The 115,647-nt window shown below is 32.0% G+C and overlaps 12 protein-coding genes, 2 non-coding genes and 1 pseudogene across 28 annotated transcripts; 1 reads left to right on the forward strand and 14 right to left on the reverse strand.

Moving 5' to 3' along the window:
- Positions 1 to 5,693: 5,693 nt before the first annotated feature.
- On the reverse strand, positions 5,694 to 11,643 carry LOC100814855 (pescadillo homolog). The gene is made up of 13 exons (XM_003554591.5): positions 11,305 to 11,643; positions 11,132 to 11,217; positions 10,733 to 10,981; positions 10,522 to 10,647; positions 10,243 to 10,327; positions 10,052 to 10,162; positions 9,677 to 9,770; positions 9,297 to 9,586; positions 8,014 to 8,121; positions 7,808 to 7,929; positions 6,524 to 6,746; positions 6,215 to 6,421; positions 5,694 to 5,958 (listed from the first exon to the last, which is right to left on the reverse strand). Exons 1-13 carry the CDS (start codon positions 11,326 to 11,328, stop codon positions 5,872 to 5,874), a joined length of 1,812 nt encoding a protein of 603 aa, XP_003554639.1. The 5' UTR covers positions 11,329 to 11,643; the 3' UTR covers positions 5,694 to 5,871.
- Positions 11,644 to 19,136: 7,493 nt separating this feature from the next.
- Positions 19,137 to 19,224, forward strand: MIR164J (microRNA MIR164j). The gene has a single exon (NR_126719.1). It is a non-coding gene; the product is annotated as a microRNA MIR164j (primary transcript).
- Positions 19,225 to 25,860: 6,636 nt separating this feature from the next.
- Positions 25,861 to 27,185, reverse strand: LOC100499714 (uncharacterized). 3 transcript variants are annotated; one of them, XM_014771322.3, is made up of 3 exons: positions 27,067 to 27,185; positions 26,618 to 26,893; positions 25,861 to 26,209 (listed from the first exon to the last, which is right to left on the reverse strand). In XM_014771322.3, exons 2-3 carry the CDS (start codon positions 26,848 to 26,850, stop codon positions 26,065 to 26,067), a joined length of 378 nt encoding a protein of 125 aa, XP_014626808.1. In that variant the 5' UTR covers positions 26,851 to 26,893; positions 27,067 to 27,185; the 3' UTR covers positions 25,861 to 26,064.
- A 2,111-nt stretch (positions 27,186 to 29,296) lies between these two features.
- On the reverse strand, positions 29,297 to 34,870 carry LOC100815923 (E3 ubiquitin-protein ligase RFI2). Its single transcript, XM_003554593.5, has 6 exons — positions 34,452 to 34,870; positions 33,268 to 33,437; positions 32,366 to 32,424; positions 30,897 to 30,922; positions 30,422 to 30,806; positions 29,297 to 30,198 (listed from the first exon to the last, which is right to left on the reverse strand). Exons 1-6 carry the CDS (start codon positions 34,591 to 34,593, stop codon positions 29,727 to 29,729), a joined length of 1,254 nt encoding a protein of 417 aa, XP_003554641.1. The 5' UTR covers positions 34,594 to 34,870; the 3' UTR covers positions 29,297 to 29,726.
- A 1,254-nt stretch (positions 34,871 to 36,124) lies between these two features.
- Positions 36,125 to 44,820, reverse strand: LOC100816453 (heparan-alpha-glucosaminide N-acetyltransferase). 3 transcript variants are annotated; one of them, XM_041012724.1, is made up of 22 exons: positions 44,413 to 44,820; positions 43,123 to 43,260; positions 42,912 to 42,993; positions 42,444 to 42,520; positions 42,176 to 42,291; positions 41,981 to 42,098; positions 41,489 to 41,605; positions 41,296 to 41,387; positions 40,855 to 40,921; positions 40,690 to 40,771; positions 40,498 to 40,589; positions 40,218 to 40,361; positions 39,149 to 39,943; positions 38,933 to 39,049; positions 38,727 to 38,834; positions 38,317 to 38,508; positions 38,007 to 38,198; positions 37,674 to 37,773; positions 37,453 to 37,540; positions 36,925 to 37,024; positions 36,744 to 36,848; positions 36,125 to 36,473 (listed from the first exon to the last, which is right to left on the reverse strand). In XM_041012724.1, the coding sequence occupies exons 1-13, from the start codon at positions 44,533 to 44,535 to the stop codon at positions 39,797 to 39,799; spliced, it is 1,395 nt and encodes a 464-aa protein (XP_040868658.1). In that variant the 5' UTR covers positions 44,536 to 44,820; the 3' UTR covers positions 36,125 to 36,473; positions 36,744 to 36,848; positions 36,925 to 37,024; positions 37,453 to 37,540; positions 37,674 to 37,773; positions 38,007 to 38,198; positions 38,317 to 38,508; positions 38,727 to 38,834; positions 38,933 to 39,049; positions 39,149 to 39,796. The 3 variants fall into 3 exon arrangements, with proteins under 3 accessions (XP_040868658.1, XP_003554642.1, XP_040868659.1); XM_003554594.4 differs by having other exon boundaries at positions 37,674 to 38,198; XM_041012725.1 differs by lacking the exons at positions 36,125 to 36,473; positions 36,744 to 36,848; positions 36,925 to 37,024; ... (5 more) ...; positions 38,933 to 39,049; positions 39,149 to 39,943 and having other exon boundaries at positions 40,221 to 40,375; positions 44,413 to 44,792.
- On the reverse strand, positions 36,396 to 39,407 carry LOC100803272 (26S proteasome regulatory subunit 6A homolog; annotated as a pseudogene).
- Positions 44,821 to 46,106: 1,286 nt separating the features above from the next.
- LOC100803807 (uncharacterized) lies at positions 46,107 to 53,461 on the reverse strand. 6 transcript variants are annotated; one of them, XM_006604743.4, is made up of 9 exons: positions 52,996 to 53,461; positions 52,213 to 52,302; positions 50,900 to 51,144; positions 50,589 to 50,676; positions 47,247 to 47,372; positions 46,989 to 47,127; positions 46,792 to 46,905; positions 46,596 to 46,689; positions 46,107 to 46,436 (listed from the first exon to the last, which is right to left on the reverse strand). In XM_006604743.4, the coding sequence occupies exons 4-9, from the start codon at positions 50,654 to 50,656 to the stop codon at positions 46,270 to 46,272; spliced, it is 708 nt and encodes a 235-aa protein (XP_006604806.1). In that variant the 5' UTR covers positions 50,657 to 50,676; positions 50,900 to 51,144; positions 52,213 to 52,302; positions 52,996 to 53,461; the 3' UTR covers positions 46,107 to 46,269. The 6 variants fall into 6 exon arrangements, with proteins under 6 accessions (XP_006604806.1, XP_006604805.1, XP_006604807.1 ...); XM_006604742.4 differs by having other exon boundaries at positions 50,589 to 50,670; positions 52,996 to 53,460; XM_006604744.4 differs by lacking the exon at positions 50,900 to 51,144.
- On the reverse strand, positions 48,834 to 49,018 carry LOC113000610 (small nucleolar RNA snoR127). The gene has a single exon (XR_003265942.1). It is a non-coding gene; the product is annotated as a small nucleolar RNA snoR127 (small nucleolar RNA).
- A 3,766-nt stretch (positions 53,462 to 57,227) lies between the features above and the next one.
- Positions 57,228 to 60,947, reverse strand: LOC100816980 (F-actin-capping protein subunit alpha). Its single transcript, XM_003554595.3, has 10 exons — positions 60,597 to 60,947; positions 60,402 to 60,517; positions 60,208 to 60,297; positions 59,584 to 59,648; positions 58,899 to 59,060; positions 58,684 to 58,762; positions 58,521 to 58,598; positions 58,181 to 58,255; positions 58,055 to 58,090; positions 57,228 to 57,608 (listed from the first exon to the last, which is right to left on the reverse strand). The coding sequence occupies exons 1-10, from the start codon at positions 60,709 to 60,711 to the stop codon at positions 57,501 to 57,503; spliced, it is 924 nt and encodes a 307-aa protein (XP_003554643.1). The 5' UTR covers positions 60,712 to 60,947; the 3' UTR covers positions 57,228 to 57,500.
- A 737-nt stretch (positions 60,948 to 61,684) lies between these two features.
- LOC100817507 (uncharacterized) lies at positions 61,685 to 66,452 on the reverse strand. The gene is made up of 7 exons (XM_003554596.5): positions 65,280 to 66,452; positions 65,025 to 65,143; positions 64,862 to 64,927; positions 64,563 to 64,760; positions 64,022 to 64,140; positions 62,824 to 62,929; positions 61,685 to 62,537 (listed from the first exon to the last, which is right to left on the reverse strand). Exons 1-7 carry the CDS (start codon positions 65,512 to 65,514, stop codon positions 61,977 to 61,979), a joined length of 1,404 nt encoding a protein of 467 aa, XP_003554644.1. The 5' UTR covers positions 65,515 to 66,452; the 3' UTR covers positions 61,685 to 61,976.
- A 143-nt stretch (positions 66,453 to 66,595) lies between these two features.
- LOC100804868 (uncharacterized) lies at positions 66,596 to 70,501 on the reverse strand. 6 transcript variants are annotated; one of them, XM_041012738.1, is made up of 7 exons: positions 69,709 to 70,324; positions 69,539 to 69,616; positions 69,308 to 69,450; positions 69,084 to 69,154; positions 68,651 to 68,746; positions 67,021 to 67,113; positions 66,596 to 66,915 (listed from the first exon to the last, which is right to left on the reverse strand). In XM_041012738.1, the coding sequence occupies exons 1-7, from the start codon at positions 70,135 to 70,137 to the stop codon at positions 66,833 to 66,835; spliced, it is 993 nt and encodes a 330-aa protein (XP_040868672.1). In that variant the 5' UTR covers positions 70,138 to 70,324; the 3' UTR covers positions 66,596 to 66,832. The 6 variants fall into 6 exon arrangements, 3 of the variants coding, with proteins under 3 accessions (XP_040868672.1, XP_003553719.1, XP_040868673.1); XM_003553671.5 differs by having other exon boundaries at positions 66,676 to 66,915; positions 69,534 to 69,611; positions 69,709 to 70,322; XR_005889974.1 differs by having other exon boundaries at positions 66,860 to 66,915; positions 67,021 to 67,429; positions 69,534 to 69,611; positions 69,709 to 70,501.
- A 144-nt stretch (positions 70,502 to 70,645) lies between these two features.
- On the reverse strand, positions 70,646 to 74,863 carry LOC100818038 (ATP-dependent Clp protease proteolytic subunit-related protein 3, chloroplastic). The gene is made up of 10 exons (XM_003554597.5): positions 74,479 to 74,863; positions 74,091 to 74,192; positions 73,837 to 73,959; positions 73,616 to 73,675; positions 73,176 to 73,272; positions 73,021 to 73,094; positions 72,138 to 72,191; positions 71,959 to 72,042; positions 71,728 to 71,861; positions 70,646 to 71,012 (listed from the first exon to the last, which is right to left on the reverse strand). The coding sequence occupies exons 1-9, from the start codon at positions 74,770 to 74,772 to the stop codon at positions 71,766 to 71,768; spliced, it is 984 nt and encodes a 327-aa protein (XP_003554645.1). The 5' UTR covers positions 74,773 to 74,863; the 3' UTR covers positions 70,646 to 71,012; positions 71,728 to 71,765.
- A 6,791-nt stretch (positions 74,864 to 81,654) lies between these two features.
- Positions 81,655 to 82,386, reverse strand: LOC100818577 (protein RALF-like 1). Its single transcript, XM_003554598.5, has one exon. The coding sequence runs from the start codon at positions 82,317 to 82,319 to the stop codon at positions 81,930 to 81,932; it is 390 nt and encodes a 129-aa protein (XP_003554646.1). The 5' UTR covers positions 82,320 to 82,386; the 3' UTR covers positions 81,655 to 81,929.
- A 9,417-nt stretch (positions 82,387 to 91,803) lies between these two features.
- LOC100819112 (cell cycle checkpoint control protein RAD9A) lies at positions 91,804 to 96,765 on the reverse strand. The gene is made up of 10 exons (XM_003554599.5): positions 96,540 to 96,765; positions 96,087 to 96,206; positions 95,901 to 96,009; positions 95,148 to 95,399; positions 94,964 to 95,076; positions 94,695 to 94,759; positions 94,089 to 94,342; positions 93,864 to 94,020; positions 93,541 to 93,575; positions 91,804 to 93,453 (listed from the first exon to the last, which is right to left on the reverse strand). Exons 1-10 carry the CDS (start codon positions 96,642 to 96,644, stop codon positions 93,314 to 93,316), a joined length of 1,350 nt encoding a protein of 449 aa, XP_003554647.1. The 5' UTR covers positions 96,645 to 96,765; the 3' UTR covers positions 91,804 to 93,313.
- Positions 96,766 to 100,793: 4,028 nt separating this feature from the next.
- Positions 100,794 to 107,751, reverse strand: LOC100820185 (respiratory burst oxidase homolog protein B). The gene is made up of 12 exons (XM_003554601.5): positions 106,928 to 107,751; positions 105,812 to 105,971; positions 104,536 to 104,584; positions 104,319 to 104,432; positions 103,284 to 103,712; positions 102,645 to 103,031; positions 102,451 to 102,546; positions 102,223 to 102,338; positions 102,013 to 102,115; positions 101,820 to 101,893; positions 101,212 to 101,726; positions 100,794 to 101,112 (listed from the first exon to the last, which is right to left on the reverse strand). Exons 1-12 carry the CDS (start codon positions 107,436 to 107,438, stop codon positions 101,003 to 101,005), a joined length of 2,664 nt encoding a protein of 887 aa, XP_003554649.1. The 5' UTR covers positions 107,439 to 107,751; the 3' UTR covers positions 100,794 to 101,002.
- Positions 107,752 to 115,647: the final 7,896 nt, after the last annotated feature.

A 115,647-nucleotide genomic window follows, 5' to 3' on the forward strand; every position in this document is an offset into this window, starting at 1 on the left:
AACTACATATTTGAGTATTATCTTAATTAATTTTTATCCATTGTTTCCTCTCTTGTTTGCTTTTCTTATTTTTTGTATCATCTAATTAAAAAAAGCATTAGGGTGAAAGAGAAAACAAATATAAAATAAAAAAATTCCATAAATTTTTACCAAACTTTAAAAAAAAAATATATCTAATTTCAATTCATTTTACCATCTTTCACTATTTCCATCAATTCAAATGTATATAAACAAAAAATGTTTTTTGAACACGCAAAACCTTATCTTACAGTTAATGAGAGAGATATAAAAAGAATAAAAATATAAGTATGATAATAATATAATATAATGTGATAAAAAATGATAAATATTAATTAAGTGATTAAAAAAAGTAGAATGTCCAAAATTAAACACGCATCTTAACTACACGATAAGACACTTATACCTAATTTTGGTCGTGCAGATGCTATGGACTATGGAGTTCGACTCAACAAGTACATACTGGTCCATAAACCTCCTAATTTGGTAGTCAATAATATCCTGCACTGTTTATTGATTAATATAAGCTATAATTATCAAGCGGGGTACCTATTGATTAATATAAGCTATAATATCCAGCAGGTGTTTACTGATTAATAATTTAAGCATACCTCATTTTTGGATGTTGTGATGACTAATATCAAATTGAAAAAAAGTTATAAAGACTCGAACTCAATAAAGATTTACAATTCAAGACTTTTTATAACAAGTTATCGCGAGAACGATATCATCCAATAACTCATGTGATGTGAGTATCATAACTTAACACAGAAAATTTCCTTTGGCCACTCTTTCATAGTTAGTGGTTAATATTTGATCACATGCATATACTTGTATAGTTGGAGCAAGATATAATATTTTATCTCTCGACTAAATAAGATGCATCATTAGCCAATTGGCATTAATATCCATAATAAAAAAATAAAAAATCGAAAAAATGCTCAAAATTTAATCCTATGAAACTAATTTTTGTATAAATTCTATTTTCAATCCTTACTATAAATATTATATCATTTTTGTAATTAAGTAATTAGATTCACCATCTATTATGAAGAGTTTATAAAGAAAAAAAGTAAATTTGTATTAGTTTTCTTTAGAATTTAATTTCCATTTGTTATTATGGTAAACATTTTACATTATTCATAATTAGAAATAATTTAAATTCATTTTTAAAATAATATTAAAAACAACAATTGTACTAAATATTATAATATCTTATGAAATATGACAATATGCAATTAAATAGTAGTATAAAAAAAGTAGTAATTTCTAATTAGATTATTCTATAATATTATAAATATTGAATGTATCATTTTTATAAAACATTGAATGTAATATAATAAAGTTATAAAGGCACCTGTTTTTATCAGTCTAGTTGTTCACTCCATTAATTTTTGGAGACCGGAGGCTCAAAAATGTCAAGGCAGCGGCTGATTTCATTTTTTTTTTTTATTCTTTTGTTGTTGAAAAGTTGTGGCTGATTTTAAGTTAGAAAAGATCATAAAGGTTTTTCTGTAAAAAAAAAAAAATCATAAAAATTTTTATATTTGATATCATTTTCTGATTGAAACATATCATTTTATTGTTTTTTTTTTCTTTTTGGTATAAGGAGGGCTAAAGCCCAAACAATCATTTTATTGTTTCAAATTTATATTTGTATCTTTTAGTGATCAAATTTTTATTTTATAAATTTTTATAAGAGACTTAATTAAAAAAATTAAAATGATAAATAACTAAATTGTGAAAATTAATAAACGATCAATTAAATTGATAACAATATATTATTAGTGAAGGACTAAGATAATTTATTAGATTAAATCAAGTTTTGATGAGTAAGGCTGAATGGTTTTTTTTTTTTTTTTAGAAAAGAGAATCAACACTTTTTCATTTCAATAATATGTGGAATACATGGGGGTGATGAAGCTGGAGGTTTCCTGAGGGCTGAGTCAGGATGGCTAGGAACAAAACTCCAGTCCAAGAAGGGAAAGTTCATGCTTTGCTCAAAACCATGAAGTGGATTACCCAATTGCTTTGAAACTCGTTGTAAGGGATTAGTTGATAATTTGTATAGCACTGAAACTACATCACTGAATTCGGGGTTATTATTCATCAGCTTTGAAATCGGCTAAGACCTCATGAAGACTTCTAAGTTAAATTTGTGAGTAGAAAGGCTAATATGATGGTCCATTGTCTTGTTAGACCCTCTTTGGAGAATCCTGAGAGTAATATTTTCTATTGCACACCCCTAAGGATGAAGTAGTAAAATAATTAAAGAATCAGGTTAATACATTGGTTACAGACCAAATAATCTGATATTCAGCTTAGAATAATTTGTTTATAAGAAAAAATATTTGAAATGGTTGTAGCTTTTAGAGTATAAGACACTTCTCTCTCTTAGAAGATTTTCTTTTTTGTTACCTTTCTCATTAGAAGATATTACAATTATATGATCATTCCATTTTATTTTAAAATTTATATTTTTCTCTCTCATAGAAGGCATTTAAATTAAAAAATTAAATTATTCTCCTCTGAAAGATCAAAATAAGCTATATTTTAGTTATTTTAATATAAATGGTTTTTTTTAGTAGTGAATAACTATTAGCTAACTTACTAAGAGTAGTTTACTTTCTTTTATTTTCTCCAACTCTATGGCTACTAACAAGTAATTTTACATATCGTATTATAAATTTAAGATTTTAGTAGTTGAAATAATATTTTGAATACTTATACTACTATAATGAAGCTTCGGTCAAAATCTTTCATTACATCTTTTTAAGTCTCAAAATTCACAATAAGATTCAAAATTAGTGCTTGTTTGCGAACACGTTGAAATTACTATAGCACTCTACAACACCTCCAACCCAGAAGTAAGACATACAAGTTCCTTCCATCTCCGTAATTTTTGAGCCGATTAACGTTTATTCAAATGAAGACAGAAAAAAAGGAAAAACAATTTCCTCTTAAAGATTCTTTTATATTAAAATGAACTAAACTGTAATATATACTAATCTCTCGAGAGAATATAATGTAATTTTTAAAATAAGAAGAAAAGATAATATAATTTAAACATCTTAATAGTTTATTATATTTTTAACTATTCCTCTAGTCGAATGCCTCAAGTTTAAAATTAGAATTTCTGAAGACAAAACATCAAGGGGCGACATTATCCAAAGCCAGGTTAGAAATATAAACTATTACGCTTATCATTTTATTCATTTAAGCCTCACCTCATTACCTAATGACACAATAATTATCTGAGCCAAATCCTTTTCATTGGAAGGTTCAGCTTTGTATGTAATTCACTAATATATAGATCTAGATTACGTCAAATGGAGGCAACTGCTTCAATCGTTTTCTATCTTTGTTTTCATTTTTTAAAATATGTTTTCTTCTTTATCGCTTCTCCCTTATTGCTCTTAGAAATTGACATTAGACGCAGACATCTACCAGTAGAGAAAGAGCCCACTGCCAATTTCCGTTTACTCTTGGATGCATGACTTTCAACTTATAATTACTAAGTATATATGATTATCATTTTTTTGTTTATTTATTCTGTTCCTGAACAATTGATGTAACACCAGCACTTATAGCTAGTGGGCCTCCCAGTCGGGCAATTTAAAACAGAAAATTCTGACCACTAAACTTTTATTATAATACAAGGGAATTGTTATTATCAAAATTGTTTTCGGCCTTTACAAGATATCCTTTTGTAATATTCAACACCACCCTTCTCCATCCCATCAATCTTTTCTCCTTTTCTTTCTTCGTTCCTTTTACCCTTTCCACTTTTCCTTTCTTCATTTATGCTTTCCTTTCCTTTTTTCCTCTCTTAACTCCTTGCCTCGCGGGTCTCTAATATGTAAGGTTTTTTTTTCCATGTTTGCAAACATAACGGAAATGTAATTCTTTTTTTTTAGTACAAAAGAGTTACGATTTCGTTGTGTTACAATTTTTGTTACACCCCTTTATAACACAACACAATCATAATTCTGTTGGATGGCAAATTATGCAATAACCAGTTTTTTTAAAATAACCTATTTTTTGTATTGATTTTATAGGTCAATGAATTGAAATACATTTATATAATGAGGTTACAATATCACCTAGATGAGACAATATGGATGATGAAAGTCAAGTTTTCTTTTATCAACTTAGAAAAATATATAACCAAAAAATATGATTTCATTATACATTATACAACAAAATTATACTTTCATTTTACATACTTAATTAACCTTTATTTACATAATGAAATTGTGATTCTATTATATATTTTTTCACACTAACACAATAAAATTACAATTTTGTTACTCTAAAACGTGTGAAAAAAGTATACAACGAAATTATAATTTTATTGTAAAATATTTTTTGCACCCCATAATACAATGAAATTGCAGTTCCATTGTGAATTGTGAATAATGATGTTTTTAGAATTTTTGAATGGTAGTAGGATCCAAGAGCAATCTTGATAGGACCAATAACAATTTCATGTTATTTATCATCTCTTATCTTTTCTTAGGTTAAAATACTTTCATCTTTTATGTTTTTAGTAACTTTCACTTTTGTCTTTTTCTTTTAAAAATACCTTGATCCTTTAAATTTCCACTTCCGTCAGTTTGATGCTTACATAGTTAGTGTTTTAAAATTTAAACAATTAATTTTAATATAATGACAATTTTATTAAAGATAAATTACTTTTAGGCTTAATTACATATTTTGCCTTCAAAGTTTGTCATGTGTGATTTGGATCCTTGAATTTTAAAATAAATTAATTAGACCCTTAAAATTTACTTATCAATAATGGAATTTGTTAACGTGAAATTGCATGTGGACATAACACTAGTCATAAATCCAAAAAAAAATAAAATCATTTTGGGTGCAAAATAAATTATAATAAATTTATAGAAAAAATTAATTTTAATTTAATAAATCTAATTAAAATTAAATTAAGTGATAAATTTAAAATTTTGAATCCCATCCTAACCTAATTCGACCCAATTCAATCCACATATAAATAATTTACTAATATAAAAACTCTAAACTACACAAATCTCAAGGTATTTTAATCTTAAAGTAAGTTTATCCTTTTTATTTATTCTAAGATAATATTTTTTTTATGAATGATATTATAAATATATATTTATGATTTTTTTCTACTTATCATATAAATAATACAATATTTTATAAATATTATTCTTAAAAAATATTCTTACTATTATGTAAAAAAAGAAATAGCCTTGCAATTTTTGAATTTAAAGATTTTTTTAATTTTTTTCAAGACTTAAAGTAATAATAATTTTTAAAAATTCAACCTGATAATCAATTAAAGTTGAATTAAATTGACAAAATAAAAAAAGTAAACTCAATACAATTCAATTAAGTTTAATTAAATTAGATTAAAAAAATACACAAAATTTCAATCTAACCAAAAACCACTTACACCCCTAATAATAAATTTGATTTAATTACACTTGAGTACATTTAAGTTTCAAAAAAAGACAAATCTCATTCCTCAACACTTTATTTTAATTTAAACATTTCCTCTTTTGTCATCCCAATTCACTTTCATATCTTTAAATCAAAAGGACCCTAACAAAAGAAGATGATTGTAAAATCGATTACACTTTCCGAACTCAATCAGGTAATCTGCTCATTTTAAAATACAAGATTATCACTTTGACAATATAATATATAATTTAATTCGATTTTAAATACCCCTAGTCTCTAACCATAGTTTAATCTTATCTGAGATGTTATAAAAACATCCAGTGCTAAAACAAATGATTTCTTTTCATTTGGCCTTACAAAACAGAATGAAGTCAATGCTGGAATCCTTGTGAATGCGGCATCTCTTCAACTCCTTTGCCGTTGCTCTTCATCAATTTTCTTTTTCCGTTGTTTAATGAGATCAGTCTGAGCTTTATTCCGTTCCCTAGATTTCTGAACGGCAGAATTTCAAGAACAAAGTAAAAGAAAAAGGTAAAAAATCAGAACTGAAAAAACACACCTACTATATTTAAAGACAATCTGTCACTTTGCAACTGGTTAGATTCGGAGAATTAATTAGAGAACAAAAGTATTTTAATTGTAAGCTCAGACAGATAATTGGAAAGGAAGAAAAAAAATTCACAGGTAAAGCCCTGCTTTTAATTAAGTATCTCAACTCGGCATAAGGAGAATAAAAAAAAGTTATTACCTCAATGGCTTTCACTAGCCCCCTCCTTTTACGTGACAACATAAGTTTACCCATGTCATCATGATCAACATTTTCATGAACACTGGTAGTTGATTCTCCAGTCTGTACCACTTCAGTAGATGTTTCTATAGAACCTGCTGAGGTACATGTAATACCTTGAAGTTCTTTTTTCAAATCATCACGGTATTGCTGCTCCAGAATCATCATCTGCAATGCAATCATTCATTTGAAATACTTTTGTATAAGAGTAAACAAAAAAGGATCCTCTCCACGCATGCCACTATGATTATGCTCTCACAACATGCATACCTTCTGCTTTCTCTGAGCTGCATCATTAGCCTCTGCTCGATCAATGATACCTTCAACCAGAAGATTTTGAGGATCTTCCAGAGCATCCTTCCCAACACCTGGAAGTGGAAGGATTTCCTTTCTGGCAGCAGCTTGCAAGTGTTTAATGGTCTTTGCATAATCAGGAATGTATGCTCCTTCTTCGTCGTAGTTAATAAAAGGTGACAAATGTGGTGGAGGAGTCCTGTTGACAAAAGAAACATTTTAGCCATTGCAGTAATCATTAAAATCATATAGGCTCTCTTTAGTATACAAAGAAATTTCATAAATTGAAGACATTTGTATATGGGTATGCATCAAAGTGTATCGATTTTTCTAAACTGTTCCCCTCAGGTTAATGTATAATCAATGACTTGGTTAGGACAACTAAATTGTGGAACTAATTTTCATAAATCCGGTATATTTGGTTTTGTGACTTCATTATTAATCCATTAATGCGCATACATTAAATGAGAATTTTTTTTACTAAACTGCACAAAAATACCCTTGTGCTTTTAATACAACTCACTCTTTCATTGTATACAATACGTTATTTATCCATCGTTCAATCTCACATTAAATACGAATCTACATAGATCAGTTTTCTAACTTAATTTATCAAATAAGATTGATACTTACTAATTTATCTAGTTTAGCAAAATATAATTCAAATAATAAACATAAAATACTAGCATATAGACACTCTTACAAGCTAGTAAATTCATTTTTTATTATATTCCTAGTCAATATAGGGAAAAATTGCAATCCTGCCCATACTTTCTTCAAGGAGAAGGGTAATTTTGAAACTTCAAAGTAACTATTCACCGTCTATTAGGTTGGGATTTATCTACCTAAATAGAATAAGACACTCAAAGTTGCTGATCCATAAGGTTTATGCCACAACATGGGGAGAGTGCCTGTGCATTAGAAAATGCAAGTGTGGTTTCTATATTTTCAAATTTAGATAACAATTATTTGATTAGTATCAAATTCATCAAACAAAATGGTTAGATGAAAGCATATATAGACAAATGATTCCCCAGAAATATATCATGATCCTTGAAGAAAAACTTAATTTCCTCAGACAAATAAAATAGCACATTCCTACCAAGACCACTACAACCAGCAAGAGTCCCCTAATGAACCAAAAAAGAGAGGCATTGATAATGCAACTTCAATTATTGAAGAAGGCACATTGTAAGAGTTAAGAGAGAAATTGTGAATTACTACAATCAGTCCTAAACGGTAGTTATAAAAGAAACATACCTTCCCACCAAATAATTGTCAGTTGGCAAAATAATTCGTGCATTCACACAGTCATATACCCACTGTGGTTGAACGTATTCTCTTGAGAGGAACCGATGTCCTTGTGCTTCCCTGTCAACAATCTAACACATGAAAGCAATAGTAAGTAAACCTAAAAGGAAGGTATAAAATATAAGGACACCTAAATGGTATGCTTAGTCACAAACCTGATGAGAAATGCTCTGGTCAGATTCCCCAAAAGGTGCCCCTTCTCCCTCCCAGGAAACTATGCCACCAAAAGCAGGAATAACAAAAAGCATCGATTCCCTTGGTACCTGAATAATTAGACCAAAACAGATGCAAGTAATGTCAAACCATACACAACCACAAGGAAATTATTAAGATTTTTAACATTAAGTTTTAAAAAAGGCAACATTTTTTTTAACAAAAATGCAACCAGATGTATTGCGTCATGTTACATCAATCTAAACAATATAAATAAGCTGAAACATTCAAAAAATTATTCATGTAGCAACAGTACACAAATTCACATTATAAATTACAAATAATAACAACTGCAATACAAAACATTAAAAAGACTAAACTAAGTATGTTGAAGTATTTGGCATATACCTCCATGATATTCCACGAAAAATAAAAGTAATTCTCTTTTTTTCTTCATACAGATAGGTTTAGGAGAGGAAAAGCTTTAGCAAGGGTTTACAATGGCTACCAACATATAAGTAAATAACTTTCCACTAAAAGTTTACTAGTAAGAATCAAACCAAAGACCTTGCGAACAATATTAAATCTTAAAGATTGAGATGGTTTTGGCCAACAACCTTAACTGCCTATTTAAGATAATATTTACAAATTATCCAACAACATCTAGCAAAAATTCAACAGCCATTCAAGTTCTAAGAGAAATTCATACATATCAGACAATATTCCTAGACTTGGTTATTGTAAAAAATGAGAAAATTTACACAATTGGATTTTATTTCAATGGTCAAGATTAAAAGTTAAATGCACTTGACTTCTAAATGATCATGTGATTACAAACTATTAATCATGACCATCCATGCATAGTTGTATACAGTGTTATTAAATAGCGGCCATGGCATGGCAGATGTTTTGCCAACCGCCATAGGCTATTTATGAAGGGAAGCCCGCCATGGTGGCCCCATAAGGTGCACTGGCGTGTTTATATGGCGGAATTTTGGCCTTCCGCCATTAATAACAAAAGTTGTATAGTGCAAATTTAAAGTTCTTACATTCCTAATATGAGAATCGTTGTCATTATGATATGTCCCATATATGTACATGTTATTAGCTCTGAGTTTAATTCTTTAAGATGTGTTCCTAATTATTATCATCACTAATACCTATCTATTACTTTTCCTTCCAAAAAAAATGAAATGTGACTCAGCAAATACTATGAGCACAAATTCCCAACCATTGACTGAAAATACTTTTAAAAAAGTGGTGCTAAAAAATCAAAAGGTCTTACCTCCCTGCTTACGAAGAATTTCATATTTTTAAAGAGCTTTTTACAGTCTTTTGTATCCTGATCCTCTTCATCTTCACCAGTCACTTCCTCAACAAGATGCATTAGTGCACCAGGTTCATTAGAAGGAAGTTGATGCTGAAGTTGAGCAAGTCTTAGTTCAGATGTTTCATTTCCAGTCTCTGCCTCCTTTTGCTTGGTCTCCACTTGTTCAGATTCAGCTTGAGAAGCTTCAGAATTCAGTACAGAGGGTCTGGTATTGGCACTGGCATACCTTGACAGAGCATATAGATCTGCATGATTTGAAAAGATATTTAATCACCAGATACATAATGCAGAGAAACAAATTTCTGAAGTTCCATTTGAGTTGAGAAAAATGGTACCTGCTGCCAAAGCTTCCAACCGAGGATCAAGTATGGGGGGATACTTCAAATTTATAGAATGGTAGAGGCGGAAATTGACAAAACTAAGAAGAGGCTGTATCATTATAGAAGATTAAGACATTAATAAAAGTCAGCAATCCAAGTATATGGTTGAATATGAAGGATTAGGAGATGCATGCCTAATAAAACAACCAGGGGGTTAGGTAGCTAAATTTGGTTCTGGTTAACATATGATCTTAACACAACACCAGAACTTATTTACATTATTTACATGATTAAAATATACAGATCTATAATCCTGTTAATTGGGATGACAATAATGTTGACGTATTGGCAGAATGAAAACATTAAATACAACATGAATATGAAACTAACCTCATACAATTGCAGAAAGTTTAGCATGGTAGTAATGTCAACATCATCGGATACAACCTGTTGTAGTGAATGAGGAGTTAACCATGTTATTGGCTGGCCCTCGACCTCAGCCTGCACAAACAACAGAAATCAAACTATCAATGACATATACAGTTAAGATTACTAAACATCTAAAAATGCAAAATTGGTACCTGGTAGTATATGCCTTTCACAGATACAAATGTTTTTCTTAACTTGTGAGTGCGAGATACGAATGCTTGCCATTCATGTGCCAATCTGGATGAAAATACAGAAGATAAAAATCATATCAGCAAGAAAATTTCACATTTTTCAAAACAAATGCCAGAAAATACCAACAAGATTTTACCAAAACATGTTTAACTCCTTATTTCCAAAGGAAAGATAAAGCCACAAAGGCTGATTTCCTCATTACATATTAATTCAAAGTTGTTCAAATTCCACATGTATACCTTCGACATTTATGGACACACTCCACGTCAATTTTTTTACTCTCTGATGCAGGCAATGCTGCAAAAAGGTGCACCATTGTAAGGCAGTCATCCAATTCTCCAAGTGCATCCACAAATCTCGGGTACCTGTAAATTCAAAGAATAATCAATTAAACGGGAAATGCATCACCAGTTACAATGCATAAACTGTAATCAACAAATTCAAACAAACCTCTGCCGAATAATCCTATCGATCTTGGGTTTGGGTGTTTTCTGGCGCAGCCTGTTTGCACGTTCATGGTTTTTCTTTGCCTCGGCTTTCTTTATTTTCCTCTCATGCACTCGTATTGCTCTATGTATTTCAACCAAAGGCTCGTGATGAAGGAAGGAAACATCCTTGACATGGTAATAAGTCTGATGAGTTCCCTTGAACTTTTTCTTAGGCTCCCTTGGAGTTACACCTTTCAAAATACATAGTTTCCTAAATTTTGTAAAAGGAAAACTAAGAATCAGAGTCACTAAAGATATGCAAGTTCCTTCCAAATGATATCAGATATAAATGATTCAGCCAAACGAATTTCAACCCAAAGGCACCCTCGTTTTCCTCCGATTGTTTCTGTAAAGTACGTACCTGAAAAGGGGTAGACTGATTTGAAGCTGCTTGATTGCTTGTGACCTAATGACAAATTTGGCAGCATTTCCCTCCTTTTTCTTCCCCTGCAACACAAACGAATAAAGCTAAGATAAAAAAGAAAGAAGTAATTTCATGAGAGAAGCTAAAACTCGTGTACAGTAGTCACTCACCGGGGGTCTGTAGTGCTTCACCATTGTTGCTGCTATTATGCGAAGAAGAAGAAGAAGAGAAAAACGCAGTTACGACCGACCGAAGGGGATGTAGGGTTTAAGACAGTATATATGAGGGGCTCGCGACGGCGCTGAGATGCTGGAGTTTTAGGGACAATTGGGCCAACGGGCTCAACGTTTTAAGAGTTTAATAAAGAGTCTTGAATCGAGGCAGTTGCTTCCTGCACCATGATTCTACTTACACCTCCATAATATCTAATATCTCAACGTTACCCTTCTTCCTCCCCGGGCTGCCTTAGGCCCCCAATTTTAACAGCAGAGAATCTCAATGAAAATTTCTTATGTGAGTTTCTTAAGTTACTTTTTGTGGTTCCCGCAATATCATGTCAATGTAAGAAAACCATACACAATTTTGCTTCAATGGTAAGAAACTTCAAGAAACTCATACTTCTATATATTTTTTTTATTTTCACCTAATTATGGTTTAATTACAGTGTTTTTATGTGTCAAATAATTTTTTCATTGCTAAGAAACAATTTTTTCCAAGAGATACAAATCTTATCTTCTAGAAACTCTCCTTGCCGCATTGATTTGTTCTAATGGGAAAGAAACGGTAAGAAATAGTTTCTTCACTTAAAAAAACCCTTCAAAAAACTCACATTGAAGATGCTCTTTGGGTCTTAGTTTTTTTTAATTTAAGTTATTAAATGATAAATTTTGTTATGATGTGATGTATTATTTGTTATTAATAAGACTACATAATCTTAAGATATGAATGTAATTGTTATTGTAAACCATTTAAGTATAATTTATAATTTATTTCAAAAATTTCAAGAAAAATATTTTATATCTAATTTAGAATCTACATTCTCTTTACCTAAAAAAAAATAGTAAAATTAGTACAAAATTTAAATTTAATCAATGAAATTGTGGTTGATATGAATAAAAAAATATTTTGATGAAAATGTTGATGACATGATCACACATTTAGCTAAAAAAAAATCATGTGATTATTTTGTAAACATATTATATTAGTATTTAAATACTTGATTGAGAGTCAATTTAATTTATTTTTTATTTAGAATTCTAAAAATTGAAACCTTTTATCTGATTTAATATTACCTACACCCAATAATATGTTGAATGAGATTGTCATTTTATCTACTTACAGTTAAATGTTATATATACTAAATTATAAAATTTTGATAACTAATTTTGTAATTGACAACAAAAATTAAAAATTTTACAAAGTGTATTAAATTAAATTTTGAATATAAATTTGGCCTTAGACCTTATAATCTTTAGATGCGACTTTGTTTCCTTATACATACCACATTCACCTTTCTCCATAGTACATTGGTCAGGGTTTCATGATTATTCTATTTCACGCAAATCGATTGCTCGTAACTATTCAATATCCTTATGAAAAAATAATCTCATTAGAATGTTTTTGTGGTCAAATACATTCTTAATTTGATAAATGCATTGCTTGTAAAGTATGTATTCGTGTATGTCCCATCGATCTATCCGTTGTTGATTGGAAACTAGAAACTGATATTCAAAAGAAATCGTTGATATTTTCGTTTGTTAGTATTAGTGCTTCTCTTTATTTGTCACACTTTTAACAAAGGTTATTCTCCACTGTCACATATAACATGTAGGAGGTAATTTTATGTGGTTATTTTCCATAACGCCGAATTCATAACAGAAAAACAAAAGTTGTTAAACATTTTCATATTTGTAGATCCATAATTAGTTTTAGTTAATTTCAGATTGCTTGGTCCATAATTAACTAAAACTAATTATAGATTTTAAAATTCAAAAACATTCAGCAAATTTTGTGTTAAGGATCCAGTAATAAAAAATATACGAAAACAAGTTTAGGATTTGCATTTTTGGAAATGTACACAAATGAATACATATCATGATTTTGTTAATTAGAATTAAGTTTTTCAAAAAGGAACGGATGCGAATAAGATTATATTCCCAAATTGTCACAAGGTACCTTCATCGATGGTGGTTACCTTGGTCAGTGGTCGCGTCAATGTTTGCTATTGTGGTGGGTGCAAGAAGAAAACAACAGATAGATAAGGCTATGGGTGGAGATCCCATTAGGTAGTCGGGGCACACAAACAATAAGTTGGTGGAGGCTAGGGTTCAATGGTGGGTTGCATATAGAGCTATCAAAACAAGTGGTTTGACCTTGGTCAAGCCAGACTCATTAGGCCAAGCATGAAAAATGAGTCAAAGTAGCTTCCATTCCATATGGTCTACATTATTTTGTGGCTCGGTCTAATTTGTTGGTCCATTAGGTTGACCCATATTGGTTGGTTTTGTTTTTTAATTATTCTAAATTTATATAATTTAAATTAAGAAGCTAAAATTATAAAGGGACAAAATAGGCCTGGTTGTATTTATGCCTTTATTTTAGTTTGGCCAAGTCAATCAAGCCAATCCAAATTAAAATTTTCTATTTATGCCACATTTTTTTGGGTTGAGCTTAGTCCAACGTGATGACATAATGGGTCAATCCATTTGCCTTTGCCTATTATGACAATTTTGGTTGCAACTTCAATATAAAGAGATCCCTTTGAACATTTTTGCTCGTTCGATTTGTTTCAAGGGAGGGTGTATTCAAATAGGATTCCAAAGGATTTTAATAGACTTTTTTTTGTAACAAGGTTTTGAGATATTCAATCAAGATTTTTAAATAATAGAAATAAACCTTATGATATTCAATAAAGACTATTAGGATTTTTTTAAGAAATTCAATAAAGTCCGATGGTACTCAAAGTCTTATGATATTAAAAAATATACAAATTTAGAAAAAAAAAATTCATAAGATGGATTTTAATGAGAAATTACTCATTAAAAAATCTAACATAAATCCTTGAGATTTCATGAGACTTTTTTCTTCTTCTGCAAATTGACATGTGTTTTTTCCATCATACACAATCTCCCGTCTCTTTGTTGAAAGCAGTAGACATTCATAATTTTTGTACTCTTTCGATCAATGGTCAACATGCCATAAAATGTTTGATATGAGAGATTTTTTCAATTTTTTGAATTTGGGGATATATTGACCACATGCTTATACACATAAATGAATCTAAATATATATGATATACTCACATGGAAAATATATAATTTAATGAATGTGAAAAAAGTTGACTTGTGTATAAGTGCACATTTATATAAATGAAGTTTAAAATAATTGTTATACATATTTTTTTGTTTGATGGGATTGTTATTGTAAGAATGATTACAAGTATCCATACTACTAACAAGGCTATGGTATATAGTTTTTATACAATTAACATAATTGATGATTGAAGAAAAATCAACCTATTGTGCTTGTAAATATACTAAGGAAAATTAATTTGTTGTGTAACATATTTATGGTTTCTTGTATAAGATGAGTTTTATTTAAAGTGTTAGGTAGACAAATTTCATATATTTTTATCAATAATTTTAAATATTTTTAAAAATTTATGAAATCTTTTAAAATCCTAAAAATTCATAATGTCATCTCAAATCATATGAATTCATATTTTATAAATTCATTTGAATTTGAACTATAAAACCATAATCATAAAAATCTTCTAAAAAATCTTAAAAGTCCCTGCATTCTTACAAAGTCTTTTAAAGTTTAAAAGATTTTTTTTATACCAAAATAGTTTTTTAACACCTCCTTAAAATTCACATAGAATAGAATGCAGAAGCCATAATGGGTGCAAAAAGTAACTGTCTTGAATCAAAGCTTCCAGAAGCCATATCGCAAGTGACTCCATTTTTGCTTCTGGATGAACCACGGACAACTCCACAGACCACAGTCCACAATGATCTAATGCAATAGAGGCCGAACTTCTATCTTAGATTAAGTTTAGCTTTTTCTTTTTTTTTATTAAAAAAAAATAAGCATAGCATATAATATAATAAATAATAACAACAATAAACATAATAAAAAATAACAAACTATTTGAAACATAACACATAATACAATAAACTAAATAATAGTAATAAAAAATTAAGTAAAACATAACATATAATTATGAGTTTCAATTATGTTATGAATTTATGATTTATTAAGATTTTTGAATTTTTAGTTTAAGTTTATTTCATGTTCTGATTTAAACATTATTTTTTTATGCACATATTATATATATATTATATTATTTTAGCCAAGAACATGGGATCTTACTATTCGAATTACAATTTTCAAAATCCCTTCCAATTTTAGTAAAATATTGATTTTAACAACCTTACTCGGTATAAAGCTCTTTTCTACTGGCAACCAATTAAAATGATTTATTCTGCCACATTAGATATTGTTATTTAATTAAACCCCCTAGAAAAGGATTAAGAGTTTGCGTTTCTCACCTTCATCCTCTCACTCACAATAACTAAGCAAACACATGATGTACGACAATGAAATGAAGCTCATAAAGGGGCTGAATCAAACAGGGTACAAATACATAAAGGTAGCGAGGGGGGAAAATGTTACCAGTTCAGCGAGGTAGAGAATCAAACCAGAATACAATAAAGAAGAAAATGAAGTAGACGTTACTGAAGGAGTGAAGGGAAGGCAACTAAACCCAAACCCAAACCCAAACCTTCACACTTATAACGAGCCCGGGCCTATGTTTTAATTTGTCAAGGAAGTGCCTATTTGCCCCGTCTTTTTACGTTTCGGCTCAACTCACTTTTTTTTACGGGACTTTTTAATTTTTGATGATTTTTATCTCAAATAAATTAATTTGGTGTATTTTATTTTTAATTTTTAAGAAAATTGTAAATTTTATCCTCCCTCATCTTACTTCTAACATAATTATACTTTTATCCCAATTTATTTTGGCAATTTTGCATCCATTTTTTTTTACCTAATTTGCCCTTAACTTTTTTTTTTGACAAATTTTACCTCAAATTTTCATGTTTATTAATGGATTAATGAAAAGGATAAAATTCATAAATTTATCAAAATTTAGATGTAAAATATGTCAAATTAATTTATTGGAAAAAAATTGCAAAAATTTAAAGTTGGAGATAAAAAGTGCAATTAAACCTTTATTTTTTTTTTCATATCTTCTAAAAATTTTATAATATTTTTTCCACAAAAATATTTCAACAGAAAATATTTTTTTATTGCTTTCTTTTTTTTCTTTAAAATGTTATAATTATGTTAAGAGGAGGATACGACTAAACCAAAAAAAAAATATATCTCTTATATTTAATACTTCAAGAATACTTATTAGCATTTTCCTATAATTCAATATTATTATATTTATTATTTTTTCGTTTACTTTTGAAAGAAAAAAGTTGTTATTATTTGTCTGTTTATTTAAAATTATAAGATAACATGAATTATATGTTTTTAATCATGTTTGTATCTTTAAATATTTTATATAATTTTAAAGATAATTATTATAAAAATTAATAAATTTATCATAATAATTATAATTAGATGATAGTAAAAAATTATTTTATGTGATCGGTGTGTAATTTTCTTTTATATAAATGACTGTGCGACACTTTTTGGATTAAAAAATATTGCACACTTAATATAAATAAAAGTAAAATAATAAATAAATCTTATTAAAATATGAAAATAATTTAAACATGAATTGAAATCAGTAACTATATTTTTTTTTAATTTATATACCGTCTTTGAAAATAAAAGAAAAAAACGAAAATTTAGGTATAGTAATTACTAGTATCATTCCAAATTTAATTCTTACCGGTGAAAAAGTTTATCGAACCGACAGAGAAGTGTGTTCAGGAGGCAACATCCCCTCAAGGCTTCAGCCTTGCAAGTTACGAAAAGTGTACGAGTCAACCTTGTCCAAAATATTGCGGCAATAGATGCATTCCCAAAAGTTGTAATACCTTTTTTAATTATTATTATTTTAAAAGTTAGCTGATGTCCCCAAGATATTTACTAATGGATTTTGTCGTGAATTTCAATGTGTTTATAATCTAATTTTAATATTTTTATTATAAAATATAATAATCATTTAATTAGTGCTACTCTTAAAATAGTAATTAATAGTTTTTAAGTAATAACATTAAAGATGTACTTAACATTTAATATTTAATGTTACAGATATATTGTTGTTTATACTTTCTTGAGACAACACAATTAATAATGACATTTATAATCCGAATGTAAATTACAAAAACTCAAAAACAAAGAAAAATGAAAAATGTAATTTTTTATTAAATCACATTAAATTTAAAAATTATTTCAATTTAAATTTGCATGTACAATTTCTAAATTACTGTATCATTTCTACTTATATAAATAAATAACAATGAAACAAAGTATTGGTACTTACCATAGTAAAATAAATTAAAAAAAGATAAGATTTAGAATTATTTAATAAATTTGCTTTTATGTAAGGTTGAATTATCACATTCATGAATAAGGGGTTGAAGATGCATTGATTCATAGATGTGTAAGAGTAAATAATTGTAGAAATTAGATAAAAGAAAGAGTTGGCCTTGGAAGTGTTTTGTGTTGGGCTCTAAAAATGCCCAAACTTCTCCAGGTGTATTCCTCCCTCTTTCCTTCCAAAATAAAAAATCTTGCGCCCAACACGCAATCTTTCTTTCATTCGTGTTTATGCCATTTTCGTATCTGTGCATGCCTTCGCCGCTATCACTCTCCCTTTAAATACTGCACCTTTTTTACCACCTCTTTCACCTACCATTGTCTTTTTCACCGCCTTAATCTCCACGTTTTGTTTAACTTCTGACATGCCATATAAAATTAACTGCTCTTCCTCTTCTTACAAATTTTCACTAATAGTAATAAATACGGTTGTTATTTGTTAGCGAACACAAGCTTTTTCTTGTTAGAGAAGTAGAAAACACAGTGCTTTGAGTTAATCCATTTGTGTCATTTCCTCAGTTCTAGTTGCCTTTTTTCGTCTTGTGTTAGTAATTCAATTCTTTCAAAAAGTGGGATTGCTTTGGGCGGCAGAAAGTGCCCCACAAAACTGACACTTACATAAGCAACAATATCGAGTGCATCTTTATTCAATCAAACGATGAATCCATGAACAATACCACCAAACACAAGAATCAAATCACGTAAAAAATTGTTATAATTTAATGTGATCCTGATTTCAAATAATTTTGAAAATGTAATAACATTAAAGATATTTCCTTAGTTTAAAGGAATACACGAAATGTGAAATTGAATTGAGATTAAAAAAATATGAAATATTTATAAAGATTTAGATACACATTATTTTTTGAAACTTTAATCTCAAAAAAGTAAATCAAACTCTACCTAAATATTTAAAGAGAAATTTGTTACTTATAATAATATTATCTAGTTTCGGTAAGGTTGTATTTTATAAAAATACTAGTGATATTAAAAAAAAGAGAGAAACTATTGATGATCATGTGAGAATAAAGATTCAGTGGGGCCGGGTGAAATTTAAAGGTCAAATCTATGGTAGCATGACTGTTATCAGAGCCAGTGGGCACAAAGCAAGTATCCCGAAGTAAATTAATAAATATATTTTTGATGATGACAATAAATGTTACTAGAGAATAGAAGAGCCAAAATGAAAGGGGAAGGGCGGGCCTGTATATTTATTCGAAAGCATACGCAAAGTACGTCGTGGAAGTTCATATTGCTTCTTTAGCTCATTTTGGGTCTTTAAAGAATGGCCACTTCAATACTCAATGTCTTAATTTCTTTTCCACACTGACACACATCTACTAATTGCTCTCCTTCCATCTCTTCTTCACGCTATATAAATATGCATTAGCTTTTCTCATGGCATGCCACTCTCAACCCTTTCCAATTTGGTTCATTGGTGGCTAGGTCTTGCTGGAGAAGCAGGGCACGTGCAACATTCCTGATGCTTGCTCCAGCTTATTTTGCACGTGCTCTCCTTTTCCAGCTTGATTTTCCTACCATTTTATTTCTTCTTCTAAGCTCACCACACTGCACAACCCAATTCAATTCAATTTTGGTAAGATGATCAATGATTCTTGGTAATTGCAGAACCAAGGTGGTCTTCCCCTTCCCCTTTTCTCTCATATATCCCTGCAAATGTAAATTTCATTATTCTCCATGTATACATTTTTGCACTACTGATACTGAGTGGCAAATTCAAGGGGATATGACATATGAGTGGACTTTCATTAATAAAAAAATTGACTGTTGCCTTCAGAAACAGAGCTTTTCATGTGATTCGTTTTTTGCAGGGTCAATTGGAAATTGGAATGTATCCATGCAAAACTTCAGACTAGTTAGAAACACAAGGATTTGAAGAGAGATCACGTGTTCTGTTCAGAATCATGCCTCTTGAGTGTACATTGTTCTCTGCTTCTGCTTCTCCCTCACAAATACACTTCAAAATTCTAAATATTGTTTTCTTAGTTTGATTAGCTCATTGATGCACTATGTGATGTCGACACAAAAAAATAGAGCAGCTCATATATATTAGTTCTTAACTTCGTTTCGTTACAATTTACTTAGATTGCTATATATCATGGACTAAACTATTAATCTATTGCAAAATATTCTCTATTTATAGTTTTCTCTCTAAATTTGATTAGGTGTATAGTTGTCGATAAAACTCTCAAATTAATGATATTTATAGATATTTTGCTTCGAAATAAATTCACTATTATGACTCGTAGTCGTTCATAATTTGAAGTGTTCATGATATACAGTGCTGAGCAAGAGTTGTCTATCCATTTTTGTTAATCTAGATATGCTTTCTTTTTTTAAATTAATCAAATTAATTTCAAGCGAGAGCTTTCTTAGCAAAATGAACTACCTTTAATTAATTCACTTCCACTTTGTTTGGATAGGTAAGGAAATGAGCTAATAATGCATAGGACTGTTTGAGCGAATCCTATTCTTACGCCAGTCGTCATTTATCAGATTCATTTAGACCTTTTTTTTTTTCGTTATAAAATTAATCTTTATACTTTCTAACAAAAACTATACATTTAAATAAATTCAATTTAAACACAACACTTACATTCAACTGTTCAAAATTAATTTATCAAAACTACTTCTACTAGTTAACTTTTAAACAAAAGGATTCACTGTAACTTAATATTATTTTTTGTTTTGTCCTCAAAATTGAGACCTCGTTTTGTTTAAATCCCGATTCTTTATCAATTAATATATATCTACTTAAAATATATTTTTTCATTCTATAAGAAAAGACAAAGTAAATAAGCGAAGAAGTTTTGCTTGACGATCTTTTCCTATCTTCATAAGAGATAAAAAAAATATCTTATCACATTTATTGTATATCAATAAAAAAAATATTGAATTAGAAAGAATTTTATGTAAAAAATCAATGCAATAGATATTTTAAAGGGGGTTTTATAAAAAGGATGAAGATATGCTTTTGTTTAAATTCTATAAAAAGGATCACAAGAAGTATAAGGATAGTGTTATATTTCACTTATTATGTTTTTATACTGATTCTTTAATATTTTATAAATAAAAAGTATATGCATTTAATGTGATGAAAATATAAAATATTGCATTTAATTTTTTTTCATTTAAAATAAGAAAGAATATTTATTTGAAGAAACTGTGACGAGATTTAAAATTATTGAGAGTATAATAATCATTTGGTATAGTATGTTATGAGGGCTGGAGATCTCTCTAGTAGTGACTAATGAGTCTAATAGTACGGTTCAACTTGCAATTTTAAATTAAGAAATTTCTTGTTTCTTTTAAGAATTCAGTGCTAATCAATATTGAGTAATTAATGCAGGAGACTATGAGTCCCTTAGGTTACTGAGTTTTTGACTGAAGCACTCTTGACCAAGTTGTGACGAATAAGATGATGCAATGAAGTGGTACTTCTTAGGCAAAGAGACAGACAATGTTGAGATTGAGAAGAAGAGAGGGATGAGGTGACAGTGGAGTTGTGTAAGCAAATGATCAATACATAATGGAATGGATGCTATCAGTTATCACAGTCCAAAACCAAATACTCTTTAATTTCTCTGTTCTCAAAGAAGAAACCAAGCACCACTCAAAGTGGAAATTTGCCTTACAAAGTGGGGGGTCACTGGCTGTGCTGGCTCATTTTAGTTCTGCATGTCGTTTGCTACTAGCTTGTGTTGGAAATTGAACCCTAAGATCAGAGGGGGACATACAAAGACAGTGCTGCCAACGTAGAAGAATCCTTAAAACGCAAGCAATGCTAGTGTAGTGACAGATGCACAAAGATATTTTATTTTTTATTTCATGCAGACATGATGTTAGCACATATTATGTCAGTAACATATATTATTCAATGTATATTCAAATTAACAGAGAAAACAATGTAATGAAGGTTGCTCAAATTAATTGATTTTCAAATGACATAATTTATTTATGTTTACATGTTACTATTCTAAAAATAAGTTACTAGCAAAATTTAGTATGATTTTTTCTATTTAATACAAAAAATACTTTTAAAATTACTTTAACTCATAATTAATTATAATTGATTTTTCAACATGAACATTTTTCTAAAATTACATTAGCTAACATTTTAACGTGATTTTAGAAAACTTGTTATGAAATCAATATACAACACTTTCTGGTCATTTGTAGAGGATAAAAGAAGTAAAATGAAGGGAAAATTTTAAAAAATTTATTTCCGTATATCTTACTTATTTTAATACAGTTTTTCCTTCTATAATTTATTTAATTCTATCGAACTAAAGGGGTGATTTGGTTGCATTCAAATTGCTACAAAGTTAAAAGAAAATTTTAAAAATTTGTGTGTCTTACGCTGTTACTTTGATTCAGATACTTCTTCTTCATTTCTCTTTTATTTCTATCCTTTCCACACAATCAAATCCATCCTAAATCTTATATTTAATTTATTGATTAGCGACTTTATAATTCTTTATAAATTTCGAATGAATGTCTTAAAAAGTAGTACATACTAACACTGCTCGTTTTTAATGCGAAGTGTCATTTGAAGTCTTGAACACGCAATGCACAAATATCTACGCTATTCAACTTAGAGAAAGAAAGGAGGACAGATATGACCGTGTCTTTATGGGTCGCAGGTTAAAACATTTTGGAGTTAGATTACTGATTAGGGCACGCTGAAGTAAGTCAGTGGCCCAAGGATGAGGTCCCCCTACTGTCTACCAAGTAATTGCATAAGGTACACACATAATCTCATGTTTGCAGAGGATGAAATAAAATTTTAACACCAAGTTTTTAATTTATTTTAAAAAATTGATATAAAAAGTTTATAAAATGTTAATTAATTTTTGTACAAATTCATTTTTTTAAAATCTATTTAATTTCCTATAAAAACAATGTCTAAATCACAGAAAACTATTTATGTTTAATTAGAATCCACTATTAGTATAAAAAAATACTGTTGTCTAATCATAGATGACTATAATATATGATATTTGTTTTTTACTTTTATAATAATTACTTTTAAAAAGTATTTAAAGTATTATAAATAAAATCTTTGTACACAGACAGAAAAATATCAATATTAAATTCTTATCTTCCACTTGCCTCTTAATATTTTAATATTGAAAATAAATATGAATACAAAATATGTTGGTGATTACTGTACTTTAAAGAAGATTCTAGACTAACGAATTGCTTTTATAATTTTTATTATCTAAAAGATCAATCTCTAAGTTATTCTTAGCTGGAAAAATATTTTCTTTTTTTTTCCTTAAAAAGAATAATAGTTAGCTCTTTGAAGGAGAAACAAAACTGAACTTCACTGTATTACATGTAGGGAGACAGGATCCGTTTTATTATTTTAATTTGCTTTTTGAGAATGATATTTTAAAACGAGTTAAAAAAAACATTAGTAGAATGACTTTTCAACGTGAAATTACGAAAAAAATTAATTAAAAGGTAAATAGTTATTTTCGTTCCTTAATGTGTGGAATGCTGATAAATTTATCTTTAAAAAATTAAAATTAAAATTTAGTGTTAAAAATAAAATAATACGACAAATTCATTCATCTGTTAACATCCATTTATTATCATTAATAAAAGAATTTATATGAAAAAATGTCATAAAAATAATTATTAACGTGATCATTTTTAAAAATTTTCAAGACTAAAAAATATGGTTAATACATAATCCATTCAAATCAACTTGGATAATGATCAATTCAATGAACACACAATCCCTTGGCAGAACTTTATTCCTCTAAAATAATCTATGATATTACATTTATACGAGTGTAGTATAGATTAAATAAACATAATCAATAACGGTCTTACGATGCATCCTTGTTTAGGTATAACGTATAAGGACCAATTATAGAAATGCAATCTTTAAGAGAATTCTGTGTTGGCCAGCCATAGAAGACATTATAAGCAGCAATTACAATGACCTCACTAGGCAGTGTCATGGGGATAGAAGTCAATCACACCAACTTGAAAACTACTAACTCTGCTCCAATATAGAAGAACCTTTTAACTACTAATACACAATAACTAAGACAGTCCTAATAATTAGTTATATTAAATTTGTTCAAAAATATAATTATTTTTTCATAATAATACTTCATTGGACCTGGTTTTTCTTTTTTACATAACTATTTTTCACCTGATTAATAATTATGGAGAGAAAATAATAATTATGCAATTTATGTTATTAATTTGTGACTAGTTATTGATCCCAATCTTCACGAAAAAAATTCTTATTAATTTACAGTATATATATTGCTTATTTACTATAAAATATGTAAAGCAATTAAGGATATCTGGATAATGAAAAAATTAATGAAGAGGTAATTAAAAAAATATATAAAAAAGACAAACAAATTTCTCTAAAAATTCGTATATTCAAGGATGGAGGTAGTACTCATTGCTTTCTCACAGACACTGACAATTAAATTATCTCATGAATAACGTACTAGATTCTTAACGCATCAACCATTAATATTCAAGGAAATTTTGGCACAATAGACAGTTAAAATCGAAAGGAAAAGTGTGAATCTTGGACGGCGTCTAGCATGCATGACCATCTCATATCTTGCGCCATGCAAAAGTTTTAAAGACCTTTTGATATAATAATAAAATAATTAACAGTGGAGATCATTGTGAGTGTAACATGAAGATAAAGTACTGAATAACAATTTACTTATTTTTCCTTTTTTTTTTAAATCAATTTTCCCAACTGTCTCTCATTGTCTGATTCTCTCTCTTGTCTTTCGGTTTTGAATCGAAAACAACCAAGAATTTTCTTTGGTTAATTGATATAATTGTTTTATATGAAGGGGAATGTATGGTAATGGCTTGGGTCCATGGCAATTGAATCAGAATCTGCACAAATCCTACATTGGGGGTGAATAACGGTGAAGCATGCTGGAATTTTGAATCATTGTGAATCACTAGGCCGGCCCCAACACAAATAACCCCAAATTTTGACATATCCATAGGCTTGGAGAAGAAATTTGAAGACATATCAACAACCAAAACACCACTCTCAAGAACATGGTAGACCAAAAGCTCAACCCCAAGAAACGTCTCGTGGCACAAATACACAAATACCCAGAATCGGAATTCTGCTTCAAATCATCAAAAGATGGAAACTTTGTATAATTTTCGGATTTTTCAGACCAGAGCACGTTGGGTTTACAGAACTAAGAACTTATATGCGTCATTGGCAGCCTTGTTGCACTAGGAGCCGGTGACGACGTAATCCACTGTGGCATGGGGACGCTGAGATTCAACGCATTGGTGACAAAATGGGTGGTGGTACCGATATGTTGGAAGAGGAGGAATATTCTTGTGGGATCTGGAAGAGGGTGTGGAGAACGATTCTGCCTTTTGGATTATGGTGAGAAATTCTTTGACGCAATGGCTCATTCTGATGACGCTAATGCACGGAGGAGGACCTTTTCCGGCAACAATAGAGAAACAGGAAGGAGGAGGGGTACAGTAAGAGAGAGAAAGGGGAAAAGAGAAAGAGAGTCAGGGATAAAATGAGACACAAACACGTCTATGGTACTGAAGGAAATTACATCCGTCAGATGTTCACATGCCACGTCTCACGGTCCTAATTTCTCTTGCACCATAGAATCCGTCCAGTGTCTTGAAGCAAAAGCGTTATATCAGTTAGAAGTCAAAACATGTGTGCCGTCTTGAAGCAATTAAAATCCCACTTGTTTTAGATTTTATATTATAAAAAAAAGTTGTGTTTAGGTAATGATATTTTACAAGCGGAGTTAAAGAAAAAATTTGTTAGGTTTATAAAGTAAAATTACTTCTAGAGTGAGAATAAGATATAGTTTGGGAGTCTCACCCAAAACGAATTCTATCCAACGACAGAAATGTTAAAATTTTCAATTTTTCCCAAAATCCATTCCTATCCACAGCAAAAATACTCTTATCCACTGGAAAATTTACCCAACCGAGAAACAGCACTATATACAAAAACCATTCCCCCACTGCTAATGGTCATTGGCCAAACAAGCAAAAGTGATCAACAAAGAGCATACAATTTAGGAATGAAAAATAGGGAACGGAAGGAGGTAGGCAAAGGTAAATTATTCGAGATTGTTGAAAGAAACATAATACAATTTTAAAGACTGAAACAGCAATGAATAATATGTAAACTCTGTTCCCAATTCAACACCGATAGTACCGCAATTCTTAAATGATCAAAACCGTTAAATTGCAACTGATAAAAACAAAGCATCGTATCTCAAGCAATATTTGCCAAAAAGAAAGCTAGGTATAGGAAAAGGGTAAACAAAACACAAGCAAATAAGATTATCAGACAACTAATCTTCTTCCTCTCCCTCATTCTCGGCAATGTTGAAGTACCTCAGTTCGTAAACACTTCTATCCTTGTTTGAAGCAATCACTCTGAGCCAGTCTCGCACATTGTGTTTCTTCAAGTACTTCTTCGTCAAGTACTTCAAATACCTGGAACCATACGAGCAGTTAAACACTTGCACCCTTCATGCATATACCAAAATAAAAAGGCAAAATACATTGAATTTCTCCCAATATGCATCTTAGCTTCTAGAAAAGTTCGATGGGTTAAGTACATAAGTCGATTTTAGCTAATGAGAAAAACTCAATTCATTTTAACTTATTATTTTCTCATCCTGCTCAAAGAGAACTTTATCTAAACATGGCCTAAATCCAAGTCCTAAACACTGCTCAGACGTTGTGAATTGAAGAAAACAACCGTATTAATCACATTTGGCCGCAACAAACACAACCATAAACACAATCACAACTTTAAGATCTTTTGTTATCATAGTTTGCATATGTAAGCAATCTATTGCGACGCATTCTACACATAGCAATAGGCAGAAAGAAGGCTACCGTTTGGAAAAGTTACTGTCAGAGGTGACAATGATCTTGGTCTTCTCGCGGGTAACAGTGATACTGTCACCAAGAGCACCAGCTTTGCCACCAACCTTGATCCTCTCTTGAAGAAACTTTTCGAGAGAAGCAATGTCCATGATCTTATCTTCCACTGGCTTTGCACAGTCAATGGTGAATGTAGCACCCTTCTTCTTTCCCTTCGCTGCTGCTACTGCGCCTCCTCGACTCATTTTCCCTCTCTACTATATGCACCTCTGCATCAACACCAAGATGCTTATGCGATTTAACACGACGTTAATTGAACTTTAAAGGGGATCGAGTGAATAAGTACTGAAACCTTCAAATATCTAAAGTAATTTAGATAAGGGAATAAAATACTGTGAAAACCCTAATTTGCCTTTGTTGTTGGCGAAATAGAAGATGAATAGAGGATGAAAGAGTATTACCGTGAGACGACGTGAAGATGCAGCGTTGAGGTGAGGGCTGGGAAGAGAGATGAGAACGGCGGTGGTATTTTAGGGTTTGGATTTGAGCTTTTATACGATGGATTCCAGAACCGTAAGCATGCTCAGGTTTTCTTATAACATGAAACGCTCCGTTTTGTAGTCCTCGGTGTGAATATTAAAAATCAGAAATTAAAAACTAATTATTTGCACAAGTTATTTATTTATAAGTGAAAAAATTAAATGTAATTTAACATTAGATACAAGTTTTAAAATGTTACTTTTCATCCTCACATTTCATTCTTTTAATCTAATTATTTTAACAAGTAACTTATATATTTTATTTAGATTAAAAGAAGATGAAGAGTAATAATAAGAAATAATTCATTTAAAATTACTCTTAAAATATCTGGATTGCCTCTCTCTCTATCTCTCTTAATGGTTGAGAAAATGTAGAAAAATAAATTCATGATATTATTGATAGTGAAATAAAAAGCTACATTGAGATATTTATAGATATCACTTGGAAAGTAATGATTTTGTAAAATTGTGTAAGTGACTAACTAACTTACCAATTATCCGATAAGAGTCTCTCCAAATAACAACTCTCTTATACAATACTTTTCCATTCTCCCGCACACACAAACTTAAGGTGGGAGAGACTAAGAGTGAGACTCAAATACTTTAAGCTTGTCTCTCAAAAACAAAATCTGAGTTGGAGAAAGGGACTTGGTAAAAGCATAAGCCCATTTATCTTGAGTTAGGATATCCTAGAACGATAATTTGCTTGGTAAGAATCTTCTCCCTAAACAAAAAACACGTCAATCTACATATGTTTAGTTTGAGAGTGAAGAATTTTTCTACGAGAAAGGGAGACAACACTCTCATTCTCACAATAGATGATGAGAGTGAAAAGGAGACCTCAATTCAATGGATAAGATTTTAATCCACAAAATCTTAACTATTGCTTGGATCAGACTATGATACTTAACCTACTATATTTGGCCACGACGCAACTACCATGAGATAAAGTTGAGACTAAAAATAACAACATTAGAAGTAAACTTGTGGTCATTAGAGTCGATAACCCAATCAACATCATAAAGTGCTCTGTAGGGTGAAGGGTAAGAGTAAGTGAGTGTTTGAACACCCTTCAAAATTGATTTTAGCAGCCAAACTCGATTTGCCATGATCGTGCTGCGTATCCAAACATATGCTAAGAATATTTACACATGCTTACATATTTACCTTTTCATTTTCATAATAATCTTGGCAAAAAAAATTAAGACACATAATTTATGGTTTCCCTGCAAAAAAATAAAAATAAGAAAATGGTTCTATTTATAAAAAATCCAAAATCCTAAATAATTGCTTTAAACTAAATTTGTAAGTTTTTTGTGCGATAATCAACTCTAAAAAAATGAAAAATTATTTTTTTAATATTTTTATTTCTTCTGTTTTCATTTATATCAAAATCAACCAATAATAAATGAGACCTAAAATAAATTTTGAGAAAGTTTTTTTTGTTTTAAATAAAAGGTTGATGTTTTGACTTTTTACTACTTAGATGGGGCTTTATAAAATGAACAACAAATGATTTTTTAATTGTAGACCTAATGCTTTAATTTTGATAACCTTGTTCTTCGGCCGACACTGATTTCTCCCAAGAATATATTTGCATCGTCACAAATGATCAATAATCCAATTTTGAAATATTTCAACTTTTAAAATTCTTTAAATTTAAATATCAAAATATGAATTATAAAAGCAAAATGGTCGATTGAAGACATTTTTTTAAAAATAAAAATTAAAACGCAGGCTTGAGTAAATCAAGGAGTATATTCCAAAACAAAAGTGCCTTTTCAAAGTAAGACATTTTTGGCTTAAATTTATTTTTAGTTTATCAAATATAGACATATCTTTTTTAGTCCTCCAAATTTAAAACTGTTTTTTTAGAATACTAAAAATGAGCTACAAAAGGATAAAAGTTTAATCTTACAAAGACTATTTATGAACAATAAAAATAAACAAAAAAAAAGGTAAAATTTTTAAAAAAACTAAAACTCGACAAGTACTAAAAGCTCATTTAACCACCCTTTATTTTACCCTAGTAGGATAGTCACCATGTTATCTATTTGTGTTTTGGTAAATGGTTGTTACTTTCTTTTTTGTCAATAGAACAGCCTTGAAAATATCCTAAACTAAGCAGGTTTCAAACTCCTGGGGTCAGCTCTTGCACAATAATGGTCTATAATCACATTGCCACTGAGTAGTGGTAAGATTAAGCATATTCTCGATACGCAGCATTTGCATGAGCATCGATATCAAAGTAAATAATTTACCCACTACAATAAAATCAACCACAAATGCTCTCATCCACTAATTTATCACTTGAGATGACAATGCACCAGTATTTCTTCCAAAACCTGATTTTCCCAACTAGATACGATCTTATTTTATGCCCTCCAAGGCAAAGAAACAAGAGGAGACCAATGTCCATCACACTGCCACACGGCTGCCAGAAAGATGAATTCCAAGGCCAGCCAGAGTATAAAGTCTGTCATAACACGCCAGCCAGGCTAAAAGCATTATGTAACGTTTCTCAATCATACATAAATTTTGATTTTCCACAATAGCTGTAGTTTGACATAAAAACAAGTATATCACCGATTTTGTGAAGGCATTCTGTCGGATTCGTGTCTTAATCGAAAGCTGCTGGATCTGATACTTGGGTCTGACACACTGGCAGTCTGGTGGTATGCTCTCCAACTTGATTCTCTACCAACATTGTTTAACGCCAATGAAGGCAAGTGCTCTCTTTCCCAAGCATGGAATCGACTTGGCAAATGGGTTTCTTCCTGAAAATTGCGTCCTGAAGAACCTGATGGAATATATACGAAGCCAGCACTTTGGTCTGGTGGCGAGGCCACTGGTGCTAATTGAACAGGCCCACTATGACTACTGGATCTTCGAGTGCTAGAAGCAACAGGTGTCCGTATTGTGGTAGAATTATGAGGTTGCTGAGGTTGATAATATGCTTGAAGAGCTTGGACTCTATCACGGGCCCGAGCATTGCTGCCTGGATAAGGAGGGATCATTGAAGATGCAACAGAGTTTCCAGCCCTAGCAGCAGAACTGCAGAATTACATCAGTCAGATGTTAACCTAATGAATGACCTTATCAAATTTCCAACAGCCAACAAAAGATGCCTAGTTCAGTCGTTTTGTAATCTAGCAATTGAATTTAAGTATTTAACCCAATTTCTTTAGGTATTTGACAGAATACAACAATATGAGCCTTGAGCAATATACTAACTTCCACAAATACTAAAGCATCCTAGTAAGGTACAAAGAGGCACCTGTGACCAACAAGGAAGGGATGCATAAAAGACCCGGATCTAGGGACCTCTGAACCAACCCTGGCAGGCCTTTGACTACCAGGTGATACTGAGGCCTGTTCTGCAGTGCCTAGACGGCTGTTGGCAGAAGAGAAATGAGAGGAATTGTGTTCCCAACTGTGATAATGAAGATCCACTGCAGGAAATGTGTAGGAGGTTGGCATGTCACCAGGTACAGGTGGACCATTCCAGTGGTTGAAATTAGAAGCTTCGGAAACAGTTCCACCAGAATTGGAGGTGGAGGGATGTATTGGTCCAAAGTAGGCAATATATGGGCAAGGATGACTAGCAGATGATACAGCCGTATGTTCAGCAAATATAGCATGTTGTCCCAGTACATCATGATCTGCATCTCAAAATTCAAGTCGAGATAACAAATTCAGTGAAATGTAAGTTTGATGAAAAGGAGGCTAGTCTGCAGGAAAAAGGATCTTACACGCAGTTGAAGAAAAATCCCCTTCCCTGGAAAAATAAAAAAACAGAATGAGTTACAATTTCATTTAAAAGTTTTTTTTTTTTTTGGGGGGGGGGGGAGTACATGTATTGCCAGCCAGGATAACACTGTCAAACACCATTATTACCAAAAATCTGCTTCCCCCAATCCTCCATAATAGCAACATACTAAAACAATCACAACCAATCTTCCATTTCAATATGTCTGACAGAGACCATGATCTTGCTCCACAACAGTTACAGAACTGGAATCAGTTTTGAAACCCCAAAGTAACATTCTAAAATCTAAACAAATATTAAATTGGAAACTGGCGGAAAGACAGGCACATAGTGCGGTCTGTCTGCGTTTTTTATTTTTTGAAAAAAATATTAAATTTGATTTGTTTTAACAATTTAATATAGTCAATTAGACATGAAAGTTTGAAATAGAATAGTGAGTGGTTTTGAAAGCAGTTAAAGGGTAAGTAGTCTAACAAAATTTGTAGACCAAATGGGGGTATTCCCTTTATTATTGTTATAGATTATAGATGACTAGGAACAGGTAAAATGCCAGGGAAATAAAAACCAAAACCAGCATCATTTAGTACATGGATAGACTAATTTTTTGTTCTACTTAATAGGTTATAATATTTCATAACAAGAAAATGAGAACTACACCGAAGGGGTGTATAATACACATCCTTAAACCTTTTTCTTGGTTTTATGAATATGCTTAAATATTAAGTTCAACTTGAAATATTTTTTTATCAAGAATTCGTATTTGTAATTTTTCCAAAAATAATTATCTTTAACGTATTAGAAATATGATATCACAATCTGTGACAATGAGAAAAATTGAATAACGAGAAGTACACATAACTCTTCATACTGACTTCACCAGAAATTTTGGCAGTTCCCAACAAAACTACACTGGTCTATTATTTCTAATTCCCAAGTATGGTATGGCTTATACAAGAGAATATGGGAAGTCCTGTCCTTAATCAACTGGAAGTTGAAGTCTTATTTGAATACAAAGACTTTATGGAGCAACTTATAAACTAACTTTTGAGCTACTACCTTTAAATTCTTAATACTTTTGTCAAGAGTCAGGATATCCATTTGTTTTTCCCACTTTTTCCTCTCTTATTTCCCAAAAATCTTATTCTATAATATAACCTGAATTAAAGAATTCAGATGGCATTAATACTTGAACCACATTTGACTTTAACCTAATTTGGTCCCAAGTTAAACACACCATACTTAGCTTTTTATAATATGTAGGACCTAAAAACAAATTAAGTGGTATTAGTAACAATGAGAGTATCAATTGTATCTTAGAAACAGCCTTCACAAAAACCCATATGCATGTTTTTTCAGGGGGAAGACACTTTAAAGAACAAAGGAATATCATAAGTAGGAATTTGGACATAGATTAGTCAGCATGTATATTCAAGTATATTACTATAAGCTTACTCGAAAGATGAAGGAAGTCGGGTCAAGTTACCAAAAGGGCACCAGTGAACTCCAAAGGACTGCAGAAAGCATTTGGAAATTAAAGTTTAGTTAACATGGTAAGTGGAATATATCTATCTGCATACAAATGGAAAAGAATGAGATAATTTCCAACTACTTGTGTATCAATAAAAGGGATATCGGCTAGAATGCTGCGCTCTAAATAACAATGGAGGAAAATAACACACTAATAGGGATTAGTTGTAAATTTGGAAGATTGACAAAGGTATAGGAATGCAGAAGGAAAATAAAAGCAGGAGAGGGGGTTAAACTTCAAAATGGGTTGAAGATATTGAAATGTTTTAATTTAAGTGGCTAGCACACAACATCCAGTTTTTCTTCAATCTAGAAAGTAGTTTTTCCATCCCTTCTCATGCATACTTCTCATACAATATGATATGAATAATACTGCTGGAGAAGGCATATATTGTCATAAAACAACCATTTCTGGGTAAAACCTTTTTGACAAAATCCAGCAAAATGCATGTTTACAGTTTCATAATTGTACATATGTATAAAAATAAGCTACTAATTTTAAAAGATTAGTTTGCAACTTAAAGTTACTCAGCATCAGCAGAAGATCAAATGTAGTTTGTACAGGTCAGGGTGAAAAGAGATTAATGTCACTCTAGGGTCATATCTTTCATTTGGACAGCAGTACTCAGTAGCACTGATTAATACAAATAACATTTAAGGCTGATACTTGTCATGTTATGTGCAGGTCAAGTTCAGAAATAGCAACCCACATATTTTGCAATGTTAAATTTAAGGCTGATTGTAAAATAAACCAATGCAAACACATACTTATGATGTAATAGAGAAACAAAATGGCAGAAACAATTATAAGGTCATGTGAATATTACCATTTCAGAGTAGCTAAGATCATATAGATCCTCATCATGTGTCCATTCATCCATGCTAAATTCTGGATATGATCGACAACCATTAGCATAAAGCCACTGACCTTTTTCAACCTTACGACAATTGGGGCACTGCATTGCCCCCTTTATATTGAAGGCTGAGCCAATGCAATCTGAACAATATAAAGACTATAATAAGAAGCATAGCAATATGACATGATGCCATGCAGATGCAGCTATCAGCTTATTATAAAATTGATTCAAGTAAAACATGAAACCAAGCAATATTGCATTAAAATAAGTGCATGTAGTCATATAAACAAGTGTTGTGAATTAAAGTACTATAGTATAAACCATGAATTTTCTGCATAGAACAGGTAATTGCGGGGGAGGGGGGAAGGTGGGGTGAGGTAGGCCACAGGTTCAAGTCACAGGGAAGACACTTTGATGAACCTATAAGATTTTCCCAGCTCATCAAAACCAATCTATCATTTTTTTTTGGGCTGAGAATTAGCAATGCTGTATATGATAACTTCCAAAAACACTAATGGATGACGCATAATTTAGACAAGTCTTCAACCAAGTTGAGGACTTTAAATGCCTTCCAAAAGAGTTATCTTCTGTCAGTTTAACAAGAATGATGAAATTCAAGGAATTCTTATCAGTGGAAATTCATAAAATCACTATTCGGCATCCACTTCCATATCTCAACCAGATGAACAAAGTATTATTGAATGTGAAAAATAAGGAGGAATTATCTACCTAAGTGTTCCCTTTGCTCTTTACAAAATAATAATAAAACACATACCACTCTCTCCCTCTCCCTCTTATATATCAGCGCCACCCCTCTCCATCAACAGAGGAACCTATTTTCAGATTTTGAATTCAATTCAATACATACAGCTGAATCAAACAAGCACCATCAAGCTTATTCAAAACAACATCGTTGAAAATAAAATACCACCACTACAGCAAAAAAACATAAAATCTAGCAAATCATATACATAAAAGCAGATTAATCCAGTAACATCGTTGCCACAATTGCAAGCATATAATCACCATCATCACAAAACAAGCGTTCCTGAATCCTATCGTTCGCTAAAAAAAAACTCAGATCCCGATTGCTCAAAGTCCAATCCAACAATTACAACGACGTCAAATTGAAACATTCTAGCCAAAATACATACCGAGATGAAATTGATGTCCGCATTGAAGCTTGGCCCAGGATCGATCACCGTTATCGGTAACAGCCTCGAGGCAAATCGAACAACACACTGAACCGAAGGACTTGAGCGTGTCTCCGTCATCGTCATCGTTTCCCAGACCCATCGCAATTCAAAAACCCTAAGATGGCATCAGATCACTATAACAAAATCTTTGCGAGTTCCGATTAGGACACAGAAGAGAATGTTACGAGGTAGTTAAATAGGTGAGATCTAAAAATTCTGAACTCTCTTTTTGTTTTTGTTCAGTATATAGAGAGAGGAAGAAGGTTTGGAGTTAGAGGAATGAATGGGATTGGGATTGTAGCAAAGCAAAATCTCTTTCTCTTGTTTTCCCTACTTTTTTGCTTGTCTTAATTTTGGACCGTTAGATGATGCAGTTGGACTCGCGAAAACTCTTGTCCAAACGTCTACGGATTTGATTCATTTTTTACTTTCTTTCTATTCCAACTCCATTTAATTTAATTATGGTTGAACCCGTCTTTCCTCTTTCCTTTTCTTTCTACGTGACTCACTCACGCGTTTGTACCATGTTTCTATTTATTATATACTGGACTAGAATTGTAAATCGTGCATTTATGGAAAAATAAAAAAAATATTACGATTACTTTTCTTTTATTTGATATTCATATGTTTCAGTGCATCATATGATTGTTTTAAAGACCAATAAAGTGTGACACGACCCGTTGGTATTGCCATTCTTTAAACATATTCACTAGAATTTGATCATGGAAAAAAGTTTATTAGCCTATTATAGTTGTTATATTTATTAAAAATTATACTTCATAACTATCATGTTTAATAACTATTATAATTAGTATATTATAAGTAAAATTGAGTATCCAACAATATTAAATACTATGTTTACTAATATGATATATAACCAAATTAAGCAACATGATTAAATATTTGACTGTTTTATTAGTTGATTATAATATATTTATTACTTTTTGTTAAATATAATTTATATTTAAAAATAATTAAATTTATTATTGATAAAATTTTAAATGATATCTATACTTGTAGCCAAATTAATAAATACTACTATGTTTCTTTACCAAGCAACTTTATTTTGGTCAAATAAGATTTTAAATCAGTTATATAAAGAAACTAAATTTATCTTACCAAAAATACTGAATAGTACACAGGACTAATGTATTATCGGATAAAAAAGTCTACACCTCAAAATAATCTTTCAAAGTTATTCTTTAAGTGAAAAATCTGTGAGGTGTAAATTAAGAATAGCTTTATAGGTGACAGACATATCCTATACACAAATTTATTTTTTCGTGTACTGGTGCACGGGACATGGCTGATGGGGGGAGGCTAATTATGAGGGACCGGGGGAGGGGACCCCGTTGGGGCTGAGGATAGGCCTCACGGGAAGAAGGGACTTAAGCTATACTTCATCAATTGTTGCTTGATTTCAAATAATCACATGTTATATTCAAATTTTGTTTCCAACTTTGTCATTGAGTAACTTCCCAATGGTAACCTATTTTATTATAGCAATTTAGATCATCTCCAGTAACTCTTTTGTCCTCTATCCATAAAATATCCTAACCATACATTCCATTATCCATTGATCTCAATAAAATCAAGCTTGTAAACAATAAACGGTCAATCTATTTGTTGCATTGGGTAAAATATAATATTGAGATTGGTCATTCACAAATGTGAGATTAATCAATTTTTCAATTAGTTTATGACATTGGGATTAGCCAATCTGCTTGAATTAGTCAACACTCGCAGCCTGACCAACACGACGAATTTCAAAACAGGAAGCAAATAAAACATATAAAGCTACATCTATGAAATTTGCTAGCTATATGTTACATATGATTCGAGTAAGATCAATACTAGCAAACAGATCAAACATCAATGCTCGTTTTTCCTTTCGTTGAGTACCTATGCATAATAATCCAAGCTTGCTTTCTTCTTTGCTTGGACTTGGATGATGCCTTCATCAAAGTCCTCATGGTTCACCTGCAATTGGACAAAAAATCATACTTAATGATTTTTCACGTAAGCAGACACATTCATATTACAAATTCTAACATGGTCCAAAGCTTTGGCATTGAATTGCACCAGAAAATTACAAAAGCAATTTACAACGTTTTTGGGATAAAAGCAAGTATGTTAACAGAAAACAGAAAGAAAGATCCAAACATGAATGACAATCCAGTAATTTCAAGCTAGACTAGTCATGATTTTTTTTTAATTATTTAGTTATTGCATATCAAGAAGAAAGCAAACCTCAGTTGCATCGCGGCAAAGGGCCAACATGCCAGCCTCAACACAGACAGCTTTAAGTTGTGCTGCATTGACATCGGGATGAACATTCATTTTCCGAGAATGGATCTATAACATTAACGTGAAAAGCATTAGTAAAAGTTCTGTCAGAGAAAAAATGTCAGCAAATAAAATTTGAAGATACCAGTTAATGTTGGGTGTGGAAACTCAATTTTTCAATCCAATCGACCAGAACACATAAGGGCAGGATCAAGAATATCAGCACGGTTTGTTGCTGCAATCACCTGTAATTTACAAGTGAAAATGGCATTTCAATCAGCTAAATACTAACTGAATAAAAATCCAATAGATTTTTTGTGTCAACATCATGTGTTTGTTTTGAGCAATAACTACGGTGGAAATCTGTGTTCAACAAAAGAAATTTTTTTACTATGAAGAGAATTGCCTCAGGATGACAATTGTTCTGATTGCAGTGGCAAAACTTTAACACAAACAAACTGTTCTAAGCCATAAATCAAATTATGTAAATAATCACTATTTGAGTTGTTATACATCAACGTACAAATAAGTTACGTGACTAACCCCAAGGATGGGTTTCAAGAAGACATATTCTAATATGCATAACCCCCAAAGACAGTAAACATCTTTTTAAGCCCACTGTTTGTCACATCAATCAGAAAAAAAGAGACACATATAAGAATAGAAGACAAACCTTAACACGATCATCACTACTAAAACCATCAAGCTGATTGAGCAATTCTAACATTGTTCGCTGTAACTCCCTGTCTCCACTTACTTCACTGCAACCAGCAACCAAATAACATCACAAGGTTGCAAAACTGATATTATTGAAACAAGAACCAGCCCTTTCCCAATAAAAAAAGAAAAGAAAAGATAATGAATACGTAGATCTAAATTCCTGCTTGCTCATACCTATCGAAACGCTTTGTTCCAATTGCATCAATTTCATCCATAAATATAATGCATGGAGACTTCTCTTTTGCCAGCTGAAAGGCATCGCGGACAAGTTTTGCTAGAACCAAAGCATATTTATATCCTTAATATGAAGACATAATATAAGAATAACTAATCCCCATACAGTCAATGAGTTTCATCAACAAAAATCACAAGAAAATTATTAGCTGAAAAAGATTGATGAGTAAAGTATCTGCCCATTAAAAAACAGAAAATTAAAATTACCAACAATTCAAAATAAGATACAATGAATTTAGTCATAATAAGAAAGTAAAAATGGAAGAGTCATGCCTTGACCAGCTGTGGACCTGCCAACTTCAGAAAAGTGGCATTTGTTTGTGCTGCACAAGCACGGGCAATTAGTGTTTTTCCAGTTCCTGGAGGTCCATATAAGAGCACTCCCTTCGGTGGACCAACTCCAAATTTCTGGAACCGCTCCTTGTGGGTAATTGGCAAAACAATAGTTTCAACCCATTCTTGGATCTGTTGGCAGAGACCAAGTTATTGATCACACTATCAGAGACCCTGTTACCTAATTGTAAATAAGAAGAAAAAAAGAAAGAAAGAGTGCATTGATAAATTGCCCGTAATTATAGAGTACCTGCTTCTCTAAACCACCAATGTCATTGTAGTCCTCCGTTGGCTTTTCATCAACCTCCATGGCCTTAAATCATGAATCATACTCAGAAGGCAAAGTATCCAAGATTAAGTAACTATCTTGGTTAACACCAGCCAGATAACCAGGTTTTAACTTGTCAGGGTCAACAAGCCCAACAACAAGAAGAAAGATTGTCTGCAGTCAAACGAAAGCATAATTTACTATTGCAGTCAGTTATATTAAGGGCTTTTCTTTGCCTACTAACTCCAACAAATCCATTATGTTTTTCAAAGGATCCAAAAGAAATGCAAAGACACTATTAAAGATAAGAAACAATCTTAATGAAACAGTAACACTGGAAATCGAAATAGGGAGGACATGAAATTTCTGTCCAAAAGATATGAAATTGTCACCTGTCGAGTGGATGTCTTTAGCACAACACATTTTCCTTTCCTTTGAGAGTCAAGATCAATGTTGGCCCCATCTTCTTCAGCTTCATCTTCTGGATTCATATCCAATATCTGAAAACAAAAAAATATCATGTCAGAATTTGGAACATTAGGGAATGAAAAAACGACTATGGAACAGAGAAAGGGCGGCAGAAGAAATGGTAAATAACCTCAACAATGTTAGCAACGAGGTAGGGCAACTGCTTATGAAGTTTAACCTTCTCCTCGTTATTTTTTATCTTCTCCTTGTATGATTCCCATTCCCGATTCGATCTCTGCACCTCTTCCTTCAAACACAAAAAACAACTCAACGTTGCAAAACCATATATTTACACTCATCAAGAGCTATACGAATGCTGAATGAAATTGAAGAAGATAGAAGAGACCTTGAGAATGCGAATGCCGTTTTCGAGCATACGAGAGGCTCTGAGTCTCTGACGACGTCGTCGGTGGTCATAGACGCCAACTAACATGGCGCTCGCCATCACTTCAATTGCCAATGGAAAATGGGGTTCAACTTTTCATGCACACACAAACACAAACTTGTTGGGAGTAGTAATCTCACAACTTTTTTTTCCCTCTTAATATTCCGAAAAACAGAGCTTGTGGGCCGGTTAAAGGCCCAATAAAAAATGGGCGATACATATTTTCTGCTCTATTTTGCTAACTTAAAAAAGAATAAAGCAGTCTACATGAAAATTATTAAATTAACTATTAATATTTTAATGATTACATAATATTGACTAGAAAAATAAGTTCTTCAGTGTTCACTTGAGAGGATGGTGACGCTGCATGACTATGTGACGGGTTAAGGACTAATGAAAATTATATGAAAGGATCTTGAGGAACTGCACTTAACCTTTGTCAGGATAGTATATGTCTTTATCCTTCACATTTTTTAGTTGAATGATACTTATAATAACAACAAACTATTTTGATAAGCGAAATGGCTATTCAGTCATTCCCCAAATTGAATATAGAGCAACAGCACGGATACACAGTAAAAATTAATGCAAATATTTTTAAAAAAAAATTCAAAGCTTCCAATATATGCCCAATCGGTGCAAAATGCCTGCAACGACGGCCCAGAATAGGATCTCCGCAAAGATCACATATAGCAGGATGCCTACTCTCGTTGAATGCCAAACCTTAATGAAGACATGTTTCTGGATCCAATAGACCTGTTCACGAAAACAAATTGAACACCGATAAGTATGTAATCAGTTACATGTTCATTAAATTCAAACATATAACAAAGAAAAAAATCCAAATAATTGATCAAGGAGCTGAAAAGTAGATACAAAAAAAAATATGTACTTGAAAAGACTTCATTGTTCAATTCCGTGGAATAATACAAGATATAAAGCTCAAATTATAAGATACATATTATGTTAAGAATATTGAACCAAAGTTCTGGGACCAAATTGTTCAGAAAATTAGATGAGATGGATGTACCAGCGTGTTATGAGGGTCACCATAATACCACCCATTAATGAATCCTGCGAAGATTCCCTCAGCTGCCATGACATAAACAAGCATGGCATTCATGCCAATCCATTTCAAAGGCAAGAACAAGAATGTTAAACCCCAAATATCAACCTGCAGTGGCAATTCTAAATCAATCCAGATGAAAAAGGTGAACATTAACCGTAGGGGTAAACCTGAGCTGAAAAAGCAATCCAGAAGACCATGATAGAAAGAAAGGTACAATTTCTAGTATTATCCAAAAACATACCATAATATAGAAGGCTGAAAAAAGTAATGCTGCTGCTCCAGATGTTACACAAACATAGCTCAGCGTGTACAATTGTTTATTCAAAGGAATGGCTGCAGTGAACGGAAGGGGAGAGGGCATCATCAAAATAAACAAGAATAGATGAATGATTACATGGTAAGTTTCACCCAACAGTAAGTTTAGAGTTGACACCATGAGTGAAGTGAAGAATAAGTCCTGAAGTAAGGAGAGCTAAGCCTAGGAGAAGCCAGTGCTTCAACCTGGAAGGATGATCCTAAAGTCACAAAAGTGAAGAAGTAAGCATAGGTTAAAGGGTTGTCATTTGTCAACCACTGATTGCTTTTAATAAGGCTTCACCTGTAAGTGTATCAGTACATGTCCAAAATGCAATCCAATGATTGTGGAGAGAATAGCAGATATTGAACTGCAGTTGCACATGACATTGCTATTAGGAACAGAGGAACAAGTTATACATCTGCTGTCCCCAATAAAGGGGTATATTCATAATCATAGCAAAGTCCTCAAAAGGGTCTGAGCATTTCAAAATTTTGAGAAAAAATGTGGTGCGCTCTAACCAAGCTGTGGAACAAAAGAAGAATGAATATGGGAGTCCTCAACTCTTTTCCTTAGTAACATTGTGAGTGAACTTTAAAATTATTTGATCACATAATGATAGCATCTACTTCAAATCAAACAAAGCCAATGTAGTTAAGTACCGATTGAAATCTGATAGTCGCATGTTTGGGATTTCAGCTAAATCAAACACACACTAAGATGATTTAGAGACCATATACAGACCTTAAAATGCCTTCTGGCTCAAAAGGAGCGTAACACCATGAAGGAGCATTTTTTTTAAAAGGACCTTCATATGGGGAATTCTCGGTGCAAGCCTGCAGCACTTAAAGGAAATTAGTGTTTCAAATTTTCTATAGCCATAGAGTAAGTGTTTCTTTTAGTAGGAAATAATGTTCGGGAGAAAATAGCAACACACTTCGGATCTTCTCCATGCTGGACGCTTATACATGTGATTAATTCCAATCACCTCTCGGTCAATATATCCCACAGCATTACAAGGGGGATCCAGTTTCCCTCTGACACCACAGGTCACCTAAAATTGACAAAAAAACAAAATTAGAAGAGTAGAAAAAAGAGAAAAAAAATGAGAAATGTGTACACAAGTTGATTTCTTGATAATATCTAGCATAGAATTTGCTAAAGTTTAACAGGAAGAAAATTCATATAAAGCAAAAACCACAATACATTCAACAAAGATATGGAAAATATGAAGTCAAGTGTTATCAGCAGGATTGAAAACCAAAGACTACTTTATACAAGTGGAGAAAAAGTGCCAGGTAACACTCTCCCCTACAAATCAGACACTATTGATATTCCCACTTAATGTGTTTGTGTGTAGAGATTTATTCCCACTTCATGTGTTCGTGTGTAGAGAGAGAGTATCACAGGCAGCCAACGGGAAGCTTACAGTTAAAGTTGTGCCATTATATATGCTGTCTGGGTTATGGACAGTGAATTGCCAGTCAGGAACATGAATTCCATAGAGTAAAGCTAAGTAAACAGCAAGTATGCATGCCCCAACTAGCCTGAAATTTTAATAAATAAAATGTTTAAAAGCATATCGTAAAGGCAATAAACCAGAAGCATATTTTCACAGACTAACCAATGCCAATAGTACAACTTGAATATTGAGAGGTGGGTGGGTTCTGGATCTCTAGCCTGTGCACTTCTTGAAAATATCTCCACCAGTGCTACAACCAAATATGCTAGAGCAATTCTCTAGAAAGGGTACAAACACAAGTATTATTCTTTTTTAGCTAAAAACTGCTCTATCAAAATGAGCAGGAAGAAAGGGTACAAACACAAATATTATTCTTTTTTAGCTAAAACCTGCTCTATCAAAATGAGCAGGAAGAAATGATCAAAATCACCTGAAGAATGCCACACCACCTTATATGTTTCATGTCAACTCCATATGTTAGATTGTCCGGAGCATGAGAGAAACCACCTTCATTATTGAGGTCATCCATTATATCAAAACAAAGCATGATGTTTTGTCTTTCACCCCACAAATATGTCTTAGAATCTTAGCAGGAGAAGATTTGCTAATATGAAATTTAGATTCAATTATTATAGTACAGTTCACCAGAATAATATTCACAAGATCCAATATTCATGATCAGCAGGGAGTAAAGCTTAGCAAAGTTTACGTAATATTGAATGTTTGTGTTTCCTCAGCCACTCTTAAATAGGGAACTCTTGGGAACTGTCATGTCAAGTTCTCTTTTAAGGATAACAGAAAATGTTCGTCCATTACATTTTTGAAAAAAGGAGGGTAAGATGAAATGCATGAGAAAAGAGTACTGTTTATTACATCTCTTCACAGGAGAAAAACTAACCTTGCAATAGCAAACCCCAGAAGAGGAGTTTGAGTGTTCTAACTATCACCTTTTTTACAGCTAGAAGTCTATTTGGTATTCTCTGGACATCAAGTAGAAGCATCAAGAAATAAATGACTTGTTTGAACCAAAAAAGAAGAAGAAATAAAGGAACAGAGAAACTAATACTTAAAGCATTCTTAGCCACCCTATTTTCTCTTTCACAGCTAACCTTGAGAGCAAGTGGAATGGCCATCCCCACAATGAACAGAAAGAAAGGCATGACAAAATCAGCAAGGTTGCAGCCATTCCATGGCGCATGACCAATCATTGGCCATTGCCCTCCAGCATCATCAACCAAGATCATTAACTACATCACATAACATCAAAACATGTCAAAGCCTAAGTCTAAATTGATGTTTACTGTTTACAAGTCTAAAAGAATTAAAATTGATGTTTTCTTCATTGGTTGTTTCAAAATGAGATTTTTATAACAGCAAACTACGGGAAAACAGCAGTATACATGCCTAATCAGATATAGTGACCTGCTGATATTAACGAAATCAGACACGTAAATTCAGGCCAATAGCAGTTTTTCCATCAGTTACGACTCTTTGGCTGAATACTTTACAATCATAAACCCAATCAAATTGTGCAATCCATAGTCCATAGATTCCTATTTTTTGTTCAAGGGTGAAAATTATGAAACTTCTCTAAGTTTTCTTCTTCTTGATAAACTGTTATTTTGTGAGGTGAAGATTTGGTTTGATCTTAAGCTTTTAATTTCTTATGCTAACTTCCACTGATGCTTTATAGAACATAAATTCTTTCTGAGGTTTGCTGGGAATTTTTTGAAACAGCAAGAACATATAAAAATGCTGTGCTTTAGTACCAGCTAGGAGAGAGTTAACCTCAGAATTTGAGATACATTTGCAGTTACACATATAGAGGATGAAGTTTTCTATTTATCTATTTTCCAAATAAAAGATAAGGGAACAAAGAGATTATCATTTTGTTTATAATAAAGTGTAACCTGGTAATTTCTAGCCAAACTATATAATCTACCTTAACAACATGAAGGGAAAACACACAGAAACACACAATATAATAATAACCAAATAAGAAATTGAATGGTTCAAATTAAACAGTCATAGATAATCATGGTCATACCACTACCATATCTCAGTAGGGATTCCATATACCATTGGCAAAATACTCTTTAAAATCTATATTGTTATTATTAACAGAAAATCTTTAAATTTTGTATATAGTCTCTTATGTTTTAAAACTAAATAGGAGTTAGTCCATAAATTCTATTCGCCATCAAAATATTTATTTTTTTCCCATAAAGAATAAATCCTTGAGATTCTTGTACTGTCAACTTTTATAGCATTGTTCATATGTGTCCAGGCTTTGAGCTCATTCATTTTAAGATCATAATCTCCAACATCTATGCATGGTACGATATTACTAAAAAACAACAACTGGACTCTGAAATTAAAGGAGAGAGAGAGAGAGGTACCGCAACAGTGAGACCACGAAAGATGTCAAGGGATGCAACACGCTTTGTTTTGGGAAGGTTTTTGTCTGAAAGTGGAAGCTCTTCGGAAACATTGAGGCTGTGCTCCCCTTTGATTTCGGCCATACTATAACTATTTCTTTTGTTACTGACTGAGCTCCAACTGAACTGGATTACGATACTTTACTCTCAACTCGAGATTCCTTCCTCGGGCAGAATAATTACTATAATAATATTAATATGATATGATTGTTACAACCAAACCAAACCAAGCCAGTTTGACAGTTGTACTTTGAACATGTCATCCTATTCTTCAAATTATTGTTATTAATTAAACGCATGAGATGACAATATCATGCAAATGATAATCTTATAGAATAGACAGATATACATTATTTGGATTTTGGACTATGGTCGTCTATGACTTGATGGCCATTCTTTAATTTTATTCGTTGTTTGTTGCTCTTGCATGGGACCCTCCCTGCGCTGGAGCTCATAATTTGTCCAAATGTGTCAAATAAATGTGCCACGGAAATCTTATCCAAATGCTTACAAATAACAATAAATGTTCCATTTCAAGATTATAATTTTTTTTTAGATTTTTTTCATGCTTATTGTTTTTTGTTGGGACTTATTGTTATTTTAGAATTTTAAAACTTGGTGAAAATTAGATCCTCATTTAACAATTCCACAGATAATTAATTTAAAATTATCTTAACTAATTGCATTAAATAAAAATATTAGTCAAGATATAATTAAACTTAATATTAATTAATTAATTAAAAAAACCTGTAAAATTAATTTAAATTCATCTTAACTAATTTATAACATGTAACGTCCAAGTTAAGAAGTTTAGTTCTTTTCAAGAAAGAACCAGAATAAAATCCTGTAAATAAAAAAAGAAAAGTGTTAAAAGAGTTTTCTCTTTTGGTGGATTTGTCATTCATTAACTTGATTCAATTTTTTGAAGACTGAAAATAACATTCAGATATTATCTCAGACTTAAAAATAAATACTAACAACCTTAATTTTTTAATTTATTTTCCGTATTTACTTATATTTAAAAGTACATAAGTAATGTAAATATATTTGTATTTAGAAAATAAAGTTATATATAGGCTGTTTGTGTGTTAAATTCCCTGGGCGCCTCCACTTTGCAGCTGAAAACTGTAGCTTCTACCAATTGTGCATCCAGTATTCTGGATACCAATTAATGAATTCTACCCCGATTACAGTTAATCTCACTACAAAATCATTTTATTGTGATTAGTTTTTATGAAAATAGTCGATAAGTAAATTAAAAGGTAAAAAGTCATTTGATCCCCCCATTCTGTTTATTATTGCATGTTATCTGCACATGAGCAATACTATAACGGAAGGAGTGTCCCAAACGACCCAATTTAACTTCAGTTCATTGTTGTCTTATATGGCAAGTTTCCTAAGATAACTGTATAAATGAAAGCTATGACCATCATCACAAGCAAAATGTGAAGGAGACAACAAATCCTAAAGTTCTCTAGGATTTAGACACATCAAACATGATGGATGACAGAACATGAATTAATGCGTGTTTGGAAACTCATTAAAGACGAAAGAATCACATATGGAATGTAGAAGCTATTGGTTCCTGAAAATCACATCCGAAACGCAAAACCAAACATGCTATTAGAAAACTTGGAAAATTAGCAGCCACATGGTAGCTTCCAAAATTCTATTGACAAAGCCAACGTCATATGCAAGCATGCCTCACCGCATTTGAGACAAACAATTATACAATCACTTTATCTTCTTGGAGGTTCATAAAACTAACAATTAACAACTAACATTTGCCTTAAAAAAATATGTCTTCTTGGAGGCTTATCAAGAAATTTTAGAAACATAATCATCTGTCCTCAAGACTTGGTTCTTTGGTAGCAAATGCAATGGAAGAAAAGAAGGCACGATGAAAGCAATTCCTAGACAGAGTAAAGCCAGTGCCACTACCCACCAAGCTTTGTGGGGTATGCCTAATAATAGTTCATCACATACTGTCGTATCAACAGAAGAAGAGATATTAGCAAATAAAGGAAATTATTGCAATACTGGAGTCTGTTCCAAATCTAAAAATTATCTTATAAACTAAAAATGCATATGACATCACAATTAATAATGTCAAAATTATCAATATACTAGGCAAAAAACATTACCTATATTGAAGATAATAAATTGCCTCTCTGCTACATGCAGTTTTGCAGGAAACCCCTCTGGCTCCACAGTTACTAATACTAACAGGAATTCATCCTGAATTCAGTCAACAATGTAACAACTAAGAACAAAACATAACAAGAGCACATATAGACTTTTCAGAAATTTTGAGTACAAGGCTTCATACTGATATTGGACCTGATTGCTATTGGTCTTAAAAATTAGCTTTTCAGTGTTGAGCAATCTCCTGTTATTGTTCAGCACCACATCTGACTTGTTTCTCTTCAGTTGTATGGAAAAGCTAGCAGGTATCTGGTATTTTTTAGTTAGTGTATGTCAGTTTCCAGAGGAAAGATACCCTGCAAAGAACTGAAGGAAGACATAATTATACATACAGAAGCTGGATATGATATCTTCACTTCATACCACGTGTGGGGTTTTAGACCCTGTAATTGATAAAAGCAAGAGCCACCTTGTAATGGCAAAGTTTCTCTCCAAAGCTCTTCTCCAACTTTCAAAATTTTGTCCTCAACCCTACCACAGCAAGCAGGTGCATGTGAGCCCTATAACCAAGTTACTAACAAGGAGACTTCTGATTTGGGGAGTCTAAAGAATTAAGATGAATGCATAATCGAGGGGTTTTAAACACTCACTTATTCCCAAGGCAGAGAGTTGGGCCATTCAAGATGATGTGGAGAATGCAAAGCAGAATAAGCATATTGCACGTGCAAATGTGACAGATTGATAATGAAGACGACAGCCAAATTTTCAAATAGAACCTGCACAAGGTTAGTATTTTAGTACACAATGAACCATTTCAAATTGGGTAGAATTTAATATTGCAACTTTATGAACTGCACCACCAGTCACCAGATAAAGAGGTGCAGAAATTGGATAGAACTGGACCAGAAATAGGATGAACAGATAGGTTTTATTGCAGAAACTTCTCCGATCAATATCAATGTGACAGAACCAGAGGCCAGGAATGATACACAATGGAACTCTCCTTCTCACTCTCTAATTTCTAGCTATTTGAGAGATCCAGTTCTCTCCCCAAATTCCTATTCCAAGTTTAAAACATCCCTTCAATTATTTCCCTCATTTTCTTTATATACTCTGTCCAATGTTCTAATTAGCTGTTGAGGTAATTGTTAACTCATAGAGTTTGCTTTAACTAAATGCTGACATACGGACTAAGTATCTAACACAATTATAGATCAATAATAGCAAGATAGGTAATGTGAGAGAGAACATAGGAGTGTGTTGCAAGTTTGTCCTTAATTTTTGTATCAATTATTTCCTAATTTATGCCTTGATTTGATTTGGTAATAAATCAGTTCAGAATCAGATTTGAATAAACTCTGAATTATAATCAGAAAAATCATGTTTGTCCCTGAATCTTACTTGATTTCAACATGGGATAAAAAAACCGTGTCAGATTTCATTTTTTGAATTGTTTTTAACTTTTGTAATCTTTTAAACCTGTTCAAATAAACCCCCTATTAATTGTTGTTATGTTTTCCTATTGAATTAGTTTTTTTTTTATCTTTTTTTATTCTTTGTTATCTTTTACATTTCAATTAAGCCCCCTATTAATTGATGTCGGTTAAATTTTCTATTTGTAAGGGTTTTACAAAACTGCTCCTAATAATGTGTCTTTTTCCCACTTTAATACCCCACTTTTTAAGAAGAACATAAAGGTTTTAACCCCCTAATAAGTCCCTCTTTTTTACAAGTAAAGAACATGAAGACTTCGTGTTCCCCTTTCTTCTTCAATTTTTTCACTATTATTCTTATTTCTTAGTCTCTCGGACCTCTGCCTCTTATTTCTATTTTCTTTTCACCATGGCATCATCTCAGCCAAACACTACCTAAGAGCCAATGCTGTGTACACTACGTGATACATGTCTAACATGGGCACAACTCCAACTCCTTTTTCAAAAATGTCACATAAATGAGTTGCATATTCAAAATGTAAAAACGGGAAGCCGTTATAAGAGGCAGTCCAATCCAATCTAATTAACAAACAGATCAGAAATACTCTTCCCAAAATGAAGTATCCTCTTCAAAACTCAGGGGGTTATCAAAGGAATCACAAGCATAAACTTGGATTCCTTTTTTTCCATTTATTACATTTACATGTGTAATAAAGATGCTACCCAACACAAGACTAAGAGAAACCTAGTAATCCAAATCAGCCACTACCTTTCCCTACTCTGGAGAAACAAAATTATTGTGGTTCTGGTCAGGAAACAACCGATCTCCTTGTTTATCATCAGGGAAATGCGCTTCAACATGAGGGTCATCAACATCAATCAAAGCTTGCCACATGCTTTAGTTTTACTATGAGAGCAAGCTTTAAAAATATGTTTGTTGCCACATGGAGCACATGAATATCCGATTTGGCTAAGTCACATCATTCCAGAGCCAGAGAGGAAAGGAAGCCAATATATTTAATTACTAATTGGTTACAGATAGATAGAGATATGAAATACATCATCAATCGCCATTTGTTTTTATTTTCAACCTTTGCAAAACCAACTACGCCTTTAGCAGGCAAGTTGGATCAAAAGAAAAAGAGAAGAGAGCAAAATGCGCCCAACCAGGTTGATTTGACTTATAGGTGTTCCGTTCATTTTATTCTCTCCAATGTGTTTTCCGTCAACACTTGTTGGGAACTATCATATCTATGAAAACAGGAAAGCTAAAGAACAAGTTTTTCTGATCAAAATTGATGCAAAGAGAAGGACAAGACATGAGAGGAGACTGCAGGACCACTATATCCACTATCCTTCCACAAGTATAGTCTTTAACTGTCTGCTCATTCTGATTGCAGACTCCTATTGTATATATTCATTCCAATCATTCCAAAGTTAATTGATCTGAAAAACTAGTTCTTTAGCTTTCCTGTTCTCAAACAGTGAATAAGTCATGCATTCATATATGATAGTGTCAAACAAGTGTTGAGGAAAGCACATAGGAGAGTGCTGATAAAAAAAAAACATAGGAGAGAATAAAATGCTTGAAACACTATACAAGTCAAAATATACTTAGTCCAAGAAGCTTAGACTCTCACCATTGCAAATCTATCTAATAAAATACAAAAGAGAGGGGTGGGGAAGCTTCATGAAGAAACAAAGAAACAGGTTTCACAGATTTAAATCATCCCATATGCAATATATGTATCATTTGTTTATAACAGACTGATAGAAAGCCATAATTTGATATCATAGTCGAGGTGACTGTTGTCTGCCATCACCATCATGGAAGCTATGTCACTGATGCGGCTTGTCACAATCACCACCGGATGGTTGACCTGTACGGCTTAGTTTCCATTAAGGTTTCAACATGGCATGGCAAACTATAGAAGAACTAAAGTATACACATTGGGGTCACCAGAGGATGACTCCAAGCCTTTAGTTCCAATCACATAACCATACTTGCCATTAGTTGCTGAAATTTGGCAATGGTACACAGTGCCAGAGCCATCCATTCTAAAGCTCTCATTCGTCTACCTCACACTGAACAAGAGATTCATTACTAATATATGGCAGTAGGCTGAATCGAATTGATTTGTGAGTAAGGTGTATGTACAGCTCAGGCTCAGGAAGTTCTAAGGAGTTTATAATGGCTTCAGACCATGAAGCATCCTATTGTAGCACGAACTATGAAGGGAGGTATAACCTAAAACAACCATTGAAGGAAAAGAATCAAGGACTATTGTTGAAGAAGTTATTCTTGTTGATATTACAACTCAATTTAGAAGTAGAATCGAGCATGTTTTGTAAAAACGCATTGCTACAAAAAATTTATACACTATAATGCCACCAAAGATGCACAAGTTTAAAGAATAAGAATGTTAGAGCTATCAGAGTTTAAGGATATAATAATAAAATGGTGCAATTATGAAAAGCAAAAATATAGGAGGGGATCTTGAAAAGAAGAATTGAAAGAGTATGCAAGATGCGAAACAGAACAACAATGGAATGACAGACCTCAACGTCAACTTTGATGGAGAATTTCTCCAAAAGAGCAGCTCAGCGGCATCCAATGTGCAAGCCATAAGCCCTACTACCACTGCATCTAACCAAGTTCACACTAAGGACCACAATGCAATTTCCTCTAACCTTAATTAAATACTACACTAACTTCTAAGTTTAAAATATAACCTAAATATGAAGTGTTGGACACATCAAATAACATGCTGACACCTCATTAAATTTGAGTAAAAAACAAGCCGATGATAGTGTTCAGTTTGAAAGGGAATAAAAGTTTCTATTCAAGCTTAAATGGGTTTTTCTTTTACCATTGCAATTCTTCTGGGTTTCACCCAGATGTGAGTTTTGTTTGTTTCTGGTGTCTGTCTATTGAAATGGCAAAAGAGATGATAGAAAATTGATGTTGGATGTCGCAGTAACGGTGTCATGATGTTCGATGACCGCCATGGTTTCAGCTGCTAAAGTAGAGCTGTCAAAACGGGCTGGTTGGCTCAACCCACTCTATAAACGGGCCAACCCAACCCACTTACAATTTAGTCTTGAAAAAATTGGCCTGGCCCATTAAAAAAAATTCAACAAAAAATCAATTTTTTTAGAAAAATAAATTTGAATGAATTAGAAAAATATCAGTTAAATTAAATCTTCCACTATCCACACATCACACCACTGTCATCAATGGACAATCAGATGCAATATTCTGATCATACATAAATTTAAAAATACACAATAGAACTCGTTGAGCAGAAATTGAAAGGAACAATCTGTTATTGTGAGTTCAAACATTAAAGCGGAACATTCAGGCAAATTCTTCCTGATAGCATTATTGATAACTTTCACTTGAACTTCATGCAATTGCTCTACCCTTGAAACCTAATTTCAGTGTTGCTTTCTCTTTTGAATATTGGTTTTTATGGGGTAAAAGAAACTTTTGTATAAGAAATGTTTTATTGAGGCATAAAGAAGGTCACATGACCAACAATCATATTTAGACCATAATATATAGACACTCAACTATGTTTACTCTTACTATATGCTGACATTGAAGCTGCATATAAGTATGTTGAAGAGGACTACGATGCTAAGCAGGAAAACAGCATCCTTTATGGTCAATTTTTTGGAAGTGGTCTACTATGGATCCTGCTTCCCATTTACCACAACACGAGTAAGGACTATTCTTCTCCACGGTCCTATGCAATGTAGGTGGTATTGTCTTAAAAATAAAAAGTAGGGAGACATGTAGTAAAATAATCCCAACCTTTGGATGTTGTTGTCCTAGGCCTCTTACTTCCTCTATCATTATTCTCAGTCTCAATCTCTTCAGGAATAGGAGGCATGTGTTCATTTAACTCATCATTAATGCAATGTTCATTAACAGTTACAGATTCCATTTTGTTATCATATAATTCAGAATTTATATTAGAATTCAACACCACAATTCAGGTTACAATACTTTTACACTTACACAAAAATTCAGGTTACATTACACTTTAGAAAATCCAAAACAGGTTATATTACAATTATAATTTACACATCCAGTCACAACACAGTCAGACAAACCAATCACTACACAAAAACTACAAATCTAAAATAATCAGTAAAAACAATGTGATGATGAAGTTACCAGTTAAATGTTTACTTCTCAGCTACCAAATTCTTTCAATGACAACACCAAAAGAGAGCAGCAATCGTTCACTTTCAGTCACAATAACACCTAGGCAAAGAAAAAATCAAAACAGAAACAGAGTTGGCTTCAAAACAGAAAATCAAAACATAATGTAATTGAGTTGAGCTGCAATTAAAAACTTGTAATTTAAAATGAAGAACATATGATACATTACAAGCAAGTTTAACAAATACTTCGCAATATACCACTATCAGTCTATTATAGGCATTTCAAAAGAAGAATTAGGGTCATTATAAGATAATTGTTTCATGTCTTTCTCTCCAACTCACAATTCTAAGGTCTAAGAACAACCACCAGATACAAAAATCATAGGAATCAATAATAGAACAGTAAGAATACATATCTCACAATATTACAGAAAAAAAAAAACACTAATTAAAAAGGAGTGAAAGGTTACTAATGAATTAACCAATTAGTTACAGTAGAATATTCAATGGATCCATGTCCTAGCAGAAGCTAGGATAGTCAGTCGATAAAAATTAAGGAAACAGCTAACTAATTAAAGATACAAAAACCAAGTTCTTTACACTAGTTAAATTAAACACTAATACTGTAATACACAAAAAAAGCTTGCACCACTGGGAGATAGAGATGCTAAAAATTAAGGAAACAACTAACTAATTAAAGATACAAAAACCATGTTCTTTACACTGGTTAAGTTAAATACTAATACTGTGATACACGAAAAAGCTTGCATCACTGGGAGATAGGAATGCTTACGGTGAGGAAAGATGGAGGGTGAGCGTTCGCGGCGGCGCAGGGTCGCGGAAAAGCAGTGGCACGGGGTCGCGGCGGCGAGCTGTGTTTGTGAGTGGGTTGCGGGCTCGCGGCGGAGAGTGGATCTTTGTGGCGCTGTGCCTGAGTGGGTCGCGGCGTCGAGCTCGAGAGTGAGTGAGTGAATGACGCTGACGCCGTGACGGAGAGGGAGAGACGAGAGAGCCACTCTTAAAAAAATAAAATTAGGTTACTTAAGGCTTTGTTATGTAATTGTTTAGGTGGGTTAACTCGGATCAGCATGGGCCAAATTTATTTTTTGAGTCAACTGCAAAATTTGTTTGTATTTTTAGCTCAAGTTGGATCCATTGTAGTTCGAGTTGACACATCGGTTTAGATTGGTTTTGACAGTTCTATAATGAAGCAAGTAGTGGTCGCTGTGATGGTGGCTACAGAGAACCATGGAGAGGATCTAGAATAAATCCTACACTTCAAATTAATTTAATCTAACGGCCATTATTTTTGGTACAAAGTAGACCCACTTATAAAAGTGGTCCACTTTAGCAATGACCTAGAAGTATATAGTATGTTGTACTGATTTCACACTAACATACTACATACTTTTATAATTGTGTTAGACACTTAGTTTCTGAATGTCAGCATTTAGTTAAAGCAAACTCTACGAGTTAACAACTACACCAACAACTAGTTAGAACATTGGACAAAGTATATAAGGAAACTAAGTATTTACAATCTAATTGAACAACACATGGTTGTATAAGTTACCAACAAAATTAAAGTAAGAAAAATTGTCACAAAGTTAGGTGAATTAAGAAGAGGATCTAGCTCACAGACATTTGGAATCACTATACCAACGTATGGCTCTTCCCTATTGATTTAGCTGATTTCTCTCCAAGAAACTTCAGAATTTACACCATCGGCACTGATGGTATTGTCCAATACCAATACGAGTAAATTTAATAACTTCATCTTCTTTCAATGCTTATATCTTTCAAGTTCTCAAGAGTGAGATGGTTTAAGGCCCTTTGATATAGAGCATGGAAGTAATAGTCAACTAGCTAGTAAAAGATATACGATACTAACATATAGAAGAACACATACAAAATGAAGAAAGTATAGTGTGTCATATAGTTTTATTAGATAGTTTTAGAAGTAAATATAGGTTCTTTATATGTATGACTTGAGAGTTATAGAGGCCTTAGGATGTTGTAGGAAGATATGAATTTAAACATCACAAATAGTTATATGTATATTCTGCTGATCAAAATCACTCTGGCGGATAACATTCATCTTCTTCTTTGTCCACTACTCTATCTCTCCATTTTCTTCTCTGTCCACACACAAGGTACCCCTTTTCTACTTGTTCCGACATTGCTCCATGAATTTTAATGATTAATGATTTACCTTTGTGGTGATTTAACGTCGGTGTCCAATAGGAAAAGCCAAAGATTGGAGGCAACACTTTAAGATTTAGCTAAGGCCCCAACTTCTTTTCTAGTTCAAGGGTATGTACTATATAGTGATAACTAAAACTTCTAGTGATTGATGTCACATCAAAACCAAACTTAAACAAAATGAAGAGGCAAAAAGGGAAAAAGAGCAACGAGCAGCACAATAAAGGGAGGCCGGAGTTCGAACAATAGAGGGCATTGTACGAGAGGGAGAAGGAGTGACGCAATGGAGTAAAGGTAAATCGATACACCAGAGGGAGAGGAAGATCAACAGTGTAACGACATGACAGAGGGAGAGGGCAGATCGAGATCATGAAAAAGAAGAAGAAAGGAATCGTTAGGGAAGCACCATAACTGGAGATTTGGTCATGAAAGAGAGAATCTATAAAGTAAACCATAAACTATAAATCTATCTTTTTTGTTTATCCAAATGGGTCAAAACAGTTTAAAAAATGATATAAAAAAAAACTCAAATCAATTTTTGTTAAATGTGTTTTCGTTTGGAAAATGCACTTTAAAATGAAAAACTAACAACCATTCCAAAAGAGGAGTAAGAAAATTAGTTAAATACGTTTAATTATACCAAATTCAATGAAAAGCTCTCAACCTATCTTTCCAAACTTGTCATAAGAAATAAAACATAGTCATCAGACCTAAAATCTCAATTAAATGAGACTTAATGTCACTCATCTATTGTATTTTATAGTTGTTTTATGTTGTTGCATTAAATTTTAAAAATTTAATTATAATACAAGTTTCTAAAATATTTCATTTTAATCTCTTTTTTTTTTCGATTTCCACCGGCAAACATGAGTGTCTCCTTCACATTTAAATTTTAAAATAATTAATTAACATAGTTACAGTTTTCAGCCACATTATCTTTATTTTAATTAAAAAATCGTCATCCCTAATCCTTTTCTGTCTTCATCTTCTTCAACCTTCCACCATCTCCACCACACCGCGAATTTCACTCATTTCCCCTAATCACAAATGAAATACCTGTTCATTAGCAAGATATGTACTTGTAGTAGTAACTTTTTCTCCAAAGCACAAACAAAAATAGGTTCTCTTTTTCCCAGATCCGTACTTGAACATCGATGCCCTCGTCATTGTCAAGCCCAACGGCTGTGGCAAGTTCTGGATCTAGTCTCGAAGGAAAGATCTAGTCTGCGAGTTCCAGATCCAGTCTTGACGCCCTCGTAATCGTCAAGCTCAACGGCGGAGGCGAGTTCCAGATTGAGACATCAGTGGGGACTAGAGTCTTCCCATGCACCGGCACGGTAGTTGCGGCGGCGCTGGACAGGTTGTACCCAACAGAGATATACTTCCAAGCCATATGTTGATGGATCCGTAATGTCTTGCGACTTTGCGAACAGTCGTGATCTTTGTCGCGTGCTATGGTCTTCGCCGCGCGTTATGTTCTTCATGCATTTGGGGTCACTTGTGGTGATCGCGTGTTCCTGTGCCCACGGATTGTTGCACCGGAGAAGTGGAACGAGAACCAGCATAGCACCGGACTCCGTCGGAACGCGGTTGTTGGCACAAAATTTTTAGCGAGCAATCGGACTTTAGCCACGGCGGAGCACTTCACCGCCATCGATACAAATCTTCGTACAGTTATCTTTGGTGTTCATAGAACAGAGTTTGGTTTTGTAGGAACCCTCCCTTTCAACCAGGATAACTTTCAAATCCATAAAAAATCAATTTTTTTTTTTAAAATTTAATGTATCAAAATAAAATAAAAGTGAACATAATAAATCAAAATGAATATTAAGTCATTAAATAAAACATTTTTTAAAGATAATATAAAATAAAGTAAAAATTATTTGATACCATAATTTGTTGCATTAGCCAGGAGGAGGAAGTGCCTTGCAGTTGTAGTGCAATGGAAAAACTAAAATAAACTCTGATCCCCAATCAAAAGCTATTATTTTACACTACCATTCGAGTTTTTTAGTTTTTTGACAGCAACACTTAGTTTTTAGTCTTTTCTTATTCTGAATGGACTTAGTGTTTAGTCTAATACTAGTTTCGATGATGCTTTTATCAAAAAATTAATATAAAATTGTCGAAATAATAAATGAAAGTAGTAAAAATATAATAAAATTATAAATAATTTTGATATAATTTTCTTCTATTTATGTTATATAACTTTAAAGGATTGATAAAAGAAAATAACAAAGTAGGTATTTTTTAATTGTCAAAACATACTAAAGGAATTTAATTGACTAACGTGCCTGAGTTATTACAAATTTGTTGATACTTTGAGTTCGTTTATTTTGAATAAAAAAATTGTCAAACATAGATAGTAAGTTATGCCATTTACCATAGAAACCTTAATTTGAAAATTATTAATGGGTGAAAATTATATAATATATTGTACCATGATTTTCGTTATATTCTTAAGGTTCTTTTTTTAAAATGTAATATTTAACTAATGACATCAAAACATGCTAGTTCGTAAGAATTTCGAATTAAAATATTTCATATTATTAAGCAATTCCTTCTTTTTCTTTTTCACTCGCATACCATATTCACTCGTTGACCAAAATGACCTTTTACCATACGTTTTCATAAAAAAAATTATTTAAATATATTTTTAATTTCTCAAATTCGGTCACTTTTGTTTTTGTCTCCCAAATTTAAATTTGCATTTTTTTGTCCTTATTTCAAAAAATGTTATTTTTAATCCTCACATGGTAAAAAAATCGCTGTAAATTATACGTCCATACCACAAAAATCAATCAACAATAACTAAAAATAACATTTTTCGAAGTTATGATGATATGGCTATTGGCTAGAAACAATAGGAACTCTTCTGCTATACAAATAATGTAAAAAAAAAAGAAAAAGAATTACAGTACATCAGTGGAAGATACTCACTTACTCAGACAAAGGAGGGTACTTCATGAAGCAAATGGGTGAATATAACGAACGTCAACCCAAAGAATGATTGACTTGATCAAATGACATGTAGTGAATATATGAGGAACTTGTCGCCATCGAGTAAACACAAACTTTTATTTGTTCTGTGTGTATTTACTTTCCAATGCCAAGTTCTTTTGTGATGTCTCTTGTCAAGCTGAATTGCAAAGTATTATGCCATGGAAATAAGGTGCGGGTGACGGGAAGCTTTCTCCGAAGATCCTGCAGATAATTGCAATTAAAAAGGCTTCAAATTCAACAGATAATGCTATAGATTTAAACTACAAAGCATGAGATACAGCTAGGCCCTTTTTATCACCGCTTTTACTCATACACCCAAGCATGATTCGGATTAATCTTATAAATTACACAAAACAGACATAACTTCAATAATCACACTGTTGCAAGCGTTATCAATTTCACGCAACCATTCATGTCACTTAACATGATGGAACAATAAAATGAATTAATCAAGTCAGTAGAAGGATAAAAGAAAAACATCTAGATGAGTTTGGTCTCATCTGAATCATGACATGGATGCTTAATGAGAAAGGGTTAGCTCCATGGGATTGCTTTAATAGGAACCAAGAAAAGCCATGGATTTTGCAGAAAAGCCACATTTGAAGCTTAGACAAAAAAAATGCAGGAAGATCAATAACAATGGTTACCTTGAAAGTAGAATCAGGAAGGTTTAGATATGATGCCTGTCAAGTTATGATCATTAGTAAATCATGTGCACGTCATTACAATAGAAAGAATGAAAGACCCTAGCTACACGAAGACAAAGTCAGAACCTCAAGAGAAGCAAGGTACTCTGTTTCATGGTGACGAATAATGCTTGTTATGGCAAGTGCACAATCTTCAGGAGCCTGAAATAAAATCAAATGATAAAATATTAATAGATAAGCTTCGACAGAAACATAAATAGATAAATATCGTCTTTCAATAAATATTCCATTTATATCTAAACTTATCATTTTTATTTAATAGACATTTACTGAAATATTCTCAGGCTTGCAGGATACAAGTACATTGAATTGCAAAAAAATATATGGAAGGACATGCACATATAACTTAACCATTGCATTCAGACATAATAAAAATAACGTCTAAGTAGTGCTGATCTATGGTAACCTGAAAAAGAGTTGCATCTTTGCATTCATGTTTTGCATCTAACTGCACATTTCCTTCCTCAAAATAATGGGCACCAACCTGAAAATGGGTTAAAAAAAATAATGTTTAAGAGCCTTGCATCGTGTCATTCACATCAATGCATAAAAAATCTACATAACATTACCTGCATTTTACCCTTTACTTCCACTGTTTGTTTTTCATCTTTGAACTCAATATTCCATACTGAACACCAACTTCCGTTGCTATAAACAAAAGGCCAAGAAAAATTAAAATATATTGACATCATTAATGCATCAATGTTCTTATTGTGTGACTAGTAAAGTAGAAAGTAGCCATCAAAAATAGTAGTTGGAATTTCAGTCAACTAATTTTACACACCAGAAATTCTGTGGGCTATGCCTAGCAGCAGAAATTACCACAGCAAGCTCAAAATCAGCACCCGGGCCCTCTACATCCTTCCCACTTACACAGTAGACAGAGCAGAAACCTTTTGGATAAGTTTCTTCAACATATTTAAGTATTTCAGCATCCAGATTGCATCTGCAGGAAAAAAAATCCTGGTTTATGCAAACTATATATTACAAGAAAGATTTAGGAGTGGGGTATTTAAGTTACTTTATTTAAAGGGTGAATCTCTACTTCATGTCCTCAACTCAAATGTTGACCAATATAGATTTTATTAAAAGAGTAAATAGCCAGATATTAAGTAGCACCAGTACGAGTCTGCTTCCTAACAAAAATACAGTATGTATTCTTAATAAAACAGCTACATCGAAACCACAAATCTAGTACAGAACAACAATTAAAAGTATTTGAATTAACATTGCAGAAGAAATTTCCGCATTCAATCTAATGTAAACGACTTCAGACAATTAAGAGTTGAGGAATAATAAATTACTTAAGCAACTGAGATAAATTTATTTGAAAAGAGAAATAAATTCATTGAAAGTTAACATGAAGCAGTATGTTCTGCCCGTGAATAGATTGTGAAACTCACTTTGGTAAAGGAACATCAGATTATCAGTCATAAAATATTTCAATCACAGAACATTCAGAAAATTACCGAAATTCTTCGATATATGGAGATGGAAGTTCTTCGTCTGTGGCAGGTCTCACCTCTGTACAAACCTGAGACATTGAGCACACTATCATAAGACAATAAGCAATACAACTTGGACTACTGCAGTATTGCACTTAAACCTATTCATCATAAAAGTCATAATTGGTTACAATAGCAAAATTTTCATGATTTGCTTAGTTCCCTAATTTCCAATGAAGTTTTCTTGAGATTTTGATGTATTCGCTGAAAACCCATGCTACAGCAGGCATGTTTAATAAGCAGAGTTGAACCTTATAATGCTCCACAGTTCACATCAATACTAACGTTGAGATCAATGCATGATGATCCAGATTACAATCAATACAACCTTTAATTTTTTTCCACCTTCATTACAATTAAATGAATCGAAGAAATTAAAATTAGTGAGTACAATAAACGTCTAGTTTGCTTATGAAACAGTGTATATTCAAAATCAAAAGCTAGCTTCTGAAACAGTTTTTAAGAAATTGAGTTGGCATGCATATTCAAAACCAAGAACTAGTTTCTGAAACAGTGTTTAAGTAATTGAGTTCGTATTTGGCTGATCCCGCAAAGAGAGAAATAGAGAGAGAGAGAGAGAGGACTTACTTGTTTAACATGATCAACAATTGCTACTTGCGCAGTCCTAGGTTCAAGAAATGCATTACCCTCAAGCTCACCAAAAGAAGTAACCAGTACCTGCAAGCACGTGCTAAGTCCCGTAAGAAATTGGAGAGAAAAAAATTAACGAGGAAACCCTAGGAAAATAAGTCGTTGAGTGAGAGAGAGAGAGAGAGAGTTACGTCTCCGCTTCGGTTGGACATTGGAAGGGAAATCAAGTGCGATTTGTTGTAAAAGAGAAAAGCCTCGGAAGCGGCTTCCTTGTACAAATCGTCGTTGTTGAGAATGGATTTCACATCTGCACAAACGTTTCGGGAATTAATTGAAATGTAGAACAATAGATAGCGAAAAAGGAAATGCGGAAAAGGAAGAAGAACCTTTGGCAACGTATTGGATTTCTCCGGGAGGAGAATTGAGGAGGAACCATTTCGCGATTTCCACTTTCTGCTTATCGCTGAGCTCTGATTCTTCTTCTTCTTCTTCTTCGGCCATGTCTCAGTACAGAGGAGAAGACACGATTTTATTTGAAATAGAAATAAAATAAATGAAGATCTCGCTCGTCTTTTCTGAATGATAGAGAAGAGAACGCTTCTTCCCCAATCAGGCCCGTGGGTTCCACAATGGGCCCAGTCTCGTCTAATAATCATACTTACTACATCGTTTTGTAGTGTGGCGTTAGTGTATGATCTGTAAAGTAGTCTATAGACCATGGCGCCCGGTTTCAGCTCAAATCATTTTGGTCCACAATCACGCTCAACACTATAGATTACATTGCCGGTACAATAAATTTGCTAAATAAGGTCAAATGAAATCCAATGCCTAACAAGTAACAATGTTCCTCTCCCCAATTTGCTGTTCTATCATTGACTAGTAGATAAACGAATTTATTGATCCGTGAGGGAATAATGTTGGTAGTTATTTTTAAAGCTTTCTTTGTTTGATGCGTCAATTTAACACTAGATATACTAATTTTACACATAATAAGTAGCAACTCATTCAAAATATAAGTTTTTAATTGGTAAATGATAAAAAAAAACATAAAACTAAGCAAACTAAATATCAATACTGAATTGCGTATATAATAATTTTGTTTATAAATGGTAAACTTTCTCTTTCATAAAATTGAGCTAAGAAAAATAATACTATTTATTAAGTGAGATACAAGAATATAAGATTAAATCTTAGTCATGTAATAGATTATTAAGGTCAAATTAAAACGATCTTAAGATTTATATATGATTATTTGACGTAAATTAATTTGTTCCTTGTTAAGGTGAGAAGTGAAAACATTAAATGATAGTCAATGTGTTCGTCGGGTGAGAGAAAGAGATTTTTTAACATATACTACTTACTTTTTTAACTTAAATATATATATTTTCTAGAAGAACTTAAATATATTTTTAGAAAATGAAAAATACAACTTACTAAATATATTCTCTAAAAAATAAGAGTATACATTGGTAAATAACTATGTATATATTACATGAATTTTATTTCTGTCCTCCTCCTAGGTGCCTTCCATAGTTTTTTCAAATAGAAAAGACAACGAAAGGACTTTTACAGTTCTATCTTCAGGACCGCGTGCCACAATATAATTCCACCCTGCAACTTAATCAAACTAATCGAAAAAGTTAGCTATTAGAGTTACAAATTCTCGGGAATTCTACTGCGTTTAACTGTTTTTCTAACAAAAAACTGAATTATTTTAATCGAAAACCGAAGATTTGAATTTACAACCTCTATAGGAACTATATTTTTCAGTAATGGACGTAATTCCACTGCCTTAATAGATTAGCTTCCAAAAACTGCTTCCATGCCTTTAAGGGGCCCATCTCTCTGCTACGGCCAGCAGAGTTCTTCGTTTCATTATTCATAAATATACCTCTCGCAGCAAAAGACACAAGCTCCATCTGATCAATATAATCACGCATCCTGTATGAGAACCCAGCTCTCCAACTCTGATCACTATGAGATTTTTGATGATGCTGAGAAACACTAACATTTCGGAGGAGAACTGTTTCTTGTCTCTGCTTGGAATCATCTTCTACAGACATGAAGCTATCCATTCCAAATAATTCCCAATCAACCTGCTGCAATATTTCAGATGTTCGGTCAGTGCTGTGTGAGGAGTTATCTTGTAGCTGCATTTCTTGTTCAATGGCGATAGTGTCAACCTGGACCTTCATCTCATGCAACCTATCACCAATTCTAGATGCTACTGCATCAAATAGTCGTCTTCTGGGCACATTCGAGCCCTTCTCCATGTCAAATTCAAGTATATCGTCAAAATTTATCGGATCACCAATGAGCACTGTAACCTAGAGAATCCAAGCATGTCATGCCAATGAGAGTAAGATTTAAACGGAAAAATACAAATAATTAAAATTAATCATATCAATAAAAACATATGCCATGCCATGCCATGCAGAATCTAAACTCTCTAATTGAACATCTTGATCTGAGGGAGATAAAAAACATCCAAAAGTTAAGGGGCAATGAGTACAGCATTTCTACTAAAGCTAGCATTCTAATACCATGCAGCAATTAAAACCTTGGAAGGTTCATAGATTGATTAAAGCAAGCAAATGGATCAAGAATCCATACCATCTTGCCTATTCTGGGAAAGTTAGCACCTACAGGCATAATCTCCTGCATCCCTGTATGTACAAATGGGACAACAAGGGGCATGCTATCTCCATCCAGGACTAACCTGATAAGGAAAATTTAAATCACGAAGCAGTTATACACTAATAAATTACAAAATAGTAGAAATAAAGAGAAGTAAAATATACCAGATGAAAATATAGTATTGACTCCATAACTCATGAACAAGGTTACTAGAAGTAAAAGAGATGATAGAGCGCAAATCTGAAACATCCCAGATGTTACAAGATATTTTAAAAACTAATTCTAAGTTATTATGTATCATGGCATAAATAAATAATATCTTTTACCCAATCTGAACATAGACTAAAACATGCTATAAAAGCAGAAAGACAAATATAGACATTAACATCATACAAACATAACCTTAAAAATTCATAATGTATATGCATAATATCAACACATCCAAATTTATATGATCATGCTTTTGTAAATAAAATAAATAAATCATAAGTCTGAATAAAAACATTAAAATCTTAAAGAGAAAACAAATTTACATATCTTTTTCAATTCCACAAATAAAATTTGAAATGTGTTTAGTTCACTAAGTTTTGGTTTCCACTCAACTTCATTGAGTCTAATGTCATTTGAGCAAATAACAATATTTTTTAGGCAAGTAATGGTAAATTGGTAATAATATACTACTTCATTTTCAGAATTCATCAGCATAATAACAACAGAAGTTATGTTTCTAAGTTCCCATTTGAATATATGGTAAAATAAATTAGACACACAATATATAACAACAAATAGATTTTGTGAATAATTTAAAAAATTCTATCATCTGAATTTTAATCTAATTCAAAAAAAGGGATGACAGTGGGAGGAGAAAAAGAATTCCTAAGGATCAATTGACTAATTTCAATGTTTTAAGGAAAAAACTAACCATCAGGTCAAAACTAAGGAACAAAATTTGTAATTTTTCCATTCTGAAGTGACCAATGGAACATCTTCAACATTTTCTGAAGAACAAACTATTTCTTCAGTCAACAATTAAATTATAATACTCTAAACAATCAGAAAATAGTCTTCCTATGAAACAACTCAAACAAGTAAAAGTTTGCGTGAGAACTGGCTTGCATAACATGCAAATTTTTCAGTTAACACTATACTCCAAAATACTATGACAGATTGTTACCTCCCAACACCTCTCTTGGAAGAGCCCATTGTTTTTCCACCATCCCGGGAGCGACTACCTTCTGGGAATATGTGGACCCAACCACCATGGTTCAATTTTGAAAGGGCCAAGTCCATTCCCTAAAGCAGAGAAAGTAGTTGGAATTACAATCATCACAAACCAGAGAAGTTCCAGTTTGGAGAGGCAAAGGGGAAGGAAGCAAGAGACATGGGGACAGAGAAAAATATCAATACAAACACATAGAGGCAGGTATACTCAATTGACTACACTATAAAAAATAAAAAAAATAAAAAAGCACCCCTAGAATAGGAAGGACACGAAGGACTTACAAAATTGTTAACAGGAAAGCACAAGATAAATTGAATCATTCAAGTCATAGGAGAGTAATAATAAACCTTAAAAATTAAGAACAGTGAGATCTTTACCAAAAGCCACAAATCTCTCCAGAGTTTAACTATTGTCATAGAGTCCAAAGCCTCAAATTACATGACAAAAGTTCATGTTTCACAAGGTTATTAGCTACTGTCTGTTGGATTCATACCTCCTGATAAATCCCGTCACCCCGAGAAACTGGCAAGACCTTGACTGATCGAAAGAATGCAGAAGTCACGGGGTTTTTAAAACACCTATCAGTGGCACAAAGAGTCCATCTGAGATTCCTAGCATCCAAGAGAACACTCGGAGGAAGCAGCGAAGCGATAACAAGCGGATCATCCATGGAAGCAACATGATTGCTGACCTGAAAATGAATAATCAAAACCAATCCCAAGTCAAATAATTAAATCCACACACACGCGCGAAGATTCATATTCATATTCCACAACTTGGAAGAGCACGTACCGTAAGAAGAGGTTTGCCCTTAGGTCTATGCAGCAACGCGGAGTGCAGTTTTTCTAAACCATACACCTGTTCTTCCACACACACACACACACCAGTCACATCAAATATCAGAATGCAAGATATGATAAACCAAATGAGATACTTGGAAATTGGCATATCATACCTGCACCTGGTTTAATCCGTTCATAAACACGTGACAGACATTTCCAAGAACAGGAACCGCAACAGCTTGCATCGTACGAACAAGAGCTGAATCTTCCTCAGAACTGAAATCCTTAATCACTGTAGATATATAGGCAAAAAATGGTCAAGTGAAAAGAAAAACCTAGCCAATAATGTCTATCGTGTATTTCATTTGATCACAATATTATTATATCTGAATTTACGGAATAAATAATTAAGGTAATTAATTGAGTACCTCGTTTACGATAGAAAGAGGTGGAAGAAGGCAATGAATCCCTTCGGAAATCACGAAATCGGCTGAGGCAGCGTTGAATGGTGGAGGAGAAGTAGCCATCGGCAGAGGGGATAAAGGTGTGGTGGTGTCGGCGGCGCCAATGGTGGTCGACGGCGACCCGGAAACGGTCCCGGAACTGTAGCTGCAAGGATCGCGCCTTGCTCTTCCAAACATCACCGCGATCGAGAAGGGGCATCGGTAAACGGAACGGAAAATAGAGAGACAAAGAGAAGAATGGAGTTTCCGATGAATGGGGCGCGAAGATAGTGGCTCAGCTCAAGTAGCAAAGCGAGAAAACGATGGATGTAGCAAAATTTCCAACCAAAATTGCAAATTTGATTCTATTATTTATCTTAAAATTCAATTTTGATATCTTTATAATTTAATTCTTCAATTTTTTTTTCATCCTGTTGGTTCAGTTCCAAATCCTGAAATTGAACTCCTTAGTTGAGTCTTTAATTTTGAAATTAAACGCTAATAGTTAATGTTTTCTTGACCTGTCACGCTTCACGAAATTAATATTTAATAAAAATATAACACGTGAGGATACATATTCAGTAAAAAATGTGATAGGCCATTAATATCTAATTTTAGAATTAAAAACTAAAATAATAACATGATAAAAAAAATGAGAAACTAACTTCATGAATTAAATTATATAATAAACAAATTTATAATTCTAACACAAATAAAAACACCAAATTTATAATTTTACCAAATTACTAACACCGCTTATTGACTATGGCACTCGCACTAGCCTCTCTTAGAAAAGCAAACTTTCTACGTTGTTTATTTATTTATTGATTAATTTGGTAATCGGATGGATAGGGATGACCCACACCAACTACATGACACGTCGTATGTTTCTCATTTGGATGGGACCGGCAGTGAGAGATATTTATTGCAACTTATTCTTATCAAGACTCAACAATGCAAGCAAGTTCTTATATAATTCAGAATCTTCTGTTTGAGCTTGGACTAATTTTGGGCTTCCAGTGTGCATATTTTAAATTGGAAAAAAATGAAGAGTGTTTCTTAATTTAGCCTTGTGTAGTTTTGTTGGTTTGAAGGCTTCTTATGTTTGGAGTATATATGTTATCCCTTTTATATATATAAAATTCTATTTCACTTTAGTCTGACCCATGTTTTTTCACTTTATTAAGAGAACTTCTTAAAAATAAGTAATTATTTCTTTAAATTTACGCGTTACCAAGCATAAGCTTAATCTGACTAACTAAATCATTCGTGATTGCTGAGACTACGCAAAATCAATCAAGTGCATGAACCCACGTCAACATCCGCGGCACCTGTCATGTTAGCCAATAATTGCACAAGCATATACAGTACCTGACATAGCTATCAAGTAACCTATCATATTGGAAGAAATATGCTATGCAATCTTCACTACAAATGAAGTTGGCATATACATTATTCGTTTAAGCTTCGGCAATCTTCATTTATATAAGCTGGTGTATCACTGGGAAGTGAACATACGCCATATCTCGAACCCAACATCAGCATATGAATATTTGATAATTTCTGGTTTCAGATCCAACATTCAAGTAGTTCACATCAACAGCAACATCCCCAAGATCATCTACAGGGGAAGGTGAAAACACAAAAAAGTCAACCTTTCTGAAAGAAACTGTCAAGTTTCAGGCTTCACAAAGCAGCAGCCTAGAAAAGAAAGAGAAACCCTAACCTTCATATATAGTCCTTGCAAAATTTACATAATCGGGTATTAGATCTCTGTATATGATTCCATCGGGACAAGCATCCAGCACTACAAGAACACCTGTGCAATTAATATTATTAAGACATTGATTAATTATCAAAGCCTAGAAAAGTTGGTCACTGGTAAAAATGGATTAGAATGAGTGAAGAGAATGTATTTTTAATGAAGAACCCAAATCCTGATCTTGCCCCAATGTGGTGCAACACCAAGAATAGGAAGAAAATACAGAAAAGATCCAGGCTTCCCCCAAATCACAATTACAATTTTGATCTCCAAGATGCAGCAATCCAGGGACCCTCCTTTTTTTGTACAGCTCCTCTTTTGACAGTTACAACCTTCCCTCCTGTTCCCCCGCTTATTTCACTTACCATAGACTCTAGTTATAGAAGGTCTATCAGTCACTAAGCATCCAGTTTGAGTTCAAATCAACAGAAACAAAGAGATAAAAATTGGTGAATAGATGTTTTAGTAAGGTAGGACAGAAGATCTCTAAGATATCAATGTCAATGCAGACTATGAACACAGAAGTAGACATGTTAAACATTCAAATTATGCAGAAGTGTAGACATCCACCTTCACTTGATGTAGGAAGAACACAGACAAGTAAAAACCTTCTGAGAACAGGCAAAAGGTAGTGTGATACCCAAAAACATGATGTTCTTTTATTTATTCATGCATCTATGTACCAGACTCAGGTAGTCACTACCTCACTGTAAAAGGTTGAATGAATTCTATCTGCTACAAGTTTAAAGGTCAATTAGTCAAAATCATGTGCCATTTTCCCTCAAACTATATTTTAGAGCATGTTATTCATGTAATAAAGTTTTTTTTAGGGAGACTGTTGATGTAACAAAGTTATTTATGAGCATTCACCTAACAATTTTTGGGATAGTTAATTCTTGACCTAGCGTCGAGCCTCCTTGACTAAGTGGTTGTGACTTGATACTTATCAGCCCCATTCTCCTAAAAAATAGTTGAAATGCAGCATAAGGTTGGTGAATTTGTGCATTGTCCTATACCAAAGGGCATAAGGGGTGTGTTAGAGATGTAATAAGGACATTAATGAGCTTTCACCAAATACTTTAAGCTTTTGGGATAGCTTGTGATTTGTGATAGAGCCATAAAAGAACAGTTAATTGATTTCTAATGTGTCCTATACCAAAGACTTGGGTTGTTATTTGGGTATAACAGTTATCCATGAAAAGTTAAGGGGTCTCAGAATCTTATCTGTGCAATGCAGTTAGGGTTAAGAGGACTCTCTGCAAGTAACCACAAGAGGGTATCAATGCAATGTGGTAATAGAACATGCTTCAAAGAATCCAGTTTTCTTTTACACTAAAAAACCAGGCTACATAAGACAACTACTCAATGAATTTAACACGGGAAAGTATATGTCCCTAATTATCAAGTGCCACAACATCTAATAATTTCAAAAGCCAAAAAGAACAAATCAACTTCAAAACATTGTTTGCCGCCATACTTCAGGCTCATATACCTAATGTATCACTCTAAGGAATAAGAAAGGTCCCAAATCACAACAACCCATATGAAAAAACATTTGAACTTTATACAGATATGGTAATTTCCGTTAAAATACCTGGTGCCACCCAAAATTCACCAGAATCGCCAAGCATTGGAGCCAGCCAGAGAATATTTCTCAGATTCATTGAATCATCATATGTCACATTGGACCCTGAAAGAAAAGAAGAGCAAAGGATAGGAAAAAAAAATGTCTCTTTTCAAAAGTTGAGTATCATAGGAAAAGACAAGCAAATATTTATATACATGCCATTCACAAGGAGGGTCATAAATTAGCAAAATAAGTCATCAATGTTCTCCCCTCTCTCTCCATCTCATGTCTTCTTCCTCACACACAAGCACACACAAATAAAAATTATGAAGAACTCTCACAAGATTCAGACAACACAATAGTACAGAATTTCCAAACACAACCTACAATAAACTGGAAGATTAGCAGAGAAGAAAGTAACTTGAACTATACACAACATTTATGTAGTGATAGCAATTACCTCTCTGACAAAAACCCATATTGTACGGGAACACTTGCTTATCATATGCTGGGTATTCCTTCGCATGGAATCTGCCAAATGTGAAATTGTTGCATTCTTAAGTCTTAACTGTAACAAACCTAAACATTCTTAAAACGTGAATTATATTTAATCTATAATACATATAACTTATAACACGGGAAAAAAAAGGTATAAGAATAACTACTTTTAACAATTGAACATACAAGATACCAAGTCTTCCAGAGTCTAGCGCTAGAAAAAGGTGACCATGGAACAGATCAAACCGGTTCAAGGCAACATCCAACCCAACAGATGGACCTCGATCAACAATGAGTTCAAACAAAAACTGCAGATACAGGTTCAGTTCCTGCAACATTTGAGAGAGAAATACAACTTAAGTACTCTATCAATTTCTTTCTCTCTATGAGCTATTTCTATTGTTGAAGGAACCTCACAAACGAAGCGTCTGCCATAGCGAGTTCTGGTGAGCTCACAGCGCTCTTCCTTTGATCCTTCACAATCAGGTACCTATGCTATCACAATTCACAACACCACGCGTTCAATTAACACTGAACGCATTGGTAATGATAACTAACTAAAGAAAAAAAGAGAAAAAAAAACTGACCGGGATAATGGTTGGGTCAAGAAGGCGATGAATAGCGGCGGGGTCGCCGCCAGAATCGACGGCGAGACGCGCCAGCTCCAAAACGGGCTCTGGCGGCCACCAAATAAGCTCGTTCTCCTCTCTCTGACTTGGGACAGTGAGTTTGGGCAGGCCCAAACCCAATTTCCGGTGACGAGGCTGCACTGGAGAGAAAGGAACGAGGAATTTGAAGCATGATTTGAGGCCGCGTGCTACCACGGGATTCACGGCTGAGGACTGAGTTTTGGAACCCAACAGTGACAATAAGTGAGAGGGAGTGGCTTTGGGGATAGGTGAAGATGATGATGGAGAGTAACGCTTCGAAAAGACCGGTAATGGTGGCAAGGATAATGCTGTAAGAGAAAATGAGAGTAATGGTGCGAATTGGAATGAGAGTGAAGGATAACTCATTGTAATTAGAGTTGACCCAACCCAGTAACAGTGCACAAATAATTCGATTTTGGGGTTATAATTGACATCGAAAAGGTTGTTGTTGCATCCTAGGTAATGTTCGAATTTGATATTTCGTCTCTAGTTGACAGTGTTACATGAGTTTTGTACCCCATTGGTCACGGATGCTACGATCTTGGTATCACTTTCCGTCAATAATTTTAGTGAAGAGCATGGCAGGTTATTAAGATTAACCCAAAATGTCTGGAACGCTAAAACTTTAAAATAAAATTAAAATGAATATATTTGAAGCGGAATAATGATTACGACACAATTCATGAAATGTTAGTGTAATAAATTACAGACCAAATTGAAATATAAATAAATTAAATTCTTAAAGTTATCTAAATTTAAACGAGTCTTAACATGCAAGGTATTCATAATTATTTTTCACTCTGGTGATTTCAAACACAGTAAAGAAATGCTACGCTACAATTAAATTAAATTGAAAGAGAAGAGTGGTACGTGATTTGCAAAGATGTTTCTTTTGGTTCATCTCTGATCGAATGATATAGAAACAAAAAGATTACAAATTATGTACTCTATTTAATTGTGTAATGATAAACGCCAATCACAGTCCCTGTGTAAAATTCGGGTAGGCAGCCAATGACTAACTAATAGTCAGAACCAATCACTGTATATGATTACATGGATGAACAATCACTATTTCTTTTTCTTTTCTTTTCTTTTTTCGGGACATTCTTAGTAAAACGTCCATCAACTCCTCTGTCTCCTGGGCACTTGGGTAACTACGGGGTCAGTGTTCTATGAAGAATAGCTGTGGAACATTTCTGGACCCGTAGACCATGAAAACAAATCCTACCGAAACATGTGACCTGAAAGGCAGCATCATCACAAAAATAAGTAAAACTTTGCTCTTAGTATTTAAAAAAAAACTAACATGCCACAGCAAACTAAATTAGAAAATTAGAGAAACATTTATCATGCAGTTGAGAATATCAGGTTGTGCCTTTGATGTTCAAGGAAAAAGTTTAGATAGTAGATACACATCACATTGGGGTTGCATCATTTGCTAATGTCAACATAGGTTATCTTCAACTTGTTAAGCCATTTATTACAAAAGGGTTCCAGAGAAATTCAACAGAGTTGGCTACAAAATAAGTAGTTTCTATTTGGATCAAAAGCAGCTTATTTTCTCTCCCATCCTTCTTTTTCACTTTATCTACACAATTTTTAAAATGATAACCAAACGCAATTTATTAAACTGCTTCAAATACAAACTTTAGGCAAAATAAATATAATGTTTAGAAACTAGTTCAAATTAATATTTGCATCTTAATTTAAAGAACTCAGCTGGTTTTCTATTTTTCCTAACACCGCCTGTATGCTTCAATCTACCAGAGGAGCTTAGGAGCTCCAACAAGGGAGATGTCAACTACGGGAGATGTCATCTACTTGGTTCTTACGGCCAAATTTCAAGCAGCAGTCATCTACTTGGTTCTTACGGCCAAATTTCAAGCAGCAGTCACCTTTGCATCCGCCCCCTCCCAACAAAACAGGAAAAAAACAGGAAAAATATGATGCACTTACATTGACAAGAAACAAGAAACGTATCCACAAAAGAGGAACTAGAATCCATCTACAATTTTGATACCAGCACCCTTGTCCCAGTCATCTGGAGAAGCAACATCTGCCATAACCTTTTCCTGACCACGCCAAAGAATCTGGGAACAGTTCCAGCATTGGTTTGGTCAGCCATGCATGTTGAAGAACATACACTGAGGAAGAGAACCCATTGACACTATGTAAATAAGTACTTACTCTATCAATGACCCCAAATTCCTTAGCCCTTGTTGCATCCATATAATATGGTCTCTTCATCACATTAGCAACTGTTTCCTCTGACTAGTAATTTAGAAAGAAGCAAATAACAGAAATTAGATTTTACCTCATCTTCCCTGAATTATATATGACATCTAGTACCTGTGCATGATACTCACATTTCCCGTGTGTTTGGCCAGTAGTTTAACCAGATTGTCCCTGTTAATTATCACCTGAGGAAAAAAAAAAAGAATTGTAAAGAAACATTTTAAATACATAATTGGACATTGTTTAGGGTTTAAATAAAAACAAAAGGAGGAGGTAGGAGGGACGGGTAAAGAAAATGTTCAGAAAATGTTCAGATTCGCATTTAGCATTTAATCTAATGATATAATTGAAAGTAAACGTGGAAAGAAAGAAAAGATGAATAATTGCTCCCAAAGGTACAAATGAATCTGTGTCTAGGAATTCCATCAAGAGTTTGCAATTAAACTTCGTGAGTGAAGATAAAGTCTTAGATCAAGAAAGAAAAATAGAATGAACGATTGCTCCCAAAGGTATGAATGAATCTGTGACTAGAATTCCATCAAGTGTTTGCATTTAAAATTTGTGAGTGAAGATAAAGTCTTAGATCAAGAAAGAAAAATAGAATGAATAATTGCTCCCAAAGGTATGAATGAATCTGTGACTAGGAATTCCATCAAGTGTTTGCATTTAAGATTTGTGAGTGAAGATAAAGTACTAGATCTTAAACTAGAAAGACACTCAAAAACTCATTTACAAACAAATTATGGAGACTAGGTTTAGAAAGAAAGAAAATTTGCTAAGATGTTTGGGGGCAAATCTGCAACCAAGAAATTCCATGGAGAGATTATATTTAAAATATGAAAGTCAAAAGGATATATAAAACTCTTGAACTCTAATTGGAAGTACTATAAAAGCTTCCGCATGAATAGTGTTCTAATGTAACTTTACGACAAGAAAAATAGTCAGGCAATATTACATGGTGATTGCCAAACAACCATAACCATTTGGAGGGAGGGGGGACCAAAGTAGACTAACCTCCTTTGCACGAATAAGAACATCACTTGCAGGCATCAACCCAGAGGAAGGAATACGAGGCTGCTGAATCATGGCTGAAACAGAAATCAATAGAAAACTATTACATCTGTAAGGAATTAAAGGAACAAAGCCACAAAGTTAAATCCAAACTGTACCTTTAGCATGTGGCATCATAAAGCGTTTACCCGGAGACCCTGCTGAAAGTAGCAAACAGGCTTGACCTATAGCAGATCCAACCGCCACTGTGTGTATCTGCTCAGGACGCCAAATCCAAATCCAAATACATGACAAAAGATATGTTCAAATGTTAGTGAAGAGAAAAACACACAGCTCCACAAGGAAGAACAATCCTGCTGCCCATCAGAATTGTTTAGAAATAAGTAGCTTAAATTAAGTCATAAACATAAATGCCATATGACATGCTAATAAACTGTAGCACATCAAATAAACACGTGCAATTAATTTTAAACAGAAACCCAAGGTAACCCACAATCTTGTCTCATCTTGTTACTACCAAGAACCATCATCAATAGTAGTCAACAAGGCATGCAACTAAATAATCATTCGAAGTGATTCTTAATTTAAAGAAACAAACCTCATTTTTCAACTGCATCATTGCATCATAAATGGCAAAACCTTCTGTCTCCATGCCTACCTGAATGCAAGAACTCAAAAGGCATGAGGATAACAAAGGAGAAAGGAAGACAGACAGCTTAATTTATAGATTATCTTAAACTACAGATATAAAAAATACAAAGTAAAGTGACCACAGCAAATCGAACATTTCACATAAACAGCAAGCCAGAAGCCAATTACCGTTTCACCATCATCTCGCGTAGTCCCAGTGGAATTTATGTAAATATAGATTGGCTCTTTAGGATCCATATACTGCAAGTACATCAATTCTGCAACGACAAGCTCCGTGACAGCTGGCACCAACTGAGATTCAAAAACAGTCATAGCAGGTTGTACAAATTGCAACAACAAAGTATTAACTGCAATAAACAGCAGAATCGGAACCAGATGCAATAACACATAAAACAATACACAATTGACAATTGAACACTTACAGGCATGCCAATGTAAACAATTCTACCATGGAGAAGCAGCGAAGGCAGGTCAGGTGGCGGCCTTCTGGGCCGGTGTTCGTTGTATGAAACAGACCTTTCAACCTAATTCAACCACACAATTAATTGAGTTACCCCAACATATAAGCATGACTACAGGAAATACAAATTACAAATAGTATACACTATATAGGTCACTCAGCCAGAAAAAACAGGCCATCCAATCTCTTTCAGCACATGTTTAATTCAAAAATACTAAGCACAGAAGCTGGGACACTAAATTCTAATTTATAATTTGTACCAGGAAGTAAGTACTAAGTAGCATGTTATGTTACCAGAAATCCTAGCACAAATCAAATACTTAGCCATAAGTGAGAAAATATATAATTACTTGAGCGGGAGTTGCCATGAGTTTGGGGGAGTCGAAGATGTCGAGATAAGGAAGGGTGTCGGAGTTTTTGGGAGTGTTGAGGAGCGTTTCAGGGGAAGAAGCAGCGACGGAAGCGAGCTTGGAGAGAAAGGGGTCTTTAGGGTTGAGAGGGGGCATTGGAATTTTGGGTCTGTTAACGGAGCAAGAAGTTTTCAGATTTCTGCATCTCCTCCTCGTAGTGGTGGGGGACTGTGGGGAAGTGGGCATGGATACACGCAAATACGCAGCCATCATGGTTCCGCCTACCATGGCCATGCTGCACAAACACTTCAACCAGAAACAGATGAGCCACCAAATATCAACTGCCAAGTTTCTCTAATCTCTAGTTTAATATTTAATATACAGCTGTTTCGATATATTTTATTGCTTTATATATCATTTTTTACCCGTCAATATTGCATTTGATTTTTCATTTTAGTCTTTTTTTTCAATTTCTTCCTTATAAAATTGCTGACGAAATTAATAGAACTCTACTTTAATACGTCACACAATTATAAATAATATGTTTGGATTAGATTGGTGTGTTTGGGACAACCGTAAAAATTATATTATTTCAATAATTGATTATAATCATATCAATATTTGTTTGGGTAAGTTTCCTGAATAATTAATTTCGTTTGAATGAAAAAAATACATATTAAAATTGTATAAAAACAATTGAAAGAAAACAAATTTTTTATATGTAAAAAAAAAAGTTTTTCCTAAATTTAAACTAGGATCTCAAACATCTGGCTTATTTTGGAAATAACCTATTTTCTAAAAACAACAACTGAAATTTTAAATTAGATTATGAGTTCTCTCAAACACCCTTAACATAAATAATTTCATTTTCACGTTAAAAGTCAAAATATAAAATAGTTATTTCCATATTTTTAATTTTTCACCATGATTTTAAAGGCCAAAATCAATTTAGGTAACCATTTAAACACATTATAAGTCATATGTTGCGTTACGTGATTTTTGTTTTACTTCATCTAAATATATTTGGTTTTTTCTTTTGGTCCTTCCAAATAGACTTAAATATTTGTAAAATAATATTTGTACAATGTTCCTATAAAGCAGTGCCAATGAAAATTTTGATTGTTGTGAAAGATTGAATGTAATTTTAAGTAGGATGAATAAGTACAAATCTTTGTGTTTTTTTTTCCTTTTATATTGATAATACTTACTAACATTAAGAGAGTGAAATGTGATAAAAAAAATTGATTTCAACAATAAATTTTGATAAAATTAAATTCATGGAACGATACCTTAGATTTGTCTTAAAATGTTATATGATTTGCAAACTTGTTTCGTCTTTCTGGTTAAATGAGTTTTTTATAAAGTTGTCAAACAAATCTTAAAAAACATAATCCAATTTCCTCTTTCTTTGTTATCTTATTTTTACAACAAGATATCAAAGTTCAATCTCTAAAGGTGAGCGCTTCATCATGTTAGAGAAGAAAAATTTGCAATTCAACATGTCAAATGTAGAATAATAGCTCATAGCTAAAGTTCCTCATGTTTATCTTAAAACATTGTATGGTTTGTAAACTTGTTTCGTCTTTTTGGTTAGATGAGTTTGCTAAAAAAAATTGTCAAACAATTCTTAAAAAACATAATTCAATCTCCCTCTATCTTTGTTATCCTATTTTTAGGATTAGGTATCAAAGCTCAACCTCTGAAGGTGAGCATTTCTTGGTGTTAGATAAGAAAAATTTACAATTCAATATGACAAATGTATAATAATAGCCCACAACTTAAGGAACTTTAGTCATAAGGCTCCAAACCTTTTTTCTTTTTAGATAATTATCCCTACGGGCAAGACCAAATGTTGCAGATGCCCATTAAATCCATATATTATAATATTATAATCCTTGTTGAGTTATAATAAATGGAGAATTTTAAGCATTCAAAAATTGAGAATGAAACTTTTGTTCCATAATAGACTCAGGAAAATGTAAACAAGAAGCAACTCATTGTCAAGGTAGATTACTTTATTAGTTGTGTCTTGACTGTGACTCAATAAAACAAAGTATTTTGCTACAAAACTATTATGTAGATGTGAGACATTATTGCTCTCACTTATGAAGGAACAACCAGTGTCAAAAAGAAAAAAAAAATATAAACCTTTTGAAAAATAATATAAGATGTTTAAAATGAATGACCATTAGATTATCAATGAAATGTTTGGAGGTTTTTGAATTATCTTAATTGACATTCATGCCCTCGAAAAATAATCTGTTATAAAGGAAATTAATATGAAATTGATACCATCTTTCTAAGAAAATTAACATTGAATATGTTATTCATCTATAAAGATCTTGATTTCACGATATAAAGATTGATGAGTTACTTGATTCGTTAGGATTCATGAACTTATGTTGAATCAAAGGAATGTTGTAAAAAGAATATTTATTCTTATCAAACTCTAATATGTCTAAATTATTTTCCATTATTTTTAGTGTTTAATCTCCGTCTTTGTTTAGGGATTTAGGGTGGATTACATATTACAGTAGGCAATCTTAAAGAAAACTTCAAAAGTTAAAGAGAAAATTATCATTTTTCCCATCTAAAATTTTCAGCCGAAGTTTGCTTCCATGTTTTTATGGAGCGATAATTTGTCTTCATTTCCAATTTTCCACTCTAAAATGAAAAATAGATTTTCTCATGTAATAATACCAACGTTGGGGACCAGCCCACTACAACATGGCTGCTTGATCCAATTACATAAATTGGGCTCTAAGATTCCCCCGAACAGACTTTTTTTTTAACCTAACAGAGCCTAAGTTGCTGGGCCTCTACCATCTTGTATCCTAGACTCTGTTACAACTTCTAGATTAATTTGTATATATTTTTTGCACAGCAAAAAGAATATTATATTAATATAAAAGAATAGTTATTACAAGAAGTTACAACCACCAAAGTAATACAAACATGTCCATCATAAACATGTCCATCATCAAGCAAATATTATAACAGATTAATTTGTATTGTTTTAAACTCGAAATATACCTCTACATGCAACATAGCATACACAAGTAAAAAATTCATAATCTAATTCATCTTTTTAAATTGGGCATGCTGTTGTAAAAGTGTAAATGATATAATTGGAAAAAAAGTCCAAAAATACAAAATAAAATAAGTGTAGATTAAGCCTAACTAGACGTATGATAACCTATATTTAAAACTTGGATTTTTGCTGGTCTAATTTAATTTCAAGTTGCTCCCGCTTAGAGCGCCATATATGTATGAGAATTGAGGAATTACATAAATGCGGAATACGTTCACCCATATATGTAATAGAATGGAGACAAGAAAGAATTTAATATTGTCAATTTTTAAAGAAAATGAATTCATACAATTTTCTTAATATTCAGAATCAGAAGTACTACATTTATTTTTTTTATTTTTTTGCATAAATCATAAGGACTACCAACAAGTAACAAGACAATTTATAAGAACATAACTGAACTTTTTTTTGTTTTGTTATCCATAAGAACTTAAAGTTATTTTTGTCAAAGTAAAATACTATTTTTTTTATTGTTATGCACTTATATATATATATATATATATATATATATATATATATATATATATATATATATATTCTTTTCTTCTACTCTCTTCACAGTCAAGTAAGAGAAAGGAAAATTTATACTTTAATTTTCTCTCCTACTAAATAACCTAACATTTATCTCACTTTTTATTCTTTCACTCTCCTACCTCCCACTTTATTTCAAAAATCAAACAAAATGATTAAAGTGAACAACTTATTTTAGAAGATAAAGTAATTAATTCTAATCACAAATGAAAAATTAATAGATAATATATATATATATATATATTTTAAATATTGATCGTTGATTTTCTTAGAATGATATTCTTTATTTTATCTTTAATAACTTTACATATACAAGGGCACAGTGACATAAAAAATTTACATTAACAACCTTGGTCCCCCTAAAAAGGCTATAACGTGACGGGTGGAAATTGCTCCATTTTCTGAAAGCATAAAAAAAAAAAAGTTGTGGCCTAGTAGTTCCTACAAGTCTACAATTGAGCTTCACCTTTCCAACGCGTAAGATTACCAGAAAATGACTACCAATATGTCTTGGTTATGTGAATGTGACGACCAAAGGCAAAAATGATTTGAGTGTCTTTTTCATTTTTTAAATCCAATTAAAATTATTTTTGATAGAATTAGTTTAGTGATGAAATTAAAATATTACGGATTCTATATTGAAAACGTGTGAGGTGACCGTACCAGAAATTTTCAGTATAAAACAAACGAGACATTGACCCCCCCGGCCGGTCATCTTAGATTGATACTCCTGTTTAACCATCCTTCTTTATTCAATTTGTTTTCCAGACCTGGAAAATTACAATACTTCCGATCAGGCTGGTATAGGGTTGTGTACAGAAATTTTAGGGTCTAAGGTAAAAATGTTAAAGAAATTTTTTTTTATAAAAATTTTAAAAAGACTTAGTATATTATATAAAATATTAATTTTTATATTAATTTTTTTAGCTTTTTTAGCAAATTATTTATCAAAATTTTGTAATCATGTAATTCTAACACTTCATTTTCAATAGATAAAATAGTTAACTCATTCAATCTATCTTGTAATATTGTTGATTTTAGATATGATTTAAGCACTTTTAATTTTAAAAAACTTTTTTCAGCAGTAACAACTGTTACAAGGATGGTTAATCAAATTTCATATGCAATGTAAACATTTGGAAAAGAATTTAAAGTTTTAATATAACTCAATACTTCTACTGGTGTGCTAATTTTTTCTCTTAACACTTCTCTTAATACTTTCAATTCTGAAAATAAATCAATACCATCAATATCAGAGTATTCATTAAACCTTAAAAACTTTTCAATATTAGTACAATATTTTTACAATTCATCCTCATCTAAAGCTTTAATTTTTTTGGAATCAAATATAAAACAAAAAATAGTCTCATATTGTAAAAGTTATTCAAATCGTGTCTCAATAGAATTAATTGATTGATCTAATATGTATAAAAAATACTCAATGCGAAAAGATTCTTCAAGTGAATGTGTGATCTCATTACTAATATTTTCATCAAAATGAGGTTTTCTATGGATTTTACGTTTTTCACGAAAAGATTTTTCAAATGAAAAAACATGAAGAATAGAGTCTGAAGAATGAGATAAGTTAGTTAGGAAATTTGGATGGGTTAAAAGAAAGTTATTATGAATTTACTTTTTTGAGATAAATAAAATACTTAAAATGACATTAATTATGATATTGATTAATTTTTTTAAAAAATGATATTGATTGACTAATTTTTAAGGAAGAGAGAGATTCTAAATTATTTTATTTTGATCAGTTAAAATTTGTTAATAGTTAATAATAAAAAAAATTTAGGGGCCTAAAATTTTTTTTTTTTGGACCTTAAGTTGATGTCTAATTTGCCTTAAACTGTACACGGCCTTGGACTGGTACAACATGAATGAGACTAACGTAAGTTTAAAAGAAAATATTATAAATATGTTAATTTTTTTTAATATATGTGACTGTTTTTTATTAATATATAACATATTTGTTAACTTATAAATACTAATAGTAAATATATTTTAATGAGAAACTTAAAGTGTAAATTTGTTTGATCTTATTTAAAGTAGTATTAATATCCGAGTCAAAGAGAGACTTCTAATCCAACACATTTCGAACTTTAGACTAAGTGAAAAGGGAGCCGATTGATAGAATAATTAATGACCTTTAACCACTAATAATTAAAGGCGCGTGATTATGACAAATTCTTTTTGAAGTTAATTGAAGTAGGAGGAAATGTCACCAAACGGATCTTTTCTATTAATTGAAATTAATTATAAAAAAAAGTATTGTTAGCCTTCGTCATTATTGATGTAGGAGTGGAGGGTATCTTCACTTTCCCCCACTGTTTATTGACCATACCCGTACCAGTCATGTCATGTAGTATTCACCATATGTTAGGTTGGTTTGGTGTCTGAGAATTGAGAAATTTATGCGAACAATAAATAATGAAAATTACTATACCAAATTATTGACCTTTCACATTAACAGTGCCAGGACTGTCACTAATTACTTTGGTCCCCTCAATCTCCATGAGGAATGGAGTACTTATTATAAAAGCTTCTACTACATGGAAAGGCTATCATAATCTAACTGCATACTTGGTATTTTTGAAAAAAGATACCGATATAATTTGTGGGGCCTGGGTGTATAAACCTATGGTTTTGGCAAAGGGACCACTATTATCTTTAATTTGGACAGTGTTAGAACATAGAATGTGATGGAACCCATCGTTAACTACCCAACCATAAAAAAATATGTAAATGGTGGGGAATTTAAATTTTTTATACATTATACAAAAAAACTCTCTGTGCCGGCAACTTGGCCTTTTGCCATTAATCTATTCATTCACTCCACCCAACTTTGTATCTTCCGTGTTTGTATTCTCATCAGTCTTGAGAAAGATCTAACGTGTTTAATAAAAAAACTAGCGTAACGAATAGTAATAATTCCATGAATCTCAGATAATGAGGACTAAAACTTTATCTCACCGATACCTTATATTTAGCTATTTTGTTTCACCTTAAGGCACCCAAAATTAATCAAATTTGCATCTTCCCAAATTTAAAGCTTGCACTTCGATTATGAAAAAAAATATTCCCACGCCCAACAAAATCTCATACAACGCTGGTCCTCGTAAAATTCAATTAAAAAGTCAATTTACAACAACTCCATATAGGCAAGCGTGGAAAGTAATTAAAGCATTATGCCTTGGCTAGCTCTTACAGCAAAGAATTAAGCATTAAATGAAACTAGAACACTGAACCCATGCAAATCACGGGCAATGAAATTTCAATTTGGAAAAATAAATGCAAAATATAAAAGAAGGGACAGAAAATGCATGACAAAAAAAGTTAGTGTACAATATTGATACATGGGTTTTTGCTGGACAGTTTTTATATTTCTACAGGATAATAAAACTTCAAAGAGTTGTTTAATTGTTTCTGGTAAGGTTCTTCGATCAAAATTGAAATTTTAACTTAAAACCCATAGTGCTGAACATTTTGTTAGTTTTAATAATAACAAAAATACTATAAATACAAAGAACTGTGGTGTATAAGTTATAATCTACCTAAAAATAAAAGATTTGGTTCCTTTAGAACAAAAGATTTTGTTACATGCATATTCAGTTGTTCAGAAAATCAACAATATAAGTGCACTTTATTCTAAGTACACCTCCTTATTTTAAAAAGCCAAAATAAGAAATAAAATGATGAATCACTGTCATTGATTCGACAATTATTTATCGGCAACAGGACAATAATACATAAACATTGAATCTTGGTCATGTATACAATGAAACCCGAATATGAAAATTTAAAAAAAAAATAGAAAATAATAAATTTAGCTCCTGCACCTGGTGATGGCACTGCAGCCACGGCTGTAAGGGTTGGCCTGGGCGCCAGGCTGGCAATTGTAGTAGGAGGCTCCGCGGCGAGAGCAGGGGACAGTGTTCCTCTGCAGCGCACCGTAGCTGATGTACTTGGTCGTGGCTAAGATGCGCCGGCTGATCTCGCTGTCCAGCTGGAACTCCTCTTCCATGGGCATGGAGGGTATCCATGTCATTTCCATGCCCAGCGCTCCCGCGTCCGCTGTCGGCGACGAAGACAGAAGAAGCAAGAGGGTGGCACAAATCGCGAGGAAGAGCCACGAATACGTGTTTGCCATTGATGTTTGTTTGTTGAGGTTGTTTTCTTCTTTCTTCTCTGTCTTTGAAGGTTGTTGGAATATCATGAAGCTTCGGAGCTTACGATTACAATGTTCCTTCTTGCTTTGGTTTTGCAGAGTAACGGCAGCATTATTTGCAACCAGTTTTAAAAGACCCCTGCGTTACATAATGACACTCGATTACCCTTTATTTACATTCCTGCCATTCCCATAAGAGAAATTAAATGTGTAAAATTTCAAATTAATTGATGCTTAAAGAAAGTTCATTCCATATTCCTTCAAAAATATCCATAATCATTTTCATAAATATTTATAAAAAAAATAAAGTTAATTTCTTATTTTTATTGAAATTTATTAAATAATACGGATATAATAATTTTTTAATATTTGATATCAATTAACTCACTAGGATTGTTATTAACAAAACTCGTTAAAATCGATCTAATGACAAGCAATTTAAATAATTTGAATAATTTTTTTAATTCAAACCTTATTATTTTCATTGTACATTAAAAAAATACTTAATAATTTTATATAGAGACATCAAATTATATTATAGTAAAATTTAACTAACAAAAAAATAATCATGAAGTGCTTGGTTTCATATTTAAATTCTATGAAAAAAACTATAAAAAACAATAATTATTTTTTTCTTAACATCAATTATACTCAATACAAAATTAATTTTAAAATTGTACCATCTAAAGTAAGCTGCGAAGTTTCTATTCAAATACAAATCCTCATGTCCCTCTGTAATTTTACTTCTAACCAAACAAAGCACTATTTTTATTCTAATAACATAAAAGATAACTTATCCTAATAAATACTTAATAAAAATCCACAGTAACAAAGTCGACGGCAAACTTTTATTGAAGTCATTTATCGGGGTTTAAGTATAATTTATCCTAAAAAACGTTGGTGTATTTAAATAATATTAGCAAAATATTTGTTGTTTCATAATTGCTAATCATTACAATGTGTAGTCCATCAGGAACATATTGTTTTTTAATTTGATTAAAGGCATTAAATTATCAACTTAGCAACAAAAATTATTAAAAATAAATGATACATGTTTCACCATTAAAACTGTTTATAGAAGAATAGACGACAAGAATTCTGCATGAATTTGGAAAATTCAATCTTAATGGAAGATACCTTTCATAAAATGTTTGATTAAAGACATGGACAGAGTGGAGGAAGGCAAAGAATATGCGAGTGGTGCATTAATAAATATTTATTGTATTTCTTTTCTGGGCTGATAGTATATTTTTTAACATTACTGTTTAATTATAAACTGACAAATATAATTAAAGCTATCTTAAAAGTCATATAAAAAATTATTTACTCCTACAATTAATAATGTGAAAAGTTTCCTACTAACAATATATATGTTAATACGATTCACAAGTTCATTAATTCGTTCAAATAGTAATTAAAACAGTAAGTATCGTGTCTACAAAAAATTTGTCATACTTTGATGACGTATATTCAATTTGTAAACAATTTTAATTGTAGTGAAATAACTAGTTCTATTTCAAATTCCTGAATTAATTTTTCTAAACTTAAAAATACATGATAAAACAAACGTAGAATTGTATAATAGAACAAATATCAAGATGAATATGTTGGGGAGTATTCTATTGAATTTTCTCTTGATGTAACTAAATAAGTTTTTCTCTATTTAATATTTGCTCCAATGTTCTTTGCAGCGTTAATTCCTAACATGAAAGAGCCTAGTCCTTCTAGTTTCATTCTTTATTCCTCAACAAACTTATTCCAAGCGAGCTCATTACACAAAAAATGCAATATTTACTAGATCACTACACACCATTCATAGAAATGCAGGCCTCTAGCTGCTCTACAAAGTTCTAAGGACTAAAAGCATTTTCCAATACTCAAAGCCTAACAAAATATATAAATGGGTGATCAAGTCACAAATATGAAAACTAAACACATATAAAAGTAGAGAACACTAGCAATAATATTAAATAGATAGTTAGAGTTTTTACCTCAAGAGTGCTCAGTGAAAAAACTCCCTTACAATGAAGTGTCTAGCCCTCCATTAACAAGGATGACTCAATACAAGGATGAAAATGATGTAGGAATGAAATGGTGAAGTAAAAAATGTGAAAAAAAAAATGTCTTCTTTCAGCCTTGGTGTCTTGTTCCTTCCTTTACACATTGTGTAATGCTTCATTTCCCATCCTCTCTTAGTTTTTAAAGACTTTTGGGATTTTCAGCTTACGAAGGCGTGCTCTATGAGCATGTCTCCCTGAGCAAGAGTTAGTGGCTGGGCACTAAGCGGGATTGAACGCGCTAAGCTCAAAAAGAGACAAAATCTTTGCTAGACAGACTGGCTACGCGCTAAGCGTGCTGTTCTCTGACTCAACATTCTTCTAGGGTTTCGTACTTGCTTAGCGAGCTGACTTCCTCACTAAGAAAATAAGTCTTGCCTAGTCAATCTGGCTCGCTGAGCGAGCCCTTCAGCAACATTTCAAAATCTTCTCTTCTTTAGCCTAAAAATCTAAATAAGTTAAACATTAGTCATCTAAATGGAATTTTCACTGCATAATTCACACAAAAATAAATTATTTATAAATCTCACAAAAAAAAACATAAATTAAAGATACATCTGATAAATTATTTATTAAACTTCTTTATCCTATTTTCGATGCATGTAGTACTCACGAATAGCAATTACCAATATAGTTATTAAACTCTAAGTTTTATACTTTTACCTAATGATTACCTTTATCTAAAAGTAAGTCTTACGATTATATTTATAAAAACATCTGATAAAAAAGTTCCACTTACATATAAAGCACCACGTGCGACATATAAAGCAGGTATTTCTAACCGCAGCCATATTGTATGATGTATGTATTAGTTTTATATTCACCTGCTACTCCTATTTTTTAAATGTTGTGAAGTGTCCTCCTTTACATATGATTTTTTAAGAATGTCTATTTTTAATGAATAACAGGCAAGGTTTTTCCGGGATGATGAAGTATTGAAAACTTGTTCACTATAATTCAATGATGGATAACAGCTAAGTTTCTCACACAAGGATTTAGATATATAAAAGTCAGAAAGCATAGAGGATAACTAATTAATAATTGAATAATACAAGTGTAGAGTTGAGGAGAAGGTGGGAACAGAGTCAAGTCAAAAAATTACTACGACTTGAGATTACCAGAGCATCTCATATTTTATCGTTTGCAGTTTTTTGTGTATGATATTTGAATAATCTATATTTGATATGTGCAATAAAGAAAGTTAACAATATTTTTTAGTTTGTGGATGTTCATTCATCATAAAATAGGTTTCTTTTCCAAGTTAGCGTCTAATATACTGGCTTTTTTTTTAAAGAACTTCTGTTTCTCAATAGATATACAGATTTGAAAATTGATCTTAACTACAAACTTGAGGAATAAAGTTATCATATCATACTATTTTGATCATAAAATAATTGATTTAATCTTTTATTTTCTAAATTTTTTAGTTTATCAATAAATTACAAAGTTATATCTATTAGAAGCTTATTACATTTTCCATTTAAAAAATTCTCAAAACATTCTGAAAAAAATATATAAAACAATTCAACCATATTTCTTAAAAATTGTTGTTGTTGTTTGTTGACAAAATGTAAGTCATGTTTAACAAATTATTCTCGGAGACAAGGAGGAGAAAGGAAAGGAAGTATTCAACTTTTCTCTCAAGTTTTTTTTGGTAGATAATTCCACTCTTAGGTTTGGTCCAATATTCCAATAACCAGAGTACGTTATCTTTTCACACGTTCACACATTTTGAATGAATTATTAGATGAGATTAGATGGTTCACATTTCCAAAACATATTTTAAGTTGAAATTGTTGAGATAAAATATGAGTTATTTGATATTTCATCTAACGAATCCAATTAGCTGAATGCATGAACATAGAAACGCTCTTACTGCAGGGATTTCGATCCCTAACAAGTAACACCCTCCAGGGTATGGCATGCCTGGCCTCATCTCTTGCAAATTCATAATGTTTATGCTATTTTTCTTTTCTGCTCTGCCTCCCACCTTATGCCTCATTTCAGTATGTATATAGGGTCATCAAAGATGTATAATGCATCATGTATAACAAATAGTATTAAAAAGAGAATTTCATATTCAAATAGAACTCTAATTAGCTGTAGCTATTCTTAGGTTGTCTATTGCTTTTGAAAAAGATACAAATATTATATAGTTTGCATGCAATGGAAAACTATATAATGCAATTCAATCCTTTTTCCCTTTTCGGTGCCAACTTGCTAATTACTTAATTAAGATTTGGACCGTATCAAACTTTTAATTTTGTATTGATATTGATTAGAGTTTAACTTTATTTCAATATCGTTTTTATATTTGTCCCTTTTGCGTGCTATGAGAAATTTTCAGGAAGAGGAGAAATTTTCGGGAAGGGGAACATGGTTCCTAATGGGGGGAAATAGCCTTGGAAGTTATATCTATTGAATATAATACTTAGCCTTATCGTTTAATTGCAACCATGCATAACATAGATATTTTGGTATTATAAGAGAGGGTTGTTATTAGTTCAACTTCAACTTTGGTTGAAAGTGTCTATGTAGTAGAAGAGATAAAGACAGAAAGTGAGCATCAAGGCACAAAGTTGTCTAGGTATAATGTGGATTGATTGCAAGTGGCACCAAAATCAGCCCCTTGTTGTCCAATGGTGGCTCCTGAGTTTATGAATCAGAAAGTTTACCAGAAAAAACGACCACATACCAGTCTTTTATATTGGAACTCTGACCTACATACACATCATTGAACTTTTCCCTCTCTGATAGTACGGTGATATCTGAAATTCAGTCACTTGTATAATAACATTCCTGAGAAATATAAAGCACACCGGATTTGTGCCGAGTAGGAAATTGGCAAGCTTGTTTAAGTTTCTCAGTGACAAAAAAGCACTTGCATTTTAGTAGAAGAAATTGGCAACATTACTACCAAGTACTAACCACTCTATAGATCCACTTATCAAACAGCTTTATCATGCTAAATATCATTGATTTGTATTTCTCTAATACTTCAGTGACATACTAGAATGTCTGATTTAGACATTTGTGAATCTGAGTCCAAGGAATTTGAATTCTTTATTTTAGGCTAGATCTCTGCCACAAGTGTGCAGGAAACCAGTCCTTCTGTTTTTTTCATTATTACGATCTAGTCTTCCATTTTTAAATTGTTATATTCAAGTTATTTCATTAGTTGCCGTTCCAGAAAAAAAGTCATTTCATTAGTTTTCTTTTACCCAAACTTTTTAAACTATTTTTTCTTCAAATAATTCAAAATTAATTTTTTTAAACTATTTTAAATTTAACTTTACTTAAACTTCACAAATGAAAATATTATTTTTTTATAGAAGGCCAGCATACAGAGGCATCACAATAGTGTTAAGAATCCCAAAGGATATCATATTTCATATAAAAAAAATTCAATTTTTTATTCTTCATTACCATAGCCTTACACTCTATAAAATCTTCTTTAAGTTTTATCAAAATTTTATGTTCATCATTTTACAAATCACTTTTATTTAAAATATATATTCTAAATCTCCAATTCCTTGAATAGAAAAAAGACAACATGGGGGTTTTATGTGAAAAATAGGATAAAAGGACTTCATATAATAACAATTCAAAAAAATCAAGGTGTTAAAATATAGTTGAGGGGTTAAAGTTACATGTTAAACATATAACAACAACAAAACCTTATCGCACTTACCCACTAAGATTAAATACATCATAAGAGTTGATTTCGTCAAAGGCTATATTTTCAAAAATATTATTATCATTAGATCTCTGTTAACCGTCTTTTTAATTGTCTTTGTTGGTCTCTTTTCACAAAACTAAAACTCATGCAGTTTAATGGTGCTTCTTGTGAGCCTTTTCGTAGTTGTTCACCTTAACTAATTTTTCTATGATCTTTTTCTTGATTAATGCTACATCAATATCTCTTTGTATACAATAATTTCATATAATTTTTTTTATGACCAACACATTCATCTTAATACTTTTATTTATGCCACAAGAGAAAACAAATACAAGTAAAAAAAAAAAAAAAACACTGCTTAAAAAGGTTCGCTTTTTTCTGTGCCGTGTGTCTTAATGTTCTATTTACCATGTGAAAAAAATACTATTGGGTTGTAAGACTGAGCTACGCATTATGAAGAAAATCTCTCTAGAGTTCTTGGTGTGATAACATCAACTCCGTCACCATTTTTGAAAGCGACAGGTACTTTTTTTTTTTGAGTTCTTGGTCTAGTAACAACGATTCTGTTGATCATCATTTTTGAAAGGGGCGTGAACATTTTTGTTGATAATGAGCCTACATCAGGCTTTTTCTAATTAAAAGAGAACAAAAAGAAGTAAAGACCTATAGGGTAAAGGTACCGTTACAGGAAAGAATAATATTTAAGAGTAACATTTCTTATTTTATTATTTTTTATATTTAATTGTACCTTTCTTTGTATTTCTTTATTGATAAATATTAATCGTTAGTTTTTTTTTTTATTTGGACGCACCAAATAATGTCCTAATTATTTATACCTTATGTAAATCATTATATTTCTCTTTTTCTAATTTTCTACTTCCATGCTATTTGTTGAATTACTTTTACTTCTTCCTCTTCCCTCGTTACACTTGCATATGGATTGATCAGGTTTTAAAAGAAAAATACCTGAATTAATTGATTAATTGAGTTTAAGTTAAATTTTTTAATTAGATTCTTCACTTTTTTTTAATTAACTCAAATACAGGCAGAATAAGTTTGTATTGATACATTTCATTTATTTAAAAAATTATAAAATTAAAAAAATCATATTACACATTAACTTGTACGCATTGATTTTTTTTATTCTTAGAGATTGATTTTACTGCTCAGCCAACTTATTCATAGACCCCCTTGGTCTTATTGCTTTGAGTTAACTCAATACACAATTGAATCCAAATTTTATTTATTTAAATTCCATCGGGTATGTCCGATTCAAAACTTTATTAAAACTCGTAGTTCTTCCTACTTGTCACCCAAGTGTTTATGCATTTTGAAATCAAAGACAGTTTAGTTGAATAATGACTTTGGTTTAGTTAACTACTTAAGGAGATAAAGATAAAACTTGTCTCGCTTTTTTCAGAAAAAACATTATAAAAAAAAATAAAGATCTCCACCTTCTACAAAAGCATTACCTTAAGGTTTTGTGTTACACGTTTATTTTCTTTATTTATTTGAGTTTTAAAATAAAAAAATAGATCATACATTATAAGTATAAAACAGTTTTATAACATCACTCAATCATAAATGATTATATATAATAAATTCATTAATTTTTATAATAACTATTTAAAAATCATACAAACTATAATTTTTTATTAATTAATGATGTAAATTTTTTTACACCAATAATATATAACCATATAACCCATCAGCATATATATATATATATATATATATATATATATATATATATTTGAAATATTTTTACAAATTTTATAATATCATCTTTCATTAAAGTTGATATTATTAACTGACGTGAAGCTCTATAACTTAATTAAATTGTTCCAAAAGAAACCATTGATATCTTCTGATTGTAGGAATTGAGAGAAAAAAAAAAGTAACTTAAGTTTTAAAAAAAGAAATAAAAGGTTTTTAAAACATATTTCTTAAAATCATTATTTCTGTTTTAAATTTATTATTTAAGTAAATAAAAAATATTATTATTCAGTGTGTTTTCTCCATAATTAAATAAATACATTGCATGTATATGCTGAAATACTTTTAATTTTTTCAAGAATAAAAAAAAAACTCGGAATACTTTAAAAGAATAAAAAGTTTAACCTCACCAGCCAATCTACGAAGTGCCAACTGCAAAGAGACAAAGAGGAGAGTCGTTGGGACCCGCATTACATCTCTGGCCAGACGGTGTTTACGCGTTCCAAAGCTACTCCAAGCTCCAGCTGCCATCTGATGAAATGAAATCAGATAATGAAATACTCCTTTTTTTTGTACAAGGATGATTAAATACTTAAGTAATGGTGTTTTTAGGTCAATAATCAGTGATTATTTTATTTGAGGGAAACGTCCCCTCTATCCAACAAACTACAATTGGACGCAAACCTCTAATCACAGTATTCTTTATAATTTTTTAATCACTACGCTTTGATTCATTCACTGAACGGGGACACGGGACTGGGACGGCAATCATCGCTTTACTTAGAGACCCCCTCACAAGTCCCAAGTCACAATCAATGTTATATTCATTTATATTCAAAGACTATATAATTACACAAAACAATTGTTTACAATGATCATTTAATTGAAATACTTTTATTAAGTGATTATGTAGAACAAATTATCACTTTATTCCCTGCAATTGTAACTATTATCAAATTGATTTTTAAAATTATTAAAAATTTAAAATAATCCCTAAAACTAAGGAACATCATTAAAATTAGTCCACCATATGTTAATATAATAAGTTAAGTGTTCTGCTAATTCCCACGTTTTTTTTTTTAAAAAAAATTCTCAAGGAATGTTGCCTACCAAGCAAAAATTTAGGGTACATCTATTGAGAATATAGGAGTTTGTTTCGGTACCTTAATTACTTGTATCAATTTACGTTAGGTCTTAGTTTTTGCATTAATAAATTTGATCAAATATAAGATTAAATTAAACAAAAAGGTGTGTTTTTTCTTGGTTAACGAACAGTATATTACTAGAGGACATAAAGACTCAAAGGAAGATTTGAATAGAAAGAAAACAAACTCAAATTTACGATTTTCTGAAACTTGGTAATTGATATGAACCGTTGAAGTGATTAAGTCGACCTCCTCACAACAAATTTTGCAAAAAATGTTTGATATTCAAATATAATATAACTGTTGGGAAAACAAATTTCTTATAATTAGATTTGTGAGAAATAAAATAAATGTGAAATAATCATACACAAAATTGATAACCAAGTTCAGTCAATTATACCTACGTCTTCATATTGCAGCAAATCTTTTATTGAAAGAAAAGAATATATAATAGGTGTTTACAAAACACTTAACTCACAACCCAATTACTTTCTGAAAATATAAATATTATTTTCTCTCACTAATGTTCTCTTTCTATTTTTTCCTTATTGGAATTGATTATAATAGTTATAGCATGGTAATATTTATACATGCATGGAGAATTTACATTTCACTCTTTTTTTTAATTTTATTCTACCCAATAATATAATGGTTCTCCATTTTTTCTCCATAAAAGAATGATACCCTCCATTTTCCACTTGAAGGCTAATTTCAATTTGTCTTCATATCTCGATCAATGCAACAACCTTCTCCAGTTTGTTATTCTAACAAACCAATTGAAGTTGAACACAACTTCAGTTTGTCAATAGTTACCACCTTAGTTAATATATCTGTACTTCCCTGGATCTTTCTCAATGTTAGCATCTCATCCTCAAGCAAAGATCTGATAAAGTGATAATGGAGACCAATGTGCTTTGTTCTAAAATGTTGAATTCTTTGCCAAATGTATTGCACTTTGACTATTACTATGCAAAACACTTTTGTATTAGACGAATCCCAACTCCGTTAACAATCCCTGACGCCATATCAACTCTTCAGTGGCTTCTGTTACTGCAACATACTCAATCTCTGTAGTGGATAAAACAACAATCTTCTGTATTTGCGACATCCAACTAACAGTTGTAGTACCAACAATAAAATTGAGATACTTGATACAAGAGAAGTCACTTGACTTGTTGAGAAGGAGAAAGTAGATCCTAAATTTCAAGGGTATGGAATATGAATAGATATAAACAAGTAATCAGTCTGTCGATAATGAAAGGAACTTATAGCATTGGTTTGCTCCATTTAATTTTACGTTAAAATTGGACATCATATTCATCTAATCCCCCGACATAGTGTGCCCATTGTCGGATCACATGTATCTTTTATGGATCATATCATGTTTCTTTAACTTATTCTCTATATCATCAGGTGTTATACTTTTACAACGGTCAAGACTTGGATCATTGAGTCCTTTACCATGCAATTATTATCCATTTGTCCATTGATTAGTGTAAGAGTTCTGGGGTACATAGGGGATTCAAGAACAGACTAATAGGAGAATACAGATGCTTGTAAGAACATATTCTGTATCCATATGTTCTAAGGGAAGCTAACCAGGTAGACTAATTATGGGTTAGAAATAAGGTCTTTCAGTACAAATTAAGCGATTGTACTTTGTCAACAATGGTGCATAAATATGGGAAGATGTATATGATACAGGGTTACCAAATTAATGTGTGTTTATATGCACAAGGAAATGGCTGCAGAAGACAAGATGTTTCTAATGGGCATTTAATATAATATGTACAAGAAACTCAGCAACTTATGGCTATTCAATCTGTTTGTTTTCCAGCTCTCTCTTTTTCAAGCAATATTCCCTGATTTCACCAAGATCCTTGAGTTGTCTTCATAATATTGGTTTGAAACTTCCAAATGTTGGTTTTAAGAAAGTTGGAACTTGCTTTTCTTAGGCTGATGGATATTCCAGCTCTCTCTTTCTAGCAATATTCCCTAACTTCACTAACATCCTTGAGTTGTCTTTCAAACTATTAGTGGAACTCAAGTTTTATGTTTTTGATTGGGAATAAAATTTTCTTGTAACAAGGTGAGAGCTTAGTAAGCTTCAACTTGAGGGGGAGTATTGAGAATCTGAAAGATATTCTAAATGATATTGTAATAAATGTAGTTTGTAGGCATATAATCCCCTGATTTACAGGAAACCAAATATCCTGTATTTATGTGCAATCAATGCTATAGGCCTATATAAACAGGCATCCGCTATATGCACTAACACAGTTTTCACTCTATTATTCCTCTATTTTTCTCTTATTTTACACAATCATATTAATTGATGGATTACTGGATCAATTAGAAGAAACTTCAAGAGACAAAGCAACCTAAGAGAATCGCCACAAGCAATTACTGAGGTAAAGGGGAACCATTACAGTAGAGTTCTCTGAATTAATGTTCTTCATAGTATGGAGGTGTTGGCTGAATATACTGGTCATCTTCATCCTGTTCATCTTCATCATCCTCTTCAGCATCTACCCAATTACTGCGGTGATGTTGTGAAATTGCTTGACCATTATCTTGCATCGCATCTGGATAAATGTACTAATTATATAGGTTGCTAATGGAACCACAACAGCATTTGTTAAGCTCATCATTAACAAGTCAAATTAACTAACCTTGAGGTTCTTGTCCATGATCCTTTTCAGTTGGTCTGGAATATCAGTCAAGGTAGAGACTAACAGAGGATGCAAATAGCAATTTACTTTAAATTAAAGGGTTTTAAACATGCAAATAAGTCTAAAATCCAAATAAAAGGTTTCACTCCTAGACCTAGTGTCTGGTTTGAGCATCCCATACTTTGTAAATGCTCTCTGAGAATTCAACCAGGTAACAGATGTAAAGAAAGCAATTATAACATTTGCAGCCACAGCATCATGGAGGACAGTAAATCGTGATAGAAATGCTAACATATTGGGGCAAAAAATAGCATCAAGGATACACATTGGAATCAATGGGATTATTTCCTGGAACTGAAGTTAATCCTGAAATTTGCATTGTGCTAATCCTTTGCATTTCTCTTTGCCGATCATCATTCAAAATTGTTTCTCCTTGTGCCCGCCGTTCTTCCAAAGGACTAATGCTTTTAAATGCACTTACTGCAAAATGAAAAGGTTAATGAAAATTTCAATCAATAAAAAATCATCCAATTCAATATTGAAATTACCTGAGAGGTCAGACCAAATACGGGTGTGATCAGATGGAAGCTCTGATGACACATTTGCTCTGCAGTTCTCTTGCTGCATGTAAGATGCATTTCTTTCTTCAGTATGAGGGTGTGTTCTGGTGGCCCCCGCAAGAGGTTCTGAGGCAGCCCCCTCATGAAGCTGAGAAATCAACATGGTAGCCAGTACAAGGGTGGCATCAAAATTTGAGTGAGATCCATCTTCCAAACCAAATTTAGGTGCCATAAGAATAGGTCTGCTTGCCAAACACAGAATCATAAAAGAGAATTAAGGTAAATAGCAAGTAATAACAACAATAAAATACTAACATGAAAGTAAAACCAGAATGTAGGAAAATATGTCTTTTAATTTCAGTGTGTGTGTAGCATATTTCTCCACAGTAAAATCCAAGACAAGTATGTCTTTGCAACTTTTCACATTTCCTTAGCTCTATTTGGGATTTAATAAACTATTATAAGTACACTGATCAATAAGCAATCTGCATATTGCATAATGCCATAATCTAAAATAGAAGGTATGCATTCATATTCATAGGACAATTCATGCCATTGAGGATAAATTGTGTTTAGATACTAAATACATCTTACTCGCCAGCTTTCTCAAAATGCAAATGGAGGTCAACTTCACAGCCCTCACAAAATGAAAGAAATGCCTGCAGTTTGATGAGAAAAATACCAAGTGAGTTTCAATAAGTTAATTAGCCTTAGAATGTAAGAAAGAAAAAATAACAAAATTTCTGAAAGATAACATGATAAAAATTAAAAAATCTGATATCAGGTGACTGCAATCTCTAACAGTTGCTAAACTTACCTCTGTCAGCCAAAAATTTAAAAGCAAAAGGCTTGGCTTACTATACCTTCAGTTCTTTTACACTAAAAGTCACATCTATTGGATCTCCAGTATGAACATACTGCAAAAATTCTTCTTTAGGATCTATCCACAGTTGGGTGTGCAGCAACGTATCATTGTCTGCCATGAAATCTCCACGCATAAATATATACATTTTTCAATAAAGCTACCAACAAAAGCATCCTCTTTACCTTTGGTTGGGTCCATATAACTTCGAAGTTCAACTGCCTTTCCACCAATTTCATTTGAAGCATCAAGAGGTAGAGAAGAAGGTTCTGTTGCAATGATAGTGATCTCTTGAAGAGATGACTGAAAATTAGCAAGTAACCTGCTCAGATCTCGAGGGCTCACAACAAAGTTGCTGGGAAATTTTTGCCTATCAAGGGACAAGTGTTGTATGTCAGGTTCTACATTGCAAGTAATCCAATAGGTTTTTCTCATACCTGCAGTTAATGAATAACATATCCTTTTCAATCCACAATAGGGTCAAATATGTGTAAGTGCACACACACAATAGCAGCATATATGATGAGATGCCTAACACCATGTATATAGTAGATAGGACATCCAATTATTGATAAATACTCAAGTCCAAAGAAGGATCGAGTCCATTAGAGAAAAATTGCTACTATAGAATTTTAGAACCTTCATATGCAACAGACTTCAAACTCTATAGAAGGAGTTATGTTTAGTCATGGGCTATAACAATCCCCTAAGCTGCTCAGCAAAATAAAGGAGGCAGTTGACATGCCATAACAATTACCAGGTAGAAAATATCACTAGTTTTAATTCAGAAACCAACTACATTATCAAGATTGTTTCAAAGACAAGTAAATGATTAGTCTCCAATGGTAACCCAAATCCAATAGCAATTGCTACTACTATAACTTTCCCCTTGTTGACCAACCACCAAAGATTGAGTATATATTAAATAAGCATATTACCATTATAGCAATCCAAAATCCACTGCAGTTTGGAAGCATCTGGATCAGGCAGTCTCACGGTCAAATGGTCAATATTCGTAATAGGTGTCCTGAGAACAGCACAAACAGCCTAATCAAAGTACGTGGGCAAGAAATGTTCACTTCAAAACCTCATTTAAATTAAAGCGAGAAAAGGCCTTTTCACACCTTCAGAAGCACACTGCATTGCACGGAATTGCCGGAAACGTTATACGCATCAAAGAAGCCAGGCTTGAGAGCGATGCATTGATAAGCAGAACGTGATGAATTAATAGTATGGAAAAGAAGCTGCAACAACGAATCAATGAACAGAAATAAGTAGTGCATAAGTGAAGTACTACTAAACAGCCAATAATCGACAATCCTTATTTCGATTAAAAGTACTAATTACAACGCAAAACCCTAACTAAAATGTAAGGAGGTGCAGAAAGCTTCTCCGGAGAGAAAATGACGAGAAATAAAAATATCTTTCCGATTAGTAAAGTGGCGCCATAATCAAAGCGTAATTTCAGTTTCTCTGAAGCTGGTTCGGCATAATCGTCAAATGAAATTGCGTTCGGATTGAGAAATCGTGAAACGGAAATGAAGAAAGCGAGAGTTGCAGAGGAATGTTATTGTTACCTGGGAGGAATAGACTTGAATAGCGAGCTCGTTTCCGATGCGTGCGAGACAAGTGATGCATCGCGCAAAGGTTTTTAGAGCGTTGTCGCTTAACGAAATCTCCATGGTTTGACACAACACACTGAACAGTGAACACGCGGTGAGGAACGCGCCTATTTAGGGTTCGCGCCTTGGCGGGTGTTTCACTAATGCCCGTTAAAGTATTTAAATTAGTAACTATTCTAACTTCAACGTTGATGGAGGAAATGCCTGGTTTAAAGGAATGAATAAGGGTGAAAGGGAAAAGACATTAAATAAAATTAAAGATTTGAATTAAAATATATTCACATTAACTTTTAAGGATGTGGTTTGATAGATGAGAGTGAAAATGAATAAAAATATAAAAAAATGAAAATGATTCAAAAGACATGAAAAATAATATAAAATAAAGTAGTTTGATAGAGATGAAAGAAGATGTTAAAAGAAAAAAAGTTCAATTAAGGTAATTTAATAGATAAAAATATAGATAAGAAGAGATAAAAATTATGAGTTAAATTGATATTAAAAGTGTGTAAGAGATTCTTCTAACTTTTTTTTTTCATTTGTTTGTTTCTCTCTTTTGTGTTAAGTATGATCTCATATTCTTTATTTACTTTCACCTTTTTTTTCTCAATTTAAAATGAAAGTTGAAGCTCATGGATCCCACATAATTTTCAAAACATTCAATCCTCTTCCATAAGTAACAAACACCCCACCTTCCAACTTTCATTCCATTTCATCCTTACCCACTTTCACCCCTCTAATTTTTACTAGAACCAAACATCCCAAAAAATTTCATCACAAATACATCCAAAATGAAAGCAACCAAACAGAGCCTAATGACTCACTTGATGGCAGAGAGTTTTTAGTTTTTAATTTTTAAATAAAATATATTTGACAAAAAATAGAGTTAAAAGATATTTTAACTTAATTTCAAAACACTTTTAATTTATTTTTTAAAAAAAATGTCAATTTAATTTTTAATTTAAAAAATATATTTTCCTTGCACTTAACAATGGTACTACCTCCCCCGTCACCACTTGCACCTTAAATTAATTTTAATACTCGTTTTTCTATGTAAGTAATTTTAAAACACTATGATAGAAACATTCAAATTAAGTTTAATTTAAAATTTAAAATTAGATAAAATTAAGAAATGACAGTTGTTTTAATTTTTTTTTAAACTTATAACTAAAAAACACTCTAAATAGGCCCTAAGTCAAGTGATCCATAATTTGCATGCGAGGAAGTTGAATAGATAAAACTTATAAACATTTACTTAATTCTTTTAGTTTTTGTAAATATAAAATTATTTATTTTTAGTCTTTAAAATTATTTTATTTAATTTTAGAAATGTGTTCAGGTGTTTCTTCCAATGACAAAATGTCTTGCATCGCAGGTCAATGATAAAATTTTATAAACATCATCGTCTCTTAATCTATTAATGTAGCATGACGGAATCATTGGAATACCATAATAGGCAATACGAATGCAACAATTCTAATAATCCCGGTAAACATGAGGTTTGAACAATGTGATCTTTGTTTTTCATGTAAAATCATTTTATTTTAGTCTTTCTTAATTCATTATAAAAATGAGGATTATACATAACACATATTTCTACAACAAAAAACTAAAATAAAGAGTTAAAAGTAAACATTACCTTATTATTTATCCAAACTAAAAATATATTTAATCATAAATCTATTAAACCAAACTACTTTTATTATCAATGGAGTGCCTATGTTTTAAAGTGATAAATAAAGAGAAATTTTGAAAATTAAATTAAACAAAGAGTAAAAAGGGAAAAAAATGAAAATTTGTTATTAAAAATCAATTATGATTTCATCTCAGTTCAGTGTCATTCGAAATTTAATACGGATTTGGTTTGTGTACACGGGATACTTATCAATATAGCATTTGATGCCTCTTCACCTTTTCTCTTTTGTCTATTTCACAATCAGCCCTAGATACCCTTTGAAGGTGGATTTTTGTTTCTTTTATAATTCTTTCATATAAATAAATTAATGATTAAAGCATAGTTTTTACATTTTTAATTCCTATAGTTTGAAAGTGATCTCTTTAATTCTTATAATTTACATTTTAATTCTCTATCTCTTTTAGTCTCGTAGTTTAAAAGTGATATATTTAATTGTTGTAGTCTATAAGAACTAAAAAAAATAAGAATCATAAAATTATAGAAATTAAAAAGATCACTTTCTAAATTATAGGGACTAAAAAAGAATTAAAATATAAATTATAAGGACTAAAAAAATCATTTTTCAAACTATTGAAACTAAAGAAAATAAGAATCATGAAATTATAGGAACCAAATGAGTAATGTAATCTAAACTAATATATTGATATAAAGCTGGGCCAATGCATGCATGTAAGCACTTGTTTCAGAAACCAACCCTATGGTTTGACAGGTTTTACTTGAAAGAATTAAGTCGTGCATGAGATTGTAAAATTTTAAATACATTCTATTTTGGGAGAATTGTTTTTAGAAGCCTATTTTGCGATAAATTATTGTATGATTTGGGTCTTCGAAATTATCAACTTTTCATGATCAGGTTAATTTTTATGTCATATGTAACAGAATCCTTCAATATATATATGAAATAATTAATAAAAGTATGTGATAGTATGGGTTTTAAGAGATCCAAATAGATGACATTTATAAATTAAATAATTTAGATATTATTCTTGTGATATTATTTAGTTTTATTTTAATTTCTTAAAATACTTAGATGATGACAAGTGTATAGTTGTTATTCATTAGTATTATTATATATGGTAAAGTTTGCATTCTATTGAGACATTAATAAATGAAATCTGAATTTTATGTTTATGTCTTTAGCCTTTTATTTATAGTTTTAATGGTGTTTTCTTAGAAATACTGTTAGAGTAGAATTAACACTCTGTCATTATGTTACATATTACGTGAAAATTAATCCTAAAGAAAGAAAGGTACGAAATTCAAACAATAAGAAAAGAAGAATTTATTGCCTACTTAATAATGGTACGCAAATCATAACTTTACCAATTTAGTTGAACCTGGGGGGAGTGTTAGATAATTGTAAAATCTCACGTCTAACAAGTAAAAACAAATAAAAGTGAATATAAACATTGATGAATTAAGTTCAATTAGTTCAAAATTCTTAAAATTCCATCATATGACATCGTCTGAGGGAAAATTTAATTTATATTTGTACAAAGCGAATAAACAAAAAAGAATGCCAGATTCCCCTTCCACCTTTATATGCTGCAATTAACAAATCATTAGTTACTTAAGGAATGGGGGATTTTCTTTTGAACATTTATGCCAAAGGTTCACTGCCTTCCACGCTAAATTATCAGAGATTTAGTTAACAAATTTACAATAGCGTGAATTCTACATATCATACTGAGCTGTGAAATTTATACTACAAAATTTGATGATTGCACATAATTTTGAGATGTAGATTATTGGTTGAAAACTTTAAATTATCAACTGACTCAGTTCACAACTAGACTATATAGCAAATGATATTGATCGTTCATATGTTATCATGTTATTTAGAATTTTTGTAATTTTTTATTTAATCACTTAATTTTTCAGCATTTGCCCAAGATGAAGCAACATTTTCTTTGTATTAGTCATCGACGGCAAAAAATTTAGCTAATTGCCAAAGTATAATCCAACTTATTGTTAAGAATGTTAGATAAGAAAATAAATATAATTAATTTGTGGACACTCAAAAACTTATTTGATACTTAGTGAAAGAAAAAGCAGAAATAAGAGAGTCTGTATGAGATAAGTCATGACATAAACAAAAAGAAAGGGATGGAAAAAATGATGGGTGAAGTGTTTGGAGGGGAGAGGTGTTCATCAATTATTAATCTTCTGCTGTTGTGATCGTATGACTATAAAATCAGCATCGGTACAGTAGCATTATGTATGGATGTAAGGATTAAAATGAGAATTACAGACAAATATGCATACTTATTTAATGAACTTTCAAGTACTCTGCATGTATTGGGTTTTCTCAATTTCTTAAATATTCTGGATGATAATCAAACTTTCCTGTTCGTAGTTATGTGCTCATTTTTCTTTTTGGTGAAATACAGATTCAGTATGTTGTTAACTTGAATAATATTCAAACAGTTTGCTATGTGTTGGGATAATCATTATATGATTTCTTCGATGGTATGCTTATTTTTATTTTTTATTTCTTTTTATAACAGATGGTATGCTTATTGTTAACGACGTAATCATTTCATTTTATATCAAAATGAATACAATTTTTTTATACATGTATACAACTCCAATTGAATGCAGCTAGCAGCTTTATCTACCTAGCTCTAGCACCAAAGAAAAAAAAAACAGCAAACTAAATTTCCCTCAACTACATACGTATGCTACAGTTGGAAAAAATAAAAATAACGAACTATGATAAAAGAATTTAAAAATTCTCTTTATGAAAATCAAACTTGGTGTTGGTTTTTCTGGAAAAGTCAAGAGAAAGCCTCTTAAGTTCTCCAACCAATGTGTGCGCCCCACAATAGAAAACACCTGAAAATAATTGAAAGTATTGAAAATGAGCTAAGATCATATAAATATGATGGTATATTGAATTTTGAAAAATTAAACTAGAGCAACATCAGTACTTACCAACTCTTTTCCCAGGGTGTTTGAGTGCAGTATGTTTGAAAACACTGCGCCAATTTGGTCTAGCAAAATGTGTCTTGACCCTTGTCCCTGAAACTATATCCACACCACTTTTGGCATGGTGGAGCGATTGAAGCATAGTGATCAAAGCAGAACGAGCATCTCCTTCCTCATACACACTTGTGCAATAGTTATGAAGTTCAATTATTCCATCCTTGTCATACTCGGCAACATCATCCATCACACCCTTGAACCATTCGAAGGAACCTTGTTCACGAGTAACCCAGTAGAAATAGGCACGGTTGGTGGCAAAAGGTTTCCTCTTGTTGTTCTTAACTCCACTTTCTACCATCGCTTCTTCTATGTCTTTCTGTTGTTTCATGTTGTTTAGCACATCTTTGAGTATACTAATCAAAGGGGTGGCACCAATTCCTAGTCCCACAAGAAGGATTACTTCGTAGTTTTTGTAGTCTTGGGCTGGAGCTCCATAAGGACCATCAATCACCAGCTTTGGCATCCTACAATTAATTTCGGTTTCACTGGAGTCAGTAAAGAACCAATTTGATGTTTTAATTAAATTATAAAACCATTGTCTCTAGTTCATAAGTTACCTTGGTATGTTGTTGCCTTGTAACATATCAGCTCGTAGAAGACCACTCTGGTCACTACTTGCTGGTTGACATGCCTGCATCAATGACGTGAATTGAATAATAATGTAAGTTATATTGTGCAAACATATTTGAGGAAAAGTACTAGCATATTTTTCCCAATGAAGAAAAAGTGGTTGTCAAGTGCAGAATTCACCTTAGCAAAAACAGCCTTCAGTTGTGATGTCCAATCACCCAAAGTCCTAATGTGAACGCTTACATAGTCATCTCCTGGGGCTGATGTAATAGAGAAAGGATGCCTACAGATGCCACACGACAAAATTGTTAATTTTTTCGTTAACGTCTCTCCCCTGATTTTAATGGTAATATGCTATAAAAATATTAAAGAAAACGAATGTTCACTTACCATTGAAAAGGAGAGACATCTGGGCAGTTCACAAAAATATACTGTCCACTAGAGTACTTAAATCCTTGTGGTTTAGACATGTGCAAGGCCAAGACATTTCCCGGGTACACTGCAACCTGAATTTTAAGAAGAAGAAAACGTTAAAATTTTAGTATAAGGCCATTTAATAGCAAAAATGAAATTAATTCAAAGAGAGAAGAGAAGGTAAAATCTTCAGAATTAATGTACCTTCAAAATCTTGACACTTTTGTAGCCAGACCTAAAAGCACGAAGTAATCGCTCGCATGCGTATAGTATCATAGGAATTGCAAGATACATCCAAGTCTGTGGCAATAAATTGTGTGACCAAATTAAGAAGAAAAAAAATCATATAAAGCAAAATTAAAGGGAAACGGAGATATATAGTGCATGCATATGCATACCGTTTTCTTGTACCATTCCTTGGAGAGGTACAAGTAGTAACCGTGAACGATGAAAAGCCCATAGACGATGACAAAAAGATGGTGGGAGTACCAAAAGGCATTGAACCCGGTGAGCCTTTTGAGAGGTTTAGGGAGGTTAAGCCTGTTTCGTCGGAACCAAGGTTGAGCCAAAGTGTAGGCTATTGCCATAAGCACCACAATGGCTATTCCGGTCCAACCCTCGGTTCCCTTCACGAACCACCAATAATTGTTGGGCCTATCTTCTCCAAAAAATGGCTTCATGGGCTCATATTCCTCGTCCGTTGCGTGCAACAACCTTGGGAAGTCACACGTTAAATGTGCAATTGCATGTATCCCAACCCCAATTGCAATGCCAAAAGCTATCACCTATAGAAACCAAAGTCATGCATATTTAGCTAATTAATTAAAAATAAAAAAAAGTTTTAAGAGTAAATTATTGCATAAAATAATTATTAAACAATTAGCACTATACATAATCTTAATCAATATCCATAATTATTAAACACATGTGTGAAGATTGATCGAGAAGATAGTAATCGTCTATTCAAAAATCATTTAATAATTAATAATATCTCCATTGATGCATGTATATATATATATATACACACACATATGTACCTTGTGAAAGTTGATGTTGTCATCAAAGGGAACAGCCATGCCTAACTTGGTCTTACTTCTGAGCCAAGTGATGGTGTTTCTGCAAACTGGTAAAAGGATCAAAGCCATGTTGAACTTGAGGGTTTCAGCAGCACCTTTGGCTGAAGTCACACAATAGCCCATGACGTCGAACACGGCACGGTGCTTGTATTGGATGAACTTCCAAGTGAAAAGGGCAGCACAGATTGAAAGCCAGAGGAGAATAACCCAAATCCGTTTCCAATTGTCCTCCACAAAGTAAGCCAGTGACCGGAAGCCACGCTTGATGGGGTTGTAATCTTTGGTTGGGACTAGCTTCTGGCTCAGCATTTGACTCATGATACGGCTATCCGTAGTTATGTTGGTTGATTGTGCTGGGGCTTGCAAAAGAAGCATTTCCAAGTTGTATATCTGCATGCAAAAATAACATGACATGCTTCAATTAAGTTGGGTAAAAAGTTTAGTGAAAGTGACGTGTTTAAGTTTAAATATTCTCTATGTGTTTAGGCAAAAAAATAAGTTGGGATCGATTCATACTTTACTACTATAAGCTAAAGTAATTGGCTGGCAATTAATGTGCCATGGCCCATGGGTCAACCGGTTAAGCATGTGTTTTTTTGTTTTGTTTACTATAGGTCTTTTTCTGTTGGAAACTTGATTTATCCTATGAGAAATTAGTCCCTCTTGTTAGACTCAACCCCGTTGCTAAGCATATGTAATCTGTGTGTTGAAAATTTTGGAAGGAAAATAAAATAAAATTTAAGGATTTAAGTATGTTCCTATCAATGTCAGTTTTAAAGGAGGCCTTGGGCTCATTTCATTGGGCTTTCTGAGTACTGTATTTACGATAGTTGTACAACAAAAAGAGTAAATTCTTAGTTTTCAAATTTGACATTTTAGTTCATTTTTTTTAGTATCTAACTTTAATAAAATGATATTAACATTAGACCCCCTTTTATTTTTTACAAAAATGGGAGTGAAAATAAAATTGAGAAAATAGTTAGATAGAATATAAACCTCAATGTATCCAAGGTTGTCGGGATCCAACTCCTCGATGATAAGGGCTGCATATTCCTCTGCCCGATCTTGTATTTTTGACAGCTTATTAGCGGAAGCGCTTAAGGCGATAATCTGTAAAATGAATCACACTAATGTTTACATTTCCATAATATTCATCTAAAAAAATGAGAGAATAAATTCTTAATTTTTTTTTTTTTATCATAGTAACCCTCACCTCTTGAACTTCTTCTTGGGTGATTCTTCCGTCGGCATCTTTGTCCACCCTGACATGAATTAAAATTATTTAGGGACAAGTCACAGGAAATGGGTGAAGATCCAATCAAAATTCATTAATGTTGACATTTAACTCGTAATTTTTTTTCTTGACTCAGATATGTATACGTACATACTACATATAATGTTTCTCAAATAGCTGCTAGCTGATTTCACACAGATTTTTCAATAGTCAACCCAACCATCCGTTGACTCGTTCTTTTTCTTTAATTAAGGGGGAAATCTTTGGTTCCTTCCTTCTTTTTTCTCCTATCCCTTAAGACACCGTTGATCCATTCTTTTATTTATTTTCCTTGTGTATTCAATTTGTTATTTAATATGCTGATTTCTTCTTAGTTTCTACTCTACCCTCGACTATTCAACACCTAATCCTATAGAATATGCTAAGGTTTGAACAACGAATAAAACAAGTCACATCCTTAAAGAATAAGCTTCTTTTTTTGTCCTGTAAGTGTTTTAGACCAATTCATTATTTTAGCCTGGAGGTGTAGCTCATTTAGCGATTTGACATTCACGTGGAATTTACTATTTAGTTAAAATATAGGGTTCCAAAATTCACCATAAATATTGTGGTTAGGATTAAGTTGACCTCCTAGTGAAAACTTTAATTCCACACTAAAAAATTGTAGAATCACCTAGTTCTAAAAGAGTTTTATTTTAGATCATTTTTCAATATTTTAAACAGATACTCAAAGAAAGACATAGCTCAAATAAATTATTTATTATATAAAAAATGTATCTGTGTTTATTTTTTTATATACATACAAATTTTTTTTGTAACAAAAAAGTGGATAATTAACCGTAAAATGATTGATAGTGATACTTATAGTCTTATGGCATAAACGAAGAACTACACTCAAAACTTCATTCATTAATTAAAGATATTTTTATTTGAACTCCTCGTTTGCATTAATTACAAAAAACGTTACTTTCTCATACCTATTGCTACCTGAAACTTTCGTTGTAAATTAGTATCATGATATTATGGAGTCAATAATTATGACGCATGTTTCACATGCAAATGCATGAAATGCGGCGTTGTTAATATTTTTTTTTCTCAGTTTGATAGCGAGAAATAATTGCTAAGCAATGTCCCACAAAGTACTACTTTATAAGGATTTAGAAAATTAATCATGAGCAGCGGAGGAGATTTCTCAATTATGACATTGATAATGAAAAAAAACACGAAGGAAATGATGATGAAGTTGAAGTCTTACATATCAAAGAAGGTCTGGAGCCTTGAATCAAAGCTCTGGTCTGTAATTTGTTCCCAAAATTCGCGCAACTGATCCTTGGTTATGGAAGCTGATGTTATGCCCCGGCGACGAGATAATGCATCAAATAATTCGCCAGCAAACTCCTTCGACTCGTTCATGCCTAGATATCATTTCCGTCCAACATTAATTAGTTTTAGGAAAGGTAATTATTGGAGTAAAACTAGCATAGGCCATGCCAATGATTATTCTGCCCTGATTGCTTTTTTTTACTTAATTCCTATTTTTCTTATTAATTAATTCACAATGATTAAAAATTATTAAAGTTAGTTAATAATCTTGAGTTTATAAAAAAGTAAAAGTAATTTAACATGATATAATTAGAGATTAAAGATAAATTTTAAAATATTTAATAATTTATAAAGTGACTTATGTAATAAAGTAATAAGCTTCTAGATATGACTTATTATAAAAAAGGAAGGGAGAAATATACGATGTTGACCAGTCCCACCGAATCGCATTTTTTATTTACCATATTTTTTAACCCATTCTTAATTATTTAATTTCACTAAACGATAATAACTCTCACACTTTTTTTATAATATACACACTCATCTGCTTACACCAATTTGAATAGGTTAATAATGGTAGATAATGATGCAACATTTGATGAAATAATAGAAAGAACAATTCAAGTGTAAAATAAGTATAAGAAAAATTAAAAAAAAAATATTACTCCACCCTATATTTCATTTGATAATACTCATCATATATACATACATCAGTAAAAGAATTTAGAAATGTTAACAAAGGTTTAATAAAATCATAAAAATGTCTGCAAGTTTGGAAACTTTTTTCAAAGCCTCATTTCAGCAAATTTTGACAATTGAACGTGGAAAGAGTTTATGGATTTGCGTTGGTTAATTTTGTTCCAAACAAGCACACAATCTAGCGTCCAAAACGCAATTTTTTCAGTATCGGGCATATTTGATCGAATATTTTGTATTTAAAAAAAAAACAATTATTTCATAAAAAAAAGAAATTGTTTGTTCCAAATGCACAGTGAGTGGGGTGTAGTATAAAGTAAAAACAAAAACAATAAAGAATACTGGTGCGTACCAATGCACTGACTGAAGCGCGTTTTGGGCAATTTCCCTTCAACGGCCAACTCATGAAAGCGCTTCTCGACCTGGGACCAGCCTTCGGTTCCAACGTTTTTGGTCATGAACTTGAGTCCCTTGAGGGCGCGAGCAGCACCAGACTTGGTCCTGTCGACCCTATCGAACTTCTTGGACGAGGTCATGCGTTTGAGCTCCTGCGACACCTGCCGGAGCCGCACCGACAGGGAGGAGGGACGCTTCTCGAGGCGGCTGGCGAGCAGCGCCGTCTCGGGGTCCCCGCCCCTGATGTTCTGGACGGACACGGTGTCGTCGCGCACGTCCAGCGTTATCTCCACGAAGTCCTCCTCCTCTTGGTCCTTGAACCTCGTGCTTTTCTTGCTGCTCTTCTTGTTGTTGGGCGTCACCAGCGGGCCGCTCATGGGCCCGCTGAAGCCCACTCGCGTGCTCCTGCTCCCCGTGCTCGACGTCTCCGACCATGACTCCTGCTGCTGCTCTAACTGAATCTCCATCCACTCTTCTTCAATTGCACAAGGCCAGATGAAACTATTGACCGAGCGTGTGATGATTTATGTACTAACTATCAAGCATGGGTTGGTGTGTGAACGTTTTTGGAGAGAATGGAATTAGTTGTTGTTGGTGTTGAGAATATATATATAGGGAGAGAGAGAGATGGTGGTGGTGATGAAGTAAATAACGCGTGAGAGAAGTCAAAAATGTGGGGGACTAATACTAAAATCAAAAAGGCCCATGTGAACAATTTTGGAGTTGACGGGGGATGCAGACTTGTTGGTATTCATAGCCTCCCAGCTAGCTAGCTTCTTCAGACTCCCCCACTCAACACATCTTATTTTATTCACACATAACACACACACAAAAAAAAGTAAAATATGTTCGCCATCATTTACAATTTAAGAAATAAACTTCATCTGGTAACTTTTTTTTATTAATTTGATTACAGTAAAAATAAAATATATTTTTATTAATAATTTCGTTACACGATAATCTAATATAACTAATAAATTTATGCCTATAATTTGATTATAAATGAATTCAATAATTTGTAATGGTTAAATACTTTCAAAAATTATAACTTTTTATTAATTTTTGACAATTTTTTAGTATTTATTTTCTAATAAGATTTTGAAAAGGATGAAACAACACTAAATTATGATATATTTTCTGAGTATATTTAAAAAGATAAAGAAATAAAATAATTAAATTTATTAGTTATGTCAGAGAAAAGTTTAACAAAATTATTATTGAATATCGATAAAAAAATATGTTTCATTTGTATGGGAACTAAATTAATATGAAATTTTTTTATGAAAATGTTATTAATACTTTCAAATTTTATAGAAAACCAAACATATTTTACCAAAAAAAAACTTTTTAAATTAGTATTTTAAGTCACTATACATGCGAAATATTGTTATATTTTTCTCAAATTATGTACATGTACTACTTTAACTGCATGTGATCGTATGAATTTGTTATTTGTCACTTTAATAAATACGTATTATTTATTTCCTTTAACCATACATGTCTTTGTATATGACTGCGATCAGATATTCATGATCATAATATTCAACAATTAAAATTATTTTATAAAAAAATATTGAATTATGTTGTATCTAAAAATAATTTTTCAGACTTATTTTTAAAGCAGATAAATAAATCTCTTCTATGTGTCTCTATCTATCTATATAACTTCTGTTTCTTTAAATATTATATTTATTTTAATCTTTGTTCCTTAATTTACAAACGGGTGTAATTTTCCTTTTGCAGATTTGATGTCAGTGTTAATGTACTTAGATGATGTTTTCCCATAATACTCCTATTAATTTAGATGATGCAACGTAGCCCATGGTAACAAAATAAGTTTTTTTTTTTTACCAAACAAAGTAAGTTTCTCGTAGTATTAGATAATATTTACATATTGTTTTCAAATTTTAAAATCTAAAAAAATTATATTTTAAATATGGATTATAGATTGTAGTTATATATAATTATGCATGGGGACTAATAAACCACTTTAGTAATTAGTTTGACGGTACAGTCTGTCAAATTTGACCATAACTAACATTTATAGTTATATAACAATTGGGTGTTATTTACTAACGTGTGTGTGTGGGGGTATGGTACAAGGCATTTAGTTATTGTTTTAACGTTAGAGCATGCAACAAATTAAATCTAATTTATCTCAACTGATTTGATTATTAGACTCAATTTAATAACATTGATGCGTGATGATTAAAAGTAATAGTAATAGAGGATGTGTATGTGCGTCACGTCTCTGGTTTAGGAAGTGTTTGATTTAAATCTCTTAGGATAAATTTGACACGAAAGTTTTAGAAATTGATATGAGTTTCATATCTATCTTTTGTTTTTAATTCAAATATTTCATTTTTTTTTATCTCTTTTAACTTTTGTATCTCTTTCATTTCTTTAAATTAAATACGTGTTTAAGCATGAATTGGAGAAAATAAATGAATAATAAAAGAGGTCATTTTCATTTGTTGACCACGTGTTTTTCTTGGGAAATTTACTAATTTGTTAATTTAGGATTTAGGATGCGTCTGAGAGTAAATCGAAAAAGAAAAAACTTATTTTTCTTATTTCAAATTGAAAATTATATAATGTTTATAGAAGTAAAGAATTATTAAATATTACATATATATTATTCGTTGAAATTAGACTAAGTACCAAAGGATTTATAATTAGTTGCATATTCTACAATGAACTAGATTAGACTTGTTTGTAATTTATTATTTTATTTGAAAATAATAAATATAAAAAATACTATACATGTTTTTTTCTTTTAAATTCAACGTATTCTTAAGTATTAAAATAAGGATCCATTGTGTTGGTATGACCCGAATAACATTTATTTATCTTTTGACGACCGCATGACATAGGCATAGACATAGACCAAGCCCTATTTGCAAGACACATGCAACTATTGCTCAGCATGCAGCTAAACGAATAGCAGAGCGTTATCGTAGTGATGGTCTACTATAAAAAACTTAATCTTATATTAAAAAATGTCAATTTGGGGTATAACCATATTCTTGACAAATGGACATTTTATAATATAAATGGACATTTTATAATATATATATATATATATATATATATTAATTACAAATAGACTATATATATTAATTCAGGACTGATGAATTTATATCTATTTGAAATTGTCAATTTAGGCTGGTCATTTACTGATTTTATTTTATTTTTCTGAACAACATTTAAAATGTGAATTCTAGAAACATGGGAAACATTTAAATAAATAAAAGAAAAATATTCGGAACACATCCTCTAATATAATTTTTTTGAACACACTATTTTTTATTGATTCTTTTTTTTAAATGACAAATTTTTGTAGATCTTTAATTATATTTAATGGTCTTTTTTCTTTGTTTTATAATTCTCACGAGAATTTAATCAAATAGAAAAAGTGTGTTTGAAGAAATACACTATGGCCTAACATCTCGAAGTAGATCTTAATTTCTATATATAAAAAACACCATTTAAAAGGGTCTAAGGTGACAAACTCTAAACAAAAACACATTTTTTGGCAGTACTTGTAGTAGTAACATAGGAGTACTGTACAAATGGCGATTAATGAGAGTTAATGGAGCTACTTTTGTAATAAATGTCAAGTAAGAAATATAAATTACCGAAATAACATCACAGGCTGAAGAGGGTTCATTAATTGTTGTCAGTAATTCGGTAGTAATTAGTACAGTTTATCGCCCCCGAGCAACAATCTAGAAGATGAAGACAATTTCTCATAATTCAGTCAAACGAATAGCTTAGTAGTATCGACTGTTCCATAATATTTTTTTTTTCAGGTTTAAAATAAACTTTAAAAAGAAAACTGTAAAGAAGAATAACAATAACATTTTAATAAAAACAATAAATTAGGAGCCTTACAAAAAAAATAATGACTAATTATTATTATTATTATTGAAATTGATGATTAATTATTTTTTAAGTGAAGTGGAATGGCAAAAAATTAAAATGAAATAGGAGCTTACAATAAAAAAAAATTCCTCTAGCGAGTGAAATTTGAACCTTATTCGTTAAAATAAAAAACACTTTATTTACTACTGTACTAGACCAACTAATAAAAAAGTTATATAAATGCTTAAAGTATATGTCAAACGAGGTAATAAGTAACTTGATTTAGATGATCAACAATTCTCTAAATGTCAAGTCTAGAAGATAAATTTGGTCAATCATATCTAAGTAATGATTTAATCGGTTCCGAATTTAAAGCATTGGGTTTGACAATATATACAAGTGATATATCAGTCATATCTTAATCAGGATAATGGCACAATTAGTTCGATTCACAATCTCAAACTCCAAATTTAAAAGATAAAGGTCAACTATCATATGCTCTTTCCATTTCAAATCGATTGATGTACGTTTTAGCATTTTAAAAAAATTATATTGATTTATATTTTCACTTTTCAATAAAATGTTAAAATATCTATTGTAATTTTTTCTCTAATAAATATTATTATCTTGATATACTCAATGTTGCGTTTATTGAAATTAAGAAAAAGAGTAAAAATATTTTAGCAAATTAGCTATTAATAAATACTATATTGTCTTGAAGTATTTATTTATTTTAATCCGTGAGAAAAGTTGTTAACCATCAATTAAAAAACAATGGAGGGAGTATATATATATATATATATATATATATATATATATATATATATATATATATATATATATATATATATATATATATATATATATATATATATATATATATATATATATATATATATAAAGTGGAAAACTTTGTTTGATAAAAATCGCGCACTAACGTATCCAACTTGATGGCATAGTTTGTAAAAGTTTTACCAAAAATCTGCAGAAGAAACTTTCTACGTACATTTTGGAATGTGAATTTTCGCTGAAATAATCTTCCCTTTTGATTATTTTTTTCATGCACATATCTAAATTCAAAACTTTACTAAAAGAAAATTTTGAATTCAGTTTAAACCGCACCAATGTAATATCGGTAGCTGTCTCAGATTTAGTTTCAATAAATAATAAAATTGGTACGTAGTTTTTTTTTTTTTTGTTGGGTGTGGAACAAATTTTATAACATTAAATTCATTTATTTTCCGGGGAAGAAACTCAACTTACGTGTATGTGTATTAAAAAAAAGTGAAGAGTAGTTTGTCATATAAGTTTCACTTTTTTAATTTTTTCACGAGTATCCTCTCCTAAGATATATGAGTTGAACAAGGAAGATGTCAAAGTGAATGAAAGATGTGACCATTTCTAATTATGGAAAAAATGTCAAAAGGGAGTTATATCTACTTGACGGGCATTGTCCAAATGCAATGGTAGACGAGGGAATAGAGAAGGAACAGGTATTTTGAGTAGGAAGAGAAACACAAATTGCAAATGTGTTCTCCGACATCCATTTATAAACATAATAATAATAATAATAATATGTCTCATTAGGAAATAAACAAAAATTAGGTTTCCACAAATCACTGACTCGTACGGAAAGTTTTAGATAAACTTAACTGTGCTATTGGAAAATTTTGACTGGAAAATGACGCACACAGATTCAAGCCTTGGCTAGCGTTGTGTAGCACGCAACGATAGAATCGCTTTAACGCAGAGCCACACGTTGAAACTATATATCAAGACCAAAACGATATTGTGCATCAAAGCTAACATCTCTCACTATACGGGTTGGTATGCTCGCATTCGTATCTATCCATGCAACAAAATTTCATGTTAAACTTTTTTCGTCTGCATCTATGGATCATGACTCATGAGGGGCATTTTGTCAAACGAAATCTGTTTTTGACCAGAGTAATTATATGTAAAATGTTATTGGATCAAATTAACCTAATTAACTTTCAACTAATAATGATTAAATCCACATCCAAACAGAAAATAATTCTACGGTCAAAAATAAGTACATACTACAGAGAGACTTCCTAATAATAATCATAAAATTCTCTTGTCTATATTCCGGAATTCTTCTACTGTTTTATTTGGCTCAAAATTAGAATTATCGAAGCATTGCTTTTTTTTTCTTCTTTGTATAGAAAAAAATAGACTAATTCCAGAATTCTACTGTTTAATTTAAAAGAATAAATTATCGAAGTGTAGATATTTTCTTGGTATATAAAAAACAAAAACCTTTTTTTAAAAGTAATAAATAAATAAATAAAAACCTAACACCTTATTGAATTGAATAATAATAAACATCCTAAATATAGAATAATAATACACGCTTTTCTCTTTAAAAAAAAATTTAATACACGTTTTTGTGACGAAAGGTAATACATCTGTATCCTGGCAACCCTGCATACAACTACGTGTATTCGTATTCAATTTCTATGAATCAAAATAATTGATAAATATAAGCATAGTTTAAATTTAAATTAGTAGTAATATATATGTAAGACAGATTGTAATTTAAATTTGAATGATCGATTATCCACCAATTTTTTTTTTAAATGATCGTGGCATCTAGTCAATTGCTTCAAACATTACATTGATATTCGAGGAATGCAACAATTAAAAATGTTAGTCATATCTAATAATTTTAAACGTTTTAAAAATCTGTTTAGTCAAGAAAAACAAAAAAAAAAGTAGTAAAAAATGTTTTTAATAAAGTGAGAGTGGAAATTATTAATCGTGTAGATTTAAAAATAGTTTTAGTTATCATGAAGAAGTAACATATATGGATAGAAAGTTAAATAGAACTGGATCGGCGTATATATTGGGCTGGACCGGTCTGGGACAATGATTGGGCTCCAATTTCTTGGTTCTCGTTCTTCTTGGGCAACTTGATTAAGTGATCTAACTTGTGGATAAAAAAAGAGAAAATAAATAAAAATAAAATTAACAATTAAATGTAAAATTAAAAAGTGTAAAAGATATAATATGCGTTTTTATTTCTCTTCCATAGAATTTTGGTGTATATAATGGCGACAATAAGGTTCAAACCTAAGTCCTTTCTCTTCCATACATTATTACTTATTAATAATTAATTTAATTTCTTAGTATATAAATATATTAATAAAAAATAAATGAATAAATAAATTATAAGAAAAAATCAACCAAATTATTTAAATTTAAAATGCAATAATTATAATTATATTAATAATACCAAACTTTCTAAATAACTAAACATTTAAAACAATATTACCCGGTCAATATCTAATGTTGTGGGGATAAAAATATGTTAAAATATTTATGAAGTGTTTACGATCTAACTCATATAAGACTTAGATTTTGTCTAGTCTACTTAGTCAAAAGGTTAAACCTAGACATTTTAAAGAATCTTTTTAGTTAGTTAAGTAATCCTAAGTAAACTTCACCTTCATCATGTACATTAATTGGAAGCGACGAGTTTTGAATCATTAAAACTTAAAAGTTTGTGTAGATAGATCAAATATAAATAAGAAGAATCACCAAGTTACATAATGCGCGTTAAGGCGTAAGTAATTTACTATAGTTTTCTTCGTAAATGCATTTCTGACAGTTTTTCATTGGATTTTTCTTTTTCTTCTCTCTGTTTTGTCACCTTGTTTGATTGTTTCTTGGTCATGATATCCTGACTTCGTACATTTATGATATTCTTTATTGCCTGCCTTCAATCATATGTTACCGGAAGGTTCGGGACATTATGGTCCATAAACACGTATTAATCCTTAAGTTCTTTCTCTGCCACTATAAATTATAAAAGCGTGAGTGTGCCACGCTTGTGAAATTCGTGTGAAAAGCAATAGGATCCATTCAATTTCTAAAAGCTCAAAAAAGCCCCGTAGTTATTAATTACAATATCAATTATTTTGGATAAATTATAATACAACTTTGGACAAAGTTGAATTTGAACAGAAAGGAATTAAGAAAAACCGATCTTCCAGAAACCTTGTCCCATAAACCCTTATTTAGTAGTTGTTTTTCTTTGACCCCCTCTCAATTGACACACTTTTTTTCTCTTATTTATCTGTTGTTTTTCTTTGATGAATTAGGAAAGGAAAGAAGATTTGAATTCAATAATAAGTTTTGATTAGTTGATTTTTTTTTACGAAATGTACTAGTTTGATTTTTTTTAAGAGGATGTTACCAAACATTATTCAGAATGTGGGAATAAACCAAGTACATCAGCATCTATAAGAGGCTCAAACTGATAAGGAACCTCTTCAATCTACTACCTATCCTTAAAATGAAAGCTAGATCAGCAAGTTTATCCGCAACCATGTTGCACCTTCTATTCACATATGTGAGCAAAGGTCTGTAACCATTTTGAGGAATCAATTCACAGTCTTGTAAAATTGTTCCCATATATAAGATGATGGGTTTTTTTTTTCCACGCTTGAACCAAAGCTTAACAGTCTGATTCAAGACATAAAGGCTGAAACAAAAGTTATGCTGCCAACAGTAAAGTCCATCTAAAAGCCAAACATTCTGCTACTTTTGGATCATATTCATGACGCAGAAATTTTGCTGCAGCAACCAAGACTTGACCCATATGATTCCTGTACACAACTCCTAAACCAGTACCTATATTCCTGCCTACTGAGGCATCAAAATTAGCTTTAACCTGTTGGGGAACATGTCCTTTTCAACTGTGTTCTATTGTTGCTGCAACAGATTGAAGTTGCTCATTGTGCCAACATTGAGCCTTTGCTTAAGATATGTTGTATAGACAGCTTTTGA

The sequence above is a fragment of the Glycine max genome, chromosome 19 (genome assembly GCF_000004515.6).
Source record: "Glycine max cultivar Williams 82 chromosome 19, Glycine_max_v4.0, whole genome shotgun sequence".
NCBI classification, from domain to species: Eukaryota; Viridiplantae; Streptophyta; class Magnoliopsida; order Fabales; family Fabaceae; genus Glycine; species Glycine max.

Bases quoted from the DNA above. Each gene is read 5' to 3' on its own strand.
- LOC100814855 (XM_003554591.5), bottom strand. From the start codon at position 11,328: ATGGTGAAGCACTACAGACCCCCG. The intron at 7,930-8,013 runs GTTTGTGACTAA...TTCATGTGTTAG, and splicing joins ACCAGAGCATTTCTCATCAG to ATTGTTGACAGGGAAGCACA. The intron at 6,747-7,807 runs GTATGTTTCTTT...TTTTGTCAACAG, and splicing joins GACAATTATTTGGTGGGAAG to GACTCCTCCACCACATTTGT.
- LOC100499714 (XM_014771322.3), bottom strand. From the start codon at position 26,850: ATGAGTCGAGGAGGCGCAGTAGCAGCAGCGAAGGGAAAGAAGAAGGGT. The intron at 26,210-26,617 runs GTAGCCTTCTTT...GTATGGTTCCAG, and splicing joins GACAGTAACTTTTCCAAACG to GTATTTGAAGTACTTGACGA.
- LOC100815923 (XM_003554593.5), bottom strand. From the start codon at position 34,593: ATGGGTCTGGGAAACGATGACGATGACGGAGACACGCTCAAGTCCTTC. The intron at 32,425-33,267 runs GTAATATTCACA...TGCTTTCTGCAG, and splicing joins ATCTTAGCTACTCTGAAATG to TCCTTTGGAGTTCACTGGTG. The intron at 30,807-30,896 runs GTAAGATCCTTT...TTTGAGATGCAG, and splicing joins GGATTTTTCTTCAACTGCGT to ATCATGATGTACTGGGACAA.
- LOC100816453 (XM_041012724.1), bottom strand. From the start codon at position 44,535: ATGGCCGAAATCAAAGGGGAGCACAGCCTCAATGTTTCCGAAGAGCTT. The intron at 42,521-42,911 runs GTTAGTTTTTCT...TCAATAATGAAG, and splicing joins CTGGGGTTTGCTATTGCAAG to GTGGTTTCTCTCATGCTCCG. The intron at 41,388-41,488 runs GTGTGTTGCTAT...TAAGTGCTGCAG, and splicing joins CAGCATGGAGAAGATCCGAA to GCTTGCACCGAGAATTCCCC.
- LOC100803807 (XM_006604744.4), bottom strand. From the start codon at position 50,656: ATGGCTTGCACATTGGATGCCGCTGAGCTGCTCTTTTGGAGAAATTCT. The intron at 47,373-50,588 runs GTCTGTCATTCC...AACCTTGTGCAG, and splicing joins CCATCAAAGTTGACGTTGAG to GTTCTATTTGAAAATTTGGC. The intron at 47,128-47,246 runs GTGAGTGTTTAA...TTGCTGTGGTAG, and splicing joins ACTCTCTGCCTTGGGAATAA to GGTTGAGGACAAAATTTTGA.
- LOC100816980 (XM_003554595.3), bottom strand. From the start codon at position 60,711: ATGGCCGAAGAAGAAGAAGAAGAAGAATCAGAGCTCAGCGATAAGCAG. The intron at 58,599-58,683 runs GTAATGTTATGT...ACCCATTTTCAG, and splicing joins AAGTAAAGGGTAAAATGCAG to GTTGGTGCCCATTATTTTGA. The intron at 58,256-58,520 runs GTTACCATAGAT...ATTTTATTTCAG, and splicing joins AAGATGCAACTCTTTTTCAG to GCTCCTGAAGATTGTGCACT.
- LOC100817507 (XM_003554596.5), bottom strand. From the start codon at position 65,514: ATGCCCCTTCTCGATCGCGGTGATGTTTGGAAGAGCAAGGCGCGATCC. The intron at 64,928-65,024 runs GTATGATATGCC...GTGGAAGAACAG, and splicing joins ACGGATTAAACCAGGTGCAG to GTGTATGGTTTAGAAAAACT. The intron at 64,761-64,861 runs GTACGTGCTCTT...ATTCATTTTCAG, and splicing joins AGGGCAAACCTCTTCTTACG to GTCAGCAATCATGTTGCTTC.
- LOC100804868 (XM_041012738.1), bottom strand. From the start codon at position 70,137: ATGAGTTATCCTTCACTCTCATTCCAATTCGCACCATTACTCTCATTT. The intron at 68,747-69,083 runs GTAATTGCTATC...CTTTTCTTTCAG, and splicing joins TATGGGTTTTTGTCAGAGAG to GGTCCAATGTGACATATGAT. The intron at 67,114-68,650 runs GTATTTTAACGG...TTAATTGCACAG, and splicing joins TGAATTTTGGGTGGCACCAG to GTGTTCTTGTAGTGCTGGAT.
- LOC100818038 (XM_003554597.5), bottom strand. From the start codon at position 74,772: ATGGCCATGGTAGGCGGAACCATGATGGCTGCGTATTTGCGTGTATCC. The intron at 74,193-74,478 runs GTAATTATATAT...TGGTTGAATTAG, and splicing joins TCATGGCAACTCCCGCTCAA to GTTGAAAGGTCTGTTTCATA. The intron at 73,960-74,090 runs GTAAGTGTTCAA...TTTGAATCTCAG, and splicing joins TTGTTTACATTGGCATGCCT to TTGGTGCCAGCTGTCACGGA.
- LOC100818577 (XM_003554598.5), bottom strand. From the start codon at position 82,319: ATGATATTCCAACAACCTTCAAAGACAGAGAAGAAAGAAGAAAACAAC.
- LOC100819112 (XM_003554599.5), bottom strand. From the start codon at position 96,644: ATGGAGATTTCGTTAAGCGACAACGCTCTAAAAACCTTTGCGCGATGC. The intron at 96,207-96,539 runs GTAACAATAACA...TCGTTGTTGCAG, and splicing joins TTCAAGTCTATTCCTCCCAG to CTTCTTTTCCATACTATTAA. The intron at 94,760-94,963 runs GTATAGTAAGCC...ATCAAACTGCAG, and splicing joins TTAGTGTAAAAGAACTGAAG to GCATTTCTTTCATTTTGTGA.
- LOC100820185 (XM_003554601.5), bottom strand. From the start codon at position 107,438: ATGGAGATTCAGTTAGAGCAGCAGCAGGAGTCATGGTCGGAGACGTCG. The intron at 105,972-106,927 runs GTACGCACCAGT...AATGATATCTAG, and splicing joins GCGCTTCAGTCAGTGCATTG to GCATGAACGAGTCGAAGGAG. The intron at 103,032-103,283 runs GTACATATGTGT...TGGTTTCTATAG, and splicing joins ACAACATCAACTTTCACAAG to GTGATAGCTTTTGGCATTGC.